Here is a 138,343-nt window from a genome sequence, read left to right as displayed (position 1 = left end):
GCCCTGACACTCTCCCTACCTAAGGCCCTGAACGTACTCCTAACTCAGGCCCTGATCATGTCTTTAACTAAGACCCTACTGCTCATCCTACAAAGGCCCCAATGCTGCTCCTAAGTCATGCCCTGAGAGTGTCCCTAGCTAAGGGCCTGATGCTAGGCCTCACTCAGGCCCTGTCACTCTCCCTAAGACAGGCTCCCAGGCGATCCCTACCTGAACCCCTGATGCTGGTTCTAAACAAGGACCTGATACTCTCAGTAACTGTGGTATTCACACTATCCCCAAGTCATTTCCTGACACTATACCTATACCTTAACGTAACCCTGTCTTTAGCTAAAGTCGAGCCTCTTATGCCAACTAAAGGCCTGATGCTGTGCGTAACTCAGGCCCTGACTTAGTCCCAAGGCCTTGACACTGTCCCTAACTAAGGCCTAGATGCTGGTCGAACGTCAGGGCCTGATACTGTCCCTAACAAAGGCCCTAACACTAATCCTAACTCAGGCCCTGACAGTGTACCTAACAGAAGGTCCTGACGTTAGTCCTAACTAAGACCCTGACACTGTCCCTAACAAAGGCTCAGATGCTAGTCCTAACCAAGGCCCTCACACTGTCCCTAACTAAGACCCTGACAGTACTCCTAACTTAGGCCCTGACCCGATACCTAACAAGGCTTACTTATTAAGTAAGTAATAATTAGCCTACCTGAAGCCCTAACTCTGTCCCTCACTAAGGACCTGAATAGTCCTAGCTAAGGCCCTGACACTGTCCTCACCAAGGCCTTCACCGTACTCCTAACTCAGCCCCTGACACTGTACCTAACTAAGGCCCTGACAGTACTCCTAACGTAGGCCCTGACACGATACCTAACAAAGGTTCTGATGCTATTCCTAAAAAAGGTGCTGAAACAGGACCTAACTAAAGCCCTTGGCTTAGGAGTAGTGTCAAGGCTTTAGTTAGGGACAGTGTTGGGCCTTAGTTCGGACTAGCATCACAGCCTTTGTTAGGTATCATGTCAAGGCCTGAGTTAGGAGTAGTGTCAGGGCCTTAGTTGGGGACAGTGTCAGGTCCTTAGTTAGGACTAGCAACAGAGCCTTTGTTAGTAATCGTGTGAGGGCCTGAGTTAGGAGCAATGTCAAGGCCTTAGATAGGGACAGTGTGTGTCAGGGCCTTGGTTAGGACTATCATCAGAGTCTTTGTTAGGTATCATGTCAGGGCCTGAGTTAAGAGTAGTATCAGAGCCTTAGTTAGGAACAATGTCATGGCCTGAGTTAGGAGTAGTATCAGGGCGTTATTTAGGGACACTGTCAGGGCCTGAGTTAGCAGTAGTGTCAAGGACTTTGTTACGGATTGTGTCAGGGCCTCAGTTAGGAATAGTGTCAGGGCCCTAGGTAGGGACAGTATGAGGCCCTGACTTAGGATGAGCATCTAGGCCTTAGTTAGTGACAGTGTCACGGCCTTGGGACTAAAGTCAGGGCCTCAGTTAGGCACAGCATCAGGGCTTTAGTTGGCATAAGAAGTTCAACTTTAGCTAAAGAAACGGTTAGGTTAAGGTCTAGGTATAGTATCAGGAAATAACCTAGGGATAGTGTCAACTTTAGTTACTGAGAGTATCAGGGCCTTGTTCAGAACGAGTGTCAGGGCTTCAGGTAGGGACAGCATCAGAGCCTGACAGAGAGACGGTCAGAGCATGACTGAGGCCTAGCGTCAGGCCCTTAGCTAGGGACACTGTCAGGGCATGACTCAGGAGCAGCATCAGGGCCTCTGTAGAATCAGCATTACGGTCTTAAGACATGATCAGAGCCTGAGTTAGGGAGAGTGTCAGGGCCTCAGTTAATGATAGCTTCAGGGCCTATGTTAGCGACAACCTCACGGCCTTATTTGGGGACAGCGTCAGGGCTGACATAGGAATAGTGTCAGGACCTTGATTAGACATGGGTCAGTATATTAGCTCAGTATAGTGTCAGGCCTTTAGTTATTACTGTCAGCAGGGCCTACATTAGGGACAGCTTTGGGGCCTTACTTACAGACAGTGTCAGGGCCTTAACAGGACTATTCAGGGCCTTAGTTAGGGACAGCTTTAGGGCTTTACATAGGATGAGAGGCAGGATATTAACTATGGACTGAGTCAGGTTACGGGCTAGGGATAAGGTCAGGAAAGCACCAAGGGACAGTTTGAAGGCCTTAGTTACTGAGAGAACCTGGGCCTTCTTTACAACCAGCGTCACGGCCTTTGGTAGGGACAGTGCCAGGTCAAGGCCTAGGAGGAGCATAAAGGCCTCTGTAGGATCAGCATCAGGGTCTTGGTTAAAGACATTCTCAGGGCCTCACTTAGGGACAAGCTCAGGGCCTCACTTAGGGACAGCGTCAAGGTTCACGTAGGGACAGTTTCAGGACCTTAGTAAGAGATGGGACAGGATATATGCTCAGGAGAGTGTCACAACTTTAGATATTGACGGCAGCAGGGCCTTTGTAAGGGACAGTGTCAGGGCCTGAGTTAGGGACAGTGTCAGGGACTGAGCTAGGGTCAGTGTCACGGCCTTAGTTAGGATTAGCATCAGAGCCTTCGTTAGGTATCGTGTCTGGGCCTGAGTTAGGAGTAGTGTCAGGGCCTTAGTTATGGACAGTGCCAGGGCCTAAGGTAGGTGTAGTGTCAGGGCCTTAGTTCGGACAGTGTCAGGACCTTAGTTAATACTAGCATCAGAGCCTTTCTTAGGTATTGTGGCAGGGCCTACATCAGGAGTACAACAAGGGCCTTAGTTGGGGACACATTCACGGGTTGAGCTAGGAGTAATGTCAGGGCATTATTTAGGGAGAGTGTCAGGGTGTGAGTTAGGAGTAGTCTCAGGGCCTTGGTTAGGAGTAGCACCGGAGCCTTTCTTAGGAATAGTGTGAGGGCCTGAATTAGGACCAGCATCAGAACCTCTGTTCGGTATCGTGTCACAGCCTGAGATAGCCGTAGTCTCAGGCTCTACTTAAGGACAGTGTCCGGGCATTGGTTAGGAACAACAGAGCCTTTGTTACGCACACTGTCAGGACCTTGGTTAGGACTAGTGTCAGAGGCTTCTGTTAGGTAAACTGTCAGGGCTTGAGTTAGGAATAGTATTAGGGCCTTAGTTAAGGACAGTATCAGGAGCTGACTTAGTTAGAGCATCAAGGCCTTAGTTAGGGACAGTGTCACAGCCTTGGGGCTAAATTCAGGGCCTGAGTTAGGCACAGCATCAGTGCTTTACTTGCCGTAACAGGCCTGATTTTACCTAAAGACAGGGTTAAATTATGATCTAGGTATAGTGTCAGGAAATGACCCACGTATAGTGTCAACACCTTAGTTACTGAGAGTATCAGGGCCTTGTTTAGAACCAGTGTCAGGGCTTCAGGTAGGGACAGCGTCACAGCCTGACGTAGGGAGAGCGACAGGGCCTGAGTGAGGCCTAGCATCAGGTCCTTAGCTGGGGACACTGTCAGGGCATGACTCAGGAGCAGCATCAGGGCCTCTGTAGGATCAGCATTACGGTCTTAGTTAAACACATGGTCAGGGCCTGAGTTAGGCGGAGTGTCAAGGCCTCAGTTAGGGATAGCTTCAGGGCCTGTGTTAGGGACAGCCTCAGGGCTTTATTTAGGGCCAGCATCAGGGCTGACTTAGGCATAGTGTCAAGACCTTGGTTAGAGATGGGTCAGTATATTAGCTCAGGATAGTGTCAGGCCTTTAGTTATTGCCAGCAGCAGGGCCTGCATTAGAGACAGCTTCCGGGCCTTACTTACAAACAGTGTCAGGGCCTTAGTGATGACTAGTCAGGGACTTAGTTGGGGACAGCATTAGGGCTTCAGGTAGGGTAAGAGGCCAGACATTAACTACGGACTGAGTCAGGTTACGGGCTAGGGATAAAATCAGGAACGTAGCAAGGGACAGTTTGAAGGCCTTAGTTACTGAGAGCACCTGGGCCTTCTTTAGGACCAGCGTCACAGCCTTCGGTAGGGAGAGTGTCAGGGCAAGGCCTACGAGGAGCATGAGGGCCTCTATAGGATCAGCATCAGGGTCTTGGTTAAAGACATTCTCAGGGCCTCACTTAGGGACAGGCTCAGGGTCTCACTTACGGACAGTGTCAAGGCTCATTTAGGGACAGTTTCAGGACCTTAGTAAGAGATGGGACAGGATATATGCTAAGGATACTGTCAGAACTTTAGATATTGACAGCAGCAGGGCCTTTGTTACGGACACTGTCAGGGCCTGAGTTAGGACTAGCATCAGTGCCTCTGTTAGGAACAGTGTCAGGGCATATTGTAGGTGTAGTATCAGGGCCTTATTTAGGGACAGTGTCAGGGCCTGAGTTAAGTGTAGCTTCAGGGCCTTAGTTAGGAATAGTGTCAAGGCCTTAGCCAGAGTCACTGTCATGGCCTTAGTTAGGGTTAGCATCAGAGCCTTCGTTGGGTGTAATGTCAGGGCCTCAGTTACGAGCAGTGTCAGGGCCTTAGTTAGGGACAGTCTCAGGGCCTTGGTTAGGATGAGCATCACAGCCTTTGTTACGTATAATGACAGGACCAGAGTTAGGAGGAGAGTCAGCCCCTTAGATAGGGACACTGTCAGGGCCTTAGTTAGGGACAGTATCACAGCCTGAGTTAGTAGTGGTATAAAGGCCTTAGTTAAGGACAGTGTCAGGGCAAGGCCTAGGAGGAGCATAAGGGCCTCCATAGGAGCTGGGCCAGAGCTGGGGCTTGGGCTGGGGCTGGGGCTGGGGCTAGGGCTGGGGCAAGGGCTAGAGCTAGCGCCTTAGTTAGGAATAGTGTCATGGCCTTAGTTAGGGTCACTGTCAGGGCCTTAGTTAGGGTTAGCATCAGAGCCTTCGTTAGGTATAATGTCAGGGACTGAGGTAGAAGTCCTGTCAGGGCCTTAGTGAGGGACAGTGTCAGGGCCTTGGTTAGGATGAGCATCACAGCCTTTGTTCTGTATAATGGCAGAGCCAGAGTTACGAGGAGAGTCAGGCCCTTAGTTAGGGACACTGTCAGGGCCTTAGCTAGGGACACTATCATAACCTGAGTTAGTATTAGTGTCAAGGCCTTAGTTAAGGACAGTGTCAAGGCAAGGCCTAGGAGAAGCATGAGGGCCTCTGTAGGATCAGTGGAAGGGGCTGGGTCTATGGCTGGGGTTAGGGCTGGGGCTAGGGCTAGGGCCTTAGTTAGGAATACTGTCAAGGCCTTAGTTAGGATTAGTGTCAGAGACTTAGTTAGGATTAGCATCAGAGCCTTCATTAGGTATCCTGTCAGGGCCTGAGCTAGGAGTAGTGCCAGGGCCTTAGTTAGGGACAGTGTCAGGGCCTGAGTTAGGAGTGAAATCAGTGCCTCTCTTAGGAACAGTGTCAGGGTCTGTGTTAGGTATAGTGTCAGGGCATAAGTTAGGACAGTGTCAGGGCCTTAGGTAGGACGAGCATCAGAGCCTTCGTTAGTTATCGTGTCAGGGCCTGAGTTAGCCGTAGTCTCAGGGCCTACTTAGGGGCAGTGTCAGGGCCTTGATTAGTACTATCATCAGAGCCTTTGTTAGGGACAGTGTCAGGGTCTTGGTTAGGACTTGCGTCAAGGCCTTCTGTTAGGTACACTGTCAGGGCCTGAGTCAGGCATAGTGCTAGGGACTTTCTTAGGGACAGTATCACGCCCTGATGTTGGACCAGCATCTAGGCCTTAGTTAGGGACAGTGTCACAGACTTGGGGCTAAATTCAGGGCATGAGGTAAGCACAGCATCAGGGCTTTAGTTGCCATAAGAGGCTCGACATTAGCTAAAGAAAGGGTTAAATTATGATATAGGTATACTGTCAGGAAATGACCCAGGTATACTGTGAACACCTTACTTACTGAGAGTATCGGGGCCTTGTTTAGAACCAGTGTCAGGGCTTCAGGTAGGGACAGGGTCAGAGCCTGACGTAGGGAGAGCGACAGGGCCCAAGTGAGGACTAGCATCAGGTCCTTAGCTGGGGACACTGTCACGGCATGACTCAGGAGCAGCATCAGGGCCTCTGTAGGATCAGCATTACGGTCTTAGTTAAAGACATGATCAGAGCCTGAGTTAGGCGGAGTGTCAAGGCCTCACTTTGGGATAGCTTCAGGACCTGTGTTAGGGACAGCATCAGAGCATTATTTAGGGCCAGAATAAGGGCTGACTTAGGAATAGTGTCAGGAACTTGGTTCGAAATGGGTCAGTATATTAGCTCAGGATAGTGTCAGGCCTTTAGTTATTGCCAGCAGCAGGGTCTGCATTAGGGACAGGTTCCGGGCCTTAAGTACAAACAGAGTCAAGGCCTTAGTGATGACTAGTCAGGGCCTTAGTTAGGGACAGCATTAGGGCTTCAGGTACGGTAATAGGCAGGACATTAACTACGGACTAGGGATAAAGTAAGGAACGGAGCGAGGGACACTTTGAAGGTCTTAGTTATCGAGAGCACTGGGGCCTTCTTTACGATCAGTGTCAAGGCCATCGGTAGCGACAGTGGCAGAGCAAGGCCTAGGAGGAGCATAAGGGCCTCTGTAGGATAAGCATCAGGGGCTAGGGCTAGGGCCTTTGTTAGGAATAGTGTCAAGGCCTTAGGGTCACTGTCAAGGCCTTAGTTAGGGTTAGCATCAGAGCCTTTGTTAGGTATAATGTCAGAGCATGAGTTAGAAGAAGTGTCAGGGCCTTAGTGAGGGACAGTGTCAGAGCCTTGGTTAGGACGAGCGTCAGAGCCTTTGTTATATACAATTGGAGGGCCAGAGTTAGGAAGAGAGTACCGCCCTTACTTAGGGACAATGTCAGTGCCTAAGTTAGGGACAGTATCATGGCCTGAGTTAGTAGTAGTGTCAAGGCCTTAGTTAACAACAGTGTCAGGGCAAGACCTAGGAGGACCATAAGGGCCTCTGTAGGATCAAGGGCTAGGGCTGGGCCTGGGGTTGGGGTTCGGGCTGGGGCTACGGCTGGTGCTACGGCTATGGCTAGAGCTAGGGCCTTAGTTAGGAGTAGTGTCAAGGCCTTAGTTAGGGTCACTGTCAGGGCCTTAGTTAGGGTTAGCATCAGAGCCTTCATTAGGTATAATGTCAGGGCCTGAGTTAGAAGTCGTTTCAGGGCCATAGTGAGGGACAGTGTCAGGGCCTTGGTTAGAACGAGCGTCAGGATCTTTGTTATGTATAATGGCAGGGCCAGAGTTAGGAAGAGAGTCAGGCCCATTGTTAGGGACACTGTCAGGACCTTAGTTAGGGACAGTGTCACGGCCTGAGATAGTAGTAGTGTCAAGGCCTTAGTTAAGGACAGCGTCAGGGCAAGGCCTAGGAGGAGCATAAGGGCCTCTGTAGGATCAGAGGCTGGGGCTGGGGCTAGGGCTGGGGCAAGGGCTAGAGCTAGGGCCTTAGTTAGGAATAGTGTCAAGGCCTTAGTTAGGGTCACTGTCAGGGCCTTAGTTAGGGTTAGCAACAGAGCCTTCGTTAGGTATAATGTCAGGGCCTGAGTTAGAAGTAGTGTCAGGGCCTTAGTGAGGGACAGTGTCAGGGCCTTGGTTAGGACGAGCGTCAGAGCCTTTCTTATGTATAGCGGCAGTGCCAGAGTTAGGAGGAGAGTCAGGCCGTTAATTAGGGACACTGTCAGGGCCTTACTTGGGGACAGTATCACGGCCTGCGTTAGTAGTAGCGTCAAGGCCTTAGTTAAGGACAGTGTCAGGGCAAGGCCTACGAGGAGCATAAGGGCCTCTATAGGATCAGGGGCTGGGGCTGGGGTTGGGGTTGGGGCCAGGGCTAAGGCTAGGGTTAGGGCTAGGGCCTTAGTTAGGAATAGTGTCAAGGCCTTAGTTAGGGTCACTGTCAGGGCCTTAGTTAGGGTTAGCATCAGAGCCTTCGTTAGGTATAATGTCAGGGCCTGAGTTAGAAGTAGTGTGAGGGCCTTAGTGAGTGACGGTGTCAGGGCCATGGTTAGGACGAGCTACACAGCCTTTGTTCTATATAATGGCAAGGCCAGAGTTAGAAGGAGAGTCAGGCCCTTCATTAGGGCCACTGTCAGGGCCTTAGTTAGGGACAGTATCACTGCCTGATTTAGGAGTAGTGTCAAGGCCTTAGTTAGGGTCAGTGTCAGGGCTTAGTTAGGAGTACTGTCAAGGCCTTACTTAGGATTACTGTCAGAGACTTAGTTAGAATTAGCATCAGAGCCTTCTTTAGGTATGTGGTCAGGGCCTGAGCTAGGATTAGTGTCAAGGCCTTAGTTAGGGGCAGTGGAAGGGCCTGAGTTAGGAGTGAAATCAGTGCCTCTCTTAGGAACAGTGTCAGGGTCTGTGTTAGGTGTAGTGTCAGGGCATAAGTCACGACAGTGTCAGCGCCTTAGTTAGGACGAGCATTAGAGCCATGGTTAGGTATCGTGTCACAGCCTGAGTCAGCCGTAGTCTCAGGCCCTACTTAGGGACAGTGTCAGGGCCTTGGTGAGAACTACCATCAGAGCCTTTCTTAGGGACACTGTCAGGGCCTGCGGCAGGCACAGTGTTAGGGACTTTGTTAGGGACAGTATCAGGCCCTGACGTTGGACAAGCATCTAGGCCTCAGTTAGGGACAGTTTCTCGGCCTTGGGGCTAAATTCAGGGCCTGAGGTAACCATAGCATCAGGGCTTTAGTTGCCATAAGAGGCTCGACTTTAGCTAAAGACAAGGTTAAATTATGATCTAGGTATACTGTCAGGAAATGACCCAGGTATAGAGTCAACACCTTAGTTACTGAGAATATCGGGGCCTTGTTTAGAACCAGTGCCAGGGCTTCAGGTAGGGACAGCATCAGAGTCTGACGTAGGGAGAGCGACAGGGCCTGAGTGATGCATAGCATCAGGCCCTTAGCTGGGGACACTGTCAGGGCATGACTCAAGAAGAGCATCAGAGCCTCTGTAGGATCAGCATTATGGTCTTAGTTAAAGACATGATCAGGGCCTGAGTTAGGTGGAGCGTCAAGGCTTCAGTTAGGGATAGCTTCAGGGCCTGTGTTAGGGACAGCCTCAGGGCTTTATTTAGGGCCAGCATCAGGGCTGACTTAGGGGTAGTGTCAGGACCTTGGTTAGAGATGGGTCAGTATATTGGCTCAGAATAGTGTCAGGCCTTTAAATATTGCGGGCAGCAGGGCCTGCATTAGGGACACCTTCCAGGCCTTACTTACAAACAGTGTCAGGGCCTTAGTTACGGACAACATTAGGGCTTCAGGTAGGGTAAGAGGCAGGACATTAACTATGGACTAGGGATAAAGTCAGGAACGGAGCGAGGGACACTTTGAAGGCCTTAGTTATTGAGAGCACCTGGGACTTCTTTAGGACCAGTATCACGGCCTTCGGTACGGTCAGTGTCCGGGCAAGACCTAGGAGGAGCATAAGGGCTTCTGTAGGATCAGCATCAGGGACTGGGACTGGGGATGGGGATGGGGATGGGGATGGGGATGGGGATCGGGTAGGGGAGGGCTAGGGCGAGGGCTAGGGCTAGGGCCTTAGTTAGGAATAGTGTCAAGGCCTTAGTTAGGGTCACTGTCAGGGCCTTAGTTAGGGTTAGCATCAGAGCCTTTGTTAGGTATAATATCAGAGCTTGAGTTAGAAGTAGTGTCAGGGCCTTAGTGAGGGACAGTGTCAGGTCCTTTATAAGGACGAGCGTTAGAGCCTTTGTTATGTAAAATGGCAGGGCCAGAGTTAGGAGGAGAGTCAGGCAATTAGTCAGTGACACTGTCAGGGACTTAGTTAGGGACAGTATCACGGCCTGAGTTAGTAGTAGTGTCAAGGCCTTAGTTAAGGACAGTGTCAGGGCAAGGCCTAGGAGGAGCATAAAGGCCTCTGTAGGAGCTGGGGCAGGAGCTGGAACTGGGGCTGGGTCTGGGGCTGGGCTTGGGGCTAGGGCTAGGCCTAGGGCCTTACTTAGGAATAATGTCAAGGCCTTAGTTAGGGTCACTGTCAGGGCCTTCGTTAGGTATAATGTTAGGGCCTGAGTTAGAAGTAGTGTCAAGACTTAGTGAGGGACAGTGTCAGGGCCTGAGTTAGGACGAGTGACAGAGCCTTTGTTATGTATAATGGCAGGGCCAGTAGTAGTAGGAGGGTCAGGCCCTTAGTTAGGGACACTGTCAGGGCCTTAGTTAGGGATACTATCACTGCCTGAGTTAGTAGTAGTGTCAAGGCGTTAGTTAAGGACAGTGTCAGGGCAAGGCCTAGTAGGATCATGAGGGCCTCTGTAGGATCAGAGGCTGGGGCTGGGGCAAGGGCTAGTGCTAGAGCTACGGCTAGGCTAGGGCTAGGGCCTTAGTTAGGAATAGTGTCAGGGCCTTAATTAGGGTCACTGTCAGGGCCTTCGTTAGGTATAAAGTCAGGGCCTGAGGTAGAAGTCATGTCAGGGCCTTAGTGAGGGACAGCGTCAGGGCCTGAGTTAGGAGTGGAATCAGTGCCTCTCTTAGGAACAGTGTCAGTGTCTGTGTTAGGTGCAGTTTCAGGGCGTAAGTTACGACAGTGTCAGGGCCTTACTGAGGAGCAGCATCAGAGCCTTGGTTTGGTATCGTATCACGTACTGAGTTAGCCGTAGTCTCAGGCCCTACTTAGGGACAGTGTCAGGGCCTTGGTTAGGAACACCATCAGAGCCTTTGTTAGGGACAGTGTCAGAGTCTTGGCTAGGACTGGCGTCAGGGCCTTCTGTTAGGTACCCTGTCAGGGCCTGAGTCAGGCATAGTGTTCGGTACTTCGTTACGGACAGTATCAGGCCCTGACGTTGGACCAGCATCTACGCCTTAGTTAGTGACAGTGTCATGGCCTTCGGGCTAAATTCAGGGCCTGAGTAAAGCACAGCATCAGGGCTTTAGTTGCCATAAGAGGCTCGACTTTAGCTAAAGACAGGGATAAGCTATGACCTAGGTATACTGTCAGGAAATGACCCAGGTATACTGTCAACACCTTAGTTACTGAGAGTATCAGGGCCTTGTTTAGAACCAGTGTCACGGCTTCAGGTAGGGACAGCGTCAGAGCCTGACGTAGGGAGAGCGACAGGGCCTGAGTGAGGCCTAGCATCAGGCCCTTAGCTGGGGACACTGTCAGGGCATGACTTAGGAGCAGCATCAGGGGCTCTGTAGGATCAGCATTACGGTCTTCGTTAAAGACCAAAATAGACATTTCTTCAAAGAAGATATACAGACTGCCAACAAACACATGAAACTATGCTCAACATCATTAATCTTTAGAGAAATGCAAATCAAAACTAGAATGAGATATCATCTCACACCAGTCAGAATGGCCAACATCAAAAAATCTAGAAACAGTAAATGCTGGAGAGGATGTGGAGAAAAGGGAACACTCTTGCACTGCTGGTAGGAATGTGAATTGGTACAGCCACTATGGAGAACAGTATGGAGGTTCCCTAAAAAACTACAAATAGAACTACCATATGACCCAGCAATCCAACTACTGGGCATATACCCTGAGAAAACCATAATTCAAAAAGAGTCATGTACCAAAATGTTCATTGAAGCTCTATTTACAATAGCCAGGAGATGGAAACAACCTAAGTGTCCATCATCGGATGAATGGATAAAGAAGATGTGGCACATATATACAATGGAGTATCGCTCAGCCACAAAAAGAAACGAAATTGAGCTATTTGTAATGAGGTGGATGGACCTAGAGTCTGTCATACAGAGTGAAGTCAGTCAGAAAGAGAAAGACAAATACCATCTGCTGACACATATATATGGAATTTACGAAAAAAATGTCATGAAGAACGTAGGGTTAAGACAGGAATAAAGACACAGACCTACTAGAGAATGGACTTGAGGATATGGGGAGGGGGAAGGGTAAGCTGTGACAAAGTGAGAGAGTGGCTTGGACATATATACACTACCAAACGTAAAATAGATAGCTAGTGGGAAGCAGCCACGTAGCACAGGGAGATCAGCTTGGTGCTTTGTGACCACCTAGAGGGGTGGGATAGGGAGGGTGGGAGGGAGGGAGACGCAAGAGGGAAGAGATATGGGGACATATGTATACGTATAACTGATTCACTCTGTTACAAAGCAGAAACTCACACACCATTGTAAAGCAATTAGACTCCAATAAAGATGTTAAAAAAAATGATTCTTTGGCAAAATCCTGCACCTTGTTGCTACTTGTTCATTCCTCATTGCTTTCAATTCCTAGAAAGCATCTTTGCAAGGCAACATGGATATTCACACCTGGATGACGCTGTTTCTGCAGAAGGCCCTGACACTGCCCCTAAGTAACGGCCTGACACTGGTCCCAAGTATGGACCTGATCCTGTCCATAACTAAGCCCCTGAATATGTCCCTAAGTATGTCTCTGACGCTGTCCTTAACTAAGGCCCTGATGCTCTACCTAAGGCACTGACATTATCTATAATCATGGCCTGACTCTTTCCTTAACTAACACCCTGATGCTGCCCCGAATTGAGGCCCTGAACATGTCCCTAGTACCCTTAGGTGTTCCTCTGTATCACCCTGATCCTGTCCATAACTAAGGCCCTGAAGATGTCCCTCATGAAGTCTCTGACACTGCCCTTAATAAGCCCCTGACACTGTCCCTAGCTAATGGCCTAAGCTGTAACTTACAAAGTCCCTAACACTATCCCCAGCACGCTGACACCCTCCCTGAGGCTTTGATGCTGTCCTTTAGTGCCTAAGCGGTGACAAAATAACACCCTGATTCTATTACTAAGGCCCTGAATATATCCCCAAGAAAGTCTCTGAAGTGTCCCTAACTAACGGCCTGAACTGTCTCTTACGAAGGCCCTCAAGTGATCTCTGAGGGCCTGACAACACTGTCCCTAACTAAGGCCCCGTTGCTGGCCCTAACGAACGTCCTGATGCTGAACCTAACGGAGGCCCTGATGCTCTTCCTAACTGAGGCCTTGATGCCCATTCTACCTGAGGCCCTACAACTGTCTGTAACTAATGACCTGACTCTTTTCCTAACTAACACCCTCATTTTGTCCCTCATTAATGCCCTGACACTGGTCGACACCACAGCCCTGACGCTGGCCCAATCTAAGGCCCTGACGATGTCCCTAATAGTCTTAGATGTCCCTCACCGGTGTCCTGACCCTGTCCCTCACCAAGGCCCTGACCCTCTTCCTAACTAAGGCCCGGATGCTGTCTCTACCTCAGAATCTGAAATTCTCATGTCCCGACTCTCCCTAACATCCTGACGCTGCCCCTAAGTGAGGCCCTGACACTCTTCTTAACTAAGGACTTGCCGCTGTCCCCACCTAAAACCCTGACACTGTAACTAATGACCTCTCTCCCTAACTAACACCACAGTTTTGGCCCTACCTAACGCCCTCACACTGGTTCTAATTATGGCCACGATGCTGGCTCTAAGGCCCTGAAGAGATCCCTAAGTAACAGCCCGAACTGTGTCTAGCTAAGGCTCTCACGTTCTCTCTAACTGAAGCACTGACACTGTCCCTAACTTAGGCCCTGATGCTGTCCCCTATAGTCTCAGCTGTCACTAAATAATGCCCTGATCCTGTCCATAACTAAGGCCCTGAATATGTCCCTAAGTGCATCTCTGACAATGTCCTTAACAGCCTGAACTCTCTTCAAGTTATCTCTGAGGCTCTGACACTGGCCCTTCCTAAGGCCTCACCCCGGGGTTGTCCCAGGCTGCTGGGCAGTTCTCTCTTGTCCGCATCTCTGGCCAGCTGCCTGCCATTGGCCACTCTAAGGTTCTGCGATGCAGTGGTCCCACGTGGGATGTGCCTGCGTAGGCTCACCTGTGGGAGGAGAGTCATGGCCACTCCGCCCCCCTCCAGGGGACTGCGGCTCAGGGTAGGAATCTCTCAGCCAGTGTCTGGAGAACGGGTTCTGTGTCCTTGTTTGTTGTAAATCCCTTGGAGTTACCTCTAACATTTTTTAAATGGATATCCCCCTCAGGAGAATTTGATAATAATTTGATTATATCAATAATCAAATTACTGATAAATAATATAAATTATTTACCACATAAAAATTCAGGAATGACATTATTAGAATGAGCAGGAAAACACTGGATGCCCCCCACCCCCAATGATCTATTACTTGGAGGATTTAAAATTCTAATGAGAAAACACTCACTCTCCTCACCCTCTTGGGCGTCAGCACAAGGCGGGAAGCAGCTGCATCCTTCATTTATCCCTCTGATTTTCCAGAACCTTTCCTTCAAGGAGAAATCTCTGGGCTCTGCGGGAGCTGTGAGTGGTGACCATCAGGTAAATCTGACACTGAAAAGCAAGAGGAAAAGAGATAGAGGAGGAGATGAGAATCGGTGATGGGGAGAAGCAGGGGCATCCCCATTCAATCGCAGGCCGAGAGTCTGGGTTAATCTCCAACGAAGCTAAGGACCACCAGGATCTGGCCCCACTGGCCTTGTCACCTGGTGTGGGGACTGGGGACAGCCAAACCACCATGGCCACTCTCAGAGAAATAAAGAAGGTGGGAGGGCACCCCGAGAGCCAGATTGAAAATGGCCATGCTGTGAGATAGTAAGATGCCCTTTTCAGAAAAGTGAAGACTGTTCTCTTGGCTCTCAAAGACTTGCAAATACTGTGTCCTTCTGGAGGCATGCTGAAGGCTTCAGCCTTTGAGGGCAGTAATGGGAGTGCATCTGGGCTCAAAACCATCCAGCACTCACTCACTCCTTGAGGGTGCTGAGGATGACCAGTGACCACCCCTCAGGTGCCGTGGGGCCTGAAATTCCCTGATCACCGAGGACGGGAGGGGCCGCACAGACACTCCACTGGACCACCGGGGGCTTCGCCGGTGGGCTCCATACAGTCCTTTATCAGATACATGGTTTGCAAACATCCTGTGCCATTCTGGATGGTGGATTATCTTATTCCTTGCTCCTTTTAGACACAACTCTTTTTCATTTTGAGGAAGTCTAATTCATCTGTTTTGTCTTTTGCTGCTTGTGCTTTTGGTAGATCTAAGATATCATGACCAAATCCAAGGTCATGAAGATTTACTCTCATGTTTTCTTCTACGAGTTTTATAATTTTGGCTCTTGCACCTAGGCCTTTGGTCCATTCTGTGTTGATTTTGTATGTGGGGTGGGGGGAGGTAAGGGTCCAACTTTACTCTTCTGCATGTGGGTATCCAGTTGTTCCACTACCTGTGCTAACTGTCTGGGAGAAAATACCTGCAAATGATGTGACCAACAAGGTCTTAATTCTAAAATATACAAACGGCTCATACAGCTCAAAAAAGAAAAAAAAATCAAAAAATAAGCAGAAGGTCTAAACAGACATTTCTCCAAAGACATACAGATAGCCAACAGGCACATGAAAAGATGCTCCACATCGCTAATTATTAGAGAACGCAAATCAAAACTACAGCGAGTTATCACCTCATAGTGGTCAGAATGGCCATCATTAAAATGTCTAGAAAGAAATGCTGGAAGGGGTGTGGAGAAAAGGGAACCCTACTACACACACTACTGGTGGGAATGTAAATTGATGCAGCCACTGTGGAAAACAGTATGGAGGTTCCTCAAAAACTAAAACTAGAATTACCATATGACCCAGCAATTCCACTCCTGGGCACATATCCAGACAAAACTATAATTCAAAAAGATACATGCACCCCAGCATTCACAGCAGCACTATTCACAATAGCCAAGACATGGAAGCAACCTGAATGTTCCTCAGCAGATGAATGGATATAGAAGATGTGGTACATATATACAACGGAATATTACTCAGCCATAAAACAGAATGAAATAATGCCATTTGCAGCTACATGGATGGACCTAGAGATTATCATACAAAGTGAAGTCAGTCAGACAGAGAACAACAAATACCATATGATATCACTTATATGTGGATTATAAAATGAGACCCAAATGAACCTATCTACAGAACAAAAACAGACTCACAAATATAGAAAACAGACTTGTGGTTGTCAAGGGGAAGACAGGGGAGAGGGATGGATTGGGAGTTTGGTATTAGTAGATGCAAATTATTAGATATAGGATGGATACATAAGGTCTTCCTGTACAGCACAGGGAACTGTATTCAATACCCTGAAATGAACCATAATGGAAAAGAATATGAAAAATATGTATATATGTATGTACATATATATGAATCACTTTGCTGTGCAGCAGAAATTAACACAACATTGTAGGTTAACTATACGTCAGTATCAATTAGTTTGAAGGCACTTTTATAAATTAGGTCTTAGTTCTCTTGTCCTTTCATCCTGGGACAAATGTATAACAGAAACTAACCTGGATTACTCCGGGATGAACTCATATCACACAGAACTTTGATTGTTGAACAAACCGTGAATACCAGTTACACCATGGGATGTCCTGATCCAATATGAAGTTTGTAAACCTTGTAACAAGCCTGCAGAATCCACTAAATTTGGAAATTCAAGCTGAAATGAAGCCACCTATCCCATGACTTCTCCACAACTAGTTATACAACATCAATTGGAAACCATATACGATCAAATGAATGTAGACAGAAACAACTATAGCCTTCCTTTTTTTCCCTTTTAGATGAAGAGGGTATTTAAGGTGATGTCTTGGGCCGTTTCAGGGTGTTACTGAATCTCCTGGGTATCTGCCATGCACACAGGAGGTACACATGTTAGTTAACTTGTTTGTGCAACTAAATGAAGGTAGTTAATACCACAAAACTGTATACATAAAGTGAATTAAATGCTAAAGTCGTGTTTTGTATTTTTAATGACAATGAAAAAAAAAGTGTAGCGCTGATATTTGTTACAAAAATGAACGTTAAAAACATTCTTAGTGAAAAAAGCCATACAGAAAAGGCCCCCTAGGTCCCATACTCATCTTGTCTGCTTCAAATCCATCAAGGTTGTCCAAATGACGGAGAAACTCAGTCATGGTTCCAGAAAAAGAAAACTGGATCAGGATGGAACAAGACATTTTCATACCGTTCGGACAGTAGGTAAAGGTTGAAGTGGGGCTGAGTATTAAATTATAAGGTGGACATCAGGATTTCTTCATTTAGGGGTTATGTGCTGGTTCCTTGGGCAAAACACACTGAGCATTTTGTGTCAAGTGGCAAATGTGAGTACTTTTTGACATTATTGCAACTTTTCTGTACATTTTAAATTGCTGGAAAGTAAATTACTTTTCTAGACAACCATGTCAGGATCATGCCAGAAAATCAGAGAAGACAGACATCAAATTTTTCTTATAGAGGCCAAGACTTACCCAGACCACGTTCAACCAAAGTTGTGATACTTATTTCCCTTGTAGGAGTCCGCATGGTATTAAGAGACACCGTGGGAAGAGTTATATTAGTAGCTACCATGTCGTGGGGCCTGTGGATCACCTGGGGGGGCAGTAGAAACGGTGAGATTTTAGTATTGCAATTTTTCACATTACTTCAAAAACTATGTTAAAAAGTAAATTCAGTAAAGTTGCAAAATATGCAATCAATATACACAAATCAGTTTCGTTTCTATACACTAATAATGAACCACCAGCAAGAAACATTAAGAAAACAATCCCATTTACAATTCCATCAAAAAGAACGAACTATTTAGCAATAAATTTAACCAAGGACACGAAAGACCTCTACTCAGAAAACTATAAAGCACTGGTAAAGAAACTGAAGACACAATAGAAAACAATATTCCACGCTCATGCGTCAGAAAAATTACTATTATTAAAATGTTTGGGAGAGGGCGAAGGTGGCGGAAGAGTAACACACGCAGATCACCTTCCTCTCCACAGGTACATCCGAAATACAGCTACACGGGGAACCACCCCTACAGAACACCCACTGAACGCTGGCAGAAGACCTCAGACCTCCTAAAAGGCAAGAAACTCCCCACGGGGCTTCCCTGGTGGCGCAGTGGTTGAGAGTCCGCCTGCCGATGCAGGGGACACGGGTTCGTGCCCCGGTCCGGGAAGATCCCACATGCCGCGGAGCGGCTAGGCCCGTGAGCCATGGCCGCTGAGCCTGCGCGTCCGGAGCCTGTGCTCCACAACGGGAGAGGCCACAACAGTGAGAGGCCCGTGCACCGAAAAAAAAAAAGAAAGAAAGAAAGAAAGAAAGAAACTCCCCACGTACCTGGGTAGGGCAAAAGAAAACAGAATAAACGGAGACAAAAGGATAGGGCCGGGACCTGCACCAGTGGGAGGGAGCCGTGAAGGAGAAACGGCTTCCACACACTAGGAGCCCCTTCGCGGGCGGAGACTGCGGGTGGCGGAGGGGGAAAGCTTCGGAGCCGCGGAGGAGACCGCAGCCACAGGGGTACGGAGGGCCAAGCAGAGAGATTCCCGCACAGAGGACCGGTGCCGACCGCCACTCACCAGCCCGAGAGGCTTGTCTCCTCACCCACAGGGGCGGGCGGGGCTGGGAGCTGAGGCTCGGGCTCCAGTCAGAGCGCGCTGGCAGCGTGAACACAGCCTGAAGGGAATTAGTGCGCCACGGCCGGCCGGGAGGGAGTCCGGGGAAAAGTCTGGAGCTGCTGAAGAGGCAAGAGACTTTTCCTTCCCTCTTTGTTTCCTGGTGCGTGAGGAGAGGGGATTCAGAGCGCTGCTGAAAGGAGGCTCCAGAGACGGGCGCGAGGCGCGCCTGAAAGCGCGGACCCCAGAGACGGGCGTGGGACGCTGGGGCTGCTGCTGCCGCCACCAAGAAGCCCGTGTGCGAGCGCAGGTCACTTGCCACACCTCCCCTCCCGGGAGCCTGTGCTGCCCGCCACTGCCACGGTCCCGGGCTCCACAGAGAACATCCCCGGGAGAACGCACGGGCGCGCCTCGTGCTGACGCAACGTCACGCCGGCCTCCGCCGACGCACGCTCGCCCCGCCTCCGTGCCCCTCCCTCCCCCGCGGCCTGAGGGAGCCAGAGCCCCCGAATCAGCAGCTCCTTTAACCCCGTCCTGTCTGAGCGAAGAACAGACGTCCTCCGGCGACCTACACGCAGAGGCGGGGCCGAATGCAAAGCTGAGCCCCGGGAGCTGTGCGAACGAAGAAGAGAAAGGGGAATATCTCTCCCAGCAGCCTCAGAAGCAGCGGATTAAAGCTCCGCAATCAACTTGATGTACCCTGCGTCTGTGGAATACCTGAATAGACAACGAACCACCCCAAATTGAGGAGGTGGACTTTGAGAGCAAGATTTATGATTTTTTTCCCTTTCCCTCTTTTTGTGAGTGTGTACGTGTATGCTTCTGTGTGAAATTTTGTCTGTATACCTTTGCTTTCACCATTTGTCCTAGGGTTCTATCCGTCCGGTTTTTTTTTTTTTTTGGTTTTTGTTTTCTTTACTTAAAAATTTTTTTTCTTAATAATTCTTTATTTTAATAACTTTATTTTATTTGACCTTACTTTATTTTCTTTTATCCTCTTTCTTTCTTTCTTTCTTTCTTTCTTTCTACTTTTTCTCCCTTTTATTCTGAGCCGTGTGGATGGAAGGCTCTTGATGCTGCAGCCAGGAGTCAGTGCTGTGCCTCTGAGGTGGGAGAGCCAACTTCAGCACACTCGTCCAAAAGAGACCTCCGAGCTCCACGTAATATCTAACGGCGAAAATCTCCCAGCGATCTTCATCTCAACACCAACACCCAGCTTATCTCAATGACCAGCAAGCTACAGTGCTGGACTCCCTATGCCAAACAACTAGCAAGACAGGAACACAACCCCACCCATTAGCAGAGAGGCTGCCTAAAATAATAAGTCCACAGACACCCTAAAACACACCACCAGACGTGGACCTGCCCACCAGAAAGACAAGATCCAGCCTCATCCACCAGAACACAGGCACCCTCCACCAGGAAGCCTACACAACCCACTGAACCAACTTTAGCCACTGGGGACAGACAACAAAAACTACGGGAACAACGAAACCTGCAGCCTGCAAAAAGGAGACCCCCAAACACAGTAAGAGAAGCAAAATGAGAAGACAGAAAAACAGACAGCAGATGAAGGAGCAAGATGAAAACCCACCAGACCTAACAAATGAAGAGGAAATAGGCAGTCTCCCTGAAAAAGAATTCGGAATAATGTTAGTAAAGATGATCCAACATCTTGGAAATAGAATAGAGAAAATGCAAGAAACATTTAACAAGGACCTAGAAGAACTGAAGATGAAACAAGCAACGATGAACACCACAATAAATGAAATTAAAAATACTCTAGAAGGGATCAATAGCAGAATAACTGAGGCAGAAGAACGGATAAGTGACCTGGAAGATAAAATAGTGGAAATAACTACTTCAGAGCAGAATAGAGAAAAAAGAATGAAAAGAACTGAGGACAGTCTCAGAGACCTCTGGGACAACATTAAACGCACCAACATTCGAATTATAGGGGTTCCAGAAGAAGAAGAGAAAAAGAAAGGGACTGAGAAAATATTTGAAGAGATTGGAGTTGAAAACTTCCCTAATATGGGAAAGGAAATAGTTAATCAAGTCCAGGAAGCACAGAGAGTACCATACAGGATAAATCCAAGGAGAAACATGCCAAGACACATATTAATCAAACTGTCAAAAATTAAATGCAAAGAAAACATATTAAAAGCAGCAAGGGAAAAACAACACATAACACACAAGGGAATCCCCATAAGGTTAACAGCTGATCTTTCAGCAGAAACTCTGCAAGCCAGAAGGGACTGGCAGGACATATTTAAAGTGATGAAGGAGAACAACCTACAGCCAAGATTACTCTACCCAGCAAGGATCTCATTCAGATTGGATGGAGAAATTAAAACCTTCACAGACAAGCAAAAGCTGAGAGAGTTCAGCACCACCAAACCAGCTTTACAACAAATGCTAAAGGATCTCCTCTAGGCAAGAAACACAGGAGAAGGAAAAGACCTATAATAACAAACCCACGCACATATGGTCACCTTATCTTTGATAAAGAGGCAGGAATGTACAGTGGAGAAAGGACAGCCTCTTCAATAAGTGGTGCTGGGAAAACTGGACAGGTACATGTAAAAGTAGGAGATTAGATCACTCCCTAACACCATACACAAAAATAAGCTCAAAATGGACTAAAGACCTAAATGTAAGGCCAGAAACTATCAAACTCTGAGGGGAAAAACATAGGCAGAACACTCTATGACATAAATCACATCAAGATCCTTTCTGACCCACCGCCTAGAGAAATGGAAATAAAAACAAAAACAAACAAATGGGACCTAATGAAACTTCAAAGCTTTTGCACAGCAAAGGAAACCATAAACAAGATGAAAAGACAACCCTCAGAATGGGAGAAAATATTTGCAAATGAAGCAACTGACAAAGGATTAATCTCCAAAATTTACAAGCAGCTCATGCAGCTCAATAACAAAAAAAAAACAACCCAATCCAAAAATGGGCAGAAGACCTAGACATTTCTCCAAAGAAGATATACAGACTGCCAACAAACACACGAAAGAATGCTCAACATCATTAATCATTAGAGAAATGCAAATCAAAACAAGAATGAGATATCATCTCACACCAGTCAGAATGGCCATCATCAACAAATCTGAAAACAATAAATGCTGGAGAGGATGTGGAGAAAAGTGAACACTCTTGCACCGCTGGTGGGAATGTGAATTGGTACAGCCACTATGGAGAACAGTATGGAGGTTCCTTAAAAAACTACAAATAGAACTACCATATGACCCAGCAGTCCAACTACTGGGCATATACCCTGAGAAAACCATAATTCAAAAAGAGTCATGTACCAAAATGTTCATTGCAGTTCTATTTACAATAGCCAGGAGATGGAAACAACCTACATGTCCATCATCAAATGAATGGATACAGAAGATGTGGCGTATATATACAATGGAATATTGCTCAGCCCCCAAAAGAAACGAAATTGAGCTATTTGTAATGAGGTGGATGGACCTAGAGTCTGTCATACAGAGTGAAGTCAGTCAGAAAGAGAAAGACAAATACCGTATGCTGACACATATGTATGGAATTTAAGAAAAAAATGTCATGAAGAACCCAGGGGTAAGACAGGAATAAAGGCACAGACCTACTAGAGAATGGACTTGAGGATATGGGGAGGGGGAAGGGTAAGCTGTGACAAAGTGAGAGAGTGGCTTGGACATATATACACTACCAAACGTAAAATAGATAGCTAGTTGGAAGCAGCCGCATAGCACAGGGAGATCAGCTTGGTGCTTTGTGACCACCTAGAGGGGTGGGATAGGGAGGGTGGGAGGGAGGGAGACACAGGAGGGAAGAGATATGGGAACATATGTATATGTATAACTGATTCACTTTGTTATAAAGTAGAAACTAACACACCATTGTAAAGCAATTATACTCCAATAAAGATGTAAAAAAAATGTTTATTCTACCTAAAGCCATCAACAAACAGTGCCAGGAAAAGTAGACACCAGACTCCAAAGAACGACAGTGGTCACCATCTACACTGCATATAAAGCTAACTAAAAGCACACAGTATTCCACATTAAACTCTTTCTCTCCTGAGTCCCCTGAAGATGCACCCCACCCAGCCAGCAGTCAGTTGCACAGGAACATTCTCCACACTTGCTCATTTTTTCTTCTTGTGGAGTCTCCTCACCAGCGGCTCCTGAGAAAACCCAGCTCCTGTCAGTGTGGACAATACCTCATGGTCCAGAAACTTAAGCCCTGACAGGAGACAAAGCTCCTGTCTGCTTGTCACATAGCAAAGTCTGTGGGAAGGGTGCACCTGTGCCCCCAGGGTCAGACAGGTGGGTTTGGCGCCCACTGTGGGACGTGAGAAAAGTGCCGGGAGTGCCGCACTCACAAACCCAGAGGCCTCATCCGGAAGGCAGTTCTGCTATATATACTAAGTTTGGAAATCCAAACTGAAATGGAGCCAAGTGTCTCACTGTATCTTCTCCAAAATTGGTTAAGGAGCAATTAATTACAAACCATATGTAATGAAATGAATGTAGACACAAACCTTACAACTTAAACCAAAATTCACTCAAAATTGCCCATAGACAAATTTAAATTACCAAACTATAAAAATCCTAGACAAAAAAAAGATAATCTACATGACTTTGGGTCTGGTGATCTTATTCAGAAAACAGGAAGACAAACCACAAACTGCAAGAAACTATTTCCAAAACACATATCTGATAAAGGATTTGTACTCAAATTATGCCAACAACGCCATTTAAAATTTGGTAAAGATTGAAACACACACCTGGCCCAAGAAGATAAACAGGCAGTAAATAAGCATACAAGAATATACTGAAGATGCTGGTGGAATACATGTACAACCAACTTTGGAAGACAGTTTGGCAGTTTTTTCCAAATCTAAAAAGTCTCACCTTAGGATCCAAGAACTGTACCTCTTGTATTTAGACAACTGCTTTGAAAAACTGTGTTCAAACCAAAACTAGCATCAAGTAATGCACAGCAGCTCTATTCATAATGGCTAAAAACTTAAGATATCAGGATGTCCTTCTGTAGATGAATTCATAAGCAAATTAGGGCACATACATGTCAAGGGGAGCAGAATACACCACCCCAAAATATGCCCATTTGACAAAAGGATTATTTTGGACTGATTAATTTAAGAAACAGCAGACCCAGGAGAATCTTTCAAAACCAGGTAGAGGGCTTCCCTGGTGGCACAGTGGTTGAGTGTCTGCCTGCCAATGCAGGGGACACAGGTTCGTGCCCTAGTACGGAAAGATCCCACATGCCGCGGAGCAGCTGGGCCCATGAGCCATGGCCGCTAAGCCTGCACGTCCGGAGCCTGTGCTCCGCAACGGGAGAGGCCACAACAGTGAGAGGCCCGCGTACCGCAAAAAAATAAATAAACAAATAAAGTAGAAAATGCCCTTTTAGGAGGTAAATTTCCATTTATTAAGGATATCTCCATTTGTAAGGGTATGTCCCTCTTTGGACCAGGAATTGAATGATGACTAAATGTCAAGAAAAGTTTGTTGGGACTTCCCTGCTGGTCCAGTGGTTAAGACTCCACACTCCCAATGCAGGGGACCAGGGTTCAATACCTGGTCCGGTAATTAGATCGCACATGCTGCAATTAAGGGCCCACATGCCGCCACTAAAGATTACACAGGCCGCAACTAAGACCCGGTGCAGCCAAATAAATAAATGTTTAAAAAAAAAACCAACAAAGCTTGTCAATGAAATAGGCCTGCAGGTAAATCTGTGTAACAACCATACACTTGTTTACTGGGCTTTGACTAATAACATCCTTTAAATGGCTTCCTCCATTCCCTAACATCTTTCTTTTGTTCTCAGCAGAAGATAGCATTTAAGGTAATGGCTTGGGCCATTTCAGGGAGTGACTCAGTTTTCCTGGGTATCTTTCAAGTATACAGGAGGTACCCATGGTATATATTAAACTTCTGATTGTTTTCTCCAGTTCGTCTCTTTTTCATTACAAGGGAGATCTCAATAAAGAACATAGAAGTGTAGAGGGAAATTATTTTTCCTCTCATATACATGCAGTGCAATAGTATTCAGAGATATAAAGGAATGGATCATCAACCCGTGCAAATATATATATAGATAGATATAGATGCAACTAACACTTATATTGCTAAGTGAAAGAATCCAGTCTGAAGTGCTACACACTGTATGACCTCATTTATATGACATTCTAGAAAAGTTAAAACTGACAATGGTAAACAGTTTAAGGAATATGTGGTTGAAATAGTCCATATGATTCTTTAGTGGTGAATACCTGTCACTATGCATTTGTCTACACCCACAGATTTTTACAACCCAAAAAGTAATTTACAATGTATTCAAACTTAGATACTTAGGATATGGGAGTGTCAAAGACTGGAATAAAGAATGTAACAAAGAATCTAACTGATTCAGAAATGTATGGAAAAACTCACTGTTGGTAACGGGACAAATGGGCTGACCTAAGTTAACTTTGGAAATGTACAGAATCTGTAGGCCAAAGACAAAATGTGCCATACATACACAGTGGACTCTAAGTTCTTTCCCATGATGGGTAGTAGCTAACAGTACTGAAACTACTATATCAGTAATCGAATGGAACAAGCACTGAATTTAATAAATGACAAATGGTGGAAGCCAGGTTTCTTACCACTGGAGTGGGATGTTACAGTCAAACAAAGGGAGAAGGTTACGATATCCATGTCATAACAGATCCGGTTGGAGACATCAGTATAAACTATCTTTAGCCTACACATAGTTCCATGTGGATATCTTTATAATTATGTATATATGCATAGGCTGAAATACATGCATATATTTCTATGTACTGTCAGCTGAGCATATTTAGCTCCCACAAGTAAGTTTTTAATACCATTCTCTAATAAAAGGAACAAGGGCTCTTTGAAGAAAGGGCTGATGCTAGGACTGAGACAGTAAATATATGAAGCAGCATAATCTTAAAATATCAGAAAGTAAAGAAGTACCCAAAATTTTAAAAACCCACAAAAGAAAAATTATGTAAAATGAAAACAGGAGCAAATGGAAAAAGCTCTCAACAGCCAAAGCAAGAATGAACTAAGCAGTCTAATAATGTAGTGCTGGATTATAACCATAAGTTTACAATAATCATTCACGTGTCCAAACTGGTAAAAATAAATTACATAGTTTTCGATGAATGGTGTTAAATAGAAATCTCCTATGTGCAAAGCTTCTAAACAATTCATATAGACACTCAGCTGTCCATCAAGGATGTGAAGCTAACCCCTCTCTCCTCAAGTGTGGCTTCTGCATTATGACTTCCTCCTAAATAAGACACACAGGATGGACATGGGAAAAAAATTAACCTGTGGGAAAACTTGACAAACACTACTTCAGCTAGGTGACCAAAGTTAAGAATATAAGTGAGAAGTTTCCTTAAGAGCCTGTCCTCTTGATATATAGTGAAGAGGAAGCACTTCACCTCTGTGATCTGCTTTTTCAAAGCCAAGTCTAACCACGACAAAAACACCAAGCAAATCCCAGTGCCCGGCAGTCTATAAAATACCTGACCAGTCCTCCTCCACACTGCCAAGGTCATGGAAACAAGGAGAGTCTGAGCAACTGTCAAAGCCCAGAAGAGACTAAACAGACGTGATGACCCCATGTCTTTTGAGACCCTGGGACAAGGAAAGGTATAACAAAGGGAACGTGAATAGGAACTTCAGTTAATAGTAAAGTATCAGTATTTGTTCATTATTTGTCATGATTCTGTAGAAAATTAGACAGGAAAAAGTAAACGTCAAATAAGAGAAACCTACTGTAACAAACTGGAAACCTAGAGGAAAAGGGGGATTTCTTTGTAAAAACACATTACCAAAATGGTCCCTAAATTAAGGAAAACACAAAAAGGCCAATTAATCACTGAGGAACCTCTTCCCCTACTGGTTATCCTATCACTGTTCCAGGCTTTTCCTCTCCTGGGACAGGGAAGGAACAGGGACAGAGCTGTCTGGCAGCTCCCCTAGTATATGACCCCACCCAGTGTCTTTACCTCCCCCAGCCACGCCTAACCAGTGAGGACACCTGAGGAAGGGTCAGGGATTATTGACTCAGATGTATCAACCAGGACTTTTCTTTTCCCAGCGACTGGACACACTTACGGAAGTAAAATAAATTAGTATTTATTGTAAGGGTAGAAATACATTAATACTTGCAAGTGACAAGTTGAAGAATGGGTTTGGACCTGGCAGGTCCAGCGGCTCACACTGTCTCAGTGTGATCTTGCTTCTCTCCAAACCTTTGTCCTGCTCAGTGCCTTTGGGGGACCCCATTCACAGGCACAGGCTCTCTCACTGCCCTTGGACCAACAGCAGTTCTAGGCTGACAACCACTCACCATCCATTTTCTGAGAAAGAGTTTCTCCTTTTCTTGGATTCCAAAAAGTCATGGTTTTAATTGCCTTTGATCTGGCTTGGGTTGCATTCTCATCCTTGACCCAACACCAGAAGATGGAAAATGGGACTGGCTAGATGTGGCTTGTAAACCCTTCTTCGAGCTGGGTGGAACATGGGGTCATCATTCTGCAACTGTTTGGACTCGAAGCAGGTGAGATGTAATTCCCAAAGGAAAACTGAGGCACTTGGGCCTGAGAACAGATGCTGGCTGGGAGAAAGCAACAGATTCTAAGTCAACGACAGCTCACTGCACGGCACAGAATCTGACACAAAAGGAAGAAAGGGGTTCACTTAGGGTCAGGGGCTGCAGCTATTTATCCAGTGCTCTTACAGTCCCTCCCAAGACTGAAAGAAGTTCTTTCACTTGCTGAAAAGTCAGGATCATTGGTGGTGGTAAACTCAAGTCTCTCTCCTTGGGCATCAGGTCCTCACATCTCAGAGGCTGGCCCAGAACAGCCCATGTGCCCTCAGAACACACACAGACCTCATTCCTGCCCCTGAGAGGTGGGAGCCCTTGAGTTATGCCACCTCCCTGGCCATATTAATTGCCCATCCCTGAAAAACAATACTGCTCCTTTTGCAGTTCCTTCTCTCTCCTTTTCTTAGAGGAAGAAACCAAACGCTAGGGTGGTAAGGAAACTCTTGTGCAATGAAGTAACGGGAGGCTCAAGAATTATTCCATGCCATGGAACCCATAATTGGCAGGCTTCCAGAGGCCACATGGATGCATATGGCTCTCCAAGACAATGGCAGTGTCAGTGTAAACCTCCCACTGGGAGGTCCAGGTGCTCCCATATCTTTGATTCTTAATGAGTATGCATGTCAAACGTTTCTAACGACTGAAAGGACAAAGGATTGCAGGGCCATGGTCTGCTGTATGGGTGTTGTGTCAGGGACACACTCCAATGTTTAGAGGATTATTACTTCTCTTGGCAGCCTATGAGGCTGTGAGCGGGAGGCCTTTTTCTCAGCCACATGCATGTTGGTAGTTGAAACTTCTCAAAGGAATGTCTACACTGCCCAGGTAGCTCTTGAATTGCCCAGCATCATGGTCAGCTCCGTAACTGTACATGAGGGCCTGACAATGCCCAGGCTGGACTGAGCTAGAAGACCACAGATGTCTGCCTGGATAGTCAGAGGTCAAGGGCTGTCCTGCCTGAGACTTGATCATCTATTCATGCCCACTCAGATGGAACAAAGGATGCCTCCAGGGCCAGGAGGGCCCCACCAGCCCTTATGAAGGCAGCATCTGGGGGCTGGCAGGTCACTGCACCCAGTCCTGTATAAATCCACAGGTGTCCACTGAGTTCCCTCCTGTCTTGACTGTGCTGGAACCTGGGGCTGCCCAGACAGAGTAGGGCCAGCATCACCCTTCCCAGGTAGGAGGGCAGAAGGAAACCATGCATGACTTCTGACACCCTCCCCAATCCTTGACAGAGGTTGAGTTGGATAAGAAACAGTCCGAGACAAGAACAGACATTTCATTCTTCTCTCAGAGCCCAGGACTGGGGGAAGGGAGGCCAGAAAAACAGTTATTGACCTCAGCTCCCTGACTCCTGTTTGACCCTGGGCAAGTCCTATCCATTCTGGAGGCTTCAGAGAGAAGGAGAGGGGAGGGCAATGAGGGCCAATTGTGCTTAAACCTAACTAACCTTCACCCTAAGAACCCTAACCTCTAACCGTAACCCCCTAACAACCCTCGCCCCAGACCCCTAGACCCTCACCCCTGACCCCTAAACTCTAACCCCCGAACCTTTAACCACAACCCTCTACCAGGACGCTCCAACAATGACCCCTAACCCTAAACCGTGACCCCTGAACCCTCACACTGACTCAACTCCAGGCCTAAAGCCTGGCCTAGTGGGTACCGAGGGATGACTGTATGAACTCTCAAAAAAACCAAGGAATTAAATCTTCCTGACCATGAATTTAGCAATGGTTTCTTAGATTTGACAGTAAAGCATAAAAAATGAAAGAAAAAAATAGATAAATTGGATTTCCTCAAAATTACAAACCTTTGTGCATCAAAAGAGTCTATCCAGAAAGGAAGAAGACAGCCCACAGAATGGAAGACAATATTGGCACATTCTATATCTGATAAGACTCTTTACCTAGAATATACCCAGGACTTTTCCAACTCATCAACAAAAAGACAATAACATTTTTGAAACACACAAATGGCTGCATGGACTGCTCTCCAGGCAAGATGTACAAATGGTCAACAAGGACATGGAAAGATGTCAAACGTCAGTAGTCATGATGAAAATGCAAATGAAAGCCACAGTGTGATGCCCCTTCACACACACTAGAATAAAAATAAACTTTAAAATCAATTTTAAAATATATAAATAAAAACAACAAATGTTGGCAGCAATGCAGAGAAATTGGAACCCTTAAAAGTTACTTGTGGAGATGTACAATGGTGCAGTCTATGTGTACAAACCTTTACCATTTACTTAAAAATATAAAATATAATTACCATGTGGTTCAACAACTCCACTCCTAGATATATACCAAAAAAATGGAAAACAGGCATTCAAACAAAAACTTGTACACCAATTATTCATAGCAGCACTGTTCACAATAGCCCAGGGTAGAAAAGATTTAAATGTCCATCAGCAGGTAAACGGATAAGCAAAATAAGGTGTATCCATAAGCTGCATTATTCTGTCATATAAAGGAATAAAGTAAAATTATACAGCTGCTGTGGAAAACTGTATGGTGGTTCCTCAAAAACATGGAAAATGTGTGATCCCTTGATTCCACTCCACGGTGTACACCCAGAATATTAGAAAGCAAGGGCTGGAACAGACATTTGTACCCCATATTCATAGCAACATTATTCACAATAGCCAAAAGGTGGAAGCAACACAACACATCCTTCAACAGATGAATGGATAAGTACAGTGTAGTATATACACAATGGAATATGATTCAACCTTTAAAACTAAGGTAATTCTCACACATGCTACAATGTGGATGAACCTTGAAGTCATTATGCTAAGTGAAACCAGCCAGACACAAAAAGGACAAACGTTCTATGATTCCACTAGTATGAGGTATCCAGATAAGTCAAACTCAAAGACAAAGTAGAATAAGGTTGCCAGGGGTTGAGGTGAGTTAGTGTTTAATGGCTACGGTTTCACATGGGGAAAATAAAGCTCTGGAGATGGATGGTGAGGATATTTTTACAACAATGTGAATGTAGTTAATGCCACAGAACTGTATACTTACAAATGGTTTAAATGGGGCTTCCTTCATGGCACAGTGGTTAAGAATCCGCCTGCCAGTGCAGGGGACACGGGTTCAAGCACTGGTCCTGGAAGATCCCGCATGCTGCAGAACAACTAAGCCCACGAGCCACAGCTACTGAGCCCTCATGCCAAAACTACTGAAACCCGTGCGCCTAGAGCCCGTGCTCCGTAACAAGAGAAGCCACCACAATGAGAAGCCTGCACACAGCAACGAAGAGTAGCCCCACTCGCCGCAACTAGAGAAAGCCTGCGTGCAGCAACAAAGACCCGACATAGCCAAAAACTAGAAAATAAAATAAAATAATTTTTAAAAGCTTTTAAAAATGGTTTAAATGGTAAATGTTATGTGTTTTTAATCACAATGGGAAAAAATGCATGAAACAATGATCAATGTTACAATGTGGATAAACACTGAAAACATCCTAAGTGAAAGAAGCCATACAGAAAAACCACCCAGATCATGCTCATCTTGTACACTTTAAATCCAGCAAGGTTTTTAAAGTGAGGAAAAACCCCACTGATGGTTCCAAGAAAAGAAAACTGGATTCGAATGGAAAAATACATTTCCACAAAGCTGGGGCAGCTGATGAAAGGTGAAGCAGGTCTGTGGATAGGATTATAATGTGGAAACCATAATTATTCCTCATTTTGGGGTTATGTGCTGGTTCCCTGGGAGTGTGGCCCTCCCACTCTCACAGGGTAAAACAAACTGGAGTATTTTGTGAATGTGGAAAACTTTATACTGCTATTTAAAGTTTTTTATACACTTGAAATTTACTAGAAAATAAAGTACTTATCAAAACAACCATGTCATACCATGCCAGAAATATAGACATCAAACTCTGTTATAGAGGCCAAGCCCTACCCAGATCCAGTTCACCCACAGTGGTGATGCTAATCACGCTTGTAGGAGTCCACATACTACAAGAGGCACCATAGGAAGATTATATTGGGAGCCACTATGTCTTGGGTGCTGTGCATGACCTGCATGTAGATGAAACAGTGGGATTTCTGAATTCTAGTTTTCCACATTCAACCACCAAAAAACTGTTACAACTAAAAAATGAATTCAGTAAAGCTGCAGGATAAAAAAAAGAAAAATCAATGCACAAAAATCATTTGTGATCCTATACACTGATAATGAACCATCAGAAGAAGAATTTTTAAAAAAATCCCACTTACAATTGCATCCAAAAAGATAACTAGGAGTAAATTGAACCAAGGACGTGAAGGACCTGCACACTGAAAACTGGAAGACAATGATAAAGGAAACTGAACAGACAAAAATAAATGGAAAGATACCCTGTGCTCATGAGTAAAAAGAATACTGTGAAAATATGCATTCTAAGGTGGGACTTCCCTGGCTGTCCAGGGGTTGGGACTCTGTGCTCCCACTGCAGGGGGCGCGGGTTCAATCCCTGGTTGGGGAACTAAGATCTCTCATCCTGCATGCTACGTGGTGTGGCCCAAATTTTTTTTAATTAAAAAAAATGCATTCTAGCCAAATTAATGTACACATTCAACGCAATCTTTACCAAAAGTCCAATGACATTTTCCATACAAACAGAACAAATAATCTCAAGTTGTGTGTTGAACCACAAAGGACCCAGAAGAGCCAAAGCGACCCTGAGGAAGGAGAATGGGCTGGAGGCATCTCCCTCCCTGACTTCACACTAGATTATGAAGCTACAGTCCCAAAAAGTGTGGAATTGGCACAAAAACAGGCACACAGGCCAGAGGAACAGAGCAGAGAACCCAGGAATCAACCTACAGGTATGTGGTCAGTTCCTTCACAAGAAAGGAGCCAAGAAATACACCAGGGAAAGGACAGTCCCCTCAATGAACGGTGCTGGGAAAACCAGACGCCACACTCCAAAGAACAACACTGCACTCTGTCTACACCACACACAAAAGGGGCCGAAAACCCAGTTTTCCACATCAAGCCCTTCCTCTCCTGGGTCCTCTGAAGACAGACACCCTCAGCGGTCAGCCACGCACAGGTAACTTCTGCCCACTTTTCCTCACCATCTCCCTTAGCGGCATCACCTCCCGGCAGGTCCTGAGGAGACCAGGCTCCTGTCAGCATGAACTGGACCCCACAGTGTCCCAAAGCTGAAGCCCCAGCGGGTCCTGAGAAGACCCGGCTTCTGTTAGTGTGGACTCGACCCTGGCTTGTCCCAAAGCCTGGCCATCGGCGTGGACTAGCCCCACATGTCCCAGAAGCCAAAGCCCCAGTGGGTCCTGAGGAGACAGGGCTCCTGTCAGCATGAACATGAACAGCATGACCTGAACAGACATCCTGCCAAAAAAGATACACAGATAGTAAAAGTCATACAGAAACAAGCTCAACATCATATACCATTAGGGAATTACAAATTAAAATCATGAGATATCACAGCACACCTCTTAGGACTGCTAAGCTCCAAAAATAGGACAATACCAATTGCTAGAGGGTGAGGAACAAAAGGAACTCTCCCTCATCACTGGGGGGATGCATGTGCAGCCACTTTGTAAGACAATTTGGCAGTTTTTTCCAAAGCTAAACAAGTCTCACGTTGGGATCTAACAATCATGCTTCCAGTATTTAGGCAACTGCTTTGAAAATCTATGTCCAAATGCAAACAAGGATGCAATTATGCACAGCCGCACTTTCATAATAGCTAAAAACTTGAAGAAATCAGGATATCCTTCAAAAGATGAAGGCATAAGCAAATTGGGGTACATCCATGTCAAGGCGAGTAGAATATGCCACCCCAAAATATATCTCCCTGGCATAAGGATTATTTGTCTGCTTTAAAAAAAGAAAAAAAGGCTTCCCTGGTGGCTCAGTGGTTAAGAGTCCACCTGCCAATGCAGGGAACACGGGTTCGAGCCCTGGTCTGGGAAGATCCCACATGCCGCAGATCAACTAAGCCGGTGCGCCACAACTACTGAGCCTGCACTCTAGAGCCCGCAAGCAACAACTACTGAAGCCCGCATGCCTAGAGCCTGTGCTCCCCAACAAGAAAAGCCACCACAATGAGAAGCCCACACAGCGCAATGAAGAGTACCCCTGCTCACCACAACCAGAGAAAAGCCTGCACGCAACAACGAAGACCCAATACAGCCAAAAATAAAATAATAAATTTATTTTTTTTAAATCTCAGAAAACTGAGATTGCCGTTTTATGAAGGACATTTACAATAGAGAAATCTCCATTTATAAGGGTATGTCCCTCTTTGCACCAAAAATAGAAGGATAAGTAAATCTTAAGTAACTCTTTTCAATGGAGAAGTCCTGACTTTAATGTGCAAACAATCATACTCTTGTTTACTGTGCTTTGCATGATAACCTGCCATAACGGGTCTTCCCCCGTTCCCCAGCATCTTTCTTCTGTTTTTAGCTGAAGACGGTATTTAAGGGGATGGTTATGGTCATTTCAGGGAGTGACTCAGTTTCCGTGGTATCCCCCCTGGATTCAGAAGGTATACATGTTATTAAACTTCTGCTTGTCTCCTGGTAATCTGTCTTTTATTACAGGGGCAGGGGGGCCTCAACCAAGAGCCTAGAAAAGTAGAGGGAAAATTGTTTTTCCTCCCATACACATGCAGGGGAATACTACTCAGCAGAAAGGAATGCACCACCAACCTATGGAAAGACATGGATAAATCTTCAGTATATACTGCTAAGTGAAAGAATCCAGTCTGAGGCGGCTGCACACAGTATGACCCCATTGATGACATTCCGGGAAAGGCAAAGCTACATAGATGATAAGCAGATCATGGGGTGGGGGGTTTGAAGTGTTCCACGTGATACTCTAGGGTGGCTACCTGTAACTATGCAGTTGTCTAAGCCCACAGATGTGTGTAGCCCAAGGGGCCAATCATAATCTATTCAAATTTAGTTATTTAGGATGTAGGAGTGTTGCAGGATGGAATACATAATGTCACAGAGTCTAACTGTGTTAGAAATATATGGAAACAACTCACTGTAGGGGATGGGATAAAAGGTGCTGACCTAAGTTACCTTTGGAAATGAATGGAATCTTTAGACTAAAGGCAAAATGGACCGTATATAAACAGTGGGCTTTATTCTACGAAGTTCTTTCCAGGGTGTAGTAGCTAACAATTCTGAAACCTCTGCACATGTAACCTGGAAAGGAGCAATGCACAGATAAATGGCAGGTGGTGGGAGCCAGGATCCTTGCTGTGGGCGTGGGAACTTACAGATAAGCAAGAGGAGAGCCTCTACCCTCATAATCCTGGATCTGGGCTTCCTGGGAGGATACTGACTGGCCGGAGGAAACACACAGATCTTCACGCTGGGAAGACCTTGCAGACATAGGAACTTCACACCCCATCTTTCCACCCATACCTGCTGGAACCAGTCAGCCCTCCATAAACCGTCAATTGCAACATTTAAGACATTCTCACCCCCAGGCAGATAAAGGAGCATGAGGGTCTTGCTTACACCTAAGCTGTTCCAGAATCCAGGCCCTGGGGGTGGATCCAGGATGGGGTTTCCTGGGCCTCTGACCAACAGGTGAGAGGAGGGAGGAAGACCGGTCCTGAGGAGAGAGGTTCCCTCAAGCCTGTTAGCCCAGGAGCCCCGATGGGGTTCATTCCCAGTGAGGACATAGGCGGGGCCTGCAGTGGTCCTGTGTTCCCCCTGGGCCTTTTGATGAAGCCATGGCTGCACTGGGCCCAGACGTCTCCTGGCGGTGTCTCAAACTCTGACACAGTGGTTTTACAAAGGAACAAGAGAATGGAGCCGAGCCCCTGATGGCCACACCTTTCTGGCTCTGAGTTGTTTCCAATAGGACCACAGTCACCTGCACGTAGTCTGCTGTGACCCATCTGCCCCCATTGGCCTTTGCTCTCCCTCCCTGCGATGATTCCTGTGACATTTCCAGCCTGGACCCCTCTCCCAGGCCAGACGCCTCTGTCAAGCCACTGCATCCCAATCTCCCTTGGGGGCTAACAGGTCCCTCAGAGGACTGGGATCCTGCAGCTCCCCACACCCAGGAACGGCCCCACCTTCCCAGGTTTCTGAGCCCAGGCACCAGGTGTAACTGAGCAGGACCCTACGGGGCCTTCCCAGGACAGACCCCTCCCCCATATCCTCTGCTGTAGGTCCTCTCTGAAGTACCTGGATAACAGTATCTGATGCACGCTTCCTGAGTTGTTTTACAGATGCTAAAACCACCACCAAATGGAAGAAATTAACTACGTGATGATCATGAACAGGTAGCCCCGGAGCTTCTGGTGCCTAAGAATTTACAATGTTAACCGCCTGTTACCTCACCATCAGCCAGAAAATTGTGCAACAGCTGATCACATACCCTGCGACCCCCCTCCTTCACTTGGCCTTTAAAATTGCTTTGCTGAAATCCTTCAGGGAGTTCGGGGTTTTAGAGCACAAGCCACCTGGCCTCCTAGTATTGGCACTTGTACAATTAGAGCTGCACTTTCCTTCACCACACCCGGTGTCAGTAGACTGGCTTTACTGCACTCGGGCAAGCGCACCCATGTTTTGTTCGGTAACACTGAGGTCTCCCAGGCTCCCACCCTCCTTGTGCCCCACTGACTGTCATCTGCTCCTCCAGAGTCTTCTTGCAGCAAAAATAGAAATGAAGTTTTCCTTCCCCTGAGAACAAGGAAAACAAAGGGAACAGCGAACAGGCTAGAGAAGAAACATAACCTGGCCTGAAAGAGTTCATCACTCCTTGTTTTACTTTGTCACTCATTTGTAGTAACTAGATTTGTACTTTACAAAGCTAACCTCACTCCCTGACACTATGTAATTTACATTTGGCACCCATCACCCCTGACTCTGTGTGAGTTACATCCCCTGCCTCTCCCTCCCTAACCTTATTATGTCCAGCACTTACATTCTATATGCCCCTCCTAACAAATCACCCCCTATAGTTTTTGCATTTCAGAAACAAGGTCACCAGCCGATAAACCAGAGGCAAATGTACACAATTACCAGACTGCTGGACCCCAATTACCGGGCAGCCTGACGCCAACTATGACTGTTTTGAAACAATGCAAAGGAAAGGAGGAATGCAAGATCTTCACTACTTTGATCCTCATCCTATACCCTGGACTGCAAGAGCCCCACATAGAAAATCTTCCCTGATTCTCAAGGAGGGGTGCCCAGTTCTTGAGGTGCTAGCCAGCTGTGTCTTCCCTGTTGCCTGGCAGAAAAATAAAGCCATCTCTCTCTTCCTCCAAAATCCCTTTCTCTGTATTTCTGTTCGGCCTCAGCGCACAGGGAAGCCGACATTTCGACAACAGTCTGTGGCCAGTTCCCACACTAATTCCCCTCTACGCCCACTGCCCTGGCCCAAGCCCGATCTTGTGCCTGGTTCCTTCATCAGGCCCTGACAAAGCTTCCTGCCCGCACGGTGCATCTCACATCCCACCCCAACGTGGTCTTCCTGAAGCATAAATGAGACTGACTCTCTCCCACCTGTAATCTCCCAAAGTTTCCCCACTTTCGCTAGGGTATCTGCTGGAAGAGACATCTGCCAAGGCCCTGAGAGTCCCCGGCATCCCCACTAGGCTGCTGGCTCCTGGGTTCCCTGACAATGAGCACCTCAGCAGGCCAGGCGACACGGAAGGAAACCCCAGAACTGCTCACCTCCGGAGGGGACTGGCACTGCCATGGTCTGATCAAAGAGAGCAGAGAAGGGTTCCCCAGCTGGGACACAAACTCTGCACGAGTGGCCTCTCCTTGAGCCGTTACATCACCTCGTGTGACTTGAGGGAAGGAAGGACTGAGGCACCCTTGGTTCCTAAGGAGGATGGTACAGGCTCAGCCACGTCCCCCCAAATCCACATGCTGAACCCCTAACCCCCAGGACCCCAGGACGTGGCTGTATTTGGAGATGGGATTTTTAAAGAGGTGATCAAGGTAAAAATGAGGTCACTAGGCTGGATCCTAATCCAATAGGATTGATGTCCTACAAGAAGAGATTAAGACACAGATAGGCACAGGGGGAGACCATGTGAGGACCTGGGAGAAGATGGCTGTCTAAGCACCAAGGAGAGAGGCCTCAGGAGAAGCCAGCCTGCACACACCTTGATCTCCGACAGCATCCAGGACTAGGAGATAGGCCTGTTATTCAAGCTGCCCAGTCTGCGGTGTTTGTTACAGCAGTCCTGAGCAGACTGACACGCAGGGTAACTCAGGGCTCACACTGGACAGAGCCCACTTTCCATCCCCCTGAACATGACTTACAGGAGCCCCAGGAACTGAGGAGGGGGTCCCTGATGGGAGGCACGAGATAGAAGATGCTAGGCATTAACATGACTGCATTCATGTTAAACGTGCCTGAAGTCCATTCACACGAGATGGTTTTGTCCTGTATGTACGCCCACATCGGCACCTTCAGTCTGAACTGAAGATCTTTAGCTTCACCACCTCCACTCAGGGCATTAGCTTCACCTGCTGTGGACCGTCTCCTATAGGATTTCCAGAACCACAAAGCGTCGAAGCTTCACAGGACCCAGAGTCTGTGCGCTACCATCCAGGTGACCCTCACAGCAGAGCCATGCAGCTGCCCATCAGAACCCATTTCCCTTTTTCCTGTTCACAGCTACCCTGCACCTCCTAGCCTTCCCACCCCTTAGAGCTGGGGTGCAGTGTCTCGTGTTACCAAGGGGAAGGGGTGGAGGTGGTGAGGGCCTTGGCCAGTCTGCATCCTAGGATGGAGGGCATGATGCCCACCTGGTCACCCCACCCTGCTGGTTGGAGCCCTCACCTGGAAGCAGGGAGGAGAAACAAGGGGGGCAGAGCCTGGGACCTGACACCCACCTGCCCTGGACTCTCACAACAAGGGAACAGAGACGTCTTGAGCTTCAGCCCAGTTTTGGGAGACACTTTGTTCCAGCAACAAACTTTGCCTTAAAAGCCAAGGTGCTTTGCAAGCCCCTCCCCAGCTGTCACAGAAAGCCAGGCTTCATCTCATCACACTTTTCTCAAACCCCAGCTCACGCTGAGACCACCTCTCAGGTGATGGTGCTTCAGAGCGGCCCCTTTAAAAGATCCCTGGAGTTCAGCTCTCCCAGCCCTGCCTTCAGTTTAAGGGAGAAGTTTCCTTGACAACCTTGACAAACCTGCTCAGTTTCCTTGACAACCAAGCTTCGCAATCTCCCAAACTCTCCTCCTTCAGACGTTCCTATTCGAGGCTGGATGAGCCTAAAGTGCCAGTGCTGTCATCATGTGCCAGAGCGACTCCTCCAAGCCCGTAGTTATTGGTTACATGATGCTACCGATGATGAAATCCCAGAAGAGCCAGCTTGGCAATATAACCACTTCTGGACTCGGCACTGGGTCCCTTTCCACAGACAGAGTGGAGTGGCTGTTTCCACGGGCCCCATGGTGGAAGAGCTCACCTAATGCAGCCAGGACTTCATCCTTTCCAGGTGATCCCAGGGTCCTCACTCTGCCCAGACCCCACCCACATGGCTGCTGTCTGTGCCAGTCTATACGGGACCTTGGTAACCTCCTAAAATGAGGGTTATTTTATACACAGGTAATGGGTTGAATGCTGGCCCCAAAAGATGTGCCCCCCAGAACACGTGAACAGGACCATATCTGGGAAAAGGGTCTTCGTATATATAGTTAAGGATCTCGAGGTGAGGTCATCTTGGGTTAGGGTGGCCCTCAATCCAATTGAGAGAGTCCTTATAAGAGACAAGAGAGGAGAAACACAGACATAGAGGAGAAGCCACGTGAAGACAGGCAGAGATGGGAGGGATGCAGCCGCAAGCCTGGGGATGCCTGGAGCCCCCAGAAGCTGGAAAAGGCAGGAAGAATGCTATACCCTGGAGCCTTTGGAGAGACTTCCGTCCTGCAGCACCTTGATCTCAGATGTCTGGTCTCCAGGTCTGGGGGAGGATGAATTCCTGTTGTTTTCAACCACCCAGCTTGTGGTCATTTTTTACAGAAGCCACAGAACAGTCACACAGACCCTGCTCTGTAGGATCCTGGAAGTGCGGGTCTCATTAAAGGCCGACAAAGGCTAGATTGCAGAACCCTTAGAGTCAGCACTGAGCCCCAGAAATCCTAAAGCAGTGGCTGGACACCAGAATGTTGAGGGGTCAGTCAGAAGCCCATCCCTAAGGGTGCCGGCTGCACACAGCCTCCACAGGTTTTTTTTTGTTTTTTGCGGTACGAGGGCCTCTCAACTGTTGCGGCCTCTGCCATTGTGGATCACAGGCTCCGGACACGCAGGCTCAGTGGTCATGGCTCACGGGCCCAGCCGCTCCGCGGCATGTGGGATCTTCCTGGACCAGGGCACGAACCCACATCCCCTGCATCGGCAGGCGGACTCTCAACCACTGTGCCACCAGGGAAGCCCCCTTCCCAGGATTTTATGCCTCTACGTGTTGAGGATATGTATTTCCATCCTGATTCAGGACCTCTGATGTCACCGTTCACGTTGTTAATTAAGAACCCCCTAGTCACACAGATGAAAACCCTATCAGGGCACTTGCTCCAGTGGCAAACAATTCTGAAGTTGGTCAGAGGTGGGGAATCATCTCCCATGCAGCCAGCAGCACCCCCACAATGAGCGCCCTCATTGCAAAGCTGGGGGACCGTGCCAAGGCGTCTGTGAGTAAACGTGAGCTGAGCCCCAGGCCAGCTGCTGCTGAACTGTTCCCACCCTTCCCAGGTAAAACACCTGAATGTGTGTAAGGACTTGAAAGCCTAGAGGAAGGGCCGTGGAGCCACACCAGCGACAGCACGCAGGCCAACTTGGTGCCTGCAGGCCAGCCAGGATGGTCCTGGCCCCAGGCGCTCTTCTGGAAGCTTTCCATTTCCCTGCCTGAGGTACCCCTCCCGTCTGGGCCCCCACTGCTTTTTTTCTTCCTCACCTCTGCCCGGGGAGAAATTCCAGCAGCAGGTATGGGTGACACATCCTCTTCTTTAGCAGGTGGCAGCCTGGCAACTCCTGCAGAAAGTCCAGCAGAGCCCCACTCACACCGGACCACCCAAAAAGCCATGGCCCCTCGCTCCCTCCCACCAGCCCAGCCCCAACACTGCTGACGGGGCAGAGAATATGGCGTCAGGCACAGCTGCAGGGGCTTTTGCTGCCTGGGCGGTGTTTATATTGACCTCAACCCAGGCACACCTGGGGAGGGCTGGCCGGCCAGGTCAGGCTACTTAGGTCAGCCAATCCTCGCCCCTCAGGGGCTCATAGCTGCAGAAAATGGGCCTTGCTGCACCGGCCAGGTCCAAGGAACAGGTGTAGGGTCCTAAGGGTCAGGATAGACAAGGGGCTGCAGCCCTGGCTTGTTTTCTAATCATTTTATCTGGTCCTTGAGTGGGAGACAATTTCAAGAAGACCCTCTCCTAATGAGAGGAAGCCAAGAGTCAGGGAGAGGAGGGGTGGTGAGTGAATACAGGGGCCTGGTGCCCCGGCTGCAGTGGAAGTCTCTGGAAGACCAGGCAGAGGGAGGCCGCACAGAGTGATGCCCAGTGTCACAAACCTGTCCCGGAGCTGTTGTTTGTTAGTTCAGGTCCTGCTCTGAGGTGCTCTGTGTCAGCTCTGAGCGACAGGTGAGCTGGGGGTTCTCTGCAATGAGGGCTATGTGCACGGTTCCTGTGTGCCCAGCCTTGCTGGGTGCCGGCCCAGGGGAGTTCCGTATCCAAGGAGGGACCTAACCACGAGAGCCCCGTGGGCTGCTGGGTGCCTGCCCAGGTGAGCTCCATATCCTGGGAGGGGCCTGACCACGAGAGCCCCTTGAGCTGGGAGGGCGACGTGTGTATGAGCGTCCTCTCTGTGCAGCCGGCACAGAGTTGCTTAGCAACTTCCCTGTGGGCAGTGCTGGGATGAAATGAGAACCAGGAGATGCCACGGGACCCCTGAACCCCTGTCCATGTTGAATGATGAGGTCAGTAGGCGGGTGCTGGCCACTGTGCTGCGTGAGGGAGGCCCCACGTGTACCTCCTGTGTCGTCCAACTGACAGCATGGAGGCCTCCCCAGGACAGAGCAGCCAGCCTGCCTGGGGCAGGTGGGAGCTCCTGGTGACCCTGCAGGGGACATGAGAGGGACGGACCAGGCAGGAGGGGGTGGGAGCCCAGGCAGAGCCATGGGGTTCGGGGCTGAGCTGGGAGTGGACAGGTGGTGAGTGTGATCCAGGAAATCTGCCCTGGTGACGTGAGGCTGAACGTGCTTCAGAGTGACAAGCTTTCTGGTTGATCCCAGAACAGGATAGTAAGATGGATCCTGTTAGAAGAAGGTAAGTGAATCCCCCCAAGAGGATGCTCTGCGAGCTGGTCCCGGGAGGGGGGTGAAGGGAACAGGCATGGAAGCTGCAGGGAGTGGGCAGTCCCCGTGGGCGGGCGGTGGATGCAGACCCCACTCCGTGGTCCCACAGCTGTGCTTCTGGCTGGATTACTTGGCTTCTCGGAGCCTCAGCTTCCTGGTCTGCCTGTGGGGTGATGGATTGACTAGTAATTTGCTCAGAACAGGGTAGGAAGGGGTCTAGTGGAAATTCCATGGAAAACCGTCAGTATGGGAATCGCAGGTCCTGTTTCCCACAGGTCTGCCTTCAGGATCGGGAGACAAAATCCGAGCAGACTTGCAGCAGAGACTGGGGACAGGCTCCGTTTGGTGGGTCCCCCTGTTTCCTGAATCTCGGAAGGAGCAGCTCCAGCGGGCAGTGACAGGTTCATCCCACACCTGGAGGCATCCAGACCTCAAGGCCCAGCAGCCCCCGAGCCCTGTGTCTGGGCCCCCGGGAGGCAGACGGGACAGGCCGGCATCCTCCTCGGCCCTCTTCCTACCCTGAACATTCGTGGTCCAGGCCGTCATTAGGGAGAAGCAGGGATGGGGGTGTCCCATGTGGGAAGAGGACACGGAGCAGCTTGTGCACGTGGACGTCCACACCGGGAATGTGGGTCAGTGGGACGCAGGCATCGGGAGGGTCAGGTGGTGGGCCTGAGGAAGCAGGGCGAGGCCGGGGGTCCTGGCGGGGGTGCAAGCTTTGCCTGTGCTGGGCCTCAGACTCCACTGGGCTTCCCTCCCCTGGTCACTGGTGAGGAGGAGCGGAGCAGCGTTGGTGGAGGGACCCACGTGTCCCCAGGCCCTGGCAGCATCAGCCCTTCAGGCTCTGGGTCGGGGTGCCTGAGGAGTGCAGGTCCAGCTGTGCCCACAGGGAGACCTAGACGGGCCGGGCGGGAAGCACTGGTGTGGTCTCACCTGCTTGAAAGCTTCCGAGCCAGTGTCCAGTGGGACACTCTCACCTCGCATGTGGGTTTCAAGTCCACATCTCAGATCACCTTCTAGCCTCTTAGTTTGTTTTCTAGACACAAAGTCCTAATATCTCCTATGTCCCCTGCCCATGAAAAGGTACGTCTGATCTGGCACCAAGTGCTGCCTCTGGTCCCCCCTGACTGGATGCCCAGCAGCCAGTGTCACTGCGTCACGACTGTCAGAGGGTGTCAGGTGTTGGGGGATGAGAGCACATGGTCCAGGCCCACGAAGGGCTGTGCCATCCACAGAGCCGGTGCCGTGGCTGTAGGTATTCCCTGCCCCCACCCCACGGGCAGAGACCACCGCCCCCTTACAGACTGTTACCAAGTGAAGTCCTGTGGACCCTGCTCGGGCCCCAGCCTGGGGAGGCTCTCTGCCTCAGCGGGGAAGGTTTCCTTTTTCCACGTGGTTTCAAGTAGGTAAATAACAAAACCAAAGCTGAGACCAACACAGCACAGGCTCTATTCAGTGGCCAGAGAATGGAGAAGTGGGAATTAAGTTCACAGATCAACTTCTCGCCCTCCTGGAGAGAGTGGTTTAATTTTAAAGAGTAAAGACAAAGGGAGGAGGAGTGAGGCTAATGATGGGATGAAGAGACCTTCTGGGAAGGGGCGGGGCTTTTTTCAAGGGAGTGGGGTACCATCTCCTTTTACCCATTTTTGGTCATTCCTGTCCAGTCATGGTCACCGGTGGGTGTGTCACTTAATATGCTGATATAGTAAATTCAACATGTGATGAGACTCAGGGTCTGTTGGAGGTCACATTCGTTGCCATCTTGGTCCCAGCTGGTTCCATCTGTTTGTTTGTTTGTAGCTTCCTTTCTTATCTCTGGACCCCTTCACTTAAATACTTAGGTGAACTCCTGCTGAAGGTGGGGTTGGAGGACAGCCCTGTGAAAGGTGGGTCCACGGGTTTTGAGAAGGGCCTGTAGCAGCTCTGACAACAAGAGGAGGAGGCTGAGACGGGCGGTCAGTCTGACGCCCGCACTGGGGCCTGTGGTTGGCATGCGGAGGTGGTCAGCCCGGGGTACATGTCAGGGAAGGTTCTCGGTGTTTACACAGAAGATGTGAACGTGGGCCCAGAAGCAGAGCTGCCTGTGGAAGCTGCTACAGAAACCCTTGATTCTTTTCTGAGAAAACTGGTGGGGGGCATTCAGGCAACAGGGCAAACTGCTTGCTCTGGATATTCTTGTGGGGAAGTGGGTGCATAGCAACAGGGGCTCAGCCTGCATAACCCCAGAAGCCCTCCCAGGACAGCTCCAGAACCGCTTCTGGAATGGCAAGCAGAAGTGGGTCTTCCACCTACTAGACGTGGAGGAGAGGGCTGGGGTCTGCAGGGCCGCCCTCACCTTCAGGGACTGGCTGGAGGCTCACAGAACCCAGCACATGCTCATAGCTTGTGTGCTCACAACTGAGATGGGTCACAGCATGCAGTAGGGATGTCCGGGAGGGAGGGCCCCTGCTCCGGTCACCTCATGACCCTCATGCCCCCTCCTTCCCTCGAGGGTCTCTAGGGTGTCTCTTCCCCCAGCGACAAAGGGCAGAGCCATGACAGTTACCCGCACCCCCTTCCCCCTAGGGAAGCTCACTAGAGGCTTGGCACCCGGCTGGGGGCTGGTCGCGTGGTGTTCTCTGCCCTCACCCTCCAAAATGCCGGTGCCCAGAAGGGGAGCCGGGGTTCAGCATGAGCCACATGGTTTGTACAACAGCACAGGCACAGGGGGCTGCCCCTAAAGGGAGGAGGGAGGGTTTAGATCAGGCCAGGGAGCTGCTCACCATCTGCATTAGCTTCCCGGGGCAGCTGTGACGAACGACCACAAACGGAGGCTCAGAGCAACAGAAACCTGTCCTCTCTCAGTCCTGGAGACCAGACCTCTGAGATAAAGGTGTCCCAGGGCTGCACTCCCTCCGGAGGCTCCAGGGGAGGATCCTTCCTGCCTCTTCCAGATTCTGGGGGCTCTAGGCGTCCCTGGGTTTGTGACCACATCCCTCCCGTCTCTGCGTCCGTCTTCACATGGTGTCTCCTGTGTGTCTGTGTCTCTCCTCTTGTCTCTTAGAAGGACACTGTCACTGATTCAGGGCCACCCGGATCCAGGATGACCTCATCTCCAGATCCGTAACTAACTATACCTGCAGAGACCGTACTTCCAAATACGGTTCCATTCTCAGATTCTGGGGGGCACGACGTGGACATAACTTCTGGGGGGCCCCCATTCAACCCACTATAGCAGCCAGTTCCCAGATGCCAGCCGACCTTCCTCAGGACAGCATCAGGCTGGGGATGTTCTGTGTTTCCTCACGGAGTTGTCTCTTGTTTCCTGTGATAACAGTGAGGTTGGGTGGGGGGTGCTGCCGGCTGACCTCCCGGTCATTCCACGGACCATGCTGACGTGTCCTTCCCGGGAGGGTGCGAGCACGGCCAGGGCTCCCTGGGAATACTCCACACTGACCGCTCGGTGGTCAGACACCTGCATGGCTGGACCGGTCCCTGCACCTCTGCAGCTTCTACCACATCCACAGCCTGGTGGACTCTGTGTGGGCCTATGACCCGGAGGTGTGGACCGGCAGGCTCGGTGGGAGCCCTCCTGCTGCCACGTGGCCTCCAGCCCACCACAGGCCCTCCATTCCTGCCATGGACACCTCCATTCCATTAACCCCCAAGAGGCCTTCTGTGAGGGGTGAGAACTTGGCCATGAAGAAGGCAAGGCAGGCCCTAACTGCAGCAGGTGAAGGCAAGGACTGGGGATGCTTGGCTATTTGTCCCCCAGAGACCCCGAATGTGGGCTCTGACTTGATGGGTCCCCCTCCATCTGAGCCCACCTGGGGGGGGTCGCTGCAGGGATAGCCTATCCTTGGGTGATTTTCCAACTGTCCCCACCCCCAGCTTCACCCTCTGGGCCCCCCTGGCCCCATTAATAGTCTTTAAATAGTGTCTCTCACCCATCAGGCCTGCATGGGAGATTTTAATATCGTGTGGGAGTCCAGTGACCAGAGCCCATGTGTCCTGTCTGTCTTGGGAGGGGAGGGAGCCTCACTCTCACATACCTGCCCCAGTGCACTTGGGGTTGGGGGCAGCAGACCCAGACTCTGTTCCGGCAGAAGCTCCCTTTCTGTGAACAAGTCTTCCCCCACTCCCGTTATCCTCACTGGAGGCTCAGGAGGCCACAGCATCGGGGCACCTCCAGCACCAGGACCCCACCCTAGGGAATCTCTAGAGAGCAGGGACCAGGCCTGGGGGCGGAGGGGAGGAGGGAGCAGGCCTCTTCAGGATCCCTGGGGCTAGGAAGCCTCCTACACAGGAGGGCCTTGGACTCAGCTTAACTACCACCCGGGGTCTCCTACCCCTCCCCTGGTAGGGGGGCCCTTCAGATTCCAGGGCCCCAAGATCCTCCCCACCAACTTCTGCCCCCAACTGTAAAGTCAGGGACCCAGAGACCCCTCTCCGGCTTCTTTTTTCTTGGAGGCTCCCAGAATTCCCTGAAGCTGTTATACCCAGGGTTTATTATGGTGAAGGATGCAAGTTAAAATCAGCGAGGACGGGGGGATGAGCAGGGTCCAGCCTCCTCGGCTGTGGCAGCCCAGGGAAGCCCACCTGAGTCCTGAAGTGCAGGGTTTACTGGGGTCTGCCACGTCAACGTGGGGACCGCCGTGTGCCTGACCTTGGCCTCCAGCCCCCGGGGGACTCAGGAAGCCCCACCGTGTATCACGCCGTCAGCACAGACCAGCCTGGAGCGAGGCCCACGGAGCACGGACACTCCCGTCAGACTCAAGGTGACCTCTGGAGCCAGGACAGAGGCCCGGCCTCTCTGTGGGCAGGTGAACCCACACCGCACGGGCCCTGGTGCAGTGCCCGTTCCGCGTGGTCAGCGTGGGTGCACGCGGGTCAGCCAGTGTCTGTGTCTCTCAGCCTGTGACCACAGACCACACTGTCCTGCTCGGCTCACAAGAGCGAGGCCAATGGAGGGGCGACGGGGGTGGGAACAAAGCCGGGTCCTGGTCAGGCTGGGTGAGAAAGGGTCCAAGGAGCGAGAACCCGGCTGCCCTTGCCTGGTGAGCCGAGAGCAGACGTCCGCCCTGTGGGCAGCCCCTCTCCCCACGTCCTGAGGTAAGGCTGCCTTTCCTGCACCCTGGGGCAGGGTCATGCCTGTGTATACAGCAGGACGCACAGCAGTGCACGCTGCAGGCCTGATGCCTGCCCCTGCCATGTACTTTGGGGCTTGGTGAGGGTGGAACGTCCCAACAGGATGTGGGCCGACCCCGGGGAGGAGGTAGGGGTGAAGCGTTTGGGAGCCTCTGGAGGGGATCCTCACCTGTCTGCACAGGTGGACTGAGGACAACGACCAACGGTGGGCAGGCGGGGAGCCCAGTCCTGGGTCATCCCTGAGGTTGGACGAGGGGTGTGGAGCTGGTCGTGATGGCGGTGGGGACGAGGGGCTGTTCACGGGACAGTGCGGAGTGGGACCGTCCGAGGCAGCGGGGAAGGTGAAGACTGTGCCCGACGGGAGGACAGAGAGACCAGCAGGCGGCGCTGCAGGCGCGGGTAGCAGGGCTGCTCCCTGCAGGGCGGTGCCAGAGCCCCGCACCGCTAGAAACCCCGCCGTGTCTGGACAGAACCCCAGAGGACGGGGGGAGGGGGGGCCGGATGGGCGGGAAGAGTTTGGAAAAGTCACCCCATCTCCACATGTCCGGGGGTGTTCCCCGCTCCAGCCTCGTTCTTTAGAGTCTCCCCACCTGGGGAAGTCAGCACACTCAACAGCCGGTCGTGCACGACTGGGAATTTGTCCCGGAGGATGAAGGGGAAGGGGGGGAAGGAATGAAAAACAAGCTCTGCGTGCTTGGACAGCACATATGCCACTCTAATTTCCCATCAGGAAGAGGAATTTCCCAAAGGCTCAGGCCGCCCCTGTAACCAGAATGGGGCTTGAAGCAATCCTGCCACCTTGTGGCCGGTTTCAGAAACAAGTTGAAGACAGGTGCTCAGGGGCACTGCAATCCACCACGCCTGCAGGGTTGTAAATGACAACTATGGTGGGAAAATGTCTTGGGGTGAGTAACTGAAAAGGACTTGAAAACAAAGCAGAATTGCAGGAACCGGATTGCAAGAGGTAGATTGGACTCGCCGTTAATGCACATGTAAGCTGCTCAACACCGCCTATGATTCAGTTGGCCAAAAAGGGCGTATAGGTGTAAATCCATATGCCCTTGTGCCAACCAAACATGCGGGAAATACAAATCAACACTACAAAGATGTATCACTTTGCCCCAGTCAGAATGGTCATCCTCACAAAGTGTAAAAACAAGAAATAGAGGAGAGGACGTGGAGAAAAGGGAACCCTGCTGCGCTGATGGCGGGAATGTCAATTACTAACAGCCACCCTGGAGAAGGGTATGATGTTTCCTAAAAATTCTTAAAAATAGAGCTACAGAGACTTCCCTGGTGGCGGAGTGGTTAAGAATCCAACTGCCAATGCAGAGGACACAAGTTCGAGCCCTGGTGCGGAAAGATAACACATGCCACGGAGGAGCTAAGCCCGTGCACCACAACTACTGAGCCTGTGCTCTAGAGCCCGTGAGCCACAACTACTGAGCCCGTGTGCCACAACTACTGAAGCCCAATGCCTAGAGCCTGTGCTCTGCAAGAAGAGAAGCCACTGCAATGAGAAGCACAAACACTTCAACGAAGAGTAGCCCCAACTTGCTGCAACTAGAGAAACCCCGTGCGCAATAACAAAGACCCAACACAGGCAAAAATAATTAATTAATTAATTTTTAAAAATAGAGCTACAGAGCATATGGCACTTCCACTCCTGGGTATATATCTTGGGGTAACCATAAATCCATAGAACACAGGCACTTCAACTATTCGTGCAGCCCCTTTACAGGAGCCTCGACTTGGAAACAATATAAATGTCCTTGGAAGGAAAAAATGGATAAAGAAGATATGGTACTTCTGTACAATGGAATATTACTCAGCCATGAAATCAATGAAATAAGGCCAGTTGCAGCAACTCAGGTGAACTTAGGTACGATCATTCTAAGTGACATAAGTTAGACACAAAAAGACACACTTGGCATAAGATATCATTTATAGGTGGAATCTAAAAATGGCTACACATGAACTAAATTACAAAACAGAAACAGAGTCACTCATTTAGAAAACAAACTTATGGCTGCTAAAGGGGAAAGGTGGGGTGGGGTGAGGCATAAACCAGAGGGTTGAAATTAGCACAGATACCTTCCAAAGACCAAATAGGTAATCGACAAGACCTACTCTATAGCTCAAAGAACTGGACTCAGCACACTCTAGTCACCAGGAAAGAATATATACGACTGGTAAGAATCTGAAAAAGAATTTATTGATGTCTCTCTGTAAGTGAATCAAGTGGATGTGCAGCAGCAAGAAAGACAGCATTGAAAATCAGAGAGATTTAAAAATCTCTTTAAAAGATATATAAAAATAAATTACAAAAAAAAAACAGAGAGAAACTGTTACAAAATTCGTTCAGGGGCTGTGATGCACCCTGGATTGACCACATCTAGATGGGACTTAAGGCTGGACACTCGTGGGCCTGAGAGGCTTGGTGAGGATGGGACAGCAAATGCAGCCCCTTTAGAGTAATACTTCCTGGTCCCCAATCCATGGGTCGCAAATCTTCAGGTGCAGGGGACCCTTCCTACAGCTAAAACATGCATGGCACACTCAGAGGATCGTACACCGTCGGATCGGGAAGAGTTTGGGAAAGGCACCTCATCTCATCTCCTGGTGCTTGGGTTCCCCCCTCCAGCCTCTTTCCTAACAATCTCCCCACTAGGGGAAGTCAGCACCTTCAACATCCTGTTTCGCACAGTTTTGAATTTGTCCGGAGGATGAAGCGGAAGTGGGGGAAACAATGAGAGAAAAGCCCTAGGTGTTTGGACAGGCAAACGCCACTCTAAATTCCAATTAGGAAGAGGAATTGACCAAAGGCTACCTTGCCCCTGGAACCAGAATAGGGCTTGAAGCAATCCTGCTGTTTTGTGGCCAGTTCCCAAAAAAGCAAGTTGAAAAATGGAGCTCAGGGGCACTGCAATTCACAATCCTGCAGGATTGTAAAAGATTCCTAACATCGAAAAATGCCTTGAAGTAAGTCATGAAAAAGGACTTGAAAGCAAGGCAGAAGTGCAGGAATGGGATTTCAACAGGTAGATTGGCCTCACCCTTTAAGCACATGAAAAGCGGCTGAGCTTCGCCAAGGATGCAGTTGGCCAAATAGGGCATATGGTTTTTCCTGAATATATTCAGGAAAAACACATACGACCTTTCTGGCAAAACAAAAAAGTGGACAATGCAAATCAACACTACAAAGAGGTATCATTTCACAGCTGTGAGAAGGGCCATCCTCACAAAGGGTAAAACCCACAAATGCAGGACAGGGCATGGAGAAAAGGGAGCCCTGTTACGCTGACGAGGGGGGAATGTAAATTGCCAACAGCCACTCTGGAGAAGTGTATTGTGTTTCCTAAAACATCTAAAAAACAGAGCTACAGAGCATACGGCACTTCCACTCACAGGCGTATATCTTGGAAAAACCAAAAATCCACAGGACACAGGCACACCAACGTTTACTGCTGCTATGTTTACAAAAGCCTCAACTTGGGTACAACTTAAATGTCCTTGGAAGGAAAAAATGGATAAAGAAGATTTGGTACTTATGTACAGGGGAATATTACTCAGCCATCAAAACAGGCCAGTTGAAGCAACTCAGGGGACTTAGGTACGGTCCTTGATACTGAAATAAGTCAGACACAAAAAGAAACTTATCAAGAGATATCACTTATAGGGGGAAATCTAAAAATTGCTACATATGAACTGAATTACAAAACAGAACACCATCACACATTTAGAAAACACACTTATGGCTGCTTAAGGGGAAAGGTGTGGTGTGGTGATGCATAAACCAGGAGGTTGATATTGGCACAGATACCGTTCCATAAACCAATAATGTAATCGCCAAGACCTACTCACTGCTCAAGGAAATGGACTCAGCACACTTTATTCACAGAAAAAAACATATATCTGACTACTAGAAACTAGAAAAGAATTTATTGATGTCTCTCTGTAAGTGAATCAAGTGGATGTACAGCACCAAGAACACAGCATTGAAAATCAGCTACACCCCATTATACAAATAAATTTTAAAAAATACAGTGAGAGGGCCTCCCTGGTGGCGCAGTGGTTGAGAGTCCGCCTGCCGATGCAGGGGATACGGGTTCGTGCCCCGGTCTGGGAGGATCCCACATGCCGCGGAGCTGCTGGGCCCGTGAGCCATGGCCACTGGGCCTGCGCGTCCGGAGCCTGTGCTCTGCAGCGGGGGAGGCCACAGCAGTGAGAGGCCCGCGTACCGCAAAAAAAAAAAAAAATACAGTGAGAGAGAGAGGAATTCTTACAAAATTCAAACAGGGGCTATGATGCAACTGGACTAATGACACCAACACCCACAGCTGGATGGGACATAAGACTGGACACCCTAACCCTAAACCCTAAATCATAAACCTAAACCTAACCCAACCTGAACCCTAACACAACACTAACCCTAACCGTAACCCTAAACCTAAACCTAACCCAACCAGAACCCTAACCCAACACTAACCCAAACCATAACCCTAAACCCTAAACCTAACCCTAACCCAACCCTAACCCCTAACCCTAAACCATAAACCTAACCCTAACCCAACACTAACCCTAACCCTAACCCCTAACCCTAACCCCTAACCCCTAACCCTAACCAAGTTCACAAGTGAACTTCTCGCCAACCTGGAGAGAGTGATTTAATATTAAAGAGTAAAGACACAATCAGTTCAGTAATTGGCCACGGGGGCTTGAGGCGCCAAGGCTAACCTGAGCTGGAAGAACATGGATGCCTGCCTGGATGCTCAGAGGCCAAGGGCTGTTCTGAGACCTGCTTGTACACCCATGCAGATGGAACAAAGGATCCATCCAGTCCCAGGAGGGCCCCACCAGCCCTCAAGAACACAGCACCGGACTTCCCTGGTGGTGCAGTGGTTAAGAATCTACCTGCCAATGCAGGGGACACAGGTTTGAGCCCGGGTCCAGGAAGATCCCACATGCCACAGAGCAACTAAGCCCGTGCGCCACAACTGCTGAGCCTGAGCTCTAGAGCCCATGAGCTACAACTCCTGAAGCCCACGCGCCTAGAGCCTGTGCTCTGCAACAAGAGAAGCCACTGCAATGAGAAGCCCCCACTCACCGCAACTAGAGAAAGCCTACGCGCAGCAATGAAGACCCAACACAGCCAAAAATAAATAAATTAATAAATTTTTTTTTAAAAAGGCAGCACCTGGGGCTGGCAGATTGATGCACCGAGTCTTATATAAACACACACACATCTACTTAGTATCCTGCATGTCAGGGCCATGCTGGACCTGGGGCTGCCCAGACAGAGTAGGGCCTGCATCACCCTTCCCAGGAGGGAGGGTGGAGGGAAACCCTGTATGACCTCCGAGGCCCTAAGAACCCTTGACTAAGGCTGAGCTCAATTTGAAACAGTGAGTGACCAGAGCAGACCTTTCATTCATCCATCAATCAGAATCCAGGGCAGGAGGAGCAGAAAACAATGGCCGAGCTCAACCTTGACGCTAATCCCGCCATGGATCCTCACCCTAAACTCCGATCCTGACCCTAAGCCCTGATCTAACCTTAGCCCTAACCCGTACCCTAAACCTGTACCTTACCCTAATGCATACTCTACCTGTATCCTAACTGTACCCCAATTCTAACCCATACCCTAACACCCACTCTTACACAGAGCGCTAACACCCTGAGACCAAAACCATAAACCTTAACCAATAAGCAAAACTGTAACCATAACCAAACCATAAACCATAAAATATATTCATTAACCATACCCATAAATAAGTCATAACCATAAACCATAACCATAAAACGTAAACCCTAACAGCAACCATAAACCATACACAGCCCCAGCCCTCACACCAGTCCCAGCCCTAATGCTAACCCTCCAAACCACTTACACCAAGCCAAATCTAATCAGATTATACAAATACATCTTAAAATAGAAAACTAGGGAATTCTCTGGTGGCCCAGTGGTTAGGACTCTGTGCTTTCACTGCCAAGGGCTCGGGTTCGATCCCTGACTGGGGAACTAAGATCCCACAAGCCATGGGATGTGGCCAAAACAAATAAATAAAATGAAATAAAACCACTATTTAAAAAAAAAGGATTTAAAAATAAAGAAATAAAGAAAACTACCCCAATATAACTTATAAATATGAATGTAAAAATCTATCACAAAATAATAGCAACATGAAACCAACAGAACTTTAAATGGATGATGCCATAAGCAAGTATCTCTACACCAGAAATTCCATGTTGCTCAACATATTAAAAGTAAGCAATGTATTGAACCACAATAACGCTGTGAAGTAAAAACACATGATCATGTCAATTAATGCAAACAAATCTACAATGAAAATCCAGTGCTATGTCATGATAAACACTCAAGAAAGCAGGACTAAAAGGAAATGTGTTCAATATGGAAAAGAGCAGTACAAAAAGCCACAGCAAACTTCATGCTCAATGTTAAAGACTGAAAGATTTACTCCTGAAGTCAGGAGCAAGGCCAGGAAGCTGGCCTTCATCACCGTTACTCAATAGTGTACTGGAAGTTCTACTCAGAATCTTGAGGAAAAAACTAAAGGCATCCGTGGGTGAGTGGAAAAATTAAAACTGTGTCTCTTCACAGAACATAGGTCACATCATCTTATATATAAAACTACCTATAATCAGCAAAGAAATCATTTGAGCTAATCAACTAATTAAGCAAAGTTATAGAACAAAATATCAATTCATGAAAATCTATCTTATATGTATACGCTAGCAAAAAATAATCTAGAAAAGAATTTATGAAAACAATTCCATTTTTAATAATGTCAACGTCAATATTTAGGAGTATATTTAATCAAGGTACAAGACTTGTTTTATGTGTGTAAAGTTGTATGTTTGAAATTACTGGAAAGTAAATTACTTTTCAAAATATCATGTATGTCAATAGCACGCCAGAAAAGCAGAGAAAGCATTAAACTTCCATATAGAAGCCAAGCTTTACCCAGATCCAGTTCACCCAAAGTCCACATGTAATATAGAGGCACTGTGGGAAGGTTATATTAGGAGCCACTGTCCTCCGTGTTGTGGATGACCTGGATATGGTAGAAACAGTGGGATTTTGGAATTCCAATTTTCTACTTCATTCCACAAAAAAAACTATTAGAACTAATAAATGAATTCAGTAAAGTTGCAAAATCAATACACAGAAATCAGTTGCATTTCTAAACACTAATAATGAACCATCAGAAAGAGAAAGAAAGCAACCCTATTTACAATTGCATCGAAAAGAACAAAATACCTGGGAATAAAGTTAACCAAGGGTGTGAAAGACCTGCACACCGAAAACTTTAAGACATTGATGAGGACATTGAAAAACACACCCATAAATGGAAAGACATCCTGTTCTCAGGGAACGGAACAATTAATACTGTTAAAATACCCATTCTACCCAAAGCAATGGACACAGTGAGTGCAGTCCCTCCCAAAATTCCACGGTATTTTCCCCCAAATAGAGCAAATCCTCCTAATGTCTGTGTGGAACCACAAAGGACCCCAAATAGCCAAAGCAACCCTGAGAAAAGAGAACAGGCTGGAGGCATCTCCCTCCCTGACTTCACACTACATTACGAAGCTACAGTCACCAAAACAGTGTGGAATTGGCACAAAAACAGGCACAGGGACCAGAGGAACAGGACAGAGAGCCCAGAAATAAACCCACAGGTGTGTGGTCAGTTAACTCACAAGAAAGGAGCCAAGAACATACGCCAGGGAAAGGACAGTCCCCTCAATAAACGGTGCTGGGAAAGCTGGACGCCACACACCAAAGAACAACTCTGCACTCTGTCTACACCACATACACAAACTGGCTAAAACCCACAATTTTCTACATCAGCTCCTTCCCCTCCTGGGTCCTCTGAAGATGGAGGCCCCCCGTGGTCAGCCACACACAGGAACCTTCTCCCCACCTTTCCTCACCTCTTCTCCAGCAGCACTGCTTCCTGGCAGGTCCTGAGGAGACCCAGCTCCTGTCAGTGTCGAAGTGACCCCGCACTATCCCAGAGCTGAAGCCCTGGACGGCCCTGATGAGACCCAGATCCCATCAGCTGTGTACAAACCCAACTCTGAGTGTGGAACACGGGTCAGCAACGTGGGCTAAACGCCCCCCATGGGCCATGAGGGAAGTGCAGACCATGCACGCTCACAATTCAGCGAGGCCCCACTCCCTGTGGGCAGATTGGCTACATACACTAGACTTTGGAAATTCAAACTGGAATGCAGTCAAATATCCTGCCGTTGAAAGGATGGAATTACAATTTAGAGCCATTGTTCTCCAGATCCCAAGGAGTACTGAGACCATGCAGGGTTGCAATAAAATGCTATTTTCTTTTATTCATGGGAGCATAGCTGAAGATTTCCCAGTTTTGCAAAATATAACTTAGGGGACTACAAGATGGAACAGAGCTCTGATCACCCATACTTAATTATTCACTGTCAGTTTGTGAAATATCAAGCAAACAGCAAACCAATGCAGAACAGTCTCTCAGGGTCGCAGTTCCCTAGGCACAGAAAAGGAGATTCCCAATCAATGGCCCATCAGTCAGAGACGAAACCAAAGGACCAAGCTTGAATCCAAAGGGGAGAAACCCAACCAATGCCCCATCAGAGATGGGGCCAAATGACCAAGCCTTAGTCCCAACCAATGCTCTGCAGTAAGCCAAGCCAAAGCTATAAGGAAGAATACCCTGGTGTCATCACATGTGAGCTCCATTACCAGAGATGTCTCAACCACCCAATGCAAGTACTGACACACACATACATACAAACAACAAATACAATCACACAGACGAGAGATCAGTTGAGGCGTAGTCCAAAAATTCCATTCCCACTCCCAGATGGAGGCCTCCAAACAGACTGGCCCAGCTCCTAAACGACAAACAGGCCCAGAATTGTTCACAACAAGCTCAGGGTGGCTCACTTCTCGCAATGGAATGAAGCCAGATGGAGCGGGTAGAATTCCCAGGCTGTGCAGACTGGAGTGACTCAGCCCCAAATGACACAGAGTGTGGACTGGAGAGCTCAGGACATTCCTCGGCTCCAGACAGCCTTGGGCTGGGATGCTCAGAGTCTGTCAGGGAGAGTCCCTTCGAGTTCCCTGGAGCAAAATGAGTTCCGGCAGCTGCTGGGGACTCAGGGAAGGGGCTGCCCCGGCTGGGGTCCACCCACCATGGATACAGACTCCTGGCTAGCTCGACAGAATTGTTGTCAAACCCAAGTTCATGTGCCCAACACACAGTGAGGACAAACAAACTGAAACATCAGAGTTTGGAGCAGAGAAAGGTTTATTGCAAAAGCCAAGCAAGAGAACAGGTGGCTCGTGCTCAAAAAACTGGACTCCCTTATGGTTTGGGGGGAAGAGTTTTGGTTTTTGGGGGGGGTTTTTTTGGCAGTACGCGGTCCTCTCCCGTTGCGGAGCACAGGCTCCGGACGTGCAGGCTCAGCGGCCATGGCTCACAGGCCCAGCCGCTCCGCGGCATGTGGGATCCTCCCGGACCAGGGCACGAACCCGTGTCCCCTGCATCGGTAGGCGGACTCTCAACCACTGCGCCACCAGGGAAGCCCCAGGGGGGAAGAGTTTTTAAAAGCAAAATTTGGGGTGAGGGCTGCGGTGTGTGATTTTCTTCTGATTGGCTGGTGGTGAGGTAACAGGGTGGTGCTCCAGGATTCTTGTGCTCAGCCAGAATTTACCATCCTCCGCTGCTTGGGGGCCTTAGTTCCTGCAGAAGAACTCAGAGACATATTGTTATGTACATCTCTGAGGAGGAACCAGGACCCTGCCTTATCGCTGCCCTATTATTAGTTGACTGCTCCTCCTTTATTTCTGTATTCCCTCCCCTCCCTAATTAGTAACTGTTTGAATCTGTCCCTTGGAACTCTGCGAATGTCCAGGAGGCTGAAGGTTTTTTCCTACAAACAAGAAACGTGGGACATGGAAAGGCTTTTCTGCCAGGAGGGCCCCTCCTGCTTGGTTTCAATATTTTTCATCATCACTTGATGAATACAGTTATTGATGAAGATATATGTAATTTGAATACAATGATGATGATGTAAAAAAAGATTTTTTTTAGCTTTATTACGAACAAAAATGTTAGCTCTAAACCTTATAAGGTCTAGACCCTTTTCCGAAATGATAGTGACCCAGGGGAGGAGTCCTGCTAAGAGAATTTGACTACCGAATGAACTCTCCGTGTTTCTACAAGAAAAGCAGCCGTTTTCAGTCCTGCCTCATTAACAAGGTGAATCAGACAGTCTGACATACTGATTTGTCTGATATCTTCAGTGTTTAATAACCTTCATATTTCTGTCCCAGAACGGAATGTCACATATTTTCATGAGGGCACCTAAGGTCATAGGGCACAAATAAATATTCAAAAACTAGAAGAACAGAGCCCTTGCAGGTTGCGGTGATGAGTTCCATAATTTAACAAATGTGATCTTGGTATCTGCACGTCTCTGAAAATTAGAACCAAACATGTTATGAATTGATAGAACCTGGTGGGGTTTTTTTTTAAGAACATTTTGACTGTAATTTTCCATCAGAACAAGATCCATGCCTAGAACGTCAATGAATGCAGAATCTATTTGTCCCTTCCCGTTAGCCAAATGCAACCTGAATACAAAGGCTGGGAGCCTCCTGGGGCTCAGGGTGAGATAAAGCCGAGGGGACAGTGGTCTGAGGACCAAGGGGAAGCCTGCAGCACTAGTGCTAAGGGGGTGGCTTTTGTTGTGCTGTATCCTGCTTACAGATGGGTGATGTTATAGCATGAGTAAATGCTGATGATGTTACCGAGTCCAAGCTCGCTCTGCTCGCCGCACGACAGGCCAGTAAATCGGAGACGAGGTGTGGAGGCAAGGAGTATGAGGTCATCCGGAAAGCCTGCAGACGGAGAAGATGGCGGACTAGGGGGCCCAAAAACCGTCTTATTAGGGATCTGGATGCCACCTTCTTTTATAGAATCAGAGAGGGAGAGGCGGTGAGGAAGTAAAGTAAAAAGGACTATCAGTCTTGCAAAACGGGTGAGGGGATGTGTTACTTTCTTCTTTCTTGCAGCCATTCACAGGTGGGCAGGGTCAGATTGTCTCCCTGTGAGCTGAACAGAGGCACTTTAGTTTAATATTCAGGCAGAGGGGCAGGGTTCCCTGAGGCAGGCCATTATGTATGATTATAGTAACAAAAGCAGTGAAAAGCGAAGGTTAACGTCAAAGAAACAGATCCAACAGGGAGTCAAAACTGGCTCTTCCCTGTCACACTGAGAAAGATGCAGTAGAGATAAAAACATGATACTGCAGAAAGAGATGACAAAGCCTTCATGTGGGGAGAAGTAATGGAGGAGGGTTGCCATTGGTATGGTATGCGTGAAGACGGGTCCTCTCTTGATACAGGAAGAAACACAAACCTGGAAATGAAGGCAGGTTGATAGATTTGGTGATAAGACTATGTGTAGTTTTTTTTCTGACCTATTCAGTTTCTCGATGAAATTAAGAGCTGAGGCCCAGAGGGTAAGACAGGAGGGGCAGTGTGACAATAGCCACCTCAAAGTATGGGAGGACACCCATCCTGGGAATCTAGAAGTCATGGGCAGCACTAAGACCCCACCCAAGGCGAGGTCTTGCCATGAGGTCAGCACACCCTGCTGAGTGGGCAAGTGGAGAGGAAGAGGTGCAGTTATCCAGTGCCGGGGGAGAGCGTGGGACGGGAAGGGGGTTTGGCCGTGAGCGAGGGAACGTTCTTAACCGTGGTGCGGTAGACCCAGGCCCGGTGGACTGGATGTGCAGGACCGTGACGGTTCCCGAGTAACTGCTGTGCACCAGAGGCAGCGAGCTGACGGAAAGGACATGGCCAGAGGCAGGGACACCTGAAATAGAAATTGAGCGGGGAGTGTAGTTATTGGTATTGCAAAGACCAGGGGATAACCTTGACAGTGACTGACTGAAGCAGGTGGAGGGCAACACCACAGGAGGGGAGGAGGCCGGGGAACGAAGGTCAAGGTGTGGGATGGGTTAGGTATGTGCACAGCAAAGTCACCAAGAATGGTACCTGGGGCTTTCCTGGCTCCGCAACGGGAGAGGCCACAACAGTGAGAGGCCCGCGTACCGCAAAAAAAAAAAAAAAAAAAAAGAGAATGGTACCTGGAGGAGTGAGCAAAGCAAGATAGAATTGAGAGGCTCAAATCCTCAGCAACTGTGAGAGCTTGCTGGGGATTCCGTAGCTGACAGCGCCTGTGAAGGGCTGCAGGAGCAACGTTCAATAGCATGTGATTCCAGGGGGCTGGCGTTTGGGGAAAAAGAAAAACCGCAAAATCCAAATGGAGTAAAGGAGGGCACCCAGCCCACCTCCAGTCAGGGCAGCTGTTTTGTTGTGGGAGGGGGCGGCAGATCACTCTCAGGGACTGAGACTGCCTTTGCCAATAGTTTATTCAACACAGGTTCACGGCAGGAGTTACAATAATCGCTCAAGCCAATAGCATACAGGATAATGTCTCTTTATAATAAGCCAATAACAAAATAACATAATCCAAACAAACGACAGATTAATTACACTGTTGTCCCACACAAGGGGAGATGACAGGAATAAAGTCCACATTTAGTCGAGGTGTACATTTTCTGTGAGATTCTCGAGGGAGTCAGCTTGACCAACCAGGAGCCGGCATCCAGTGGCCTGTTGCTAGGGAGTGACCCTGACACAGCTCACTCCATTCTTAAATCAAAACAACTTTTCTTCCCAAAAAAACTGGTTTTGGTCTTTGTCATAAACAGCTGGATTAAAACAACTTCACTCAAGTCATAAAAAAGTGCATTTGAAATCATATCAAACCAACACACAGCACTCTGGAGACTGGGAGAAAAGTGCAGAGGAAAGGGAATAAATGCTGGGCGGACAGTCTCCACTGGGGCCGGAGGGATTCAGAAGGGCACATATCCAGGCCCTGCCCCCGGAACCCTGCTTCCATGAGTCTGGACTATGTCACAGCCCAGGGACAGCACCTTTAAACATCTCTCCAGGTGACCCAGCAAGCAGCCAGAGGACCCTTAAGTTAAAGAAGATGATGGGACCATCAAAGCACAATCAGAGCAAGGCCTGTCCCACTGACCAGAACCCCCTGGGCCTTTGGGGATGGGGAGGGGCTCAAATTTGCTGAAAGCAGTCTCACCCATGAAGCCACATTGTCTTGTTACAGATGACCTCATTACACGTTATTTCTCCTATATTCTTGGAATTATGAGTATAAGTAGGTTATATCATCCATGGATTTCATTTCACGTTAGCAAAGGGGACTACAGACTATTTGTTATAAACAGACACCCAAGTGGATGAGCAGCTCTGAGTACTCAGAGGACACAGGACAAGGGTCTGTGGTCTGTGACAGACTCAGGAATGGCTGGAGGCAAGTGAGGGGCAGGGTGACAAGCAGAGACAGGGTAACCAATCCGGACAAGGTTGATCTGAAGGTGTCAGTACTGAATGAGGAGCCCCCGGGGGCCAGGAAGGGCCTGAAACCCTGGATCCTCACAGGGACCCTGTGGAGAGTGGGCCTGTCCTGCAGGATGCCATTGGCCACCAGGTGGCAGCATGGGACAGGAGAAGAGGGTCCACGGCATAAGGGCCAGGACTGCAGCACTGCTCTAGGGGCGGTCTAGTAATGGGCCCAGCCCCCTTTCTCCATCATAGCACTGGACTGTCTCCCCCAGATCCTAGACTTCCCCAGGCTGGATGACCACAGAAGGAAGCTGAGTCAGACTGCAGCCCCGCCTCACTTCCTGTAAGTGACTGTAATCCCACCAGGTCCCAGAGATGGCCCAGCTCCTCGTCCCTCAGTCACTCTCAGGCCCACCCTCCATCCCCTGGAGGCTGCTGCCCACTTCGGGCCTCCCGTGGCCCTGGGTCCATCTCCTACCGCCCAGGTCTGCAGACCCCAGGAAGTCCCCCACCACTGCCCCAGTGGAGACCTCCAGGCTGTCTCAGGGATCAGAACCCAGTGCTGGCCCACAAAGCATGCTGAGTGGAGGGGGGATCCCTCCCCCAGAAGAAAGGCCTGGGCCTAGCCCAAGAGCCTGCCACTCTCAGCCACAAGCCAAACGAGGCCAGAGGCCCTCAGCATCCCCAGCCGCACCCCCCTTCCTTGCTGACCAGGCTCACGTCGCCCCCTCACCTCCGTCCACTCACCCCAAACATTTGCCAAGCACCCCTCACACAGCAACCCAGGCCCCTTGCTCCTTGGCACCCACTGCAGGGCAGGGGGAGAGGACACACCCTCGGCTGCCCCGCCGGTGCTCTCACTGGCTGGGTCCTGCTGGGCAGGTCGGACCCGCCCCCAGGACCGGTGCCTGTGTGAGGCGTAAAGCAGGCCAAGGCAGCTCCTGAGGAGCCTGCGTGGTCCGCTGTGAAGGGGAGCAGCGCCCTCCCACTCGTGGCTGGTGGCGCTCACCCTGCTCTGCAGCCGTGCCGAGTCTGTGCGCTGACAGGTGCTTCCAGCACATTCGGGGGCCTGGTGTCGGGGGGAAATGGGCGGGAATGTGGGAAGCTAGAAATCCAGGCACTGGGCCCCACAGTGATTGGTGCCCCCCTTCCCAGGCACCCCAACCCACCTCCATCACAGAACACAGACGTGGGCAATGACCCTGGTGCCCTTGGCGACCCCAGTCCCCAGGCAACCCTACCCCAACCCCAGCCCAGCTCAACCTCTCTCCCAGCCCCTGTGTCACCACCAAGCCCAATGTCACCAACCCAGCCCAGCCCAGGCTGACCCTGACCCTGATCCAAGCTCCAGGTCAGCCAACCTCACACGGAGGGGAAATTCCCACTGAGTCAGAGGCTTGGCTTTCCTTCCTCAGTGACGCTAAGGAACCCAGAGCGGAAAGAGGCAGCTGAGGTTAGGGTGACAGGAGGGGTCTGCGGGCAGGTGGAGCTGGGGGATGTTTTGGAGGAAGATCTGGGGCAGGTGAGGTGGACATTGATGGGGAAGGTCTGGAGACCGCTGAGGTTAGAAGTGGGAGGTCTGGGGGTGGAGCTGGAAGGAGTCCTGGCCTGGCCTCATCTCACCCCAACACAGGGCTGGCCACGGGGGAGGACAACAACGAGTTTTTCATCGACTTCCTGCAAACGCTGCTGCTGGGATCCGCAGAGGAGCTCTATGAGGGGCCCCTGGGCAAGTGCAACGTCAGTGCAGATGCTAAGGTGGCGGTGACCGAGCTCAAGTCCTGCGTAGATGGCCTGCGGCCCATGCACAAGGCGGAGCTGGTCAAGCTGCTGGTACCGTGGCCAGGGGGGCACCCCACTCCCTAAAGGCCTGCAGCCCTAGCAGGACCCACAGTCCTACTCCTCAGGCCCTCCACCAAATGCCATAGCCCCTCATCACCCACCCAGTGCAGCAACCCCATACCCCAGCACCCCACAGACACCCTGACCTGCCTCAGCCAGCAGGGGTGGACATCCCAGACCTCACTGCCTGCAGAGCAGCCCTCAGCCTCCCCCTTCATGCACATACGCACATGCTCACACCTGACACACACACAAATGCAAACACACATGCGCACACCCCGCTTCTCCAGCTGCTGGAAGGGCACTGGCTGCAATGTGCCAGAGCCCACCATCCCCCCAGAGGCTGGCCTGGGCCTGTTTGTCTGATGGAGCTGTGGATCTCTAGTTACTGATCACTGGGCACGGGAACCCCAGGCCTCTTGGCCCACACGCGTCTGCCTTCCAGGTGCAAGTGCTAGGCAGTCAGGACGATGCCTAGTGGACCCCAGATGTGGCTCCAAGCAGCCGTAGGACCAGCCGCACAAGCAACCATGATGACGACACCCCTACCACTTCCCTATGCGTGGATTTATCCACAAGCCATCCAATCAGTAAAGCCTCCTGCAGCTCAGGCTCTGGCTCCTGTCTCTCCCCACCCTCAGGCACACAACTACAGGCTCACACATAGGATCATGTGAGCGGAGCACACACATATAAGAAACCCCACATAGAGGGCAGACCCACCAACAGAAATCCAGGCAGGTGGACAAAGCAAGACAGACAGATAGACAAGACATGTGGATGCAGGGAGGCATCAGGACACAAGAAGGCCTACGGAGGCAGAGGTTGGGGGCAGGGGCTCAGAGCGGGGAGGGGCAAAGAGCCCCAGAGAGAGGAAGTGGCCAGGGCTGGGGGAAGAGGCTGGGTGCCGGCGCTCTGCATCTGAAGGTTATCATTTTGAGACAATAAATGTGCACAATATACACATGACACGGGTCCAGGGGATTGAGAAGTCACCCAAGGAGAGAGACGGAGCCCCAGCCAGAGCCCCAAGAAGAACATGCTAATGAGGACACTCGGGGTCCGACGGGTGGGCACAGCCACCATGATGCAGGAGGGAGAGCAGGGTCAGGGAAAGGTCCCTCAGGAGAGCAGCAGCTTCCAATGCCAACTCCTGCCCCCACCCCAAACCAGGGCAGACCCTACTGCACCCTGGATCCCAGGATCCCCAACAGCCAGTCTTCTTTTGCCTCAGTTTCCCCAGCTCAGTACTTCCCCGGGGGCAGGACTGAGGAGGTTCAGCTCTGCCCGAGGACCTTACTCCTCGGCCACTCTGACTCTGGGCCCCATGGCCTCACTGTCCTAGTCCAGGACCTAGCTGTCCCCTTCCTGCCCTCTGCGCCTCTGGCCTGCACCCTGCAACAAGGAGCAAAGGCCCGGGTCCCGAGCCAGGCATGGGCGGGGCAGGGTGGGTCCCACTGGCTGAGGCCATTGTCTCCATCACACAGACAGTGATCTAGAACCCACCACCCCACAGAGCCACATTCTAGAGCTCAGGGACCGGGAGCCTTCCCCAATTCTCGAAGCCCCCAGGGGGAGAGGAGAGAGAGGGAGAGGGCTTCCTCTCCATGCTCCTTTTCTGGAAGTCCCTGGCACCGAGGCCAGTGCGACGGGGTCGCCTCTGAGAAGGCTCGGTCCATAGGTTGCTCTGAGCACTGCTCCTGGACTAAGGAGGTAAGGGCCCCTCCATAGCAGACCCCTGCTCAGCCCATGGCACAGCCTCATCCAAGAAGTTCCCCACCTTTGCCCACTGCTCCTTGCCCAGTCATGCCCAGGGTCCTCTGAGCAGGAAGAACCTGCGCAGACCCCCTCAGAGCCATTGTGGGGTGGCCCATAAGTGCTAAAGGAGACAGCTCTCATGAGCTTGTCCACGAGGCTCTGATGCTCCTCCTCTTGGGGGGTTGGTGCGGCAGGATCTCCCACTGCTCTGAAGTCTGGGCCTCAACTCGAGACCCCACTGAGGAGGCTGTGGCCTGCAGTTCTGCCCCTCAGTGGGGGCAAAGGCAGTGATGGGGGTGGAGGGCCCAGGCCTCCTAGCACCTGGTCACCCTCCCATCCATGGACAGAGCCAGTCATGGCGGAGGAGGTATGGGTGGGCACCTGGAGGCCCCATCGCCCCCGGGGACCCATCATGGCCCTCTACAGCAGCCCTGGACCCAAGTACCTGATTCCACCCACCACAGGTAAGCGCTTGGGAGCCTGGGAGGGGGCAGGAGCCAGGTCTGGGGGTGGCCCGGGGACGGCCAGGGCTCATCCCTGACTCCCAGCCCATCAACCCCTCTGGGATCAATGGGGGGTCGGGGGGAGAAGGGCAAGGTCTGGCTCCAAGATGCTCAGAGCCCCTGCCCCACAGGCTTTGTGAAGCACACGCCCAACAAGCTGCGTGCACCGGCCTACAGCTTCCATGGGGCCCCCATGCTCCTGGCAGAGAACTGCTCCCCAGGACCCCGCTACAGCGTGAACCCCAAGATACTGAGGACTGGCAAGGACCTCGGCCCCGCCTACTCCATCCTGGGGCGCTACTGCACTAAGACCACGCTGACTCCCGGCCCTGGTGAGGGACCCTGGCCCAGCCCCAGCCCCGCCCAACCCTGCTGGTAGCCACTGCAGGCCTGGTGGGGCCAGGGTGTGAGGGGTACAGCCGTCCTCACCCTCCTGACCCACCTTTCTCCTCATGAAGGGATACCATCAGGCCTGGAGGTGGAGCTGTGACCCCAGCGCAACCTCTGAGACCCTAGTGCCCAAGTCAGACTCGCCCTCCTTCTCAAAACAGCCCCTGCCTCCCCCCCACCCCTGCAGCCAGCATTTCCATCATGGACACCCCGGCACAATCCCTGTCGCCACTCACTGGGGCCCAGAGGCCCCACTCCCGCAACATCGGGGGTCTTCCTAGAACTGCCCGAGCAGGGCCGGGCATCTGTGTGGATCTGTTGGATGGTCCTCCCCGTCCCAGCACCCACACCATTCCTCCCCCCACCCCCAGGCCACTACTTTCCAGAGAAATCTACCAAGCATGTGTTCAACTTGGCGCCCAGCCACTCCATTTCTGCCCGAACCAAGACCTTCCAAGTGGACAGCACCCCAGGTCCGCCGCAGCCCCGATGGCCCGTGGCTGACCGGGTCGAGGATCCCGGGCAGGGCGGGTGAGGGGGGCTGGCCTGATAGGGGTGGAGACTCTGGGCACAGGATTCCGTCCAGCCTGAGACTCGGTGCTTGTGCCCTCAACAGGCCCCGCTGCCTACATGCTGCCCGTGGTGATGGGGCCCCACACTGTCGGCAAGGCCTCCCAGCCCGCCTTCTCCATCAAGGGCCGCAGCAAGCTGGGCAGCTTCAGTGACGACCCGTACAAGGCAAGGGTCGCCCGGCTGGGGCTTACCCCCTAGAGAGATGGCCCATCGGGCCCCTTCCCCCAGAACCTAGGACCCACCAGCCTGACCCCCATCCTCCCGAAGCCCCTCAGCTCCTTCCTCCTCTTGGAGCCTGCCACACGTCTGTCCCCACCCCCACTGGTTTACATCCCAGAGGTGAGGGGGGGCAGACAGTGGACGAGGACGAAAAGGCCGAGACTCGGCATGGAGACTGATGGTGCTGAGGAGAGACGGACAGGGACGGGTGTGTGGGGAGCTGCCTGCAGGGCGAGGAGCAGTCTGAGGCAGGAAGCAGCTGAGAAGAGGAGAAAAATAAGCTGTGACGTATTTTGGGGAGGAGGGTTCTGGCTGCAGAAACAGCCAGTGCAAAGGCCCTGAGGTGCTTGTGTACCCGGGAGCTTGGGGAGCCTGGGGAGACTGGCAAGGTGGCATCACAGCACCGCTGACCTCACCAGCCCAAGGCCCTTGAGTCCCCAACTGGGAAGAGTCCTCTCTCACACTCATGGAAGGGACAAGTCTGGGGCTGGAACAGACTGGGGTGTCATTGCCACGGCGCGCTGAAGGGAAGGTGACATCCCACACAGAGAAGGGCCCCACAGCACTGGGGTGTTGTCACATGGTGTGGCCATCGTTCGGAGACAGAAGAGTCCCCGGACACACAGACACACATTGACTTGGGGCCTGAAACCCTGTGTCTGATGCCGGCCCCTGCCCTCTGGCGTCGCACGCCCTGGCAGGCCGAGCCTGAGTGAGCCTCTTTCACCCCCCAGACCCCAGGTCCGGCAGCCTACAGCCAGACCAATGTCCAGGTGACTAAGTTCAAGGCTCCACAGTACACCATGGCGGCCCGAGTGGAGCCCCCGGGGGACAAGACCCTCAAGCCAGGACCAGGAGCCCACAGCCCTGAGAAGGTCTGGCAAGAGCACGGCCCAGAGGGGTGGGGTGGGAATGGGCGGGGTGACACGGCCGCAGGGGTCAGGTGGGGGCGGGTCTGTAAGCCTGCAAGGGTCACGGGGGCCAGGCACCATCAGAACACTGTGCATGCCACCACCAGCCTTCCCCAGTCGGCAGGCTCTGTGTCCCCAGTGTCCCCAGACACTGGTGACGGTGAGTGATGCTGACTGTCACCACATACCAGGCTCTGTGGTCAGGCCTGGCAGTGTGGACTTCCTGCTGGTCACCTTGGCCGGGGGTTTAGGGGGTACAGCAGCCCCGGCCCCAGTGAGGGCAGAGCCTGTGGGGTGGAGGCAGGGGTGCTGGCCCCTCACAGCCTCTCCTCTCCCAGGTGACAGTGACCAAGCCCTGCGCCCCCATCGTCACCTTTGGCATCAAACATTCTGACTACATGACACCCCTGGTCGTGGACGTGGAATAGCCCTGGCCCTGCCCCACCCGTCACGCTAAGCCTCTGCACATCATGTCCCCCCAACAACAGATTCCCTGAGCTGAGGGCTTTGGGCGGCTCCTCTACCAGCTGGGCTGCAGCCGGCCTGGCCCTGCAGGGCAGAGCATGCTTGCTCGAACAATTGTGACCAGCTACTTTTTCTATGCTTTCCCATCTGCTAAATGTGTTTCCTGCTGTGCCCAGATATACAATAAATCACGGATCCGTTAGCAATGGCTTGCCTTGAGGGAGGATTAAGGTTTTCCAGAAAGGGGCCCCCTAGGTGATCACGCCAGCCCATGTCGGGTCCCACCCTAGCTCCCAGGGCCTGGGGTCTGAGCAGCGAGGAGGGCTCAGGAACATCCGACGCTGCTGTGCCTGCCCTTCTGATTCTGCCTCGAGCGCTGCCCTCCGCGCCTTGTTGTATCCTCCAAAGACGGTCACACCTGCATTCGTCCCCTCCCATGTGTTCCTCTCCCTGTGTGACTGACTCTCCCCTGCCGAGATGGGGTCTGTGTCCCTCCCCTGGAATCTGGAGTAGAGCCTGTGACCGTCCTGAATAAAGTGATGCTACGTGACTTCTGAAGCCAGGCCATGCAACATACAAAGAAAACAGCTTCTGCCTGGATGTCCCTCTTCTCTTTGCTCACCTTCACACCAGCCACCATGTTGTAAGGAAGCTCAACACATGGCGACACAGTGATCCCAGCTGGGCCCTCAGCTCACACCAGCAATGACCTATGGATGTGTGTGAGCCTTCAGCAAGTGGCAGTGCCAGCCTCTTGTCTCCAAAAGGAGTCCTTACATCATAGAGCAGAGACAACTGTCTCTGCTGTGCCTGTCTCAAACTCCAGCAGTAACCATAAGACATAAACTATTACTGCAACTTTGACTACATTCGAAGGTGATCTGTTAAACATCAAAGATAATACGGGAAGCATAAGATCTGGGAAGGGAAGGGGGTGTCTGAGCTGGGATGAAGAGGGGCATTTCCAGAGGGTGCCCTGGAGTCCAAGGCCAGCCTTGAGGAATGAAGTCTAACCTTCACCCTAGCCCTGGGCAGGCAGCCGTCACCCCTGTGGGACTGCCGGCTGCAGCTGCACTAAGCACAGTACAGCTGCTGACCCTCACTCAGCTGTGACCGTGTCAAGCTACTTGTTCTAAATACCTCACATGTATTCCTTTAATCCTGAAGAAGTAATGCTATATCATCTTCCCCATCTGAGTCACAGAAACTTGCGCAAAGGAAGGTCCAGCAGCAGGAAGCGGCAAGCTCACGTCTGCCCGCCTGAGGGGATGAGTGAGGGGACAAGGGACCCAGGAGAAGCAAAGCAGCAGAGTCGAGACCATTGGTGCGCACGGCCAGTTTATGGACCAGAGTCAGTTCCACACAAAGCTATCTAAAGCCCCCAAAGAAATGAAAACACCAAAGGCTATGTGTTCACTTCATCACGAAGCTGTTTATTCCTAATTTTTATTGCTAGATGTCTTATTCTTGAATTATGGGATAGAGCCTGGCAGTTCATCCTCACCTGGCACAGAGGGAGGCTCCAAGTCCTGCTTTATGGTCTCCGGGATCAAAATCGGCAAACCCCACTTACCCACAGGATTAGGTGCTCAGTGTACAGGGCTGAGCAGGAGGGTGAAGGCCCCACAGGAAACCCTGCTGACACAGCGGCAGCAGGGTTGCCATGCTCCCTTCAGGAATTCACCTAACACAATGAGAGTAAGAAGCAAGAAAGTAAACCAGAAAGAAACTAAAACCCAGACCCCCAAATAGCTGGAAGGGCTGCAAAGAGCCATGGAGGTGGAGAAGTGGGGAGGCACAGACGGAGACCTGAGGAGAGAACACAGCAGCCAGTGTGCCACCCTGAAGGCAAACTCTAAATTCCTGGTCTGTCTTGGCAAGATGAGGGGGCACACCACGTAAAAGCATCTGCGGGGGAAAGGCTGCCATGGCTGAGCCACGTTCTCAGGAAGCAAGGTGAGCAGGCCCAGAAAAGGTGGGGGCCACGGAGCTCAGGTCTGGGTGTATCTGCAGGGCCTGCGGCGACCAGATGGAGCCACGGCACGGGCAGCAGCTGTTGAGCTTGGTGGCCAGAGGACCAGGCCCCGCAACAAGGTTCAGTGTGAGATGAGAAGCAGGCGAAGTCAGAGCCACAGCGCACAGGGCGCCGGGGGTCAAGGCAGGACCAGAGGCCTGCAAAGGAACGTCCAGGAGGACGGGGAAACAGCCAAGCCCCAGAGACATGGGGACAAGCAAGGCAGTCTCACCGGGGGAGACACAAGCACACACTGGACGAGACAGCGCACTCAGGTCGCAGGGACAGCGGGAGGAAGGGCACCAAGGCAGGCGTGCGAGGAGAAGCCGGCCTGCTGGGCGGAGAACGAGGGGGAGGCGCAGCAGCAGCGCCAGAGGCGCGGTGCCCGGGGCCAGAGACCAGCAACGTGGGGTGGCAGCTGACAGGCCCCAGGCCGTGGCTGACGCGTGTGACCACACGTGGCATGAGCGTGTGGGGAGGCGGACAGTGAGCCAGGAGTCCTCAGGGAGTAAGGGGGGCTGACTAGGAAACCAGAAGGTCGGAACAAGGGCAGGGAAGGACACAGAGCCTATGATTCGTTTCTTAAAAGTGTTTTTTGTGAAGACAAGGATACTGGGGTCTCAGTGGGTAAGAAGCCACTGGTCTGGCTGGGTCTGTGGTTCAGTTCGAGGTTCGAGTGAGCAGGGGACTGACCAAGTGGGTGCTGAGGGCCCAGGGAGAGGGGGGCAGACACTGCAGTGGAAGGGCCGGGCTTGGTGGAAACTGCCCGCTGACCCTCAGAAACTGACCTACAAGTCCCACGAAGAGCCCTTACTTGGAAGCCTGCTGTCTACACCCCCAAAAGTCCCTCCTCACACCCTGCCTGACTCTGAAATGCCAGATGGGCTTGTTTCTAGAGATCTGGTCTCCTGGAAATAGATCTCTGGTGCTCTGGATAGATCTTGAATCGTGAGAAAATATCACTTTCTGCACCTGGATACATGGCTGGGAGATCACCAGAATGTGAGCCCCATGCTTTCAGCAAAGGTTGCAGTTCCCAACTCCATCCACAACCCCTGCCCTTTCCTGAGGGTCGGGCTTCAGCTGCGGGACTGGAAGGCAGGAAGAGGCCTCTCAGCAGGACCCTTGACTCTCACTGGTCCACGGATGCCCAGCAGCTCTGGGCAGGAGCAACTGCCATCTCTGGGTTGAGAACACTCAGCTGAAGGTGACAGCGATGATTCGAGGTTCACCGCCATAACCCCTTCCTATGTCAGCGCCGAGCATCTCAAATACCAGACGTGGCCTCACCCAGACAAGAACAGCGTAGAAGAACCTCGAGATGTTCAGAAACTCGAGGGCCAGGGGAAGAGCTGCTGTTCACAGGTGACCGTGTCCAGGATTCCCAGCTGCTCTGCTTGGACCTGACTCTGCTGGAGCTTCTAGCACCCAAGGTGGCAGAGGGAGGGGCCTTGGCTACCCCATGAAGATGGGCCCCTTGCACACATGGGACCAGCTAACACAAGCTCACTGGGTCAGAGGCTCCCAGCCACACAGGAACGAGATTCCTAAGCCACAATCATCGTCTCAAAGGAGTATTTTGTCGTTAAGTCCTCTGGCCCAGGACGCCAGGCAGAGGCGGACCGTGCTTGCCCGAGGCACCCGCAGAAGCCAGCTCCCACTGGCTCACGTCCTTGCCCTCGACAGGAGGTAGGAGAGGATGAAGAAGACCACGATCAGGCACACGGCCATACCACACAGAAGCTTCCGGTTGTCTCGCCCAGACCGTGCCATTGTGGAAAAGCGCTTCACACTCCCCGTGAGGAGGCCCGTCACACTCGTGAAATCCGTGTCCTGAGAAAGGAATCCCATCATCATCACACAGGGGCGGCGACTCCACAACACACACACACGTGGGGGCCTGCACAGCAGGTGGTGGGGAGCAGAGGTGACCGTGACACTCGCAACCACAGACCCTTACCATGCCATCCAGGTACTGGTTCTGGTCTTCCACGTCCCTATCAATGTCCAGGGCCAGCTGGTCAGAACACAGAAGAGGCAGGGTCAGGCCAGGACAAACACAGTGGACAGCACCTGACCCCCAACAAGACCAGCAGAGGTCAGGAGATCCAAATGCCACCTGGGCCGCACACAGGTGAGTGTGCCACAGACGGGACAAGGATGACGGAACTACCTGAAACCCCTCCAGGCCTTCACCCTCCCTCTGACACCCCCTCCAGGACGCTAGGTGGAGGCAAAAGGAGAGGACCACCACTGACCGATTTGAGCCTGGTGACCTTGGAGGCTAAGCTATCAGCCATCCGCTTGTTCTCCCGGTCTAGAATCTCCTCCACAGCGCCGGGGCTCTGAGCTGCAAGAAAAGACAGAGTTTGAGGGCATGCATCCACCCACGAGCATCCCCTGGACGCCTGCACCTCAGCCCTTTGTGGCCTCAGGGATCTCACTCTAATCCCATCTGGCTCAGTCAGGTGTCCGGAGGTACTGGGCCTTCCTGAGTCTGTTGAGCAGGTCCCGCCCTAACCCAGGATCCAACACGTGGACTCCACACACAAGACAGGCTGTATAAACAAGTGTGCATGAGCACATGTCCTGTGTACTCATGCAGGCTGGGATGCGTAGGCACCTCCAAAGGGCTCAGTCGAACCAGCACTTTCTGACATTCTGTGACAAAACCCGTACCATCCCTCCATGGATATCACCAGTGACGTACACAGAACCTGTTGTCAGAGAAAACCAGTGAACTCTGGTAAAGCCTTAGGAAAGCCTTAGTAACAAAGGTTGAGACTGATCCCAAGAGCAGGGTCTAGGTCTGCTCACTTCTGCAACCCACACAGGGCCTTGTATGACACCCAGAGCACGGTGTTTGCTGAGACCTGGCCCACGACAGGGGCCGGGCCTGGTGATTTAAAATTACCATCCTATCAGGTCGGTGACAACTGCCTCCCCCAAAGTTCAGAGTGCATATTTGCCTTGGCCCAGATGCCTCAATGAGACTTATCTAATAGGAGCACAGCCCTAAGAACCACGAATGTGTACAGACCCCAAAATTAGAGGCGTTGGCGTCCTACCAACCCCTCGTATCCATTAATTCCTTAAAGGGCACAACAGCCCAGCGAAACAAGCATCAGCATTCCACTTGGCAAATGAGAAGAGGGGCTCCCAGGGGGCAAGTAGGGCACCCCGAGCCCGAGTCCGTACGCGGCCTGCTTGGGCCCTCTCATCACGCGCAGCCCCCACTCCGAGGGGGCTAGCCTCCGGGACCCGTCGACCAGGCGGCCCGGCCGAGGTCCCGGACAGAACCATCTCGCAGGGGTGGGGACTGCGGGCCTCCGGACCCCGCAGCTTCACGGAGCAGCTGGGCAGGAGCGCCCACAGGGCCCCAGGGACTCCTCCACCGCGCTGCTGGCTGCAGCCCGGCCGCCCTGCCCCGTCGCCGCCCGCCCCCAGGGTCTCCCGGACGAGGCCACCCAGCGGGACGGGGGGCAGGCAAAGGCGGCTCCTGCGGGCAGCGGCGTCGGTTCCGGCAGGCCCCGCCGCCATCCGCGTCGGCTCTCCCGCACTCACCCCTAGCCCAGTCCGCCATCCCGTCCAGCTCCGACCCGGAGGACCCGGCTCGGCCACAACCTCCTCTGACGTGGCACACTCGCGGGAAGTGGCGTCCGGTCCCGCCCCTTCCGCCTCAGGCCTTCCGCCTTCCGGCCGAGGTCCAGGCTGCGGAGGTGCGGCAGTGGGAAGGACAGAACCTGACGTTTCTTCCACAGCTTGGCTTGGGGATGGGGCGAGCCCTTTGCTCTTGGGACCCCTGGGTGGTTAGTGTCTTTAGTGGCAGTTAGGGTGCCGAAAAACACTCCCGCAGCCATTCCCGCCTAAGGCGGCTTCAGGTCCTAACTGTGAAGAGCTCACGGGCCCTTTCCCAGGCGAGAGAGGCTCCTCGCCGCGACCCCGCCCGGGTCCTGAGGCCCGACCCGGCCCGCCCGGCTGCGGTGCGGCTAAGAAGCGGACTCGGTGCGAAGGCCGGCTCCAGTTACTGCCGGCGGGACAAAGTGGAGATCAGTGCCTAGAAAGTGCCTGGAACCAGCGAGCAGTGCAGAAGTCGCAGGGGTGAAGCACTCCGAAGAAAACAAGAAACCAGGAAGAGGAGTGGGAGCGTAAAGGGAGTGGGGACGGTAGGAGCCAGTGCTTCTTGACTTTGCACCCGGGCACTGACAAGGGGCCTGACACAAAGTAGATGCTCAACAAAGCCTTCTTGCCCAGTGGATGGACTATAGGTTACCACCCAACGTAATGGAGCATTTGCTGTGTGTCATTTAGTCCTCCTGACAGTCCACTGAAATGGGAACTTTTATCATCTCTGCTTTTCAAGTAGTAAACTGAGTCCAGGCCAGACCAGCAGGTGTGCCTGCTTAAACAGCAAGGAAGTCACCGCACATGACCAGGCTTTGCCTTCATCCTGACCTCCCCTCCCCACTCTCCCCTTTCTCTCAGCCACAACAATGACGTTTCTATCTCCCACCACGGCCATTCCCACCTTTGCACTGGCCACTCCTTCTGCCTTCCATGACCTTCTTTCAGATCCTTTCCTGGTTCACTTCGTACCAACCGGTCTCAGCAAAAATGGCACTTCTTCAGGTCTCCCTTCAGTCCATCAAGCCCCTTTTCTTATTAGGTCACAACACTATGCCTAAAGTCGTCTCGTTTGCCCGTTTTTCTTGGTCTTCACCTCTGGCACATAAGCTGCACGAAGGCAGGGACCTTTGGGTCCTGTTCACCCGCATCCCGGCTCCTCGCATGCAGTAGGCATTCAAACGCCTGTTTAGAAAGCAAGTGGTCCCGGGGTTGCAAAATCCTTTCCACCTCGACTTTCTCCTGGACATCTCATTCGTTCTGTGCATCAAGAAGAGTGTTGGTGTTCGTGTGATGGAGGGGTGGGGGACTGAGGTCCTCTCCTACAGGGAATTCCGGCCCAAGAAGCGAGGCTCACGGCTCGGTTCAGGGGCGATTCGGGCCCAGAGGTCGGACGATCACCGAGTCGGATCTTGAAGCCCAAGCTCACTTGGCGGCAAAGCCTTCCAGTTCTAGGGGGGCTGTTCCAGGGCTCGCCACTTTAAGGCGCGCGCAGCCCAGACTACGCCGCGCACGCCTCGTCCCGGCCTCCCCCGCGCGCCTCCCAGGCCCCGCCCCGCGGCGCCGCGCACGCCTCGTCCCGGCCTTCCCCGCGCGCCTCCCAGGCCCCGCCCCGCGGTGCCGCGCAAGCCCGGTCGCGGCCACCACCGTGCGCCGACCCTGGGCGGGGCGGGCAGACGCGGGCCGGGAACCGTGAAGCGAGGTGCCTGCCGCTTTCCCGGCGCCGGGTCCCGGGGCCGCCATGGAGCCCCGGGCGGTTGCGGATGCCGTGGAGACGGGGGAGGAGGACGTAGTTATGGAGGCTCTGCGCGCATACAACCGGGAGGTGAGCGGGAGTTGTGGACGCGGGACGTGCAGGGAGGAGGTGGGGCCGGGTGGGGTCCGCACGCGTGGCCGGCGGCGGGGGCGTGAGTGGTGAGCGTGGCGAGGGGCTGAGGGTGGAAGGGAGCGCGACGGGGAGGAGCGCCGAGTCTCTGAGGAGTTGCTGTGGGGGCTGGTGTGTGGGGCTGGGGCGCCATCTGTTCCGAGCGGTGCCTGCGGCCTCAGCTCCCTATCCACGGAGCCCGGGTTCTGCCTCGGTGCGCCTGCGCCTTCTGAGCCTCTGGGTCTCTTCGCAGAACTGTCAGAGCTTCACGTTTGATGATACCCAACAGGAGGACAGGAAGGTGAGTGCTCAGCGAAGGGTAGAGGGGCAGGGACGGGTGGCCCAGGTAGAGGAGCCTGGTGGAACCGCTCTTCTCCCTGCCCACAGAGACTGGCGGAGCTGCTGGTCTCGGTCCTGGAGCAGGGCCTGCCACCTTCCCGCCGCATCATCTGGCTGCAGAGCATCCGCATCTTGTCTAGGGACCGCAGCTGCCTGGATTCATTCGCCAGCCGCCGGAGCCTGCAGGCACTTGCCTGCTATGCTGGCATCTCCGCCTCCCAGGGCTCGGTCCCCGAACCCCTGGACATGGATGTTGTGCTTGAGTCCCTTAAGTGCCTGTGCAACCTTGTGTTAAGCAGCCCCGTGGCACAGGTGCTGGCAGCAGAGGCGGGGCTCGTGGTGAGGCTCGCAGAGCGAGTGGGGCTGTACCGCCAGAGCAGCTTCCCGCACGACGTCCAGTTCTTTGACCTGCGCCTCCTCTTCTTGCTAACGGCACTTCGCGCCGATGTGCGCCAGCAGCTGTTTCAGGAGCTGCAGGGAGTACACCTGCTGACCGAAGCGCTGGAGCTGACGCTGGGAATGACCCCTGGAGAGCGGCCCCCCGAGCTCCTGCCTCCCCAGGAGACTGAGCGAGCCATGGAGATCCTCAAAGTGCTCTTCAACATCACCTTCGACTCCATCAGGAGGGAAGCGGATGAGGTGAGAGCTGATCTGAGCCTGAGGGTGGGGTATAACAACTTGGACGTTTCTTGGACGTGCTGCTTTGCCAGGTACCTTCAAATTTCTCCACGTCAGACCTGGAGGAACTCTTAGCCTGTCAAGAGAAGGCAGGGAGATGGCCATCCGGGACAGGGCCCTCAAGGAAGTTTTCTCGGGCAGTTGGAGAGCATAACTGGCTCTTGCAGCTTGGCAGGAGGGCTGATTGGGGTGGGGGGGAGGCTGTGAGAGATTCATCACCATGCCTCTGTGAGCGTGGGCCTAAAGCGCAGAGCAGCTCCAAGGGGATCCGTCAACGTTCTTAGTCAGGAGAGTCCTCTTAAGGTCGCGTGGGAGAGGACAAGCACCCAGGTGTACAGTAGAGGAGGTGTGTAATTAGCGCACGTGGTCTTGCAGTGGGCCAGACGGTAGAATCTCAGCTGGCAGCAGTGGGGGCGAGTGGGGCTCTCTCTCTCACAGGAATCCCTTTCTCTTTGGTCAGGAAGACACTGCCCTTTACCGGCACCTGGGGATCCTGCTGCGGCGCTGTGTGATGGCTGCTGCTGCTGGAGACCGCACAGAGGAGTTCCACGGGTGAGGGTGGTGCCTGTCGTGCGGGGGGGCGTTCTGCTCACAGGTCCCCCTGGTGGTTCCTAGCTCTAGAGAGCCTTCTTTCATCTGGGTGAGACGGATGTCAGTGTTTCCGGGGAGCTCCAGCACTTACGGTACACGGCTAGGACGAGCCGTGAGTCCGGGGATAGGAACGTGCCGGTGGACTTTGGGTAGTGTCACGGACAGTACAGTATCTATAATGCAGCACGCTATTCACTTCCATCGTTGCTGACCTACGCGTAGGCAGGTTCTGATTTTTCACTGCGTTGCTTCGACCCAGAGGTGTGGTAGGTTGGGCGTTTGCAGGGAGTGCTCCCCTCAGCTCTGGTACCTGGTGCTGTTGCTCAGGCCCCTGATGCTGGTTCATATCATGGCCCCAGCAGGTGGTGGCAAGGGTCGTACCTGTGTTAGGGGGTTGGATTTACCAAGTGCCCCTTTCACCTGTCCCCAGCCACACAGTGAACCTCCTGGGGAACTTGCCCCTCAAATGTCTGGACGTTCTTCTCACCCTGGAACCCCACGAAGGCTCTTTGGAGTTCCTGGGAGTGAACATGGATGTGATTCGTGTTCTCCTCAGCTTCCTGGAGAAGCGTCTGCACCAGGTGGGCAGGGGGAGCTGCTGTGGCTCTGGTCCAGGCTTTCCCGAGCAGCTGTGGTCGCTGCTTTTTTGTAGTGCACGCTGGGAGGTGGAGACCAGCTCCCCAGTGTGATTCAGGTGACGCTCCAGCTCCTCCACGGTCCGGCCACACAGGAGCCCGGACCCTCCTCCCTGAGAAGTATACGGAAACAAGTGTTCAGAGTCTAGCAAAGTACTCATTTTTTTAGATCTCTTTGTGGGTCTTCGAGTGGTCCTGAGAAGCCCGCCCATCCATAGTCCCTGCTTGTGATCCTAAACTCAAAATGTCACTGAGCGCAAGCAGCCCTTGGTGATGAGCATCAGCTGTGCCCTGGCAGCCCTAAGGGGACCCACAGGACATTCAAGCCAGAGGCTCCCTGATTCCTGCGGCTGCACCACAGGGCATTGACCAGCCAGTGCTCTAACCAGCCCCTCTGGCGTTTGCAGACATATCATGCAAGCTACAGAGTGTGACAGACTAAGATTCAGTAGGGCCCCAGGGAATCCACATTGCCTGCGTGCCCTGGGAGGTGCTTTGTGTGCTGGCGGTACGCTAACAGCTTGGAACACTCTGTTTTCCCTACCACTCTGGTGTAAAGGGAGGAAAGTGAGACTCACAGCAGTTGAGTGATTTGCCTCAAGTTGCAGGGCATGTGAATGGCCCCGAGTTAGGGTCCACGCCTGTCCTTTTCGAAGCTCACACACACCCACTGCCCTCTCTTAGCCCCTCAGCTGGGGCCCCTGTGGCAGGGCCTCGTCCCGAACGCCTCCTGCCAGGACCATCTGGTGCATGTGCCTAGCTCCCCTGGCCTCGAGTCAGATGGGCGCAGTCCAGTGACAGAGGCTCCTCTGCAGACGCACAGGCTGAAGGAGAGTGTGGCCCCCGTGCTGAGCGTGCTGACGGAGTGTGCCCGCATGCACCGCCCCGCCAGGAAGTTCCTGAAGGCCCAGGTACGGGGCAGAGGGGCCGCGGTCAGGCCCTGGTCAGAGACCCTGGTCGTTAGCCAGGCCCGGACTCAGGGACAACTACATCCCCAGGTGCTGCCCCCGCTGCGGGATGTGAGGACCCGGCCCGAGGTGGGGGAGCTGTTGCGGAACAAGCTGGTTCGCCTCATGACGCACCTGGACACCGACGTGAAGAGGGTGGCAGCCGAGTTCCTGTTTGTCCTGTGCTCTGAGAGCGGTGAGTCGGGGGGCCGGCCCCTTGCCTGCCCCTCTCCAGCCCCTCCCCAGCCACGTTTGCACACTGACCTCTGCCCTACCCTTCAGTGCCCCGATTCATCAAGTACACAGGCTACGGGAATGCTGCCGGCCTCCTGGCTGCTAGGGGCCTCATGGCAGGGGGCCGGCCTGAGGGCCAGTACTCGGAGGACGAGGACACGGACACAGACGAGTACAAGGAAGCCAAGGCCAGGTGTGTGCCCCCCACATCCTCGGGCTGCCCTCACTCGGCCCCCATTCCTCTTCCCACACCCATTTGGGCCCGTAGGGTGGGCAGGACAGGGTGACCAGCAGGTAAGACCTTACAGAAGCAGGCTGCTGTTCCCAAGTGACATGTATTCTGACATCGGGGTGTTTTGTTGAGAACACAGGCTGAAGGGGGCCGAGCAGTGCGGGGGACCAGGTGGTCCAGATGGCAGGAGCTGGTTACCTGCTGCTCCAGGAGGAAGGGCTCTTCTGCAGTTGCCTTGCCTTCCCCGCACCCAGGAAAATGGGTTTCTTGCCATTACAAGCCCAGGCAGGAAGATAAGGAACTCCACCCACCCCACACAGCCCTCTTTTGTCCTAGAAAGTCACTAATGCGTTCCCCATGCTCCCTCTCTTGTGAAACAGCATAAACCCAGTGACTGGAAGGGTAGAGGAAAAGCCACCCAACCCCATGGAGGGCATGACAGAGGAGCAGAAAGAGCACGAGGCCATGAAGCTGGTGAACATGTTTGACAGGCTCTCTAGGTACGTGGCCTGGCAAGGAGGGGCCCAGGGCTGGGACAGGAGGAGGAGGACCCACGTCCTGTCTTGCGAGCCGCAGGAAGTGGGATCAGAGTGGGGTTTAGGTTCTGGCAGGGCTGCATTACTAATGTTTGAAATCACCTGTCTTGGAGGAAATTCTCTAGCCAAGGGTTAGGGCTGAGATCAGTATTAGGTCCATTTTTTACAGTTGATGAAAACTGAGGCCCAGAGAAATTAAGACACTGCCTAAGGTCTCAGAGCTTAGGTAGCAGTTAGGATTTAGGCCTGACTGAAACAGTTCCCACCCAGGCTTCCCCAGTAAACAGGAGCAGCTTGGTGGAACAGAAGGTCGCAGCCAGGGGTGAGCAGGACCCCTGCCCATCCCTACCACGCCTTTTCCCCGCAGGCACAGAGTCATCCAGCCCATGGGGATGAGTCCCCGGGGTCAGCTCACATCCCTGCAGGATGCCATGTGCGAGACCATGGAGGGACAGCTCTCCTCGGACGCTGACTCGGACCCTGACTGAGAACGGCTGCTCTTCTGCCGCCCTTCAGAACTGGTGCTGCTTCCAGAGAAGTCCTTGAGGCCAGGACCTGGAGAAGCCACATCCCTCCCTCCAACTTGGAGACCCTTTTCTCTTTACTCCCAGAGTTCTATTCGTGATTTGCCTTTGGTCCATTTTCTTCTCTTTAGGGCTGCGAGGGTCTTGTCCTACGAACTCTGGGAACTCAGCCTTGCTTTCCGCAAATGAAGTGGTTTCTTTTATGTGTGCCCGAGGGCAGGGCTTAACTGAAGGCAAAAATGTACATGGGTTTGGGAGGGCAGGGGCTGAGTGTGGGTGCAGGCCGACACAGCACCTCCACAGCTGGCATGCAGGCCCAGAGCTGGCGTTGGGCAAGCACCACATTTCACAGGGGAAAGAACCTGCTGGAACGTTATATGCTAATGCCGGAAACACACTTCCAAGGTATGATCTGCTGTTTTTGTCCCCACTGAGTGCAGGGCTGGTAGCCTCTTGCATTCTCGGTCCTGGCTCAGTGCCCCAGTTCTCTGGTTGTGACAGCTGAGTCTCGATCCTTCCCACTGGTTTCAACCGTAAATATATGAAGGAAAACGTCTCTCCTGAAACCATAAGTCTAGATTTGTGTCATGCACCACAGAGCTTCACGGAAACATTATTCTGGAATACAGAGTTCCAGGCAAGAATGTGTGTGTGTGAATATATGTGCAAGATAGCAAGTACAGGCACGTTGAGTAGAAACAGAGTTACGTTTTTCTTACAGTTGAGCACTTTTCCCGGATGAGCACGCGTGTCTTGTTCTTGAGGAGTGAGGCCACCAGGTCTCCTGAGGAGTGTGTCAGATCTGCTCCAGCCCAGGGGCCCCGTGGGGAAGACAAGATGCCAGGAAGGAGGGAGCACTGGGGGCAGGGTTGGGGCAACCACAGAAGAGGCCTGTACAGAGGCAGGGAGACCACAGTATGTTCTGCCCAAACAGCAGTGTGGCCTGAGCACAGGTTAGGGAGCCAGGCAAGGTTTCCAAATAAGTACTGCCTTCTGTCTTAGAGGTTAATTCTAGCAGCATTACTGGAAGAAGGCCTGGTGGGGGAGAGTAGAGACAGGGAGACAGGAAGCTGCTGGAATGGTCTGGAACAGATGGGTTTCTGGGGGTTGATATGAAAGGCATTGGGGTTGCGTGAACAGGATGGGATGACCTTCATGAGGGGTGCTGGGTGCTCTGAAGATGCCGTGGACTTGAGCTGGAAGAGGGCACTATGCCCATCTCCGAGATGAATCAGGGACAAATGTTCTCAGTCCTCGGGTTGTTTCAGTAGAGGAGAGACACCCACACACCCGCAAGCTCCCCTTTCCACGTTCATCTTCCCTTTCAGGAGACAAAAATGAAGGGATGCCCAGTTTCTCTATTACAGTTTACTTCATGCCAGAAATGAAGGACAGTCTCCAAAAATAAACCTAAAGAGGCCAACGCGCTAGAAAACCCTAGTGCATTACCTGGGACCCAGGCCCACACCTGGGGTGTGACTGGGGCTGCTCAACCCAAGTGGACAGATGCTGAACCTGCCCTTCAGATGGAGTCCAGTCTGGGGTTCCAGGTTGTCTGAGTCCAAGAGGTTGAGTCCAAGAGGTTCAGAAGAACGCTGTGGCATCAAGAGCTTCAGCAAAAGTCAGGCCAGGCAGCTCCTGCACATCTGTGGCTGCGTGGCCCTGAGTGCACAGACTCTTACGAGCTGGGAAGACACTCCAGGGGCAGCCTCAGGTCGCATGTTCTGGTTCAGCCAAAATTTGTAAGCGTGCCCGAGCTGTTCTTCAGGCAGAGGGCTCATCAGAAGTGGGCAGTGGCTCCCGTGTAGCCATTTCTGGCGTGAGAAGCAGCCCTCACTCTCCTAATTTGTCCAACCATCAAGCTGGAGCACAAAGGAGAGAGGAAACTGATTATCTGAAAACATACCTGGGCACATCTCAGGGTCTGGAATTATTTCCTAAAACGGAAGCTTTTCTGTCTGCAAATGCTGCTGTTCAACCAAGTTAAGACGATGCCAGCAGGGCTGGGCAAAACTGGGTGGGTAAATGGAGGGCTTCGCTTAAGTAACCAGTCGAGATGCACCCAAGTGCATTCACTGTTTGGAAAAGTAATCCAACTTAGACTTCAGCTCATCCCTTCGTGTTTATTCTTGGACAGCAACTCTTTTAAAATAAGTCAACCCCTAAAATCGTTAACTTTATACAAATTTCTGTGGAACTAGAAAATAGCACAGGTCAAATCCTATAGGACTATAATTCCACAAGTCTATAGAGGATGCTTGACTTTGTCTTGCTGTTATATGGAAGTAGGAAGTCAGCCACCCAAGGCTCCTATGTAAGCTGCCAGGCGGATCTGACCAAGATCTCTACTCCCCTGTGAGCGAGGCATCTGCTACGGTTCCTCTCGAGGTGTAAAGTGTAAGCATCCGTGTTAGCCAGACTCTGCTTCCATTAAGTGACCCAGCAATGTGACTTTAACATTTGATGGTCTTTATTTCCCCCATATGATGAGATGAGAAATGGCACCGTCCTACATCTTACCCCTAACAGCCAAACTCTGGATTGAAAGGCAATGATGTCTAATATCATGAAAACAATATAACTGCAAAGTCATATCTTTAAAAAGCCTCATATTCTTCTTGCTTTGGTTCAAATTGGTAAGAAATCAGGCTGTAGCCAGAGGCTGGGGGCTTTTGCCAGTGGAGGTGAGAGGAAAGGGCTGACTCATGGCCCTGAGTCCTGAAGCAGTCACGGCCAAAGGGTGAGAGGTTTCCCAAGCCAGCAAGAACATAAATTACAGCATTCTGGTGAAGTCCACCTTCAGCAGTGTTATACCTGGCTGTAGTCATAAATAATCCTCTTTGAGACAACTGGACTTCAAATGCTTAATGCTGCCCCCTGTAGAAAATAACCCCTCACATCAAGGCTACACATGCTAGCTGATTCTCATGGGAAACCGCATTTTCTGTAACTTCGCTTGTTTATAGGAGGTTTGACATCTAGAGAGATCAAGGCTCTCTGACTTTCTACGCTCAGATGATACGTCAACTCCTCTCACTCTGATTATCTCCTAAAAGCATCATCCCACACAGGTTCAGAGAACTTCAGAACCACATCTTATCCTGGAGTGCTCCTTCAGTTTAGGGCACAAAGACAGCTGAAGTGTGACGACTGCAGAACGACAGGCCTGTCTGCCTGGACCCTCGTCTCCACTCTGCCACTCGGCAGGCACGAAGCATCAGTTTCTTCATCTCTAAACAGAGGTATTAAGAAGCACAGCACCCAATTCATAAGCACACAGATGGCGCCAAACAGTGTCTGGTACAGGGTTAACAGCAATATTACCTATTACTGTTACTGTTTTGGCCAAAGAGGGCGCCACTCCAGGTTGACCAGACCCCAGAGTAGAAGAGATGGCCCCTCCCATGACTCTCAGCAGCCCCTACCTTTCCAGTTTCCCGCTGGATGAGGTCCCGCATCTCCTCCGTCCAGCCCAGAAGCTCCACCAGCCTTTTCACACCGTGAACCACGTCCCCCAGCTGGACCACATCCCTGCCCCGAGGATGCCTAGCCAAGGACCCCACCAAGTCCCGGTTGATGAGCAGTCGGGGCACCGAGCTCCGCACGGCCTCAGACAAGCTGGCGAAAGGTTCCACCTGAAAAATTGCCCAAACGTGAGGAGCACAGTGCCCGCCCTCCCAAGCCCTCAGGACCTTTCTGCCACAGCCCCTGCAGCCTTGGAGGGACAGCACAGACTGACAGCGAGACCTTGGATATGGAGAAAACCCAGCACCCGTTTCATTTCTTCAGTAGCACTCCCACCGCCGGGTCCTGATGCCCTTGTTCCCCCCACCGCAGCCTCCCTCTCGTCCACTCCCCCTTTCTCTTCCGACATCTCCTGGATCCTGTGGGTCTCCCTGCTAAAGCTCATGCACACCATCTTACCTGCCCTCCTCAGCCACACTCACCAGTGACACAACAGCTCGTCTATCTGGTCTCGCTCCCTGAGAGCAAGGGCCCGGTGCCTCACAGAGGGGCCACGCTGAGGGGTTCCTGACACACACACTGCAACAGGGCCTGGCACACAGCAGGCAGATTCACTGAAAAAGCACACAGCTCTGGGCCTCTGACTGGCTGGGGCCCCGGGCACAGGTCTTTCTGGCCCCTCTGCCCCTTGGTGCCTGCATCCAATCAGGCACAGCCCATTCCAGGGTCTCATCACATCCTTTAGAAGCCTCCTGGGCTTCAAATCCGGAGGCATCTCCCAGGCACCACAAACACACGTGTGCAGGACTGAACTCAGCATCCCTGACCCAGACTCCACCCCCCAGCAAAGGCCCCAACCCCCAGGAACGGACAGACGCCTCTCTCTTCGGTCCTCAAAGTGACGCCAGGCTCCGAGTTCAGCCGTTCCCGCTCTGCCGTCTCTCGTAGCCCCGCAGTCTGACTGTGCTCAGCCTCCTGGACATCTGCTCACTTCAGTCCCTGTCCCCAGGTCTCTCTGATCCCGTGGATGACCAGCTGCATCCCTGGTTTCACTGCTTCTACACAAGGTCGGTCTCTGGGATACGACCTGGGAGGCCTGCTCCTGCCTCACGTCTCCCACACCCCTTCCCCTTGCACACTGTGCCCACCTGCACCCTGGATACGTCCAACGCTGAGCGTCCTCCCTGCTCCCCATTCGAGGCCGGGAACACCTCTGCCTCCTCGCATGTTCAATCCACTCATCTCCCAAAGGTGTGGCCCCAGAGCATCTGTCCCACCAGCCCCACCTCCTCTGCCTCGTCCCGCCAGCCTCCTCCCCACATGTCTGTGCGCCACAAGGCCTGCTGACAAACCTCCAGAGAGGTCCCAAGGATAAGCAGCAGGTCCGCCATGGGGAAGTCAGCCAGATGCAGCAGGAACCTGTGGGGCAGCATCTCCCCAAAGAACACGATGTCGGGCTTCACAACGCCAGTGCAGACCGGGCAGCGTGGGACCCTGTCCACCCTCACGTCGGCCTGGGGTGACACAGAGAGAAAGTGGGCCCAAGGAAGCTGTCACAACACACTTTAAACGGAAAAGGCAAAAACAGCTTCTTATTGAGCAACTGTCCAACATTCCACAGCTGAGACAGTACTACAGTGAAGCCCCCTGTATACAATGGACCCAGCTTCAGCAATTACTGACACTCTGCCAGTTTCATACAGCACCCCAGAATTTGGGGAGGTTGCAGTATTTGAAAGCAGATCCTGGACACCATACGCTATACAACACATTGAACACTACGCTCTGCACCTGGGGTGCTCATCAGAGACATGCAGGTGCTGAGGAAACACAGCTGACCTTGGAACAACACAGGGGTCAGGGGCACCAACCCTCCGCACAACTGAAAATCTATACAGAACTTAGAGTTAGTTAACCCTCTGTACAGATGGTTCCTCTGTACCTGTGGTTCCGCATCTGTGATTCAACCAACCATGGATCAAGTAGTCCTGGAGTACACATTTATTGAAAAAAATCCACATATGAGTGGACCCACACAGTTCAAACCTGTGTTCAAAGGTCAACTGTATTGATTATCTAGTCCTCAGAAGTACTCTGTAGGCATTTGGCCTACGACAGGCATTATTCCATGAAAATGACGGTATAAATTTGTCCCTGATTTTAGCTGAAGTGATCCTGACATCATCATCTCAGCCCTGAAGACATTCAGGTCGCCTTCAACTCACTGGCTGGAGTTATGAGTCACAACATTTTCCACAGACCTCCTCCTTGCAGGCCAAGGTGAAGCAGATGTAAGCTATTATTATATCCTGCTACACTTGGATTCATGCTTGGGCTAGACATTAGAGGAGGAAACTAAGGAAAAAGACACCTGGCTTCTAAGATAAACCTTTACAGCTAATGGGATTTGTTTTTGCAGGCTGAACCCAGTAAGGAACAGCAGAAACAACAGACAAAAGAGATGGACTATGAGTCAAAGACTTCAGATATTAGAAGATACAGATTAAAAACTACATTATGTGTAAATTTTTAAAAAGACAGGCTTGAAATATCTGTTGGAGATAGAAAGCTATACAAAATAATGTCATGGGTTTAAAAAAGAACCAGATAGAACTTCCAGTAATAAAAAGTAGAGTATCGAAAATTAAAGCTCAGTGGAAGGGTTTTATCCTCTATGACAGAATAGAATATCGATAAACTGGAAAGTAGATCAGGAGAATAACTCAGAATGCAGCCCAAAGAGGAGCAGGATGGGTGTAGAAAAGAGCCTCCAAGGGCTGCGGACAGTGTGAACCAGTCTCAGAGGTGTTTAACCCAAGGTCCAGAGAGAGGACAGGACATGGTGGGGCAGTCACTGTCCGAAGGGATCATGACTGAAGATTTTTCAGCGAAAATGAAAGATATCAAACCTCAGATTCAGAAAGCTCTACAATTTTTAAGCAGAATAAACAAAAGGAAATCCATATGGAGACATACCATAGTAAAGTGCAAAACTCCAAAGAGAAAAGTTTTTTAAAATATGCAGAGAATAGATAGCAACAGACTGATTCTAAAGTTGATAGGGAAAGCAAAAGACTCAGAATAGCCAACACAATCTGGAAGGAGATGATCGATGAAAGAAAAATATGGTAAGTCAGGCTTCATTAAAATTAAAAACTTCTCCTCTGTGAAAGACAATGTCAAGAGGATGAGATGACAAGTCACAGACTGGGAGAAAATATGCAAAAGACACATCTGATAAAGAACAATAAGAAAATGGGCAACCCAGTTAAAAAATGAGCCCAAGACCTCACCAAAGAAGATATACAGATGGTAAATGAGCATATGAAACAAGTTCAACATCATATGTCACTAGGAAATTGCAAATTAAACAATGATATTCCACTACACACCTATTAAGAATGGCCAAAATCAGAACACTGACAACACCAAGTGCTTATAAGGATGTGGAGCAACAGGAACTCACATTCACTGTTGCTGGGAATGCAAAATGGGGCAGCCACTTTGGAAGAGACACAAACTAAACGTAGTCCTACCATAGGATTCAGCAGTCACGCTCCTTGGTCTTTACCCAGAGGAACTGAGAACTTATGTCCACATAAAAACCTGCACATGGATGTTTATAGCAACTTTATTCATAAATGCCAAAGCAATCAAGATGTCCTTTAGTAGGTGAATGGATAAACAAACTGTGTTACATCCAGCAAATGGAATATTAGCCTAAAAAAAAAAAAAGTGCTTATCAGGCCATGAAAAGACATGGAGGAACCTTAAATACATAATGCTAAGTGAAAGAAGCCAGTGAGAAAAGGCTGCATATTGTATGATTCCAACTCTATGACATTCTGGAAAGGGCAAAACTATGGAGACAACAAAAAGATCTGTGATTGCCAACCTAAATGTCCATCAACAGAAGAATGGATAAAGAAGATGTGGTACATATACACAATGAAATATTACTCAGCCATAAAAAATAACAAAATAATGCCATTTGCAGCAACATGGATGGACCTAGAGATTACCATACTAAGTGAAGGAAGTCAGACAGAGAAAGACATATATATGATATCACTCATATGTGGAATCTATTTTTTTTAATGATACAAACGAACTTATTTACAAAACAGAAACAGACTCACAGATTTCAAAAACAAACTTATGGTTACCAAAGGGTAAACGTGGTAGGGAGGGATAAATTAGGAGCCTGGGATTAACATATACACACTATTATATACCAACAAGGACCTACTGTATAGCACAGGGAACTCTACTCAATATTCTGTAATAACCTATATGGGAAAACAATCTGAAGAAGAATGAATATATGTATATGTATAACTGAATCACTTTGCTGTACACCTGAAACTAACACAACACTGTAAATCAACTACACTCCAATAGAATTTTTTTTAAAACCAGTGGTTGCTAGGGGTTGGAGGCAGGAAGGGAATAGGCTTGACTGATTAGTGGATACAGGGTTTTCCTTTGGGGTGATGAAAATATTTTGGAATTAGATAGAGGTGGGTTGCACAACACAGTGAATGTACCAAATACCAATAAACTGTACACTTTAAAATGGTTAATTTTATGTTATGTGAATTTCACCTCAATAAAAGATAAAAGACAGGATCCTGTGCCACGTCGATATTTCAGAATTTCATCTTTATTTAAGATTTTCCACTCTATCTTACTCTACTTTAAAAAACCCATTCTAGGGACTTCCTCAGTGGTCCAGTGGTTAAGAATCCACCTTCCGCAAGGATATACAATGGAGAAAAGACAGTCTCTTCAATAAGTGGTGCTGGGAAAACTGGACAGCTACATGTAAAAGAATGAAATTAGAACACTCCCTAACACCCTACACAAAAATAAACTCAAAATGGATTAAAGACCTAAATGTAAGACCGGACACTATAATACTCTTAGAGGAAAACATAGGAAGAACACTCTTTGACATAAATCACAGCAAGATCTTTTTTGACCCACCTCCTAAAGTAATGGAAACAAAAACAAAAATAAACAAATGGGACCTAATGAAACTTAAAAGCTTTTGCACAGCAAAGGAAACCATAAACAAGACGAAAAGACAACCCTCAGAACTGAAGAGAATATTTGCAAACGAATCAACGGATAAAGGATTAATCTCCAAAATATACAAAGAGCTCATGCAACTCAATATCAAAAAAACAAACAACCCAATCCAAAAATGGGCGGAAGACCTGACCTAAATATACATTTCTCCAAAGAAGACATACAGATGGCCAAGAGGCACATGAAAAGATGCTCAACATCACTAATTATGAGAGAAATGCAAATCAAAACTACAAGGAGGTATCACCTCACACTAGTCAGAATAGCCATCATCAAAAAATCTACAAACAGTAAATGGTGGAGAAGGTGTGGAGAAAAGGGAACCCTCTTGCACTGTTGGTAGGGATGTAAATTGATACAGCCACTATGGAGAACAGTATGGAGGTTCCTTAAAAAACTAAAAATAGAACTACCATGACCCAGCAATCCCACTACTGGGCATATACCCAGAGAAAACCGTAATTCAAAAAGACACATGGACCCCAGTGTTCACTGCAGCACTATTTACAATAGCCAGGACATGGAAGCAACCTAAATGTCCATCAACAGATGAATGGATAAAGAAGATGTGATACATATATACAATGAAATATTACTCAACTGTAAAAAGGAACGAAATTGGGTCATTTGTAGAGATGTGGATGGACCTAGAGACTGTCATACAGAGTGAAGTAAGTCAGAAAGAGAAAAACAAATATTGTATGTTAATGCATATATGTGGTACAGATGAACCAGTTTGCAAGGCAAAAATAGAGACACAGATGTAGAGAACAAACGTATGGACACCAAGGCGGGTGTGGGGGTGGTGGTGGGATGAATTGGGAGACTGTGATTGACATGTATACACTGATGTGGATAAAATAGATAACTAACGAGAACCTGCTGTATAGCACTGGGGACTCCACTTTGCTGTACAGTAGAAACTAACACAACATTGTAAAACAACTATATGCCCCCAACAAAAAAAATCCGCCTTCCAATGCAGGGGATGCGGGTTTGATCCCTGGTTGGGGAACTAAGATCCCACATGCCTGTGTGCCACAATTACTGAGGCCACGCACTCTAGAGGCCACGCACCACAACTAGAGAGAAGCCCGCATGCCACAATAAAGAACCCACATACCACAACGAAAGATCCCGCATTCCACAGCTAAGACCCGATGCAGCCAAATAAATAAATAGATAAATAAATAATTTTTAAAATAAATTTTAAAAATAAAATAAAAATGTTAAAAAAAACATTCTAGGATAAAGAAGATGTGGTGTATATAGATATATACAATGGAATATTACTCAGCCATTTAAAAGACTGAAATAATGCCATTTGCAGCCACATGGATGGACCTAGAGATTATCATACTAAGCAAAGTAAGTCAGAAAGAGAAAGACAAATATCATAGGATATCACTTATACGTGGAATCTAAAATACCACACAAATGAACATATCTACGAAACAGAAACAGACTCACAGACATAGAGAACAGACTTGTGGTTGCCAAGGGGTAGGGAGGTGTGGGAGGGATGGATTGGGAGTGTGGGATTAGCAAATGCAAACTATTATATATATAGGATGGATAAACTATAAGGGCCTACAGTATAGCACAGGGAACTATATTCAGTATCCTGTGATAAACCATATAAACCATAATGGAAAAGAATATGAAAAAGAATATATATGTATAACTGGTCACTCTGCTGTACAGCAGAAATTAAATGCAACATTGTAAATCAACTATACTTCAATAAAATTTTTTTAAAAAACCATTCTATTCCCAAATATTCCCAGAAGTACACAGAGGTGTAAACATGGGTATCATTACTGTATTATTTTTAATAGTAAAAATCACAAACATCATAAAATATCCCACAACAGGTGAATTGCTAAATGGAATGCTCTATAGTTACTAAAAACAGTAAGTAGAGCTGTAGTTATTGACAGAAAATATCCATGAAATTTTGTTCAGTGACAAAGCATGTTGTACAATATTAATCTTAATGATCCCATTAATGAAAAAAATTATTACTGTGTGTGGATGTAAGTACCCAGAAATGTGCATGTATGTTTGTATCTTTCTTTTTTTAAGGCCTGGAACATTATACACCAAACTGTTAAAAGTGGGCTACAGGAACTGGATGAAGGCAGATTCATTATCCCCTATATATTTCTCTATTGCCTTATTATTTTTTTTAATCTGAAAAGATCCTATGGCCCAATAAGTTTATATTTACAGGTACTGGGAGTTAGAACTTGCACATTTTAAAAAAATTGAAGTACAGTTGGTTTACAATATTGTGTTAGTTTCAGGTGTACAGCAAAGTGATTCGGTTATATGTGTGTGTGTATATATATATATATATATATATATGTATGTATGTATACATATTCTTTTTTTATGCTTTTCCCTTATAGGTTATTAAAGCTATTGAATGTATAGTTCCCTCTGCTATACAGTAAATTCTTGTTGTTTGTATTACCTTAATTTTTTACAAGTACATATTACTTTTCTAATTTAAAAATAAAAACATTTTCATAGTATTACTGTTCTGTTGTCCTTCTGATATGATGCTTATGAAACACCACTTCTCCAGCTTACTCCCAGTGAGAAAGGCAGAAGGGAGAGAACTGTCCGTGTGACAACTCACCCAAAAGTCCTCCCCTGGGAAGGTTCTTCGGCAGACGGTGCAGGTGGCAGAGGCAAAGGATCCATGAGCTTCAACGAGCTTTGAGGCAGGGATGCCAGATGCTGAAATTCAAACCAAAGCTAAGTGTTGCTGCCCCCAGCTTGGGCAGAAGCCCCTTAGTGTAACCTCTGGGCTCACCAGGCCCTCCAGGAGTCACAGCCCTTGGTGGAAGCCCGACGGCCCCGCCTCTGTCACCTACAAACGACACCCCCCTGATCAGAATAAGCTCAGGGGTGAGGCTCCAACATGGAGCCGAATCACAGTTAAAACAAAGCCTGTGAAAACACAGTAGAAAAAACATTTAAGTCCAGATAAAATTACACCCAATACTAAGAAAAACATTTTCTATGCTACAGACACCAAGGAAAAGTGAGAAAATATTATAAATACATTTCCAAAAACCTGTAGAAAAACAGACAAAAGGTAACTTATCATGAAGTTTTTGTTATCACCATCAGCTTTGGAAGGCTGTAGGTACACAGACCTGGTCCTAGCTGCAGTGGTTTCCCACTGTCCTCACTGTACATATGCTGAAGCTCACAGCCACACACTCCCGCCTTCCCACAAGGCCTGTCCTGCTGCAACTCCAGGAGAGAGATTGTGCCCATGGAGTATTCACTGCTGCCTATGTGGTTCCAAGCTATAGAGTCCTTCTAGCAAAGAAACATTTTCCTGGAGTTGAGATAACTCCATTTCTCAAATCACAACACATCCACAGCCTGGCTGAGCTGCTGCTGACTTGCTGAGAGTTGCCTGTCAGCACCTGTCAGCATCACTGCACGGAGGAAGAGGCCCCGGCAACTGCTTCTCTAGGGTGCACGGCCAGAGGTCAGTATGACAGTATGACCCAAGAATCACTGGTTGTGGCCACCACCTAGACAGTCAAGAAATCACCACACACTAAGTTTGATGATCTTAAGGAATTATTAGTGATTTCTTTGTGCGATAATGATATCATGGTCGTGTTTTAAAAGTCTTTATCTTCTAAAGATATCCATTGCTGGATTTATGTATTAAATTTATGACAAGAGGCATCTGCTTCAAAATAGTTGGGGGTGAGAGAGAGGTGGGGGTAGGATACAGATTAAACAGGACTAGCCATGATGAGGTGATGAGGACATGAGGATTCATTACATTCTTCTCTTCATTTTTGTGTGCTCGGAAAATCCCATAATGAAAACTTTAAAAAAGAAATCATCAGGGGACTTCACTTGTGGTCCAGTGGTTAAGAATCCGCCTTCTAATGCAGAGGACATGGGTTTGATCCCTGGTTGGGGACCGAATATCCCACATGCCGCGGGGCAACTAAGCCCACGTGCCACGACTAGAGAGCCTGTGTACCGCAACTACTGAGGCCACGTGCTCTGGAGCCCATGCGCCACAACTAGAGAGAAGCCCACGCACCGCAACAAAGATCCTGCATGCCGCAACTAAGACCTCATGCAGCCAAATAAATAAATAAACAAATAGTTTAAAATATATACATATAAAAAGAAAAGAAAAGAAATCATCGGATCAGAAGCCCCCAATGTCAACTTTAGTTCTATTCCAAACTCACAGCCCGGAAAATGGGTCCACCAATGAGGTCCGAACAGTGATACTTAAACACAGAGAGGACATTTTTTGGGGGGGGACAAAGGCAAAACTTTTTGGCTCAAAATCAGTCACAAGGATGGGGAATAAGCACTAGGCCTCAGCCCTACCTAAAAACAGGCACCTGAGCCTTCCCTGCAGGAGTGAGAAGATGTGAGACAGGACGGAGGTCTCACCTCTCTCAAGCCCGTCGATGTTCTGTGTGTAGAGCCTCAGAAGCAGCCCCTTGTCATGGAGCAGTCGCAGGAAGTAGTGAGTGGCATTAGGCCTATAGTTCCCAGGGTACAGCTCCTTGGCAAAAGTGAAAAACGGCTTGGGATCGTGAAAGAAAAATGAGAGTTCAAAAATGGCCTCGGGGTAGGGGATCTTGTACTGCTGGAGGTTGCTGTAGTAGCCGGTCCCTGGAGATCTGCAGAGAGAAGCAAGAGGCTCTGAGCCCTTCAGGAGAGAGCCGGGAAGTGGAGTGAGCCCCAGGCAGCCAGGGAGGAGCACGGGGACTGCACGGGCACCTGAAGTCTGGGACGCCGCTGGGTGTGCTGATGCCGGCCCCCACCATGACCACCACCCTCTGGCAGGCTCTGGTTTTAATCAGCTCAGCAATGTCCTGCAGGAGAAACTTCTGACTGTGGCCTCCACTTCCAGAGACACTCGAGGCACTGGCAGAAAACCATATGGGCCTTCCTCCACCTGCAATACTGACAGGAAAAGGAGAGCAGCCAGGTAACCGATGATAATCCAGTTCATGCTAGAAAGAATGAGCAATGTCTCCCCTCCCCCAACCCCACCGCTGAGAATGACCACACACTGCCCTCCTGCCCCCCCCAAACGACCACCTTTCTTACCATGGATTAAATACAAACTCAGAAATCAAGACGTATTTCAGGTTAATGGCAACTGTGCAAATAAGGAAAGTATCATTTCACAATTCCTGTTATCAAAGGCTAGTGCTGAAGGCTCAAGCTAGAGCCACGGAGCACCCCTTTGCGGGGTCTCTGGGGATACTCTCTGCAGAGCCATACACCTAACATACCTGGGATGTGACAAATACTCAGTGACATTTAAAGAAAGTTAAACATCTCAGACTTTACATCAAATACTACCAGGATGATAAGTGGGTTGAAGAGACCATTCCAAAAACAAACATTCAAATCCTAACAGTGAGGGGCTCAAACCGCTGCAGAGACTTCGACGTTCGCAGCTGCTCAGGAGGCTGCTCGTATTACACAGCAGCCAAACAAACCACATAACCCAGGCAAGGCAGTGGGTGGACTGGACCTCGGGGGTCTCCCCGCAAAACTCTAGAAGGCTTTTCAGGTCATCTCCAGAAACCAGGAGCTGAGACACTCCCAACAAGTTTAAATGTTAGGGGTATGAGATGGTCTTCCACAAGAAAAAAGAGCAAGACACACAATAAACAAGTCACAGGCTTCGGAGAGGCATCAGGACTCGGTAAGTGACTCCAAACCCAGGAAAGCACCAGGAAGAAGACAAGAGCAACACAGACAGCATAGAGCCTGGAGCGGAACCTGAAAAACGTCCCACTGAAGCAAGTCTGCAGCCACTGGGGGCATGCAGGCTAGAGCCGAGTGTGGGCCTGAAGGCCTTCTGGGTTTACTGATCTGCTCTCGGAGCCCTCATCTGGCAGCTGCCTGAGCTGTACAACTTCATCACCTCCTGGTATCACTCTGGCAGCTCGCCCAGAGTTCAAGACGGCCAGCCCCACCACACAGGGCACCTTCCTCACACCCCAAGGGCTGGCAGCTACCACACCAATCCTCCAGGAGAAGGGCCTGATGACCCGCCTCCAGGACAGCGCCCTTGGTGTAGTCCCCTCCACCCTGACAGGAAAAGAGATTAAACAAACTGAAATGACAACCCTCCCCAAATGATTGATAAATCTAAAGTGAATACAGACATACATGAAGAACATAGGGGTAAGACAGGAATAAAGACACAGACCTACTAGAGAATGGACTTGAGGATATGGGGAAGGGGAAGGGTAAGCTGTGACAAAGCGAAAGAGCGGCATGGACATATATACACTACCAAACGTAAGGTAGATAGCTAGTGGGAAGCAGCCGCATAACACAGGGAGATCAGCTCGGTGCTTTGTGACCGCCTGGAGGGGTGGGATAGGGAGGGTGGGAGGGAGACGCAAATGGGAGGGGATATGGGAACATATGTATATGTATAACTGATTAAATTTGTTATAAAGCAGAAACTAAAAAAAAATTTTAAAAATAAAAAAATAAAGTGAATACAGACATAAAAACAGGAAACAGAGTATTTCTTTTACTCATTTGTGATACAAGCAAGAAATACGCACCCTAAAAGCACATCTTTAGATACAGGTCAGGACAATCCAGAGCTTATCTTCCAGGAGTGTGACCCTAACTCACTCCCTTGTTTGCTCTGTCTTTGGTTTTTCTCTTGTTCCTGCAAAACCTGCACAGACCCACCTGCTTACACACTGCTGGTGAGGTCTTCCTAGACGCCCTCTGCCCCCCAGAGCACCCTAACATCTTAGCACAACACACCCCGACCCACGGACAGCTTCAACCCCGCTACTCCCTCTCAAAGACCCCTCCTTTCCTGGTTCTTGTATACACCCTAAACCCAGCTCCTTTGCCCAAAAAGACCTTTTTCCACCTCAGTACGTCCAAAGTCTCCCAGAGTCAAGGCCACCTCCTTCATGAAGCCACTGCTGAACCCAGTGAGAAGTCACTTCGCCCTCCTCTGAAAGATGACAGTACTGGCTCCCCCTCCTCCTTTAGGGTGCCTGTCACCCCTTCCCCTCCTGCACTCTCACACTCCACTCTGGGGTAAATGACAGTGCAACTCAGGGGCTTGCTGGCCACTCAGTCCACTTGTGATGCCTCTCCTGACACACAAAGCATCATCTTGGTTTTCCAAAGAACAGACCTCAGAAAGGTGTGTAATGAGAAAGAGGAATGTGGCAAGGGAAGGCAGGGCCGAGGGCACCAAAAGGAGAGGCAGAGCCCTAGCTCACTGCCTGTCTCACCAAGTCACTCAAGCACCGTGAGCCTCAGCTGCCAAAGCTAAAAGGGAGCCAGAGACGATTCCTACAGTCTTTTGAAAAAAATCCATCGCTGTAAACCTCCCAGCAGAAAGTGCAGGAAATACATGCAGCAGGGAAAACAATGCTTCCCCACTCCTCCCCAGGCTCTTGCAGAGATGCCCCTAGATTCTGAAGCAAGTTCTGCTGCATCAAAGACTTGAATAAAAGCACCTGTCAAGGCAGCTCTTCTGAGTGCAAGTCAATGAAATCACCAAAGGGGGTTTTCCAATAAAAACCAGTCAGATGGTTAGGAAGGAAAGAGAAGGTTCTGGTTCCAACTACAGCTATTAAATGCCCCCCTGCACACAGCATCAACAACGTCTATTCACCTAAGGTCCTCACCCAAACATCTACTGAGCTCCTCCTAAATGCAAATTATTATGAGAAATACAAAAGGAATGAGATGGAAGTTGTGATACTGTGATTTATAATAAATATATATTTTGGTCTCTCTCCCAGAACCCTCTGAATTTCCTAAGAGCAACGGGCGCATCTTTCATTACAATATTCGGTCTTTTGGCCTCAGTTCCTAAATTCACTTCAGAGCCGTGAAGGTGAAATGGGTGTGTTGTTATTCATAACAAGCCTCTTACAACTACACTGAGTTTATGTTAATGAGGTGACTGTTGGAAATCCCCTAAGGATGAGGATATTGTTGCCAGGGGAACCGACCACAATTAGAGGGTTGGAGCCTCCATGAAAACCCAAAAGGAGGGCAGAGAGCTGCCAGGTTGGTGAACCAGAAAACTTCCACGTGCCAGGCCCTAAACTCCACAGGGGGGCTTCCCTGGTGGCACAGTGGTTGACAGTCCGCCTGCCGATGCAGGGGACACGGGTTCGTGCCCCGGTCCGGGAAGATCCCACATGCCGCGGAGCGGCTGGGCCCGTGAGCCATGGCCGCTGAGCCTGTGCATCAGGAGCCTGTGCTCCGCAACGGGAGAGGCCACAACAGTGAGAGGCCCGCGTACCGCAAAAAAAAAAAAAAAAAAACCTCCACAGGGACAGAAGCTCCTGTATTGAGAACCCTTCCAAACCTCGCCCTATATACATATCTCCTCATCTGGCTGTTCATTCATATCCTTTAATATCCCTTATAATAAACCCGCGATCTAGTAAGTAAACTGGTTTCCTGAATTCTGTGAGCCGCTCCAGCAAGTGAATCCAAGAAGAGGAGGGGGTCGTGGGAACCTCCGATTTGCAGTCAGTTCGTCAGAAGCACAGGTGAACCTGGATTGGCAGCTGAAGTGGTGTCAGTCTTGTGGGACTGAGCCCTCAACCTCTGGAAGCTGGTGCTATCTCCAGGCTGACAGAGTCAGAATTCAGTTAAATTTGACACCCGGTCGGTGTCTGTGGAAAAGTGGAGAGTTGCTTGCTGGTGTTGAAAAAATACCCATGTTGTAGAAGTCATTACCATTGTTGAGTGCCTACTTGCGTGCAAGGTATTACTCAGGGTACTTGATGTGTATTTCTCACCTACATAAGTAAAACGTCTGTCGCTGAAAAACACCTGGCAGAATTTTACCGAATGTCTAGAATATACTGAATGACTTAAAGTATATGCTACATGGAATGAGAGTTACTGGGAGTAGGGGTGCTCTGAGGGGCAAGCATGGGTGGTGCCTGGGAAAGGGCAACAAAGGGCAATTTCTTATACGAGCCCTAAAACACAAACTCGAAAGGCACAAATTCCAACTTGCAGACAGCCTGTGCAAACGGACTGCTCCTCGAGGGCACCCTCCAGACTTCTGCTTGATGGCGGGGGCAGCGGGGTGGGGGGAGTGGGAGCAGGGTTTACTGAATGATGGCGGTCTCCTGATCAGCACCTGGTAGCCCAGGTCACTATTTAGCCATGCCCCACCCACACAACTGCCTGCAGATTCTGAAACTGGAATAAGCTCCACGGAGGCAAGTTTGTCTGACCCCTGCTCCATCCTCGCATCTAGAACGGTCTGGTAGATAATGAGTCCAATTAAAAGTTTCTTGGATGAAAGAAAGACTCCTCCTTGGTATTTTTTATGAAACTCTTCGATATTTTTGGTAGTTGTGTAAGAAGGCATTAAATGAACGTACTATTATTTACGTAAACACTTGGCCATTAGTGGGCATTTAAGTTAGTTTCCTAACTACCCTGATTAGCAACTATGGGCCTTAAGATTTTTCCACTTGTAGGTTCAGTTCCTAGACAAGGACTCAAAATGTGCAATTATTGTGTATGAACCTGTGTAGGGGTATGAACATACGCTGGTGGGAGTATTAACTGCACGACCTTTATGTGGGGCAGTAAAATGTAGACGCAGGAGTTCCACTACTAGAAATTTATCCAAAAAATGAGGTACAAACAAGGTTATTCAACACAGCATTATCTGTAATAACTAAAGGTTAGAACCCACTTCAACAAGAGACTCGTTAAAGTATGAAACATCCATATAATGGAATTCTACAGATTAGTATAAAAGGCTCAGAAAACATTTGTTTAGAATGGAAGTAACTCCAAGACATGTTAAGTAAAAAAGGACAGGTACAGAAAAGAATCTAACTAAAAAGGGGGCGGGATGTCAAGAATGAACAAGTAATGTTGCTTATACACGCCCAAAATACCCCGGGAAGAAACGAGAAACCAATGCCATGGGTGTCTCCGGAACACCCTTAAGGGCCGCGTGAGCAGGGACTTGCCATTTTCGGGTCCTCCAATCGTCCCGCCGACCACGCAGGGGGAAGCCTGACTCCCCCGCTCGCTTGAGGGGGTCAGTCTCCGCCCTGGGCCCCGCCCGCCACCCCCGCCGCCGCCGCCGCCGTCACCCGGAACAAACCGAGGCCGGCGGGTCCAGGGCCGCGCACCTTCCAGGCCCCAAAGCCTGAGGGCTGGAACAACTGAACAAGCCCACAGCGCCATGTTCCTCCGCAGCCCGCAGCGTCAGGTGTCCAGGGGTCACGTGCGCGCCCCGCCCCCGAGCGCGCGCCACCCCCGAAAGTCCCTCCCCTGCAAGCCCTTCTTATCACACCCTCGCGCTCTCTTTCCCCACCTCCAGCGCGCCCCGCCCCTCTCGGTGCACCCTCGCCCCGCCCCAGCGCGTCCTTACCACACCCTCGCGCTCTCTTTCCCCGCCCTCCAGCGCGCCCCGCCCCTCTCGGTGCACCCTCGCCCCGCCCCCGCAAGCCCTTACCACAGCCTCGCGCTCTTTCCCGGCCCCGGCAGCCCAGGTGGAGGTGGACGCAAGGTGGGGCCGTTTCCTAGTCTGATGATCTCCCTCCTCTGGTACCCGAGACCAAACCAGGAACCTGCATTTCTCTACCCTCGCTCCCACCTTTTTTCAATTGAGATGGCGATGATAACTAACACTTTGGGAGTGCTTTCTATGGACAGGCATCATATTTATACTTAGTCCTCGCAAGCCACTACTAGGAAGGTAGTATTGTTATCATCCCACTTGAATCGGGAACATTGGGTCACAAAGGCCGAGGCCACACAGCCAGTCGACGGCTGGTTCGACCCAGGCGCCCGTACTCTTCAACGCCAGAGTAGAACGGCGAACTGCCAGGGGATTGCGGTACAAACCCTGAGGAGAACTCTGCCCGAAGGAAATAGGCACGGTTACCATGACAACCAGCGGGCGCCTCACGTTGCGTATGGCGTTCCCGGCCTGCCCCGCGCGACGCGGCGCCGGAAGTGAGTGAGCACTTCTGGTAGCCCTAGCCCGCGGCCTGGTCATCCCCGCAGTACCGCTGTCCCGGCGTCTTCCTCCCGTCATGAAGGACGTACCCGGCTTCTTACAGCAGAGCCAGAGCTCCGGGCCCGGCCAGGCCGCCGTGTGGCACCGTCTAGAGGAGCTCTACACTAAGAAGTGAGCGCCGAGCCAAGGAGACCCGGGCGTCCTGGGATAGGAGAGCGACACGGAGTGGGGACGGGGGAGGCCCGGGACCTTGATGGACTGAGGGCGCTCAGACCCGTGTGGAGAGAGTGGGGACAGGCTAGACCGAGGAGGTGCGCTGAGGAACCCGGAAGGCAGGGCCGACGAGGGAGAGGGGTGACATCCCACAAGGACTGAGGAGGAGAGCCATAGGCTGGGTTTGGGGATCTAGGGTTCACTGCCTTCCGGACCGAGGGGCTGTGACTGAGGCTTCGAAACTCCCCTTCCTTCTGGTCTTACGAAAACGGTTCAGGGCTGTGATTTTGCCTCTTGATTCCAGTCAAACAAGCAAAACACCCTTTCGGGGTTAGGCTGCCATACATTTTGTATAACAGGTAGCAGTGTCTTGTACTTGACTTTGTCATAGTGGCACTGTAGCTACAGTTATCTTTCTCGGCAGTCTGGAACAGATAAACCAGAGGCCAGTGCAGTTTGGGGTTTTCTTCCCCTGTTAATTCTGCCTCAGGTTACACGGTGGGGTGCAACCACTTCTGCTCTCTCCCATGGCCCATACTTTTTATTGCATTTCATGTTGGGATTTGTGCTCCTAGAGAGGTCTCAGAGTTTGGTTTTGCTTAGAAACAGGGTGAATTTCAGAACAATTAAATTATCAGTTGCTAAGCAGTAACCTCTTTTTAAGTGAATAGAATGAGTTGCTGGCGTTGGTTTAGCGATGTTCCATAGAAAAATACACCTCTTGTAATACCTCCCTGTTACCAACCCTAGCCTTTAGCATAGTGCCTTTCACATGGATATGCAGTGTGTGGGGTTTTGGGGTTGTTTTTTTTTTTTTTTGCGGTACGCGGGCCTCTCACTGTTGTGGCCTCTCCCGTTGCGGAGCACAGGCTCCGGACGCGCAGGCTCAGCGGCCATGGCTCACGGGCCCAGCCGCTCCGCGGCACGTGGGATCTTCCCGGACCGGGGCACGAACCCGCGTCCCCTGCATCGGCAGGCGGACTTCTCAACCACTGCGCCACCAGGGAAGCCCTCAGTATGTGTTTTGATGATGTTCATTAGCCTTCTGCTATTAGCAATTTTTGAGAGAAAATTCTTAGTTTTTGGCAAATAATTACTTGTGTAGCACTTTGTATTTTTCAGAGCATTTTATTTGCACTCTTAGAAATTAGCCTTTGGTTTCAAATGTGCTATGTCATTGTTCTAGTGGCTTTCTGTAGTAGCTCATTCAGTCCTTCATCCTGTTTAAAGATGAGGAAGCTGAAGCTCAGTTTAAGCTCCTTCCCTGAGATACTCAGCTAATTGGTAGAAGAGCCAGGATTTCAAATTAGGTATGTATGATTCCAGAGTTCTTGCTTCCAGTCAAGCCTCTCAATAACCCTTTGAGGTAGGCTGGAAAGGTGTTCTCCATTTATAGCTGAGGAAACTGAGTCTTAGAGAGGTTAAGTCATCTCAAGGTGACATAACCATTGAGTAGCAGAGCCAGGGAAAGAACTCAGCTTTTAAAAAGCATCTGCTTTAGCATTCTTGTATTACACAGTAGAGACTGGTTAGTATTTGTTATTTGATAGGACCATCAAGGGTGAAGATGTCTGTGACTGATGCTAGATTATAGGTCTTAAGAGCCTTGTGTTTTTCAGGTTGTGGCATCAGCTGACACTTCAGGTGCTTGATTTTGTGCAGGACCCATGCTTTGCCCAAGGAGATGGTCTCATTAAGGTAAATGATTTGCCGTGCTAGGTCAGAGTATATAAATGTGTTCAAGTATTTTTTAAAATAATAGGTGGGCTTTACAATAATAATATATATAACAATAAGCCTGTTCAGCCACCACTTTTTGTCAGGTGCCATTTGTTCTGAGTGCTTTACACATTTACTCATTCACTCGTAACAGCGTTGGGAGATAAGTACTACTGCTGTCCTATTTCTGTCCTGTTTTTTTTTTTTTTTTTTTTTTTGATGTAAAGGCAGACACCAAGAGATTAAGCGACTTGCCATAGATCACAGCTAATAAGTGACAGAAGAGGATTCAAACACAGACATTCTGGCTTCTTCTAAAATCCCAACCTAAAATGCTCTTTCTTAGCATGCCCCTGTATCTTATTGTTTATAGATTTTTTTTAAAATTTATTTAGCTGCGCTGGGTTTTAATTGGGGCACGAGGGATCTTCGTTGCCACGTGCGAGATCTAGTTGCAGCATGCGGGCTCTTAGTTGCGGCATTCGGGATCTAGTTCCCTGACCAGGGTTCAAACTCTGCATTGGGAACGTGGAGTCTCAACCCCTGGACCACCAGGGAAGGTGGACAACTGTTACAACTGCCGTCCCTCCTCTTCCCTCTCCCCCACTGACTCTGCTTGTTTGCCCGAACACTTTGTCCTGGGCAGCGTGGAAGATGTGCTTCACTGAGGGACATGAGGCTTGGAGGGGGAATGCTGCTTAGTATCATGCTGCCTCTGTAATAGAGCACTTCTAGAATTTTGTTAACAGAAAAATACACTCTCTGCCCCAGCCTTTCCCAGATCCCCTGACAAACCCACCCCCGCCCCAGATTTGTTCACTGGTAGCCTACTCTTTGACGTCTTTCCTGACATCTCTCCTTGTTGTCTTTCTCTTGGATTCTGGATGAATCAGAGGAACTGATTCAAGCATTGGAACTGCAAGCTAGTTCATAATGATAGTTTGGATTATTTGCCCTGAATACATTACTTTATATGTGCGCACAGTGAAGCTTACCACTTTGTTATTCCACCATCTGGGCTTCTAAGATTTTCTTGTGGTTTATATCTACCAGTTTGACATTTTACTACTCAAAGGAACTTGTAATCATCTGTAAGCCTGGAGATTTTGCTAGGCATGCTGTCTTCTGGAATATGTGGGAAAATGATAAATTAGAGCTGTCTTAATATTTGTTCCCTAAGGTTCTGTATCATAGTTATGGATAATTCATCATTGTTCGTCTCTCTTCCTTGGCTTCTTGTCTTTAAATCACTTTCTACTCATAGCAGAATATTTGCAACCTCTCTCATTGGCTAATCCAGCTATGTGCTTTTTAACTCACAGCGTTTTCACTTATTTGTTTGCAAGTCTCTCTTCTCTACTAGGCCAGAAGCTCCTTAAAGCCTCAGTTTTTGTCTTATACATTCTCTGCCTGTAGTGCCTAGCAAAGGGTCTGAGCAAGTGCTCAAATGTTTGCTGAATGGCTAAGATATTTGATAATGGGACATAATTAGCCTGCAACCTTCTAACCTCTGTCAGGTTAGTGAACCTTTCAAGCTGATAGTCTGTTTTACTCAGCATACTTTGGAGGACGAATAGAGAAGTTGGTCTTCGGGAGATTCTCACAGGGCAGGGTTCTAATTCCCAAAGCCAGCAAAAAAAAAAAAAAAAACGTAGCTTTCTTCAGTAATTTATTGGTGATCATTTATGTGAACTTAATAAGCCCCAATATGGGTCTTCTGTCATTCAGCAAACAGTTATGCAATGCCTACTGCGTGATGGGCATCATGGTAGTGTCTGAAGTTTTGCTTTTGCTGAGGGAAAGACATCCTGTAATTACTCTCCATGTTTTGGTTCTACAGCTTTATGAAAACTTCATCAGTGAGTTTGAACACAGGTAAAAACTCTTTTGTCAGTTTTTGTTTTTGAAAATGTATACATTGGTATTTGTTGACACTCAAAGATGTGGTTTTTATTTCAGGGTGAATCCTTTGTCCCTGGTAGAAATCATTCTTCATGTAGTTAGACAGATGACTGGTGAGTCTCACTTTGTTTCATAAAGGAATAGATCCTAATGGTAATTTAAATGATCTTGAAGTATAAGTTATTTGAACTTCTGCATTTCAGTAGAAAATGTAAAATTCTAAGTGTTGTATTTTATGGTCTAAACCTGAAGACCATCCCACCTGAAAATGTCCTGGGTGGTCGAAACCAATCTGTAAAGATGCTCTGTTGGTGGTTCTTCTGACTTTGTCCTCTCTTTTCTAGATCCTAATGTGGCTCTTACTTTTCTGGAAAAGACTCGTGAGAAGGTAAATGTGAAGTTTGAGTCAGATCTTTTAAAATATATTTGACTTATAGTTTGTGTCTGTGCTCACTGTTCACAACTCTAGAGACCAGTGTGTCTCTAGTCCTGCAGGTTAAATCAGTGTACAGATACCTTCCTTGTTAGTCTGCTGCCCACAGTTCTGAGGCTCCCTTGTTTCTGATTCTTTAGGTGAAAAGTAGCGATGAGGCAGTGATCCTGTGTAAAACCGCAATTGGAGCTCTAAAATTAAATATCGGGGACCTACAAGTTACAAAGGTGAGATTGCCGCAGTACAGATTTATCGTTGTTTAAAGTTGTAGGGGGCAAAAATCCTATTTTTCTTCTTTATTTATTTTTAAATAATTTTAAATTACAAGAAAGTTGCAAAAATAGCAAAAGAACTCTCCTCTACCCTTACCTCGGACTCCCATTGTTGACATTTCACCACTTTGCCTTGTTGTTCTGTGTGTGTGTGGGGGGGGTTTCTTTTCAAATCCACTTAAGAATAAGTTGTTGATACGATGCCTGTTGCCCTTAAACAGAGTTCTCCCCTGTGTGATCACAGCACGCCCATCCAGCAGGAGCCCACACAGCCTCCAGTGGTCCACAGCACATGGGTTCTCGCCATTCACCATTGACCCAGCCCTCCCTGCTTCTTAATTATCATTGTTGAAGATTCCTGTCTGTGTTTATGCCTTTCTTACTTTCATTTTAGTGTAATTTTGGGGATAGGTGTGAACATGGATAGCAGACCAACTTCTGTGGTCAGTGCATCATACAGGCTCTCCCGAAGCTCCATACTTTCAACACTTGGTATATTCAGGCTGCTCAGTTCTTACTGATCTGTTGAGATGAGATGGTATCTCACTGAAAGTTTACTTTATATTTCTTGATTACTGGTGGTTTACTGACCACTCTGCTCATGTCTCCACTTCTATAAATTGCCCGTTTTATCTTCTTTTACCCATTTTTCTGTGTTGCTTATCTTCTCTTGATTTTTAAGAGTTTTTTACTTAGCCTTGGTCATATTCCCCAATGGGTTGCATGTGCTTTAAATATCTTTTCATAGTCTATAGCTTGTCTTTGTTCTTTTTTCTGTGTGTTGGATGAACTGAAGTTTTCCATTTTAACGTAGTCAAATTTATCAGTCATTTGTGGCTTTTGCTTTTCATCTTGTTATATGTTACTTGAAAAATGTTTCAAGTTACAAAAAAAAGACAATCTCATTTGCTGTGTGTAGGAAACAATTGAAGATGTTGAAGAAATGCTCAATAACCTCCCTGGGGTGACATCCGTTCACAGTCGTTTCTACGACCTCTCCAGTAAATACTATCAAACAATCGGAAACCACGCATCCTACTACAAAGATGCGCTGCGGTTTCTGGGCTGTGTTGACATCAAGGATCTGCCAGGTAACGTGGCCAGAAAGTCCATGTCACACGAGGAGCTCACTCACACGACATAGCAGCTGTGACATGCCTGAGGCAGCCGATCTCAGGAATTATTCAGATGTGTTCATTCCTTTTAGAAGAAAGTCCATGTGGTGGGAAGAGTTGTTTAAGCTTCGTTTCTGCATTGTATTTGTCTTCAGCGTTTAATTCAGGTGAAAATGAGGCTCGCGCCTCGTAGCCCCTTTCCTGCCCCTTCTCCAGGTCTCTCTGTTCTCTGAGTCAGAGGCCTCTGTGAGAAGGACAGTGATGCGGGTGCCTTAACCCCTCGTAGGATGGAGGGCACGGTGAGATCCCTGAACCTGGGACTCTTGTCGTAAAAACTGAAATGCTGGACCCAGGGGAATAAACCATGGAATTTTCAAGGGTTTGAGGGTGGAAAGAAAAGTGACCAGTGAATTTTGGGAAAAGTGCAAGGAATATGTGTTTAGAAAAGAAATTTAGCCTATTTCAGCATATTTTAGATGTTTTTCACAGTATACTGTTGAAGCTAGGGGGACCAGCAACTCCTAAAATTGTTAGTACAGTTTTAATTGCTGCATCTCAAGAAAAATATATTGGAAAAAGCAACAAATGTGGTCAAGAGAATAAGGGAACAAAATACATTGGAAAAAACAACTAATGTGTCAAGAGAATAAGGGAACAGAGTTCTAGTCAAAAGAAGCTAAATGTGGTGGCTTGAAGATAAGCAAGAAGTGGTGCTGCTTCCCACGCAGGCGAGGGGACGAGGGGCTCACCTGCCGGCAGCAGACAGGCCAAAAATGGAAGGAGATTCATATATAGTTCAGTGAGGATAAGCAATGAGTGCCTTTCCCACAAAAGCCATTTATATGGTTCCAGGTATAACCTAAGTCAATCCAATACTTTAAAAGAGATGACTAATCATAGGGCTTTGTAGTATAACCATTACACAGAACAGTTTCTTTACATTTTACGTGAGACTTCTAAAGCCAAACGGGACTGATTCTCGTGCCTGGCGTGTAACTGGGGCTGTGTTGTTGCCATAGTGTCCGAGCAGCAAGAGAGAGCTTTCACGCTGGGACTAGCAGGACTTCTTGGCGAGGGAGTTTTCAACTTTGGGGAGCTGGTAAGTGGGCCTGGGGTGCAGATTCCTTAACACAGGGGACACTGTGACTTTTTGTCAGCTGACCGTCTCCGTCCTCACAGCTCATGCACCCCGTGCTGGAGTCACTGAGGAACACTGACCGGCAGTGGCTGATTGACACCCTCTATGCCTTTAACAGCGGCAACGTAGAGCGATTCCAGACTCTGAAAACCGCCTGGGGCCAGCAGGTCAGTCACAGGCGGGGCTGGCGGAGCACCCGTGGAGCTCCTTCATCCGTGTGTCTGCTGTCTGCTGAGCGCCTTCCCTCTGCACGCCACTTTGCTCTCATTGAGCAGGTGGTTCGGTCGCTGTTCAGTTGCTGTGGTAGCTCGGTTACTGGGACAGTGCTCAGGGCCACAAGCAGAGAGAGCTTCCCCTGTGTTGGGTGCAGGGGGTGTCGCCGGAAGCTTCCCCAAAGAAGGACTGCTCTGTGTGTGACCTTAGGAATGAGTAGGAATTAGCTAGCGACGAGTATGGAAGAGCGTGCTCAGCAGAGGGGGAGGGAGCGTTCAGCGTGTTGGCAAAGTGAAGTAGGGCGCGTGGGGCTAGAGTGAGTGAGTGACGAGAATGGGGAGATCATGGGGTGGGGAGTGGGGGGAGAGGGGTCCGCATGGGGGAGAGGGAAGGAGCCTGTGTTGAGTGGGAGTCAGTGAGGAGAGCACTTAACAAGGATTTGAAGTTTAACAGTAAGGTTATTCTTTTTAAATGAAATTATTAGAAGCAAATAATTACTAAAATGTTAGTGGTGATAGGAATTATGGTTGTGTTATAGTCTTTGTACTTTTCTGGAAATTTCCATCTTCTCAAAGTTCAAGGTGAACTTGTAGGACTCACACATAAGGGCACAGAGTAGATGACAATGGGCTCTGAAGAAAGCGGATGCAGCCAGCCTAACGAGGCCTGTGTGTTGGCGTCTCAGGAAGGTGTGCCACTCAAAAAGAAAGACGCTGGCACGGAGATGTCAGGAAGAGTCGGAACTTGAGAGGTGCTTGCCAGCAGTATCTGTCCAGGCAGCAAGAGCTCGTTCAGGGGGAGGGGCCCTTTCTGCAGAGCTTGACTTGTTCCCGGCTGTAGCAGAAGTGTCGCTGTCACGGCTGCCCATGTCGGGGTCTGAGCTACTAAACGTCTGAATCAAGGAAGCCGCTCTCCACGGTTTGGCTCTGTGCTCAGCAAATAACCTTTAGACCCAACTGCAAGGAGATTGTACAGGTTGTGCAGAAGGTGCATTCTGGTTCTCATGACAATGCTACTTTTCATGACAAATTAGTAACTTGCTCTTTCAGTTCAGAACAAGTCTCCGGAACTTCAGCAGCGTGTTCCTCGGAGGCCCCATTGACACCGAGCTGACTGAGCAGGCAGTGCACCCAGACCCGCTCAGGCATCGGCTGTGCCCTCCCTGCCTTTCCTTGCGCAGGAGTCCTCTTGCAACACCTACATACACCCTGTGGCCCCGCTCCCTGGTGTTTGTGACGGCAGAAGTCTTACCTTGTCAACTCCTTGTCTTGGAAAATCCTTAGGCCTTCAACTAAGCACTCTTCTAATGATTTCCTGAGAAAAGTGAAGTTCACATCACTTGAAGCGAATACTGAGCCTCAGTGATCTAAAGTGTTCGGCCCTGCCCAGTTTCTTTTTGTTCAGTTGACAGCTGTAGAGAGAATTTCAAAGCCAGGTCAGGTAACTGGTACCGTTTCGCTTTGCAGCCTGATTTAGCAGCCAGCGAGGCCCAACTTCTGAGGAAAATCCAGTTGCTGTGTCTCATGGAGGTAAGCGAGGCCCCGCCCACTTCCAGGCCCTCGGGCGCAGCCTGAGCTGGGCGGCTAGCTCTCCTGTCCCGCACCCTCTCCAGCACCTTTCCTCTTCCTCTGCCACCACTTGCCTTTTTAGTTTGTGTTTGGCTCTCAGCTTAGATGACGCCGCCTCAGACAGGTGTTCCCCGACCACCTGCGCTACGGGAGCCGCCACCTCATTGCCCTTGCCGTTCTTTGTCTGCATGCTCATCCGGTTTCCCACACTAGAATTGAAGCTCCTTGAGAAAAGGGACATTGTGTTTCTAGTTCCCCATGGAATCCCCAGCTCCATGTACAGCCCTGGCACATGGCAGCCTCAAGTACTTGTTCAGGAAACGAATAGTGACTCTTGTAGAAAACTACCATAAAGCGTATTTCACCTTCTTATCTAGGAATTGAAAGCTTAGTGAGGTAAGATATATGCCTAATGTTAAGAAAGTTTTAGTATGTGTGGTACTAATAAGATCTGTATTTTCAGAGCAAGTATTGACAGACATATTCCTTATCAATCAGTTCTCTGACAATCTTTTTTTGGAAAAATAGTTAATAAACAAAAATTTTTTTCAGATGACTTTCACACGACCTGCCAATCATAGACAACTCACTTTTGAAGAAATTGCCAAAAGTGCTAAAATCACCGTGAATGAGGTATAAAGTTCTTAGACTCGGGATGTTGCAGCCGCAAAGCTGCTCTTGGGGGGCAGTCAGCCTGCTGCCCCTAGACTCAGGTCACAGAAAGAAACTGCTCCTTGTTCCCCTTGTGTTTCACAGCTGGCGGGGTCCGCAGGTACGTGCGTGTTGACACCAGGGTGTCTTACACGACCCCCTCTTTGCACAGGTGGAGTTGCTGGTGATGAAGGCCCTCTCGGTGGGGCTGGTGAAAGGCAGTATTGACGAGGTGGATAAGCGGGTTCACATGACCTGGGTGCAGCCCCGCGTGTTGGATTTGCAACAGGTGATGTGCTTGAAATACATAGTTCAGCTTTGCGGGTGTTTTGGGTTGTATCTGTGCTGCCTAGTTTCATTTGGATGGAAGCCATTTAGGAAGAAAGCATTATTAGACAAGAGATTTCAGAGAATGAATTACTGCTCTGGGGACTAAGGGCTTTTCAAAGAACCTAATTTCATGCAAGCTTGAGATTTGAACCCTGCATTTACAGCGTATTGTGACGACAGTGCTGCGTGTGCTGATCATGTCTCTTATCTTTAAATTGTTGCTCCGATCAAACGCTTGCCTGGTTCCGTGATTTGAGCTCATATCCATCTTATTTATATTTGCTGGAAATTTAATCCTATAGATTTCCTCTATTCTTGCCTGTTTTCTTTCAAGCAAGTGTTTCCTCATGCCCTTCTGATAAGAACTGGCTGGGATAATCCCATCTCACACACCCCGCTTTCCCAGCTCTGATGTGTCCTTTTTATTAATGCTGCCCTAAAGGATTAGCTGGAAATTTAGGACTGCCCTGTCAGGTGCTGTGATTCCCAAGGGCCTTAACACACGTGTGTCCTGGTTTGCCCTCAGATCAAGGGGATGAAGGACCGCCTGGAGTTCTGGTGCACCGACGTGAAGAGCATGGAGATGCTGGTGGAGCACCAGGCCCACGACATCCTCACCTAGTCTCCCCTGCCCTGACCTGTCTGTGGAGAGGTGTTTCACGGCTGGTAAAACTGGCAGCTGAGAAGACCTGCGTTTAATTGGGGGTGGGGGTGGGGTTCGGTTTGGAGTAGGGACTGTTGTTCTTGCTGTGAAGACTGTCACAGAGGACTGTCGTCGATGGGGGTGCCCCGCCACAGGCGGACGCCTCCTTTGTGGTTGTCACCATAGCCTGCGGTGGGGAGGAGCCGCCAGGCTCAGTGATGAGGTAGCAGGAGTGTGGGCCCCCCGCCCCCGGAGTCAGAAGGGGCAGCCCTGGTGTGCAGGGCGCCCACTCCAGGGTTGGCCTCCATTACATCACCTGTGTGAACATGTTTTCCAACGTGGTTTGAGAATGTTTCTATAACTAATGCCTTGCTCTGTCCTTTTCGTGGTTCTGTTTCCCTAGGCTTAGCGTCCAGGTCAAGCCTATGCCTAAAGTGATTAAAAAGCAGGAGATGGAACCTAGGGAGGGCTTGGTGGGGATTTGGCCTTGGTTTTCCTCACCCTCTACTCTGAGGAAAGGGCATCGCTGCCCACACAGGGCACAGGGCAGAGCCAGAGCACAGGGCAGTGGGCACGGCGTCCAAGGAAGCGAGTCCTGCCTTTATTGTTGCTCAGAGAGACGCGGTGTCTATTCCTTCTGACAGGTGTCTACCCCATTGCCACCTAGTTGGCAGCGTCTGTGGCCTGAGTGCCCGGGTGCTGACAGGAACCAGCCCTCAGACAGCCGGGTGCTGGGCGTCGGGGCGGGCAGTGCGGGGCGGAGACGCACATACACAAAGAATCACCAAGGAAACGTTAGGGGAAAGGATGACTTTAATCCGATCTTCCAGTCTGTGCCTGGAGCGGTGACTGTGGAGCCTTCATGCTATGGAGCTCTTCTTGTAGCTCTCCAGGTGGTACAGGACCCAGCCTGCAGGAATCAGGAAGCCGAGGAACATCACAGAGAGCCCGATGGCCTGCTCCTGGGTTGAGAAAACGCACATGAGTCCACTAGGCCCAGGCCGACTGCCTCTGAACCTGGGGCCTAGCCAGAGCAGGGTGGAGAGCTAGACAGGCTGCCTTGCCCCCTTGGCACCCGTTGGACCCTCGGCCCAGCCGTGTTCACGCCGTCTGCCCCAGACAGACTTACCGGGTGTCAGGTGGAGAGGCCTGCGAGGTGTGAGCAGTGACCCCTGCGGTCATGAGGAGGACAGCCTACTGGGCTCCAGTCTGTAGGTGGGGCCTCTCATCACAGCCCCAACCCCTGCCCAAGAGCCTGGCCTGTGCCTGGACCTTGAACTCCTTCCCACCAGGCATTACGTGCACCCTCCTTTCTGGTCACCTGTGGACTGCGTGTCAGGCGTGTGTTAAGTTGCTTGGAACAAGTCCAGGGCCCTTTCTCGCATGCATGTGTTCAGATGCCATCCCACCTGGCACCCTGTGTTCTTTCTCAGTGACTACTGCACCCTCAGAGCCAGGCTCTGCAGCGCCAGCTATATTTCACCTTCATTGTTTCTTCCTGAAACAGCCTGGACCAGTCGCCCCAGCCCTCCCCTAAGTGAATCAGACGCCAGGTTGGAGACCAATCCTTCCTTTTGACTTTCACTCGCAGAGGTTTCAGAGCGGCGTTTCCAGAACAGGGGCAGTAGGCTGTGTTCAGTCCTAGTCCTATGACCTTGGGCAGATGACCTTCTAGACCTTGGTTTGTTTATGCTTAAAATAGAGATAGTTGTTACTCTCCTGGAGCTCCAGGGTCACAGGTTTGCATTTTCACCTGTACTCTCACAGACCCTCAAAGCAGCCCACTCTTCCCCTTTAACGGGTTGTAAACGAGATGCACTGAGTGCTCTCCAAGCCCAGCCGTCAGCACCAATGTTTGCCAGACGGCAAGTAGGGGCCTGAGAACAGAGAGCCTCCCACCCCGCAACTGACTCTGCAGGCTGCCTTGGGAGTCTGGCCTGCAGGTGATGGCTGCAGGGACCGCTTTCTTGGACTTGGGACACTGTTCCAGCCAAGGGACTGAGACCTAGCACCAGGATCCCCTCTACAAGCAGGCCTGAGGACACCCTCCTCCCCTCTGTGTCCTGCCCCAAACCCAGCTCATCCTGAGAACGTCTCAGTACTGCCCACTCCCCCTGCCTGGGTCAGGCCACCCCCCCCACCCCTGTCCCCCCCCACACCCCGCTGCCTTGGTGGGACCTACCGTTGGAGAAGTGGGTGTTTTGGCCGGCTTGGCAGAGATGTGTGCCTTGGGGACCACCCAGCCCCCCAGGGGTGCTTTCAGCAGCCTGACGGCGGGGGCCAACCTCAGCATGCTTGCGGGGCCGAGCTCCTCCCTAGCCCAGTGAAGTTCCGATGTGCGCTTGGCGTGGCCTCTGCTCGCTTGCTTGTTGGGGCTTTTTATAGCTTAAGGAGGCAGCTGCAGCTGTCCCCTCCTGTCACAGGACTTGGCAGAAGGAGACCTGCTTGGAACTGGGAGAGAAGGGGCCTCAGACCAGCAGCCTCCAGGCCCAATCCCTGCTGTGGCCCCTCTCCACCTGATGCTGGTGCCTTAGCCTGGGAGCCCTTCCCTCATGTTTTCATGTGTTTTCAGGTCATGCAGGCCCCTCATCAAATGACGTCTCCTCAGACATGTCTTGTTTTAGCTGGCGTGTCAGCCCCACAAGGTCAGGGACTGGTGTGTTCACCACGGAGTCTTTGGGGCCTAGATCAGGTTTTCAGTCAATGTTGGATGGATGGATGGATGGATGGATGGATGGATGGATGGATGGATGGATGGATGGATGGACAGGTGGGCAGCTAGGAGGCTGGGTGGAGCCTTGGCTCTATGCCAGGCATTGGGTTACATTGGAGGAATGCGAAGTCGAATCAGACATGACAGGAAACTGCAGATCACACTCCACCATCAGAATGACTAAGGTTACCGGTGAGAGTGACAAAGGCCACATCCCAGAGTGTGCTCCTCAGCTGTCTCCAGGCGAGCTCAGCATCGGGGCGAGCCCAGGAGCCAAGCAGCAGCAGGACATGATGACCACACCAGTCCTCGGCCCCCAGACTCGGCCACAGTCTCCACCCTCACGAGGGACAGTCACACCCCAGTCAGTCTGCGGGCGAGTCGGTGACGTGACTACATTCCGCAAGGAGCGTCGTGTTACCTTTGCTCTTCCCTAAACACCACACTCGTTCTAACCGCGGGACTCGCTGCTGGGCTCCCAGCCCCGCCTTCCAGGGCCCCAGCCTGACCGTCTTCCTGTGACTTGGTTTCCGAGGAAGGAGCCAAGTCCTGGGAGGCTGGAGGTGGGAGTGTGTCCTGAATGTTAGTTCCAGCCACACTGGGCCTCGTTGCCAGCCTCAGGCTGTGGGGGGCTCTCCCCCTCCTCTGTAATAATCCCTTCCGCCTGAACCTTTAATTACAGCTTTGGGGTCCAGTTGGGGATAAGGCTGTGGATCAGAGGGTCAATCACCCAGCCTGCAGTGTTTCTTCTTTCACAGATAAGACTTCCCGCCCCCCTCACGCAGGCGGGGCTCTGAGGCAGGCCTCCTTCTCCACCCATCCCGGCTTGAGTGGGGTGGGCGTGTAGGCGGGGGGGTGGGCGTGTAGGCGGGGGGGCGGGCAGCAGAGTGCCCGCTGTGACCCGGGGCGTTAACCCCAGTCTAGCAAGCAAGGCCCTGGCCAGCCCAGCGCTGATGGGTGAGGTCTGAGTGAGGACCAGGACCGGGGAGCTAGGGGCCGCCCTCCAGGGGAGAGAGACTTCGCAGGCCTGTGCTCAACCTAGCCACGCCAGCTCCAGCCCCTTCACATCCACCTCCCACCAACCTTTCCAAGCACAAACCTGCCCTGCTCGCCTCCCATTCATGCAGCTTCTGGGGCTCCTACCACCCATGGCAGTCCGCTTCAGGCCACACCCCAGCCGGGTTTTTAGTCCCCAGAACCAAACTCTGCAGATCCCTGCTGCCCGCACCCACACCCAGGCTGCCAGGGGTGGGAAGCCTGGCCCAGCCTCTCCCTCATGCCCACGGCCGTGCTGACTCCCCCCCACCCCACACACAGTGCAGCCCTGTGTACTGGACCAGCCTTCTCCACTGGGGTCTGCCTTTTCCTGGAAAGAAAACGATGTGCCCCATGGAGAAAGCAGTAGTGGCCAAGTGGCGGTCACATTGAACAAGGTAGTGAAAGGCCCTGGGGGTGCAGGGTGGGGACAAGGGCCACGTGTAACAGCTGGACAAACTGGGCCATGGAGAGGGAACAGGGCTTGGGGCCTACCAGGCCTATTCTGGCCTGTCCTGGACAAGTTAGGGTTAGCAAGAGCTCTCCAGGGCTCTGGTGGACAGAAGTGTCCCTCCTTCATCCTCAGCACATATCCATGGATCCAGCTCTGATCTAGATCTAGACCCTAGACCTGTCCCTGCTGCCCTTGGGTGGGGAGAGGCGGGGATTGGGGGCTAGACCAGCCACCGTGCACACCCTCCCCTGCAAAGCTGCGAGGCCACCTGGAAGGTCTGGGGTGGACACTGTGGACGCATGGCACCACCCTGTGTCCACACTCGGAACCACAGAAGCTCTTGAAGTAAGGCACTGACCGTGTGGCACCGCCCTCTGCAGCAGGCATTTTTAGCATCAAGGACCCAGAAAAAATGCACACAAATGCAAACATTCGCATCTTATTTTTATCACATTGGAAATCTATTTTCACCACATAAAACGCAGGTTCTCAAAGTGTGGTGTCTAGACCAGCAGCATCAGCATCACCTGGGAACTTGTTAGAAATCCGTTAGAAACTCCAGGATGGTCCCAGTCATCTGTTATAAGAAGTTCCCCCACCCAGGGAATTCTGATGCACAATCAAGTTTGAGAACCATTTTCATGTCATATAAAAACTTTATTCTTCATAACTTCATTCAAAACTAAATGAGCACTTTCAGAAAAATTAAAATCTCATCCAGGTTGCAAAACTCAGCCCCCTCCTTTAATCTACAAAAATACACTTCCACTAAGTACTTCTTAGGTTTTGCAGAATTTACCGAAAGTGAAGCTCATGGGTAGAGATTCTGTGAGAGGCGGGCTGCCCCTTTCCTCCTCCCTCCCTGCTTTGCATGCCCCTCCTCTGAAACTCAGCTTCTACCCTCTTCCTACGGGACGGGACATGCTCACAGAGAAACACTGGTGCCAGTCGACAGGGCATTTTCACAGTGCTCTTGGTGTGATGGTTAATTTTATGTGTCAGCTTGGCTAGGCCATGATGCCCAATATTTGATCAAACATTGTTCCGGGTTGTATCTGTGTCGGTGTTTCTGGGGGAGATTAATATTTGGTGGACTGGGTAAAGTAGGTTGCCCTCCAAAATGAGGGTGAGCCTTGCCCAATCGGAGGACTGAATAGAACAAAAAGTGGACCCTCCCAGGAGTGAGAGGGGCTCCTGCCCAGCTGCTTCGTCGGGGACATCGGTCTTTTCTTACCTTCGGACTCAACTGAAACATCAGCCCTTGTAGGGTTTCAAGCCTGCCGGCTCTCAGGACAGAGCTAACAGTCAGGTGTCCTGAGTCCAGCTCTCCAGCTGCAGCTCTCAGGACTTCTCAGCCTCCATGATCATGTGAGCCAATTCCTTATAATCAATCTCTATCCATATCTATGTCCTGTTAGTTCTGTTTCTCTGGAGAACCCTGACTAATACAACTGTATGCTACGCTTGTCACAATCAATGAACCAATATTGATACATCATTATTAAGTAAATAAAGTCCATACTTTATTCATATTTCCTCAGTTTCCCTCTGATATCCTTTTCCTATTCCAGGACCCTATCCAGGGCCCCACATGACAGTTTCTCAGGCTTTCCTTGTCTTTGATGACCTGGACAGTTTTGAAGAGAACTGTTCAGGTATGTCATAGGGTACCCCTCTATTGGAACTTGTCTCCTGTTTTTCTCAGGATTCTCTTGGGTTATGGGGTTTGGGAGGACGACCACAGAGGTAAAAGCACCCTTCTCGTCACATCATGTCAAGGGCACAGACGTATCAGTAAGGACTCATGGGTATTTGTCTTATGCCTTGGATTATAATCAATACTACTTCATCTTGTTGCTCAAATGTTTCCAGATTTGGTGTTGGGAGTTCTTTCTTTTGGCTTCTGTGTCCCTTTGGCATACCCTTTTCATGATGGAGTTTTTTGGGGTTTTTTTTTGTTGTTGTTGTTTTGAACACATTCTTACTTACTGGCACTGTAAAATGCTCCGGACTCACCTTGTATATTTTCTGCCCCAGTGCTAGAATAAGCCAAGGCACCCTGGTCCCTTTTATTGGTGAATGGCACTAGAAATCAGGATCTGGGCACCAGGTAGATATACAACATTATGCACCTGTCAAAATTCATAGAACTTTACAGCACAAAGAGTGAACATTAATGTCTGCAAACTAAAAGCACCGCTTGGGATGTCAGGGGATCCAAGGACTAATGCAGTGTATGTCATGAAAGAATCTAACCATGTTACATATGTACGGAAGAATCTCGGGGAAGGGAGTGGGGGTAAGATGGTGACTTAAGTAACTTCAGAAATGAGTGGAGTCTGGGACTTCCCTGGTGGTCCAGTGGTTAAGAATCCACCTTCCAATGCAGGTGATGCGGATTCGATCCCTGGTTGGGGCGCTAAGATCCCACATGGCACGTGGCAACTAAGCCCACGTGCCGCAACTGCTGAGCCTGGGTGCCACAACTAGAGAGAAGCCGGCGCACCGCAATGAGGAGCCCTCACGCTGCAACCAAGACCAGACACAGCAAACAATAAATAAATACATAAATATTTTTTAAAAATGAGTGGAGTCTGTACGAATAAAGGCAAAAGAAACTGCAAATAAGCACTGTACTCTAGGTTATAAAGTAGTTTCCCATGTGGGAGTGTGTGTGTATGTTTATATATGTTTATATACATATGTTTATATATAATTTTATATAAAATAAATATATAGGGCTTCCCTGGTGGCGCAGTGGTTGAGAGTCCGCCTGTCAATGCAGGGGACATGGGTTCGTGCCCTGGTCTGGGAAGATCCCACATGCCGCGGAGCGGCTGGGCCCGTGAGCCATGGCCGCTGAGCCTGCACGTCCGGAGCCTGTGCTCCGCAACGGGAGAGGCCACAACAGTGAGAGGCCTGTGTACCGCAAAAAAATAATAATAATAATATATATAATTTATATATAACATATATATGAGGGTGTATATATATATACATATATATTTATATATAATTATATATAACCCATGCATGTGGCAATAGAAAGACAGCTCAGCAGAACACACGAATGAGTAGTGCAGCCAAGACTGCTAGTCGTGCTCCAGATTCCCTGTTCCTGTCTTCCCGGCACATGGCTAGACTACATTTCCCACTCTTTCCTGCTGTTAGGATTGGCTACATGATTCTGAGTAGAAGTGAGGTGCATAACTTCCTGATCTGCACGTAAAAATGTTCATGCATCAGGTTGTTTCCTACAGCACTCTTTATAGTAGGGGAAATGTGACTAATCCAACGTTTATTAATAGGACCCTGGTTAAAGCACTTCTACATCTGTACCACGGGCAACTATGATGAAGGTAAAAAGAATGATATATTTATATACACTAGCATGAAAAGAGGTCCAAAACATAATGGTTATTAAATGAACAGACCAAGTTAAAAAGCATCATATAAAATCCACACAATGAGATACTACTCAACAATGAAAAGGAACAAACTACCAAGCCACAACCACGTGGATGCATTGTGCTGAGTGAAAGAACCCAGGCTCAAAAAACTACATTCTGTCTCAGGGGTTGGCAAACTGTGGCCTTTGATTCAAATCCAGCCCATGTCTTATTTTTGTATGGCAGTGAGTAAAGAATGGTTTTTCTACATGTTAAAGGGTTGTGCAAGAAAGAAAAAAAAAAGACTGTGAAAAAACACATTTTAAGATGAAAAATAACTAATACAGCATATAAAAACTTGTAGTGTAGGGCTTCCCTGGTGGCGCAGTGGTTGGGAGTCCGCCTGCCGATGGAGGGGACATGGGTTCGTGCCCCGGTCCGGGAGGATCCCACATGCCGCGGAGCGGCTGGGCCCGTGAGCCATGGCCGCTGAGCCTGCGCGTCCGGAGCCTGTGCTCCGCAACGGGAGAGGCCGCAACAGTGAGAGGCCCGCGTACCGCAAAAAAAAAAAAAAAAAAAGAATTCATACTGTTGAGAGAGAAAAGTGAATGTGCATTTAGGAGAAACACAGCCGTGGCCTGTGTGGGAAGTCTGTCTGTGCAGCATCTCAGGGCTCAATGAGGGGATCAGTGAGGGCCGCACCGGGTCTTCAGGATGGGGTTGTGGCCAGGGGCCCCGCGATGGCCCAGCGCTGTGCAGGGCCAGATTCTGTCCACAGCTGAGCTCTACAACATCTGCTTTTGTGGTCTAGGCTGCTGCTTTCCCTGGCAAAGCCCCCTCTGCAGAATCCCAGCGCGTCAGAGGAGCTAAGTCAGGGGCAAGTCGAAGCATCTGGGACCCCACACAGGGCTCACAGCAGTCGTCCTTCTGGCAGCTGAGGCCAGACTTTGCTCAGGGCTTGTCTCCAGGACCCTAACTCTTCGGAGATGCTGCCCCCTCCTCTGCTTTGCTGGGCGCTGCCCACACTGTGGTCTGGAGGGTCTCATCCCTGCTCTGGGCCTGGCCCAGGTGGGGCTGCTCCAACACACCAGGCAGGCACACGGCTCCGTCCTCTCAGCCTTCTGTGGGAACAAGAGAGACTTGTTCACGTTGTTTAAAAAGCACGGAGTGCCCCTCCCACCAGGAAGTGTGCTGGCGGTGTGTCCTCCAGGCTCTCCCCTCACCCATCCTGCTCTGTGCCCAGGAGGCTGCCCATGTGCAGGGCAGCAGCAGGAGTTTAGGAGCAGGAAGGAGCAAGGAGGGTGCCTTGGGGGAGGTGTGAGCGCGGATAAACAGCCTTCCGCTCCTTCTCCCTGCGCCTTCCTCGAGGAGAGGTGGGGACTGTCTGTCTTAAATAGAAACAAAACTCGTCGGTAGAATGGGCACCTCTGTGGACCCTTTCCTCCTGGGGAAGGGGCAGCAGAACAGAGGCTCCCAGGACTCTGGGTTCCCTCCCCAAGGGCAGCTCTCAGGCTCCTGAAGGAAGCGGTACTGAACACAGGGATGACCTGTGGAGCCTGAAAGGCAGTGATGATGCCGCAGCCCCTGTTCTTGCAGACACACTCTCACAGAAATGCACACTCAGAGACATACTGTGTTCGTTTCCTGTGGCTGCTTAGCCATTACTACAAACTTGGTGGCTGAAAACAACACACATTTATTCTCTTACAGTCCTGGAGGGCAGAAGCCCAAAGTCAGCTTCACTGGGCTGAGGTCCAGGTGATGGCTCGGCCGCTCTCCCTCTGGAGGCCCCAGGGGAGAATGTCCTCCTTCTCCAGCTGAATCTCCAGCTTCTAGGGCTGTGTTCCTCGTGCTCCTTGCCTCGTGGCCCCTTCCTCTATCCTCAAAGCCAGCAGCCTGGCCTCTTGCCTCAGTGTCACATTGCCTTCTGCCTGTGTGCCAAAGCGCCCTCTGTCTCCATCCTATGACCCTTGTGATGACATTCAATAATAACTATGCAGGATAATCTCCCCATCTCAAGATCCTGAATTTAACCACACTTGCAAAGCCCCTTTTGACATTTCAGGGAACATTCACAGGTTCCAGGAACTAGGAGCTGATACCTTTGGGGACTATTATATAGCCTACCACAGATACACTTACGCAAACACAGTATTAGGGTGGTCACACCAACAGACACAGACATACACACACACCCACACTACACACAGGCAGACACTGTCAGTAGAAACCCACATTCATGGGGTCCCACGTGGTCACCCATCAGTCACACACACTCCTCATGTCCAAAGCTCTTCCCATCAACCTGCTTAAGCCAGCTCTGGGAGGCCACAGAGCACTTCCCTGTCCCATTTTCTCCTGGCTCCTGGGTGACAGCCTTCCTTTCCCCAATGACACTGTGCATGTCCCTCCTTTGCCCCCTCTACCTAGGAAGCCCTCGCTCACCTCTGCCTTCAGAATTTAACCAATCTTGAGGCCTTAAAGTTTAAGGTCTTGTTCTGAGCCAGCCACCTCCTCCATACAGCCCACCTTGCTCTGCAGTTACTTCTCACAACCATGCTTCGCTGCCACACCCCATGGGTTCTCAGAGAACGTGAACTGAATAAAGGAACAGTAGAAAACCAAAGGCCACTGAGCAGAGCTCTTAAACACCGGTCGTGCGAAGGTGCCACAGTGCCTGAGTTTGGGAGCTTGGTGACTGTCGGACAGACATCTCCGTGTTGGCCGAGCTAGAGCACCTGGGTCTGGGGCATGGACGGGGCCGGACAATGCCCCTAGGATATGGCTCCAGTCAGGCTAGGGAGGGGTCACCTCTCTGATCCCCACCTCTGCCCCTGAGTGCTAGACCTCGGGGCCAGACTCTGGAGACCAGCCAGAGGCTCCCGCTCTGGATGCGTGCGGGCTTTCAGAGCGGTCGCTGGGAATCGGCTGGCCTCAGCCCTCTGGGTCCTCCACCTCACCCTGCTGCCTTCCTGGGGCTTCACACCCCGTGTCCTTCACACATCCTTCCCCCGCTGTCCCCCAGGCTCAGTATTCTAGGGACTCCATCCCCCCAGAGGGCATCTGTGGAGTCTGTCCCCCACCAGGGGCTCAGTCTCAGCTTCTGGTGCAAGGCCCTCAGGCTGGGCCTCACCAAAGGGTCCAGTGAGCACGGATGTCCTGGGGAATTCCGGAACACAGCCTGGACCAGGGGGTGAGTCCAGCTCCTTGCTGAGGCCAACTGCTCCGGGCTCCTGGGGAAGAGAACGGAGGGAAAGGAGGGAAAAGGAGGAAAGGGGAGAGCACAGGCCCTGGTAGGGCCTTATCTTATCTTGGACGTTTGACCTGGATGCGTGGAAAGAATGAGCAGAAAGGGAGGTGCGGAGCAGGAAGGCACCCCCTAACTCTTGGGTCAGCGGCGGCCAGTGCCCGCCCAAAGCTTTGGAACGCGTTGGAGCGAAGTCCTCGGTAGGGGTTCTGGGAGGAGAGGACGACCCTCCCGGTAGAGCGCTATCGAGCGTCGGCCTGGAGCCACCTGGATAGATGGGGGCCGCGTCTAAGCCCCTGTCGCTCGTGGGCGCCCGGGGCTGGGGTCCGGAGGGGCGGGGAGGGGCCGGGGTCACCGGGGCACGGCACGCGTGCTAACCCCGTGCGCCCGCCGTCAGCACGGAGCCCCTCCCTGCCGCCGCCCGGGAGCCGTTCCTGGCTGCGCTCGAAGACCTAAGCCAGGAGCGGTAGAAGCGCTTCCGCCACAAGCTGCGGGACGCGCCGCTGGACGGCCGCCGCAAACCGTGGGGGCGGCTGGAGGGCGCGGACGCCGTGGACCTCGCGGAGCACCTGATCCATTTCGACGGGCCGGAGCGCGCGCTGGACGCGGCGCGAAAGACCCTAAAGAGGACGGGCGTGCGCGATGCGGCGGCGCGGCTCAAGGAGCAGCGGCTGCGGAGTGAGCGCGGGGTGGGGCTCGCCAGGGTCCCCGCCCTCCGTTCCCTCCCGCCTGGGCAGAGTCCTGGCCACAGGCCTCCATCGGCCTCCATCCTTCCGCTTCCCCAGAAAAGCCCCGGAGCTCTTCCGGCCTGGGCGCGCTTCATCCACAAATTCGCGGGCCCCAGGGCTCCGATCCTGCGGGTGGCCCCGACCCGTGATTGCGCCCCTCCCCACACCGCACAGTCGGCGGGGCCTCACCGCAGTCCTCCCTTTCAGGGCTCGGCCCCAGCTCCTCGGCGCTGCTCTCCGTGTCCGGTAGGTCTCTCTCGGTGGGAGGCGCAGGCCCCGAGCTGTCCGGGCCTTGAGCCCTGGGTTTGGAGTACGAGTGTCCTCGAAATCACTCGGAGTTTCCTGACAGCTGGTCCCAGGGAGGAGCGCGGATGGGAGGGGGACTGTGGCGCAACAGGGGAAACAGAGGTCTGAGCCCGGCGGGGAGGGCAACAGGCCCCTGAGAGGCGGCTGACACAGCCCGCCTCCTCCTCGACCCCCTGTTCCCCTCTCCTCTGTCTGGCCCTTCCCTGCCCCCAAGAGTACAAGAAGAAATACCGAGAGCACGTGCTCGGGCAGCGCGCCAAGGTGGAGGAGAGGGACGGTCGCTCCGTGAAGATGAGCGAGCGCTTCATCAAACTGCGCATCGCGCCCGAAAGCGCTGGCCTGGAGCACAAGGCTCTGGGGCCCTCGGAGGAGCCGGAGCCGGAGCGCGCTCGGAGGAGCCGGAGCCGGAGCGCGCTCGGCGATCCGACACCCACACCTTCAACCGCCTGCTCGGCCGCGACGGGGAGGGCCAGAGACCGCCGACCGTGGTGCTGCAGGGCCCGGCGGGCATCGGCAACACCATGGCGGCCAGGAAAATCCTGTACGACTGGGCGGCGGGCAAGCTGTACCACGGCCAGGTGGACTTCGCCTTCTTTGTGTCTTGCCGCGAGGTGCTGGAGCGACCGCGCACGTGCAGCCTGGCCGACCGGATCCTAGACCAGTACCCCGACCGCAGCGCGCCGGTTTGGCAGATGCTAGCGCAGTCCAAGCGGCTGCTCTTCATTCTGGACGGCGTGGACGAACTGCCGGTGCCAGGACCCCCCGAGGCCGCGCCCTGCACAGACCCCCTTGAGGCCGCAAGCGGCGCGCGGATGCTGGGCGGCCTGCCGAGCGAGGCGCTGCTGCCTACGGCCCGCGTGCTGGTAACCGCGCTCGCCGCAGCCCCCGGGAGGCTGCAGAGCCGCCTGTGCTCCCCGCAGCGTCCCGAGGTGCGCGGCCCCTCCGACAAGGACAAGAAGAAGAAGTACGTCTACAAGTTCTTCCAGGACGAGTGGAGGGCGGGGCCTGCCTACCGCTTCGCGAAGGAGAATGAGACGCTGTTCTCGCTGTGCTTCGCCGTGTGCTGGATCGTGTGTCCCGTTCTGCGCCAGCTGCTCCAGGTCCTGACCTGTCGCGCACCTCCAAGACCACCACGTCCGTGTACCTGCTTTTCATCGGCAGCGTCCTGAGCTCGGCGCCCGCGGCCGACCGACCCCGCCTGCAGGAAGAGCTGCACGAGCTGTGCCGCCTGGCCTGCGAAGGCGTCCTCGGGGGCAGGGCGCAGTTCTCTGAGAAGGACATGGAACGACTGGAGCTTTGCGGCTCCAAAGTCCAGGCGCAGTTTCTCAGCAAGAAGGAGATGTGCCAGGCGTGCTGGAAACCGAGGTCACCTACCGGTTCATCGACCAGACCTTCCAGGAATTCATAGCCGTGCTGTCCTACCTGCTGGAGGACGAAGGGGCTCCCCCATCTGCTGGCGGCGTAGGGTCACTTCTGCGGGGGGACCCGGAGCCGCTTGGCCCCCTCGCGGCTCACTACGCGCTTCCTTTTCAGGCTACTGAACACAGAGAGGATGCGCGACATCGAGCACCACTTCGGCTGCGCGGTTTCAGAACGCGGGAAGCAGGATGTCCTGAGGTGGGTGCAGGATCAGGGCCAGGGCGGCGCCAGAGGGGACGGAGGGGACCCAAGCGCCCCAGGACGCCGGGGAGTCAGAGGAGGAGGAGGGCGAAGAGCTCAGCGACCTGCTGGAGCTGCTGTACTGCCGGTACGAGACGCAGGAGGGCGCCCTTGTGCACCAGGCCCTGCGCGGCCTCCCTGAGCTGGCACTGGAGCGAGCGCACTTCAGCAGAATGGACCTGGCCGTCCTGAGCTACTGCGTGCGGTGCTGCCCGGCTGGTTAGCTGCAGACTGGCCACTGCACAGGAGAAGAAAAAGAAGAGCCTGACGAAGCGGCTACAGGGCAGCCTGGGAGGCAGCTCGTGAGTCCCCAGAGCAGGGCGGCCCTCTTCTGCAGGCCCTCTGTGTGTGGCGTGTGTGCATCCTATGCACTGAAGTGTCCATCTGGGCCTGGGGAGTGTGTCCAGACCTGACACCTGCTCCCCAGAGAAGAGGCACGACTTCAGGCTGTTTTTTCCCACCTCCTTGCAAGGCAGCTCCCAGGGTGTCCTCACCATGCCCCACACCTCAGCACCCACATCCGAGGCAACCCTCCCAGCACTGCCCCCACCCACCATGATGCCTTCTCATAAGTTCTGGCATACACCACGCCCTCTGTGCCCTGAGCCTTTGCTTCTACTGTTCCCTCCACCCAGAATACTGTTCACTGCCTATCCTCAAAGCCTCTCCAAACCATCCCAGCTGGCCTGAGACCATTTTGGCCTCAGACATGCCCCAATGACCACCATATGCCATGACATCCGCCCGTGCCCATCTCCTCCAGACCCTCTGCTCCTCCAGGGGCAAAGCTCGTGCCGTTGTTTCTGTGCAGTCAATTCCAACCCAGCACCTGACTCAGGTGCTCAGCATCTGTTGGGAGAACGAATGTCAGGACGTTGACAGGGGCTGGGGCTGGGGATGCCCACTGCAGGTGCAAGGACAGGCCCACCTGGTGTGTGCAGGTGACATGCCTCCATGGGACTCACATAGACAGCTTCAGTGGGGAGGTGCTTGTGGTCACAGTTGAGTGGTTTCACTCTGGGCTTGGGATGAAGAGGGAGGAGGGTCCTGGCCCAGCTTGGGGGTGAGGGCAGAAGCAGCTCCAATACCTCAGGACCGTAGGAAGGAGTCCTTTGCGGGAGTGAGGGATTGGAAGGAGCTGGGGCCTTCACCTTCCTTTCTCTCTTAGTAGTTCTCGAACCACCATGAGAAAAGCCCCGGGCTCCCCAATGCATCCACTCTGCGAGTGGACCGACCGACAGTGTGGTCTGAACACCCTGACGTGAGTGAACATGCCCCCGGCCCTTCCCCTGGAAGGGATGCAGAGCAGGACACCCTGGGCAGGGACAGAGGTGTGGCCCTCTCTGGGGAGGCTGAGAGGACAGGCTGAGAACCTGTGGCCTCTGGTGTCCCTTGCTGGGGTCGACAGGCTCTGCCCACACAGGACAGAGGGGGGAAGAGGGGATGGGCGCAGGGCTCCGGCAACAGCTTAGGTGCTAGTTAGGACAGAGGGCTTGGCCCCAGTCTGAGTGGGAAGCAGAGTACAGCTGAGCATTCTGGGGGAGGGATAAAGAAGGCCAGATTGTGTTTTCCTTCCCAAGGAAGGCTGCTAAGTGCTATTGTAAACTGCTGAGTGGTCCCTCTGGATTCTTACAAGCAGATATGGAAGGTGTTCAGGGCACGGGCTCTGAGGCCAGTCTGCCTGCCTCTGTGCCCTTGACAGGCCAGTCTGTCTGAGCTTCAGTTTCCTCCCCTGGGAAATGGAGCCAGTAGCTTCCACCTCAGAAGGCTGATGTGAGTGAGAATTAATGAGGCAGTACTTAGTACATAAACTTTCCAATTACTGTTCACTACCACCAAGTAAACAGAAAGTAAGAAAGACTGTAAGAACTCATACCGATGGGGCATATGGTGAAATAGGTACAGTCACGTGTCAGTGGTGACAGGGTGACTTAACTTGGCATAAACATCAGGAGCCAAAACAGTGATCAGCTCACTTGGCCCATCAATTCTACTGCCCAGCTAAATGCATAAGCTCTTCATCGCAGCGTTATTTATAATGCCCAAGTGTTAGGGACTGGCTAACTAGATAAGCTCAGCCCACCTGCACTTGGTGGGTAATTACCTGGAGTTAGTACGTGTTGAGAATAAGGTCTCTTATTGGCTCATCCAAAAGCTGGTGGAGAATGTCCTGAGGGAAGAGGGGAGTGCAGTCCAGCAGGGACACACATGGTGACAAAGGGCAGGAGAAGCTCTGTGGGGCCCAGGGAGGCAGGTGTGGAGCCAGCACGTCTGCAGACTGAACCTCAGCCCCCAGGGAGTGGGCAGCTTGCACAGCTGGGCACCCACGTACTTCCTGACACAGGCTGTCCCACTGCAAACTTCCCGACTTGGTCTGCGGAGACCTCTCTGAGGCCCCAACGGAGCTGGGCCTCTTCCACAGCTGGCTCAGCGAGGCCGGCCTGCGTGCACTGAGTGAGGGCCTGGCCTGGCCCCAGTGCCGGCTGCAGACACTCAGGTGAGGGCCGGCCTGGAAGGGACCAAGGAGGGGACGGGGGCTCCCATAGCAGCTCCTGCGGTCAGCACTGCCCGCTAGGGTGCAGCAGCTGAGCCTCCAGGAGGTTCCCAGTACGTGTTTGGCCTGCTCCAGCAGAGCCCAGTGCCGACTACCCTGGACCTCAGTGGCTGCCAGCTGTCGGGGACTATGGCGACCTACTTGTGTGCCGTCCTGCAACTCCCAGGGTGCCGCCTGCAAAGCCTCAGGTCGGGGCAGCGCCGGGAAAGGTGCAGGAACACAGCATCTCCACCCTGGCTTGGGGTGGGCACCAGGGGCTTCCCCCAGACCTCACAGAGGAGCCCCGCCCAGGGCCCTCCCGAGGGACCCGCTGAAACTCAGCCCCTGGAGACCCACCCCCTAAATCCCTGGCCCCAGCCCTGGGCTTCAACCACTCCGCCAGACCAAATGTCCATCTAGTGTCTGGTGCACGTGGCCACAGTCTGGACTGACACGCTTTTACTCCCCTCAAGGCTCTGGCCCCTAGTCCCTACCCGCTCCCCCAGCCTCTGACAGCCCCCCTTAGTGGCCACCTCCCGTCGCTGTGTGCCTTGGCATAACCCAGGCCAACAGCTCCCCATCACTGCCTCCCCGAGCCCTGTTCCCCCACCAACTCCACTTCCGTCCTCTGCACACGGCTACAGTCTAACCTCCGTGGAGCTGAGCGAGCGGTCACTGCAGGAGCTGTGGGCTGTGGGGACAGCAAAGGTGGGACCGGCCATCACCCACCCAGCATTGGACAGCGACCCCCAGCCTCACAAAGGGCTCGGCAGTGACCCCTGAGGCCCTGGGGGAGGGCTCTAGTCAGCCCTACGGAGTAGCCCTCCCCACTCCAAGGGCGAGAGGTTGGCGCTCTCTGCTGTGGGCAACTCTTGAGCCTGAGGGGCTCTGGACAGGCAGGTGGGAGACCCAGACGGACACGGCCCCTTACCTGCTCCTGGACAGCCCCCGAGACCTCCCCACACCCTGGGGGCAGGTCCTCCCCACCAGGAGGAGGGGCTCCCCTCCCCTAACCCCACTGCTGCCCCACCCACGTTCCTCTACTGGGACCCTCCAGCCCTCCCATTGCAGGTGCCCCTCAGCAACAAGGGTGATGCTGAGCGCCCCAGGAATTGAGAACCTACAGTGTGTTGGCCTTTACCTGGTGCAGGATGACCCATTTGCTGATCCTGTGCCCATGCGCAGTATGGGCACCCATAGCCCACTACTTGGCTCCAGCCATAGGGGATCAAGCAGGGGCTGACCCTTGGCTGAAGCTAGGTAGGTCACCTTCCCTCCTCAGGAATTTGGGTCTCAGCATTAGGAGTGAAGCCATCCCTGAGGCTGTGTGGTCTGAGCCCAGAGGTGTCCACTCGTTGTCTGAGGACTTCAGAAACAGGCCAGAGGAGAGTGGACACGGAGCAGTAGCCCCTGCTCCAGATGGGAGCTGTGATGGCACAGGTGGTGGGCAGCGCCCCCATGCACTGATGATAAATTCTCCTTGGGATTTGTTTTTGTTGGTTTCTGTTGCACTTAGCCAGGCATCCTAACAGGTGCTCATACTCTTTCCTTTGGTCCCCAGCCCATTTCAGTGGGACAGGGTTGTAGCCCCCGTTTCCTGGGTGAGCTCAGGGGAACAGCCTGATGCAGGAAGCTCTGACGTGAGGCTTGGCCTCCATGGGCAGGGCCAGCGACTGACAGCCCCTGAATCCTGAAGTCTTCTCTGCTCAACCCTGCTGGACTTGGCCAGCTTCTGGGACCCCAGTCAGCCCCTTCACTTCCCCAAATTCCCTTCCATAATCCAGTTATTCATGCCACAGAACAGACAAAAAATCCCTGCCCTCCTGGAGCTGGCATTCTAGGAGGAAGGGAAAGCAGGGGACTGGGGGGCTGGAGCCAATGGTTTCCTCTTACATGTAAGTAGTCTGGGAAAATCTGATTGTGGACGAGGCATTTGAAAACGGAAGGAAGGGAGGGATCAACCCTAAGGATGTCCTGAGGAAAAGGCAGGGGGAGAGCAAGTGTAAAGGCCACCAAGGGGCCTGTCTTGGTTGGCTCGTGCTGCTATAACAAAATACCACACACCGGGTGGCTTGTCAACAAGATAGGTTTATTTCTCACAGTTCTGGAGGCTGGGATGTCCAAGGTTAAGATGCCAGTCAATTTGGTGTCTGGTGAGGACCCTCTCCCTGCAGATGGCTGTCTTCTGGCTGTGTCCTCACAGGGTAGGAAAAGGGCGAGCTCTCGGGCCTCTTCTTATAGGGGCAGTAATCCCGTTTTTTGTTTTTTGGGGTTTTTTTTGCCTCTCACTGTTGTGGCCTCTCCTGTTGCGGAGCACAGGCTCTGGGCGCGCAGGCTCAGCGGCCATGGCTCACGGGCCCAGCCGCTCCGCGGCATGTGGGATCCTCCCGGACCAGGGCACGAACCTGCGTCCCCCGCATCGGCAGGCGGACTCTCAACCACTGCGCCACCAGGGAAGCCCAGTAATCCCGTTCTTGACAGCTCTTGACCTAATTATGCCCCAAAGGCCCCACCTCCAAATACCATCACACTGGGGATTAGAATTCAACGGATGGGTTTGGGGGGGGATCACATTCACTCCATGACAGGGAGCGTGCTTGGATGGTGCAGAAGCAGCAAGGAAGCCAGGGCGGCAGCAGCGGGATGGGGGAGGGGCTGAGGGTGGGGAGGGCGCCCTGGGTGGCTTGTCCCGCAGGTGAGGTGGGCACCACTGCAGGCTTTGAGAACTTGACCACTCCTGGGGTGGATGTGGCTCTGGCTCTGCTGACAAGGGCTGTGGGGCCAGAACAAGGACTGCACTAACCCAGGAGCACGGCCTGGACTGAGGGTGGACGGTGAGAGCGGGCACGCCCTGGAAGGGGGGCGCGTCGGTGGATGTAGGTGTGGGGACAGCGGGCCTGAGCAGCGGGATGGGTGAAGTCACCATGGCCTGTGCTGGGCAGGCCACGGCAAGAGCAGGTTTCAGGGCCACGTTGAATCCGAGTGTCTCTGGCTGGGCGAGTGGTCAGAGCACAGTCATTCGGGTCAGACCAGGGCCAGAGAGACGAGGTCCAGACAGGCCCAGGGCCTGGAGCCTCCAGCGGGGCAGGGGGCAAGCGGGTAGACAGGCTGAGAGAGGAGGCTGGGGAGAGCCAGAAAGTGGGGCGGGGACAAAGGAAGGCGGGGCTCCAGGAGGGGGACCTGCCTCACCTCTCCGGGCCGGACGGGGGTTCAGGGAGAGAAGCAGGACCCGGCGGCAAGAGAGGGGACACCTAAGCCGAAACCCCGTCCCTCTCAGATCCACCCTTGGAGAAGGCTCAAGGCAGAGTTGGAGCTGGGCTCCTCGCGGCCTCGCAGGCACGGCTGGTCGAGGCGGCCCGCCCGCCCCGGGGGTGGGGACGTTCCATCCGGCCCGCCCTGCGCTCCCTGGGGCGGGGACCGCGGGGCCTTCCGGTGACAAGGCCGCCGCTGGCTACTTCTCCCTCCGGTCCGGCGCCCACCCGCTGGAGCCGAGGGACGCGGCTGGGCTGCGGCGAGCCCCAGGGACGCGGCCGACGGCCCGCCTGCCCCCCAACCCCCAGCTGCTGCCGGCACCCCACCCCGTACCCAGCCGGCCTCCTGGAGGGTGGGGCCCGCCGGCTGAGGCCTCCTCCCTTCCCGCCAGCCGGACGGCTTCGAGGCGGTGCGCCCTGAGAGAGCTGGAAGGGACTGAGGCCCTAAGGTGGGAGTCCGGGGACTCTGCTCTGTCCCCGGAGATCAGTATTGGGGGCGAGGGTCTCTGAGGGTTGAGGATGTTTCCTGGGGTGGCTTGAGAGTGGGGTTCTGGACAGTCGGGGCTGCCCAGGTGGGTCATGCCCGTCCCTCCACCCGTGGGGGCATTAGCCAGGTTCCAAGGCGAGCTTCGGGGTTTACAGAAAAGGGAGGCCCAACCAATGGTGGGGGCCTCTGACTCCGCCTTTTGCAGGCCCCTCCGCTGAGCCAACCTTTCCATGGAGGATGCTGGCAAGGACGCCACCAGATTCACTGCCCATTCTCTGCCCAGTGACCCCCGGCTCTTGGCCACCGTGACCAATGCCTACTTGGGCACACGCGTGTATCATGAGACACTGCATGTGAGCGGCGTGTACAATGGGGCTTGGGGGGATACGCACCGGGCCATTCTGCCCAGTCCCCTCAATGTCCAGCTGGAGGCCCCTGCAGGATCAGGAGAGCAGCTGACCAAGACCTTTGTCCTGGACACTAACACAGGTAGCCACTGCCTGACCTCCCTCTCCCCTCCGCCATTGTTCCAAGTGAGTGGGAGACCCGACAGAGCTCCCATCCAGAGGATGCCAACTCCCAAAGAAAAGGAAGCCCTGAGAGGCCACTTGGTGAGGCCTTCAGCCGGATGGGCCTCCTGGGCTGGCAGGCGCTGGCGGCCCCTGTGCAGCTGATGCTTCCCAGACAGGGCATATGGGGCTTGGAGGTGACTCCACTCCCCGCCCAGAAAGGCCGACAGCTTTGGAACTGTCCTCGGCAGCCCCGAGTGGGGTGTGCGAGTTGCCCTGTCTTCTCCCCCAACCCCAGGCTCCTTTCTGCACACCCTGGAGGGCCCCAGCTTCCGGGCCTCCCAGCGCATCTATGCCCACCGCACGCTGCCTCACGTCCTGGCCTTCAGTGTGTCCATCACCCGCTTGGCCACAGGGAACTGGCCCATCACTGTGTTGCTGCAGTCAGCCTTCTCCCCAGAAAGCCCGGACCTGGACCTGCATCTGGGTCCTGACTTCCAGGGAGCCCGGTGAGGAGGGGGCGGGGGGCCGGCTGGGTGGCCCGAGGAGGGAGCCCGTCCCTGAGACACAGCCATCCTGTTGCAGGTACCTGTACGGCCACACACTCACCCCCGAGCAGCCTGGGGGGGCACAGCAGGAGGTGCACATGCTGTGGACGCCAGTGCCCCCCGCCTTGACCCTTGGGGAAGGGGAGGAGGATGGGACGTGGGAGTTCCTGACGGTGGTGGGTGGCAGCCAGGCCGAAGCCCAGGCCTGCCTCGCCGATGCCCTGCAGCTGCAGGCCAGGCGCACTCTCTACATGGCCCATGCACAGGCCTGGGCCCAGCTCTGGGCAGGCTGTGGCCTGGATGTGGAGGGGCCCCTGCGTCTGCGCCAGGCCCTGCGTGGAGCTCTCTACTACCTGCTCAGTGCCCTGCCCCAGCCCGGGGCCCCAGGATACATCTGCCACGGCCTCAGCCCAGGGGGCCTCTCCAACGGGAGCCGTGAGGAATGCTACTGGGGCCACGTCTTCTGGGACCAGGTGTGCACCTTCCACCCTTAACGCACACCTGCTGCAGAGCCGGCTGTACACAGAGCTGCTGCCTCTGTCTTGCGTGGGATGGGGCTGTGGTTGGGGAGGCACAGGGACCGTGGCAGACGGAAGGCTTCCTGGAGGAAGTAGTGTCTCGGCTGAAGGCTCTGTAGGCATTTGGTGAAAACAAGTGATGTGATTCAGGCAAGGGGACCAGAAGGTTCAGAGGCCCAGAACTGAGCAGGTGCAGGGCATCTGTCCAGGGTGCCCTCACCACTGCAGCAAGAGCAGTTGTAGAGGGGGCCGAGGAGGCCGTGGAGACTTTACCTGGGGAAGGGCATGGGCAGCCGTGGGCTCTGGGAAGACCCTCGTGGCTGCTGAGTGGAGCGAGGGTGGAGCGAGGTGAGGGAGCCAGGACCAGCTGACGGCTGGGCTTGGGAGGGGCCAGGGTGCTGCTGCACATTTCCTGATGCTGGAGAAGCTGGTGCTGTGCTCCCTTTACAGGTGAGGCTCAGAGAGGCTAAGTTGCTCACTCTGGGTCGGGCAGCTAGTGAACAACAGAGCAGGCACCCCCCCACCCAGGCTGCCCACGCCCAGACTCTGGCCTGAGCCCTGAGCAGACGCAGATGCCCGCTGGGGACCAGGCCTGAGGAGCGTCTGCGCTGGGGATGGGACTGCGGGGCTGGCAGGCAGAGGACCCAGGACAGACCCAGATGGGGCAGTAGAGGAGGGAGCTGGATGTGGCCCGTGGTGGGAGAGGAGTGAGAGCGCCAGAAGAAGGGGGCTCTTCGGCTGTGCCCGCAGGACCTCTGGATGTTCCCCAGTATCCTGATGTTCCACCCAGAGGCCGCCAGGGCTCTCCTGCAGTACCGCATCCGGACGCTCGGTGGCGCCCTGTACAACGCCCAGAACCTAGGCTACCAGGTGAGGGGAACGGAGCACCTATCCTACGGGGCCCCCCAAAGGGCTGATGTCCCATACTACCCCCCCAGGCCTTCATCCCTCACCCCAGCCCCCTCCGTGGGTGGGGCTGGAATGTCCTGGATTCTTATAGAGGCTTTGTGGCATCCTCCAGCCTGTCCTGTACATGTGGGAACAACAGCCTGACCGGGACCCATCAGGGGGTCCCCTCACTGCCCTGCCCCAGGGTAAGTACACAGTGGAAACGGGGCAGAAGCCACCTGGCCCACGATGGGGCCACACAGAGGGCACTCAGAGCCCGCAGGCCCCCACGAGGGCACCCGGGACAACTGGTGCCCCCGCCTCTGTCTGCCCTCCGTGGCTGAAGGCTGAGAGCGTCGAGAACCGGGGTGGGCTACCCCCGGCCCCCCGAGAGCGGAGTCAAGTCTACTCCATCCCCTCCCAACCCCCCAGGGAGCCAAGTTTGCCTGGGAGAGCGCGGGCTCCGGCCTGGAGGTCTGCCCTGAGGCTATTTATGGGACCCAGGAGATCCACATCAACGGGGCCGTGGTGCTGGCCTTCTGGCTGTACTACCACACCACCCAGGTGAGGTGTCACTGTGCCACCACGTGTGACCCCCTACCTAGCGAGGCCACGCCCTCCACGCTGCCATGACTTCCTGTCTGGGCCAGTCCGGTGGAGCATCTCAGAGCCAGGCCTCCATTTCTGGGCACTCAGAAGGGTGGGCGTTGGCCAGAAATGCAGTGACCCGTGGGAACTAGAATCACAGGTGCCACGGCCTCTGATGCACCACCTTCTGCTCTTCAGGACTTGCAGCTCTTCCGAGAGGCTGGGGGCTGGGAGGTGGTCAGTGCCGTGGCTGAGTTTTGGTGCAGCCGCGTAGAGTGGAGCCCTGGGGATGAGAAGTTCCACCTGAAGGGTGAGAGCGTGGCCATGGTGGGAGGAGTGTGGATGACGGGGAAGGGGCAGGGGGAGTGGATGGTCCCAAGTGGGGGAGCAGGTGGATGCTTCTCAGTTCAGCATGTGGTCACCAGCACTGATGGTGCCAGGCCCACACTGGCGACTGGCATCAGGGGCAGGTCCCTAAGACCCTGCACTGAATACCACCTTGTACTTATGTGCCCAGGAGTCATGCCCCCTGACGAATACCATTCAGGGGTCAACAATTCCGTGTACACCAACGTCCTGGTCCAGAACAGGTCAGACCCAAGAACCCGCCCCACCTCCACCATGCAGGGGGCCAGCCAGGAGTGCTGGGGCTGCAGCCCACCTCTCCCCATCTCTACTCCTAGCCTGCGCTTTGCTGCTGCCCTGGCCCAGGACCTGGGTCAGCCCGTCCCCAACCAGTGGCTGGTGGTGGCTGATAAGATCAAGGTGCCCTTTGACCCGAAACTGAACTTCCACCCTGAGTTTGACGGGTACCAGCCTGGTGAGTGGACTTGGAGCTCCTTCAGGGCCCTTGTCCCCTCCCACAGGACCTCGTGTCCGCCCTGGATGCCCCCTTTCCAACAGAGCGGTCCCCGCGCTCCCCACCTTACCCCATCAGCAGCACCTCCCCCCTGCCCCCCAGGAGAGGAGGTGAAGCAGGCAGATGTTGTGCTCCTGGGGTACCCCGTCCCCTTCCCCCTGAGTCCTCAAGTTCGCAGGCAAAACCTGGAGATGTATGAGGCTGTGACGTCCCCCCAGGGCCCTGCCATGACCTGGGTAAGGAAACTGCAGGGTGTGGGGTGGTGGTCCTCATGGCAGCCCCAGCCCTGTCCCACTGGCCTCAGTCTTCCTTACCCCCACAGTGGGCCTCACCCCAGCGTGACCTCTGATCTCTGTCCCCAGAGCATGTTTGCAGTGGGTTGGATGGAGCTGAAGGACCCCGGGCGGGCGTGGGACCTCCTGGAGAGGAGCTTCGCCAACATCACGGAGCCCTTCAAGGTCAGCCTGGCCAGACCCTCGACCTACACGCCGACCACGCCCATCTCCTGCACTGACTGCCTTGCCCCCTGCAGGTGTGGACAGAGAATGCAGACAGGTCGGGTGCCGTGAACTTCCTGACAGGCATGGGGGGCTTCCTGCAGGCGGTGCTCTTTGGGGTCACGGGATTCAGGTGAGTGCAGTGGCAGGCAAAGGGCAACCACCTGCCGCCACCCCCCTCCTCACGGAACCTTCCCCTCGCCGCAGGATCACTGAGGCCGGTTTGACCTTCGACCCCATGTGTCCAGCGGGGGTCTCCGGAGTGTGCGTCTCTGGCATCTCCTACCAGGGGAGCAAGCTTGACTTTTCCTTCTCCGAGGGCTCTGTGACAGTTGAGGTCACTGCCCGAGCAGCGCCCTGGGCCCCCCCGCTGGAGGCTGAGCTGTGGCCATCACAGAATCGGCTCCCCCTGTCCCCAGGTAGGCCGTTACTCCCAGACCCACCCTGGGGTCCGGGGCACGTGACCCCCAAGGTAGCCCCCGGTGTGTGCCGTCACCCCACAATGCCTCCTCTCCCTGCAGGGCACAAGGTCTCCTTTCCCTGCTCAGCTGGCCGGATACAAAGGTCACACCTGTAGGAAGCAGGGGCAGCAAGTTCTGCTCCAAGAGTTTCCTGGGAAGATTTTTTGAAGACATTAAACATCTGCGCAGAGCCCACAGGACCCCCTCTGGAACACCCTTGGGCCCTCCAGCCCCACCGAGTCCCCCTCACCGGCCCAGTCCAGCCCCCTCCCCCAAAACGACCAGGGCTATTGGCTATTGGCTTCAGGGGTGTCTCTCAGGTCCTCCCCCGGGCCACTCCCTCTGTGGGTGCCCCCGCTGGCTGCACCCACCCCTCCTCAATGCCCTCCCAGCCTGCCGCCCCCTCCCACCCTCCTCCACATGGCAGCCAGGCTCACGGGTTCCAAGGAAAGTCTGGATTCTTTGGCCTAAGTTCAAGACTCTGCCTCTAGCCTGATCCCCTCCCCAGCCTAACCCCCCATAGATGGGCCGCTTTCTTGCAGCCTCACACAGCATGTCTGCTCCCGCCCTCCCTCAGTGCCCCTTCCCTAGGACCCCACAGGGTGAGGTGGGGGAATGGCCAACGGTTCTGCGGAGAAGACAGAGGCAGATGCCGGCCTTGATGGGGAGCACGGCAGGATGAGGGGCGTGGGGGAGACTCAGTCTCCTGTGGGATTACTTGGGACACTGAGTCGCAGCTTCACAAAGAAACCTTCTGTGTCACACAAGGGCGCATCAGGTATGGCTGGGTCCAGGTGCTCTTGGGCTGTTGTGAGCACTCAGCATCCTCAGTCCTTGGGTCCTCTTGCCTCTGGGCCACTTCAGTCAAGTTGGATGGTCTCTGTCACATGCCTTTCCTCAGCCAGGAAGGGAGGGGAGTGGGGTGTGGAGCAAGACCCTGCATTTCCTCTGAGCAGCCAGAAGGACTGGGGCCAAGTGTGCGTGAGTTCAAGGCCATGGCCCTGGGCCCACCTGTCCTGGGCAGGCTGCCCTCAGCCGAGGCTCTGCCCACTGTCTCCTCCTGGGCTTGAGCCCCTCAGTTGGCACAGCAGACTTGGGTTTCCCCAGGGTGAGGCGAGATGGTGTCTGCCATGGAAATCCTGGCGGGGGCCGAGCCTGCTGCAGCAGATCTGCCTGAGGAATGGGCAAGCTTTGTCTGCTCTGAGGAGCTGACGAGCTCCCTCCTGAACGTGAGGATTTCGTAAAGGATCAAGTTTCCCTTCCACGCGGCTGGGAAGCACAGTCACTTGCTCGCGTAGAGCAAGTAAGCGGGTCCCGTCAACGTCTGCGCCCCTCCTTCATCTGCAAACCGCTGCTCTCTGTTCTCAGTGGAGAGTTAGCCCAAGTTCTCCAAGAAGCAGACACCAGGCAGACACCAGGCTGAAGCCCCGTGAGGGGGAGAGGGAAGGGGGTGGCTGCAGGGAGTGCGGCCGAGCTGCAGACCAGCTCCCTGAGGGCCTGTGGCCTCAGAATGGATCCCGCGACTTGGTGGCGCTCCCCCAGGGGCCCACAGGCTCTCGCTCAACCGGTGGCAGTGCCGCAGAGGCCCAGGCAGGTCTGCTGAAGCAGAGCATGTTGGCCAGGGACTGTCCCCATGAAGCAGACACTTGCCTTTGCAGCCCTGGAGCCAGATGTGGGCACAGGCATCAGGTGGGGGTGGTAGGTGGCCCTTCACCCACAGGACTGACATAGCTTGATACGTGCCGCGTGTGTGTGCCGTGTGTGTGTGTGCGCACACGCGCACGCACACCCACCTGTGCCTGTGGAGGGGTAACCCTCCAAGGGGCCGTGACAGGATGGCAGGATGTGTGTGCTGGCCTGGCTGATCCGGCCCATGACAGCCAATTGCCTGAACTTGACCAGGGTCCTTCAACCTGCCCAGGAGACAGGCTGGAAGGGTTGCTGGTGACCTTCCTCTGTGCCTGGCTTGACTGCATGTTCTCTGTCCTCAGCAACTGGGCAAGGGCTGGACAATGTCTGCTCCCCTCACCAAATGTGGAGACCAGAAGACCATCCCCTGCTTGGAGACATGTACCCGGCTACACACAGGCTGACCCCTGCTCCCAGCCTCTGTGTCCAGCATGGGTTGATTCCCTTCCTGGGCCAAACCTGGAGCTCAGTGTTGGAACACTGTCTCCATCCTAGTCCGAGCACTGGCCTTGTCCTTAGTCCAATGTAGGACCAGTGCCCGGGAAGGAGCTGTGCTCCATCTGCACCCCGGGCCCCGGCCAGCACAACCTCTGCCTCAGGGGCTGGCTCAGAGCAGTGTACACTCAGCATGGGGCTGGGGTACCACTGGCCTGCAGCCGGGACTCATCTCTGCTGGCATGCTTTGGAGATAGCTGGACCAACTGTTGGCTGTCACAAGACGGGGGCTACTCTGGGGGCTCCAAGTACAGCAGCTAGACAGAGACCGACCCACGGCCCCACCCCAGGCAGGGTGGGCAGGCAAAGGGAGGGAAGGGACCATGGGTGGGGTAATCAGAGCCCTGAGCCACCCTGTGGTTGAGGCCCCTGCAATTAGCCTGCCCTGTCATTGGCCTGGCCACAGCAAAGCCCAGGGGCCTCCCCCCAGCCACACAGGGTGTGCGTGTGTCTTTGGCAGCCCCCACTCTGCCAGGCTCTGCTGGGGCTGCTGGGGGGTTACATAAGGCAGGTAAACTGACAACGAGGACATGCACTCGCACCACAAGCACTCGGAAAATGCCCTCGCCCCCCACGTGTCTCCCTTTCTGTACAATCGTGCGTGTGCAGAAGGTGCTCCTGTGCACGTGTGCATGATGGACGTGTGCACAGATGATGGTGTGACCATGTCTGTGTGCTTGTGTGTCTGTGTCCAGCCCCACTGATCCAGGAAGGAGGGAACCCACTGCTGGGACAGAGATTGATCAGAATTAAAGGGACGCAGGGTCACAAGGACAGAGTGACCCAAAGAAGGAGGTCAGCACAGGCCCAGCCACGGACAGGAACGTGCAGGACAAGGACAAGTCTCACTGGCCAGGGACTCCTCTTAACACGTGTGCACACACGCTGACTCGGGGATGGGCAGACACGTGGACTCGGAGACACACCACACACATTCTGAAAGGCCACTAAACCACAGAGCGGCAGAGATCAAAGCCCAGCTTCCCAAACTTCATTCTAAAATACTTGGGCACCTCCACCCAGAAGCCACAGGCTGCCCAGTGCCTGAGCAAAGGGGACAGTCGGGGCACCAAGCCAACAGGGCAGGGCGTCCACCATGGACGCTGGGGGCAGTCCAGGGGGATTTGGCTGCAGTGGTCCCTAGGGTAGCTCCCCTCAGGAAGACACCCTCCCCCACCCCAGCCAGGAACAGTCCTGGAAGGCACTTTCTGGAGCCAGGCGCTTTTAATTGTGAGGCTGAGCCTGGCGACTGGGGAGGGAGGAGCTGGCCTGGGGGCGGGGGGTTAGGGGACTGGGGGCATCGAGGTGAGGGTAAGGCCCTGGGGTCCCCGTGGAGGATCTTCAGAGTCAGTGTTAGGTGCCCAGGCTGGGCCTGGAGGGTGGGCCTCAGGCCCGTGGGCAAGTCAGGGTTCCAGGCGATTAGGGTGGAGGCCCTGGGGTTGGGGTCCCTGGGTCAGGGCGGGGACAGGGCCCAGCCTGTCAGTCATAGTCTGAGTCGTCGAACTTGGTGCTGAAGAAGGCAGCGGAGCCCTGGGCCAGCCGGGACAGGTGCAGGGCGCCAGTCACCACCAGCGCCAGGAGCAGCAGAGGTGGCACCAGAGCCCACACCATGGCCAGGATGTTGTAGCACTTGGCCTTGGAGCCGAGCCGCCGAGCTGCTTCCAGATCTCCAGTCACCTTCTGGTCTCGGGCCTGCGGGCCAGCAGCAGGGCCAGCTCTCTGCACGTGCTTGGGGCCTGGGTGGGGCCTGCCACCCGGTCCCAGGCAGCCGCTGGGTCCACACCTTGGAGGACCCGAGCTGGACCCAAAATCTAGATGGAGGGGTGTGGCCTGAGGGGGTATTGCCTGGGCTCCACCCACTCCCTTCACTGTCCCCAGCTGGGCACATGGGCTTGGCCCGCCCAGGGGGCCTTGGGTCATGAGGGGCTCAGCCTAAAGTGGGGCTGAAAGGAGACCCTGCATCCTCCCACTCCAGCTATGGACCCAGTGGCCCTCCCAGGCCAGCATCAGCCTCCAAGGACCTCCGAGGGTAGGGAGTCCTCAGCGGTGCAGAGAGCGTTTGATGGAAGAGACCCCCTTGGGTAAGGCCCCATCGGCCCTGGGTTCTTTGGGACAAACTAGACCCCCCCTTTCGTTTTTATGAACAGCACCCCAGCCTCAGTGGAGAAGCCCTCATGAGGGAGGGGCTCCCACCACCGGCAGGGTGACGGACGGCCCCGTGGAGACTCCCGCACCCCAACTTGATAAGCAGCCCCCATGAAACGCTCTTGGGCCCCCTCGAAGCGCCCCAAGGCCCACCTTGATGGAGTAAGCCAGCGCCAGGAAGCCGAGGCAGCACAGGTTCAGGTAGAGGGTGCTGAACACCGACCAGATCAAGTGGTCTCGAGGTGGGGGTCGCGGCGCCCCCAGCGTGAGGGCCGTGTGGGCGGTGCCGTCGGCCTTGCTGGGCGTCGGGGCCCGGGGGTCCTCGCGGGGGTACGACGTGTCCATGGGTTCCAGCGCCGTCTCCTCGCGCGGACTCCTGCTTCGAGGGTGGGCGCCCCGGCCGCTTATAGTCCCCGCCGCCGCCCGGCTGACCGGCCCGCGGCTAAATTTAACGACAAATGACAGCCCGGAGCTGAGCGGTCGGCCCCGCCCGCCCCGCCGCCCCGCCGCCCCGCCGCCCCGCCGCCCCGCCGCCCCGCCGCCCCGCCGCCCCGCCTGCGCGAGCCCACCCCCCACCCCCTACCCCCCGCAGAGTCCACCTCCCCCACAGAAAGCCCCACCCCCCGCGGAGAAACTGGCCCCGTAGAGGCTGGGGGCCGGTGCGGGGCCACCAGAGCCCCTCCTGTCCGGGTAGTCCAGCCTAGGGAGCCCCCTCCAAGGCTGTTGGTGGGGCCATGCGGTGGCTGCGGTCTGCCCCCCAGAGCCCCCGCCCCCGCGGACGAAAGGAGTTGGACGCACCAGCT

The 138,343-nt window shown here is 52.2% G+C and overlaps 10 protein-coding genes across 23 annotated transcripts; 6 read left to right on the top strand and 4 right to left on the bottom strand.

Moving 5' to 3' along the window:
• Positions 1-60,968: 60,968 nt before the first annotated feature.
• Positions 60,969-62,203, top strand: SCGB1C1 (secretoglobin family 1C member 1; the record flags this gene model as incomplete). The annotated part of the gene is made up of 4 exons (XM_081240770.1): positions 60,969-60,980; positions 61,108-61,234; positions 61,517-61,716; positions 62,171-62,203. The coding sequence occupies 4 exons, from the start codon at positions 60,969-60,971 to the stop codon at positions 62,201-62,203; spliced, it is 372 nt and encodes a 123-aa protein (XP_081096896.1).
• A 1,635-nt stretch (positions 62,204-63,838) lies between these two features.
• On the top strand, positions 63,839-66,507 carry CIMAP1A (ciliary microtubule associated protein 1A; the record flags this gene model as incomplete). Of its 2 annotated transcripts, XM_081240440.1 has the most annotated exons (6): positions 63,839-63,947; positions 64,118-64,318; positions 64,748-64,849; positions 64,993-65,114; positions 65,903-66,043; positions 66,418-66,507. In XM_081240440.1, 6 exons carry the CDS (start codon positions 63,839-63,841, stop codon positions 66,505-66,507), a joined length of 765 nt encoding a protein of 254 aa, XP_081096566.1. The 2 variants fall into 2 exon arrangements, with proteins under 2 accessions (XP_081096566.1, XP_081096567.1); XM_081240441.1 differs by lacking the exon at positions 65,903-66,043.
• Positions 66,508-67,951: 1,444 nt separating this feature from the next.
• BET1L (Bet1 golgi vesicular membrane trafficking protein like) lies at positions 67,952-73,739 on the bottom strand. Of its 2 annotated transcripts, none has more exons than XM_081241548.1 (4): positions 73,087-73,739; positions 70,817-70,908; positions 70,519-70,575; positions 67,952-70,391 (listed from the first exon to the last, which is right to left on the bottom strand). In XM_081241548.1, exons 1-4 carry the CDS (start codon positions 73,115-73,117, stop codon positions 70,224-70,226), a joined length of 348 nt encoding a protein of 115 aa, XP_081097674.1. In that variant the 5' UTR covers positions 73,118-73,739; the 3' UTR covers positions 67,952-70,223. The 2 variants fall into 2 exon arrangements, with proteins under 2 accessions (XP_081097674.1, XP_081097675.1); XM_081241549.1 differs by lacking the exon at positions 73,087-73,739 and adding an exon at positions 72,123-73,079.
• A 48-nt stretch (positions 73,740-73,787) lies between these two features.
• RIC8A (RIC8 guanine nucleotide exchange factor A) lies at positions 73,788-79,394 on the top strand. 3 transcript variants are annotated; one of them, XM_081241533.1, is made up of 10 exons: positions 73,790-74,007; positions 74,300-74,347; positions 74,434-75,024; positions 75,524-75,615; positions 76,085-76,235; positions 77,105-77,200; positions 77,288-77,432; positions 77,519-77,663; positions 78,083-78,202; positions 78,606-79,392. In XM_081241533.1, exons 1-10 carry the CDS (start codon positions 73,924-73,926, stop codon positions 78,724-78,726), a joined length of 1,593 nt encoding a protein of 530 aa, XP_081097659.1. In that variant the 5' UTR covers positions 73,790-73,923; the 3' UTR covers positions 78,727-79,392. The 3 variants fall into 3 exon arrangements, with proteins under 3 accessions (XP_081097660.1, XP_081097659.1, XP_081097661.1); XM_081241535.1 differs by having other exon boundaries at positions 73,792-74,007; positions 74,845-75,024; positions 78,606-79,391; XM_081241534.1 differs by lacking the exon at positions 77,105-77,200 and having other exon boundaries at positions 73,788-74,007; positions 78,606-79,394.
• A 715-nt stretch (positions 79,395-80,109) lies between these two features.
• On the bottom strand, positions 80,110-97,613 carry SIRT3 (sirtuin 3). Of its 9 annotated transcripts, none has more exons than XM_081241541.1 (7): positions 97,484-97,613; positions 92,104-92,281; positions 91,771-92,003; positions 89,963-90,063; positions 83,580-83,741; positions 82,188-82,397; positions 80,117-80,624 (listed from the first exon to the last, which is right to left on the bottom strand). In XM_081241541.1, the coding sequence occupies exons 2-7, from the start codon at positions 92,148-92,150 to the stop codon at positions 80,604-80,606; spliced, it is 774 nt and encodes a 257-aa protein (XP_081097667.1). In that variant the 5' UTR covers positions 92,151-92,281; positions 97,484-97,613; the 3' UTR covers positions 80,117-80,603. The 9 variants fall into 9 exon arrangements, 8 of the variants coding, with proteins under 8 accessions (XP_081097665.1, XP_081097667.1, XP_081097662.1 ...); XM_081241536.1 differs by having other exon boundaries at positions 92,104-92,289; positions 97,484-97,593; XM_081241543.1 differs by having other exon boundaries at positions 92,104-92,289; positions 97,512-97,580.
• A 716-nt stretch (positions 97,614-98,329) lies between these two features.
• PSMD13 (proteasome 26S subunit, non-ATPase 13) lies at positions 98,330-108,902 on the top strand. The gene is made up of 13 exons (XM_081238614.1): positions 98,330-98,515; positions 100,177-100,255; positions 102,117-102,151; positions 102,236-102,291; positions 102,523-102,566; positions 102,752-102,838; positions 103,803-103,974; positions 105,018-105,097; positions 105,178-105,303; positions 106,816-106,878; positions 107,470-107,550; positions 107,741-107,857; positions 108,425-108,902. Exons 1-13 carry the CDS (start codon positions 98,421-98,423, stop codon positions 108,518-108,520), a joined length of 1,131 nt encoding a protein of 376 aa, XP_081094740.1. The 5' UTR covers positions 98,330-98,420; the 3' UTR covers positions 108,521-108,902.
• Positions 108,903-108,999: 97 nt separating this feature from the next.
• Positions 109,000-112,103, bottom strand: LOC308619614 (cytochrome c oxidase subunit 8B, mitochondrial-like). The gene is made up of 2 exons (XM_081238615.1): positions 110,724-112,103; positions 109,000-109,503 (listed from the first exon to the last, which is right to left on the bottom strand). Exons 1-2 carry the CDS (start codon positions 110,832-110,834, stop codon positions 109,402-109,404), a joined length of 213 nt encoding a protein of 70 aa, XP_081094741.1. The 5' UTR covers positions 110,835-112,103; the 3' UTR covers positions 109,000-109,401.
• Positions 111,431-126,283, top strand: NLRP6 (NLR family pyrin domain containing 6; the record flags this gene model as incomplete). The annotated part of the gene is given in 18 exon segments (XM_081240769.1): positions 111,431-111,665; positions 114,315-114,398; positions 117,376-117,505; positions 119,777-119,846; positions 119,850-120,057; positions 120,315-120,353; positions 120,628-120,800; positions 120,803-121,505; positions 121,508-121,755; positions 121,758-121,922; positions 121,924-122,054; positions 122,056-122,286; positions 122,288-122,374; positions 123,241-123,333; positions 124,417-124,569; positions 124,648-124,652; positions 124,655-124,814; positions 125,250-126,283. Coding segments are annotated over 18 exon segments (3,054 nt in total). The 3' UTR covers positions 125,389-126,283.
• Positions 126,284-127,826: 1,543 nt separating this feature from the next.
• PGGHG (protein-glucosylgalactosylhydroxylysine glucosidase) lies at positions 127,827-133,614 on the top strand. Of its 2 annotated transcripts, XM_081239292.1 has the most exons (14): positions 127,830-128,305; positions 128,549-128,832; positions 129,151-129,361; positions 129,438-129,873; positions 130,669-130,788; positions 131,239-131,370; positions 131,593-131,704; positions 131,912-131,984; positions 132,078-132,214; positions 132,356-132,489; positions 132,616-132,711; positions 132,786-132,883; positions 132,958-133,169; positions 133,272-133,614. In XM_081239292.1, the coding sequence occupies exons 2-14, from the start codon at positions 128,574-128,576 to the stop codon at positions 133,325-133,327; spliced, it is 2,076 nt and encodes a 691-aa protein (XP_081095418.1). In that variant the 5' UTR covers positions 127,830-128,305; positions 128,549-128,573; the 3' UTR covers positions 133,328-133,614. The 2 variants fall into 2 exon arrangements, with proteins under 2 accessions (XP_081095417.1, XP_081095418.1); XM_081239291.1 differs by having other exon boundaries at positions 127,827-128,305; positions 131,912-132,489.
• Positions 133,615-133,748: 134 nt separating this feature from the next.
• IFITM5 (interferon induced transmembrane protein 5) lies at positions 133,749-138,061 on the bottom strand. The gene is made up of 2 exons (XM_081239293.1): positions 137,694-138,061; positions 133,749-137,087 (listed from the first exon to the last, which is right to left on the bottom strand). The coding sequence occupies exons 1-2, from the start codon at positions 137,883-137,885 to the stop codon at positions 136,875-136,877; spliced, it is 405 nt and encodes a 134-aa protein (XP_081095419.1). The 5' UTR covers positions 137,886-138,061; the 3' UTR covers positions 133,749-136,874.
• Positions 138,062-138,343: the final 282 nt, after the last annotated feature.

Source organism: Mesoplodon bidens (assembly GCF_964165515.1).
Source record: "Mesoplodon bidens genome assembly, chromosome: 7".
NCBI lineage: Eukaryota > Metazoa > Chordata > Mammalia > Artiodactyla > Ziphiidae > Mesoplodon > Mesoplodon bidens.
The sequence above is the reverse complement of the archived record's forward strand: the minus strand, read 5'-3'. Positions and strand labels throughout refer to the sequence as shown.

Bases quoted from the DNA above. Each gene is read 5' to 3' on its own strand.
- BET1L (XM_081241548.1), bottom strand. From the start codon at position 73,117: ATGGAAGGCAGAAGGAGTGGCCAGTGCAAAG. The intron at 70,576-70,816 runs GTCAGTGGTGGT...TGTTCTGACCAG, and splicing joins AGGTCACCAGGCTCAAATCG to CTGGCCCTGGACATTGATAG. The intron at 70,392-70,518 runs GTAAGGGTCTGT...TTCCTTTCTCAG, and splicing joins ACCAGTACCTGGATGGCATG to GACACGGATTTCACGAGTGT.
- RIC8A (XM_081241533.1), top strand. From the start codon at position 73,924: ATGGAGCCCCGGGCGGTTGCGGATGCCGTGGAGACGGGGGAGGAGGAC. The intron at 74,008-74,299 runs GTGAGCGGGAGT...GTCTCTTCGCAG, and splicing joins TGCGCGCATACAACCGGGAG to AACTGTCAGAGCTTCACGTT. The intron at 76,236-77,104 runs GTGGGCAGGGGG...GCTCCTCTGCAG, and splicing joins TGGAGAAGCGTCTGCACCAG to ACGCACAGGCTGAAGGAGAG.
- SIRT3 (XM_081241536.1), bottom strand. From the start codon at position 97,566: ATGGCGCTGTGGGCTTGTTCAGTTGTTCCAGCCCTCAGGCTTTGGGGC. The intron at 83,742-89,962 runs GTGAGTTGTCAC...GTGTCACCCCAG, and splicing joins TCCCAGGGGAGGACTTTTGG to GCCGACGTGAGGGTGGACAG. The intron at 80,625-82,187 runs GTAGGGGCTGCT...TTTGTGCTCCAG, and splicing joins TCCAGCGGGAAACTGGAAAG to CTTGATGGTTGGACAAATTA.
- PSMD13 (XM_081238614.1), top strand. From the start codon at position 98,421: ATGAAGGACGTACCCGGCTTCTTACAGCAGAGCCAGAGCTCCGGGCCC. The intron at 105,098-105,177 runs GTAAGTGGGCCT...CCGTCCTCACAG, and splicing joins TTTTCAACTTTGGGGAGCTG to CTCATGCACCCCGTGCTGGA. The intron at 107,551-107,740 runs GTATAAAGTTCT...CTCTTTGCACAG, and splicing joins CTAAAATCACCGTGAATGAG to GTGGAGTTGCTGGTGATGAA.
- LOC308619614 (XM_081238615.1), bottom strand. From the start codon at position 110,834: ATGCTGAGGTTGGCCCCCGCCGTCAGGCTGCTGAAAGCACCCCTGGGG. The intron at 109,504-110,723 runs GTAGGTCCCACC...TTCTCAACCCAG, and splicing joins AAACACCCACTTCTCCAACG to GAGCAGGCCATCGGGCTCTC.
- PGGHG (XM_081239291.1), top strand. From the start codon at position 128,574: ATGGAGGATGCTGGCAAGGACGCCACCAGATTCACTGCCCATTCTCTG. The intron at 129,362-129,437 runs GTGAGGAGGGGG...ATCCTGTTGCAG, and splicing joins CCTGACTTCCAGGGAGCCCG to GTACCTGTACGGCCACACAC. The intron at 132,490-132,615 runs GTAAGGAAACTG...CTCTGTCCCCAG, and splicing joins AGGGCCCTGCCATGACCTGG to AGCATGTTTGCAGTGGGTTG.
- IFITM5 (XM_081239293.1), bottom strand. From the start codon at position 137,885: ATGGACACGTCGTACCCCCGCGAGGACCCCCGGGCCCCGACGCCCAGC. The intron at 137,088-137,693 runs GTGGGCCTTGGG...GCTGGCCCGCAG, and splicing joins CGCTGGCTTACTCCATCAAG to GCCCGAGACCAGAAGGTGAC.